Source organism: Lynx canadensis, chromosome A2 (genome assembly GCF_007474595.2).
Source record: "Lynx canadensis isolate LIC74 chromosome A2, mLynCan4.pri.v2, whole genome shotgun sequence".
Lineage (NCBI taxonomy): Eukaryota > Metazoa > Chordata > Mammalia > Carnivora > Felidae > Lynx > Lynx canadensis.
Window position 1 is genome coordinate 5348891 of NC_044304.2, and position 120522 is coordinate 5469412.

A 120522-nucleotide genomic window follows, 5' to 3' on the forward strand; every position below is an offset into this window, starting at 1 on the left:
CAAGAAGTAGGTGCTGTTACTACCATGACCATATTTTTCTTCCTTTCCCGAGTCCTCCCGGAAGGGGAAGCGGAAAGCTCAGCACAGGGGGCCATGCGGACTGGGGGTCAACCCTCACTCTACTTCCTAGAGCCGTGGGGGCCTTGGACACAGGCTTCCCCGCTCTGAGCCCCGGTCTGATCCGTAAGATGCGTGGTCCACTCTATGTGCAAAGTAAGTGGGAACTGTTCTTACAACTATTTATTTTAAGTCATTTATTATATAACCCTGCTCCCTGCTCTTCACTTGAACACTCAGGCTTTGCTGCTTCCGGTGTGGCGCAACAGATCCCTTCAAACCAGCTGAGGGTTCAGTTAGGTTTTTTTGAACCTCTGTATGGTCCCTAACTCCCTTCAGGTCCCAGGGGCCTCCCTTCGAGGCCTGGGTTCAGAAACGTAACTGACAAGTCCGTTTTGTCCAGCAAGGGCTCCTTTTATTCGTTCAGGGTGGGTTTTTGAAACGCAGTGCAACTTTATAAAGTCGAGGGTGCCAGGAAAGCGAGCCTGCTGGGTGCAGAGAAGCGCAAGAAGCTTGCGGAACCTCCCAGCCCCATGGGCGCCCTGGTTCACCTATGGCCACGGCTGCTGGCCCACAAGGGGCCGGGTGGACCTCAGGACGAGATCAGGGTGCCTGCTCCGTCCATAGCTCAGGACCACGTCCATCTGTCCTCAGGTACGACGGTGTGCAAAACAATTGGAAAACATCTTCGTGTGGGATCACAGAACCAGCTCCGCTCGGTGGCTCTTGGCCTCAAAAGCATTCTGGCCGTGCAGGAAGGGTCAGGCAATTTCGTCCTTCCAAATACCAGGGCGTCGCCAGCTGTCTCTGGCCCTGCTGGCCCGGCCTTCACACGGGTGTCTCCTCTGCCACCTTCTTCAGGAGTCCAGCTGCCAGCGAGGAGTGCGGGGTGCCCTCAGAGCCGTCTGCATCCCGGATCTTCAGGCGAACTTTCTGGTTGGTCCTTCTCCACTCGGAATACAGCTGGCAATGGTAGCGGAAGGAGACCTACAGGGCAGTGTGGGGGGGTGGTTGGGAATGCCAGCCGGCTGGTCTCCACCCCCAAGGGAGGAACACTGAGCCCCTGGGGCACCTGCTTTGGCCCAAACCAGGGCTGGGCTCATGCTTCCAGAAGCAGGGACAGTGTCCATATGTTTCTCATACAGACTGTGTACATACACCCATTCACTCTCCTTGGAAAGCTCCCCACTGACCTTCTGGACCCCTGCAAAAATGCAGGGCCCTGCAGCAGGGAGCAAGGAGCTCCCTTTCTGTTTCTCTCAGGATGGGACCCAAGTAGTACAGTCTCTCGGAAGGGATTAAATGTCAGTGGGTCATACAGTCACCAAAACTCGGAAGCCATCAAGACGTCCTTCAGTAAGTGAATGGACAAACTGGGGGGCATCCGGACAAGGGAATATTACTCGGCGCTAAAAAGAAATGAGCTCTCCAGCCATGAAAAGACACGGAGAAACCTTAAATGCATACTACGAAGTGAAAGGAACCAGTCTGAAGGGCTACGCGCTGTAGGATTCCAACTCTATGACGTTCTGGAAAGAAGAATCTACGGAGACAGTAAAAGGATCAGTGGTGCCAGGAGTTGAGGGAAGGGAGGAATGAACAGGCGGAGCACAGAGGATTTTTAAGAGCAGCGAAACTATACACACACTGTAACGTATATAACTACTGTTTATAACTACTCTGTACGTACGTTATAACTATGTAACTACTGTATATAACTACCGTATATAACATACGCTATAATGATAGATGCATTTACTACACATCTGTCCAAACCCCATAGAATGAATGTACAGCTCGAAGTATGAAGTCTAATGTAATCCATGGGCTTTGGATGAGAATGATGTGTCAATATAAGTTCATCTCTTGCGACAAACGGCCTGTCGTCTCTGGTGCCATGTTGATAGCAGGGGAGGCCGTGTATGGGGATGAGGATATCCGAGAACTCTCTGGATATTCTGCTCAATTTTGCTGTGAACCTAAAGCTGCCCTAATACATAAATAGAGTCTATAAAAATTTTTTTTTAAATCAATGTCAACGGTTCACAGTCTTTGATCAAGCAAGTTCTGAGAAGCATTTGCACACAAGGTGCCCAAAGCAACACTGCTGGTAACAGCAAAAAGAAAAAGAAAAAAAAAAAAAAAAAGGAGGAGGAAGGACAGAAGGAAGGAAGGAAGGGGGGAGAAAAACAGATTGGAAAGCATCCAGTGTCCATTAAAAGGGATTAGTTCAATAAATACGGTACATCCAGACCATGAATCCCTGTTGGGCAGCTGCCTTTCTTTTTTAAAGGACGTTAGCAAAGTGAAAACAAGCAGACTGCAAAGCAATACCTATGGTTTCATACTATTTGTATGTTTAAAAAAATGCAAGTGGATGCCATGGAAAACAGTGTTTGCGGGGGGGGGGGGGAACGCCCCCACACCTAGACACAAGTGGTCATACCTAAGAGGGAAGACCAGGGATCCTCTCTGAGCGAGGGTCCTCATGGCTGCTGGAAGCCTGTTCCTGTCTATCTCTCTCATTTTCCTGCTCTTTCTCTCCCAGTCTTCTGGTCTCGCTCTCCCTCTCACCCTCCCAGCCTCCCTTTCCCCTAACCCCAGCCAGTCTTGTTGGGCTCGTGTACGGCAGGGCTTACACACAACGGAGCCGATCAGGTGCCCTCACCTCCTTGCAGTGGAGGCTCACACTTGACTTGTGGCTTTCCTGGACCTTGGTTGGGCTCAGAATCCGGAGCACCACGAGATGCTGGGAATTGCTCCCACCCAGGCAGAGGCAGAGGCAGAGGCAGAGGCAGAGGCAGAGGCGGGCAGGAAGGCCCCCAAGCCATTGACCAAACCCCTGGCCTGACTGCTCTGAGCCACAGCCCCCCAGATGCCTGCTCTCCGGCTGGCAGCACTCACCAGCGTCCAGAGGACGTAGATGGTGAACAGGGCGATGGTGAGCGCGATGAGCCCCACGGCCTCGAGCCGGCTGTGGAGCCGGAGGTGGTCCTGGGCCCCGCGCAGGCACAGCCAGCCCGAGATGGCAGCCAGGGGCGTGATGAACAGGAAGCACAGCATGTCACAGCACAGCGTCCGCTTCTCCGTCCGAGGCCCCGGGTCCTTCAGCCACTGCGGGGGTGGGGGAACGAGCTGCTGAGGCGGGCTACACGCGGCAGCCCCACCAGTCCCGGCCTGGGGATGGGGTCCAGGCCCATCTTGACTGGTGGGGCCTGCGGGACCAGCCCCCTGCCTGGCGCCTCCCTCTGCCCTTCCCTTCCTCCAAATACTTACTGAGCCTGCGTACAACGAGACACTGTACAGGCAGGGGGAAACTGGGGGCACAGGGGGACTGACTCATCTGTGCAAACTCACGCAGCTAGTCACCCACAAAGCCAGAACCGGACCCCAGGAAGTCTTGCCCCAGGGCCTGCGTGCCCTTGGCCGCTACGCTACACTGCCCGCCACAGATGAAGGGGCAAGAGAAATGGGCTTCGCTCGTGGTGGTTCTGGTGCATGGAACAGGAAGGTCCCCACCTTCCCAGAGCTTCTGGGCTGGTGCGGGAGGGATGAAACGGGGTGGATGGCCAGGGAGGGGATGACCTTGCTGAGGAGGCGAGAGTGAGCTGACCCGATGAGCGGAAGCAGCCATGTGAAGAATGGGGGAGGGCCCCTGGGTGGCTCAGTCGGTTAAGCGTCCGACTTCGGCTCAGGTCACGATCTCACGGTCCGTGAGTTCAAGCCCCGCGTCGGGCTCTGGGCTGATGGCCCAGAGCCCGGAGCCTGCTTCCGATTCTGTGTCTCCCTCTCTCTCTGCCCCTCCCCCGTTCATGCTCTGACTCTCTCTGTCTCAAAAATAAATAAATGTTTAAGAATGGGGGAGACGGGGCCCCAGGCCGCAGAACAGCAAATGCAGAGGCCCTGATGTCGGAGCCTGCGGCCTGGACAAGGTACAGCAGGGAGGAGGCCCACATGGCTGGAGCACAAGAGCGAGGGGGCAGGGGGCGGGGCAGGCAAGGGCTGCCTCCCCCACCTAGTGTTCTCCTAAGAGCCCAGCTCCCAGGTGGGGCCAGGGGCCTTTGCAGGAGCCCAGAGACCTCACTCTGCAGCGCTCTGCTGCCCCCTTCCAAGCCAAGCCCAGAGGAGCCCGAGGGCATCCAAGCGGCCAGCGGTACTCTGGGGAGCAGTGTGGCAGCCACCGCGTCCGACAGTGCTCATCTCAGTCCCGACCCGTGACGCTCACGCTGAAGTCTAAGCTCCTGGGCACAGCCCGCTAAGCCCGGAGTGGCTGCCGCCACCTCCTTCCAGGTCGCTATCCTCCTCCTGTGCCTCGCTTCACTCCGGCCGCCTAGGCTTCCCCACGAACAGCAAACTCGTCCTGGCCCCAGGGCCTTGGCACTTGCTGTGCCCTCTGCCAGGACTGCCCTTCCCCAGGCCGGGTGCCTGGGCATCGCCGGCTCCTCATTCTTCAGGTCTCAGCTTCAGGGGTGACCAAATGAGGGAGGGGGCACAGGGTTCCCCACCCCCAGCAGCTGAATCCACCGTGGGGGCAGGGGGCAGAAGGGAGGTCCGTCCCATAGAGGAGGATCTTCCCATGCAGTTCCCTCCTCCGGCCCCATGCCTGCCCGCCTTCCCTCTGCCCACTCCAACCTCAGGCTCGCAAGCATACCTCTGTGAGGGGCCGGGGCCGCTTCTCCACTGCAAACTCCGTGTGGCACAGCTCGCAGTAGCTGGTGTTGGACGAGGAGAGCCACTTCTCCAGGCAGCTCTTGTGCACGGCGCCCAGCGTGCCAGTACAACCACAGGGAGACAGCAAGCTCTCCCCGTTGGCTCCCTCATGGCAGATCCGGCAGAAGGGACCATCGCTAGGCACAGAGATAAGGCACATGAGCAAGCTGCCTGCCTATGCCTGCCTCACTCCCCACTGGATCACGAGCTGGGTTGCCCGTCTCCTGCCACTCGGCAAACTCCTACTCATCCTTCAACGCCCAGCTCCGAACTCCTTTCCTTCGTAAAGCCTTCCCGGATTCCCAGAGGTGCGGCGATGTGCTCCCTCCCCGGGGTTCCTGTGGCACGTTTTTAGCCCCAAGGTGAGCCCTCTTGCTCCTACGCATCCAGCCTCCTTTTCCTGCCAATACTCTCCTAATTGTCCGAAGCAACCAACCCACTCTCGACTCTTGGTCCTCCGGGACTGGAGCAGAGCTGACAACAGCCCCGATGACCTCAGGCCTCACCAGTTAGAACACCACACACCCCTGGTCGTTGGGACTGATTCAGGGAACGGCATGTGTGATGCAATCAGAGTCACTGGGGATTAATTCCTGAAATTCTTTTTTTTTTTTTTTTTTTTTTTTTTTTTTTTTTTGTCGCCCCTAAACTCCCAGCTATAGACAGCCAGGCTGATGTAAGTCTGGAGCGGCTGGCAGCAGTCTGGTCTCCACGTGGAGTCTGTGAATGATGCCAAACAGAGGAAAGCTGAGCCGGGCAACAGGAAAGACCCTGCTCTCTCAAAGACACCATCGGAGGCTCTGGATCGAGCCACGCCTGAAGACCATGCTACCTGAGAAACCTGTGTATCCAGGGAGAGTGGTTCCCCTGCTCCCGTGTCCTGGGCTCAGAAGACGCCACTTCAGGGAAGTCTCAGCGCCAGCCTGGTCTCTGGGGATACTGGGGCCTTCCTGGGGCAGCTCAGGACCGGGGGTGTGGCCTTGGTGGGCGCAGAGGTTGTCCAGCACATGAGTCATTGTTTTCCAGACATTTCTGCCGAGAGACAGGACTGCAGGAACACACGAAGGAGGCGGAGCAGGGAGGCTGTTTTCCAGAGAACACCAGTTTCCCCTCAGAAACTGTTTTTTATCCTTTGCTCGGTGTCTCCTGCTGGGGGGGCAGAGCCTGGCTGCCTTGAAGCCGAAACCCCGAGCGGACCCTCATGGCTACTTTCTCATCAATCCTGTGCCCGGCAGCTGCCTTCCCCGACGATGTCAAAAGGCCGTGCCCGGCTCCACCCCGACCCCACACTCCCCTTGCCCAGAGTTAACAGGAAAAGGAATCCCTGCTCCGGAAAAACCAACTCCAGGAAGTGGAAGGGACGAGAACCTTGAGGAAGAGAGCCACGTCAGTTGGGGGGGGGGGGGGGTCTGTCCCGGGGAACCCTATTTTGGAAGAGCCAGTTTGGAGGAGACAACACAAAATGAAACCTGCTTTATCACAGAGGGCTTATTACGGACTGTGAGGTATTCCAAGCACAGCACGTGGGCCAATCTGCTAGTCTCGTGGGGAGCCTGTGAGGACGGTGCTGGTTTTGCCCTCCTTTCACAGATGGGGAAACTGAGGCACCGCGGGGTGACCCCGCTTGTGGGAACTCACACAGCTAGCAGCCCGTGAAGCGGGGGTTTTTCAGGAATTAATTCCCAGGACGTCCCGGACCTGTTTGAGCTCCAGGGCCCGTGCACCCTGAGCAGCTACACTGCCTGTTCCAGATGGCAGGGCAAGAGAAATGGGCCTTGCTCATGAAGTCCTGGCAGGAAAAGAACACATATGACACAGATGACAAGGGAACGGACTGGGGGAGTGGCGGGGGGGGGGGGGCTCAGTGGCGCTGCCCAGAGCACATGCCAAGAGCCAGAGAAGGGAGAGAATGAGCAGGGAAGCAGGCAGAAGCCATGCGGAAGAGACGGCAGGGGATGGCTAGGAGGAAGGGCTGGGGAAATGCTCTGGGAAGCTTCGAGAAGGGCCTGGGCTTGCTCACAGACTGGTGGGCAGAGGGCCAAAGGCTCAGGATGATAAAAGCCCTTTAGACAAACAGCAGCCTCCTCTCTGGGAAGGTGGCTGTGCCCTGGTCTTCGGCCCGGACGGGCTTGGGCTGAGCTGTACCAAACATCAAAGGGGAGGGGTGCCTGGCTGGCTCAGTTGGTGGAGCATGTGTGCAACTCTTGATCTCAGGGTCGTCAGTTCGAGCCCCGTGCTGGGTGTGGAGATGACTTTAAAAAAAAAAAAGCAAAAAACAAAAACAAAAACAAAATCAGAGGGGAGAAGCTATGAGCAGAGAGGCCAAGGGGCAGATCAAGAGGGACAAGTGGTCTCCTGACCATTAGCGGGGTCACAGAGGGACTCTTTGCTGCCTGTCGCTTGCCCCACCTATGAGGACCGCAGGAATGTCTGGCGGGGCCGAACCAGCTTCTCCCCCTGCTCCCCCAACCCAAGCAGGAGTCCTGGGTTCAGGCCTCGGCAACGCTCAGTGACACTGGCAGGTGACCGCCTCCCTCTGGGTCTCAGTCTTCCCAGGTGTCAGGAGGGAGGGTGGGGTGAGGGAGGCACTCTGTGCCTCTCAGAAACCCCACGGAGGGAGACCCCAGCTTTGGTCAGCCTTTTCCTAGGCCCCCAACCCCACCAAATGTCCCCGGCCCCCAGCCTGGCTTGACCAGCACAGACTCTGTCCTGCCTTCAAGGGGGCTTGTGGAGATGCACACATAAAAACCCACGCCCTGGAGGACGCCCAGGGCACTCTCCACATCATCTGGGCTCAGGTCAGGCTTCCTCAGGAAGTGACATCAGGCGGAGACTTGGAGGGTGAATGGCAGCGAGCCTCCTCCAAAGCACTGTGAGGCTCCCATCTGCTTCTTTTGAGGTTTGAATGAATGACTTATGAATTAATTCTGACACACCCTACGACACAGATGAGTATGGAAAACACTGAGTTCAGTGAAACGAGCCAGTCACCGGAAAAACTACTGTACGAATGCATTTAGATGAGCTCCCTGGAGGAGTCAAGTTCACAGAGAAAGTAGATGGCAGGTGCCAGGCAGGGTGTCATGGGGACAGAGGTTCAGTTTGGGAAGATGAGAAAGTTCTGGAGATGGATGGTGGGGATGGCGGTACACCCGTGAGTGTGCCTAACGCCACTGAACTCGACTGTTTCTGGGGCGCCCGGGGGGCTCAGTCAGTTAAGCGTCCAGCTTCGGCTCAGGTCATGGTCTCGCGGTTCATGAGTTCGAGCCCCTCGTCAGGCTCTGTGCTGACAGCTCGGAGCCTGGAGCCTGCTTCGGATTCTAGGTCTCCCTCTCTCTCTACCCCTTCCCTGCTCACACTCTCTCTCTCAAAAATACATAAACATTAAAAAAAAAATTTTTTTTTGGTAAAGTGTTTCAAGGCTGGGCACCTGGGTGGCTCAGTCAGTTGAGCATCCGACTCTCGATTTCGGCTCAGGTCATGATCCCAGGGTCGTGGGATCAAGCCCTCCACACAGAGCGTGGAGCCTGCTTGAGATTCTCTCTCTCTCTTCCCCTGCCCCTCTCCACCTCGCCCCCTCTCGAGTGCTCTTTCTCACTAAAATTAAAACAACAACAAAAAAGTTAAAAAAAAATAATAAAATAAAATAAAAAGTATTACAATGGCATATTTTATATTATATATATACACACATATATATATATTTTTTACCACAATAAAAAAAATTGGAGGGGCACCTGAGTGGCTCAGTCAGTTGAGCATCCGACTCTTGATTTTGGCTCAGGTCATGATCTCACAGATCCTGAGATCAAGCCCCGAATCAGCTCCACACTGACAATACGGAGCCTTCTTGGGGTTCCCTCTATCCACAGTCTCCCCCGCCTCTACTCTCGCTCTCTCTCAAAATAAATAAATAAACTTTAAAAGGACTAGAAAAACACATATGAGTTAAACCTTGCTAAGAAAAAGATGTCATTTAGACTTTTGTTTCCTTAGCCAACTGCTCAGCTATTTTTAATCTGAATGAGTTAAAATGGGGTGGCTGGCTCAGTCGGTGAAGTGTCTGATTTTGGCTCAGGTCATGATCTTGAGGTTCATGAGTTTGAGCCCCATGTCGGGCTCTATGCTGACAGCTCAGATCCTGGAGATTGGTTGGGATTCTGTGTCTCCCTCTCTCTCTGTCCCTTCCCTGCTCATGCTCTGTCTCTCTCTCTCTCTCTCTCTCTCTCTCTCTCAAACATAAATAAACATTAAAAAGAATTTTCTTGAGTTAAAATGGATCCGAGGCAGACACTCTCTCCTTTGCTGTCCTACCCACCGCTCCCGTGTGGCGTATTCAATAAACTTCTATCTCCTTTTAAAATAAATAAACGGATGAATAAACCAATTAATTAAATTAAACTAAATGGATTTGAATTTGTGTGGGGTTTACTTCAGACGCTTTTCCTTGGGAACGATGACAAGTTGGCAAACCAGGCAGGGTCAGCTCACATATGGGTCTGGAAAGCCGGCACCGAGGCTTAAATCCTTTTATCGAACACATACACATTGGCAGACCCGCGCGCAGACGCTTTATGTGAACCATGGCAACGACCTCTCAGAACAATGCAATGGGGAAGGTGTCCCCATCTCGGAGACGAGGGTGGAGTGACCTGTCCCGGGTCCCCGAGGGAGACAGGCTGGCAGCAGGAGCTGAGCCCGGCCTGCCCTGCTAGCCACTTCTATGTAACGCCTCTCCAAAATCTGAGCTACTCACCCACAGACGTCTAATCTTCAGACGTCAGCTGACAATCTGGAATTTCCACTTTTCCTGAAGAACCAGAAACCAGACCTGGCCAGCCTGGGCCTCTGCTTCCACACGGCGGTTATGATCGGGGGGCCCCCCGCGCTCTGCCCACCTGTTCCCTCTAGATGATTCTGACCCCAGGCTGGGAGGAAATCGCTTGGCCCAGGCAAAGACACCTGCTCGGTCACCACTCACCTTGACGTGTCTAAGGCTCGGATCACGGTTGAGAGGAGCCGGCCGTCCCTTGAAGTCACCTGCGCCACATACTGAGGTGGCCCGAGGCCAGTGGCCTCCACGACCTTGGAGAAGGCAGGGCTGCCAGAGCAGTCACACAGGGAGCCAGGGAGGTGGCAGCAGTCACCAGTCGTCATGGCCACAGGGAGCCCTGCGTCCTCAGGGCCCGAGGCCCATGGTCCCAAGAGCCTGGGGAGAGGCCCGGCAGGGAAGTTAAGGGAAAGGTTTTCGAGCCGAGCATTGAGCGGGGCTTCAGTCCAGCCCTCTGAGCCTTAGTTGCCCAATCTGTAAAATGGGGCTCTGCCGGGGGGCTGTGAGGATTCAAGGAGATGCCACTTGCCCTGGCGCACGACAGGGGCTCGGTTATATTATCTCTGACTCCCCTGAGAAAAGTCAGCCAGGTCCAGCCCTCAAGGCCAATCACCTCTCTAGACACGGTAACAGCACCTCACAGTTAGAGTGCCTGGTGTGTGGCTGGCCCGTGCTTGGTGCTTCCTCGGGCTGGAACCATGCCCGCCAAGCACATAGACGCTTGTCCTCCATGGACTGGATTTCTGGGGCTTGGCTCAGAGCAGGTGAGCCTGCCTTTGAGTTGGGCAGAACTGGGCTGGACACCTGGCCCCACAGACCAGGATTGTGCATCATCTGATACCTCCTTGGTACCTCAAGCCATCGGGAAAATGGCCCAGGCTGGGGAGAGCTACGGCAGGCCTCTGTCCCCACCAGGGCGGCTGCCCTGAGCCACGCCTGTGTCCTCCAGGAGAAGCAGTGGCCGATGGAGCCCTCCTAGCCCATCATGCCCTTCTGGGGCCTCCACACTTGGGCCACTGCCGGCCAGATAAGCAAGTATCAGCCCAGAAGCAGGAGGAGTGGGAGGAAGGCTGTGTGACCTAGATAACATCCTCAGGGCAGCGGAGGGAGGGCCGTCGTGTTGTCCTGTGGTGTAGGCTCCTGTCCCTCCCGGGTGCCTACAACCAGAACCTCCGTGCGGCTCAGAGGTCAACAGGGAAGCCTCCGGGCTATCCGAGAGAATGCACACAGAGGGGAATCCGTTCTTCCAGCCCCGCCCCAGGCATGGGCCTTAACATTCCTACAAGTGATTGGGCATTACAAGAACCAGCACGGCTCCTGGATGTTAAGTTCTGCATTTCAGTTACTATTGGGGGTTAAAGGTCATCAGGAAATCCGCTAAAGCAAGGCCTGAAAATCACCCAAATTCCGACAGCAGCTCCGTGGAGGGCCTACCACACGGGGCGTACTGAGAAGCTCACTGAACTCCAAATAGCTGCTGTTAAGTGTCCCCTTCAAAGGTCGCCTCCCTGGAGAGGCCTTCCCTGAACTCCCTGGCCGAAGGGCCACAGGCATCCATATTACTGAGCTCGTCGAATGTGGCCCTCTCTCAAGCGTTCTTGTTTATTTCTTCATCTACCTGTGGACCCACATCTGCCTTCCGTCCTTCAGTGAGTTCTGGGAAGGGGAGACCCAGTCTGACATGCACTCCACTGTCCCCAGCGCCTGCCCTGGGTCTGGCACAAAGTTGCTGCATTAATTTCTCAGCCCCCCAATCGGTGGGGAGAATCAGCCCTCGTGACCCCCATACCTTGGTCCGCCAACGCCCATGGTGGGAATCAGAGATGGTTAGAGGCTAGAGGTTTGTGCAAACCATAGAGGCCCGGGCTTGGAAGGGGCCAAAACTCAAGGCTCGACTCAGCTCGGGGGCTGCTGAGCTGGGAGCGTGAGCCAACGTCCCAAGCAAACTTGGCCCAGTGCCTGGGGGATAGATTTCACCGAGTCTTTCCAACAAACACACGACAGAAGTCTAATAATTACCCCCATTTGACAAGTGAGGAGACTGAGGCTCAGAGAGGGGCAGCTACTGGCCCAAGGTCGCACAGCTAACAAGGGACAGTACCAAGATTCGAATTTAATCCAGTGAGTGCGTCTGGGACTCAAAAGACCTGGATTCTTTTAAGTCTTGACTCCGTCACTGATGCTGTGTGTCCTGGGACAGGCCACTCTGCCTCTCTGGGCCTCATCCTTCTCTTCTGTCAAATAAGTCGAAGAAGCTGGTAGACTGTTTGCTGAGAAAACTTCTTGAGAAGGAGACCCCAGGCTCAATTCCTCCAGAGAAGCGTCTGGGCCCATCTGGGGTGGTGCTGGGGCATTGCAACCTGCCCAGCCTTCTTTTCCCGAGAGCAAGAAACTAAAGGAAGAGGAATCAGAGGGCCCCTAACTCCCTACGGTGTCAACTCGGGCAAACTGCTTCACTCTCTGGGCCTCAGTTTTCTCATCTGTAAAATGGGGGTCATAATGATACCCAGCTCCTACACGCATAATTATTAAGAAGGGTTTACTCCCTGCTCTGCCCTCATTTGCTGTATGGCCCCAAGGGAAAGGACTTGCCTTCTCTGAGCCTCAATTTCTTCATCTGTATAACAGGGAACGTTTCTAGTACTTCGACCTCTTATGGTCCCTGGAGGATTAAATGAGCTAATCATATCAATTCTGACCACCTTGTTTTGAGCATCCCCTAACAGCCAGGCACTCTGCTGAGCAAGTCCTTTGTATCCAGTGCCTGGGTTATTACAATATTTACTATTTTCCAGGCAGAGCCCCCCTGAGAAGGAGGTTGGGGAAGGCACTTAGTGACCGCCTACTGTGTGCAGAGCTCTTTCCTCATCCACCACCTTCTGAATTCTCCTAACAAGCCCCCATTAGGTTGGCGCTGGGATGACCCGGTTTCACAGACGGGGAAATCGAGGCGCGGAGAGGCACCTACTGTGTGCCGGGCCTCAGGGACCTCACGCCGACCCCGAGACCGGAACTGCGATCCCCTAGTTCCAGGGAAGGCTGAGGCCGAAGAGTCTGAGCTTGATCGTCCCGCTCGGGAGCCAGGCTCGGGCCTCGAACCCGGGGCCACCCCGCGGACCCGCGCCCCCCGGCCCCACCCGCCCGCCCGTGCCTACCTGATCCGCGGCCGGGCCGGGCGGCCGCGCAGGCCCCTTCGCTAGCCCCGGCCCTGGTCCCGGCCCGGCCGGTCCCCTCAGCGCCGCTAGCTTCGCTCGGGCCGGCACCTGCGTCCGGACACCGCCCGCCGAGCCGACGGTGCGGCGGACCAATGGCGACCGCCTCTCGCCCGCATGAGCCAATCGCCGTGCACGTCCCGCCCTACGAGGCGGGGCCGGGGGCGACGGGGACGTCCTGGGCCGCACAGGCCCCGCGGCGCCGCGGCTGCTGGCTCCGCCCCTGCCGCGTCCTAGCTCCGCCCCCAATCCCGGCTCCACCCCCAGCCCTCTCCCCACCCCATCTTGGCAGGGGGCACGAGCGGGGTTGGTGGCGCCACCTGCCGTCGACCGGTGCCAGCTAATAAATAAAACCGTTACAGAAATGAACGTGACTCATAGCAAAGGGATTTGTAAGTGTTCATCACCTCCCTTATGTTTCTCATTAATTCTGGGAGAGAAAGTGAGAGGAACCGAATGATCACACTTTACAGAGGGAAAGCAGCCCAGAGAGGATAGGGGGCCATGGAAGAGCCTAAGGCCAAGGTCATGTACTCATCATTCACTTATTCATTCCCTCATGCAGTAGGTTCATTCACTGGATGCAATAAACATCAATAAGAGGGCCTGTTATGTGCCAGGCACTGTCCTCGGCGCTGAGGACACAAGGTTGAGTAAGACAAATACTGTTGCCTTCACGGACCTTAATCCAGGGAATTAAACAACCAATTGTATAGTTAATTATTAATTCTAAAAGCAATAAATTCTGGCAAGTGAGAGGGGGCATATCATGAAATAATTTGGAAAGTCCAAAAATATTTCCTTGAAAAAGAAGCAATTGAACTGAAAACTAGGAGTAGAGGTGAACTAGGAGAAGAGAGGGAGGAAGAATCCGAGGCAGAGAGTTCAAGCACATGCAAAGAGCTGAGGTAGGATGGAGAATTGCCTCAGTATTTCCTTCCTCTCCTGCCCTATCTTTATGGAATACACAGGCCAGTTCAATGACCTCAGTTACATTCTGTTGTGTTGTACTGGCTTTATTTTTCAAAAGTGAAAAGATAAATCGTAACATTGTTTAAAAGGTTAGAGGGAAGAGGTAGGAGGAAGGGGACAAAGATGCAAGTTAGACTCTTAAAAAATATACCTTGTCTTATATATTTGGTTTTACAACCATGTAAAAATTTTACATAATTATAAAACAGAATTTAAAGCATAAAGATAGCCCTCAAAACAAAAATAAAACAAAGGAAACCCTGTATCCAGTTGGTACAAAATGACACAGAGATGAACTCCTACTGACTTGAGACCAGGACTGTTTGTCTGCATACCACTACTATATTGTTGATGGTGATGTTGCAATTGTTATTCTGAACTTGTGGCATATTTAGTTTGGGATAAAGCGAAAGCAAAGGAGTACTTACACTGATGTCAAGGACTGGGATTTTTCAGAGGGAGTGAAGGAAGTAGGGAATATAAAGTTGATTACATTAATAAAAACCCTGCAGTCTTGAATTTGAATTGAGAGTGTTGTGATACATTTTACCTATATAAAAAGCAAACATTTCTTTGGTCGGTTGATTGCCCGACTCTTGATTTCAGCTCAGACCATGATCTCACAGTTGGCGAGATCAAGCCCCACGTGGGGCTCTGCACTGATAGCTCGGAGCCTGCTTGGGATTCTTTCTCTCTGCCCCTCCTCTGCTCACGTTGTCTCTGTCTCTGTCTCTCTCTCAAAATAAATAAATAACATTAAAAAAATACATTTCCTAGCTCTGTCCACTGATGAGTTCTGAAACAAAGACTGACTTTGTTGCAATGAGCACTCCTTAAGCCCAGATCATGGTCTCTAAATACCATTTCCAACTGAATGAGCCAGGGAACCTAGGCAAATATCTGATTCTAGGTCTGAAGCAGGGAATGTACAAGATGAACCCGGTGCATTCTGGTATACCAGAAAGCACAGGCATTATCAAAGACATTACCTAGTGAGGCAATGTCAGTGGGAGCCCAACTAAGAAGCTCTCACTGGCCACAAATGGGATTATTTGCCCTGCAATAAGGGGAATGGTTGCAGTTGATCAAAACAGGTCAAATGTTTAAATCCATTCACTGGGGTTTTAAAAATTCTTATCTCAAAATAGCGTTGGGGCACCCTGCTGGCTCAGTCTGTAGAGCATGTGGCTCTTGATCTGGGGGGTCATGACTTCAAGCCCCACATTGGGCAGAGTTTACTTCAAAATAAAAAAGTCAAATGTACATAAAAATTGCAGAAGTGAAAGTTACAGAGCTCCTACAAATATTTGCTCGGATTCTTCACTTGTTAACATTTCTGAATCTTTTATTTTTTTTAATATTTTTTTTCTTGTCTGTTTTTTTGTTTTTGTTTTTTGTTTTTTGTTTTTTTTAGTAATCTCTACACCAATGTGGGGCTTAAACGCATGACCCCAAGATTGAGAGTCTCATGCTCTGTGGACTGAGCCAGCCAGGCACCGTTTCAGTGTATATTTCTCAAGTATAAGCACACTCTTCCACATAAACACAGTACCACCTTCAAAAGCAGGAAGTTAATACTGATCCAAGAGTACCATGTAATTCCCAAATCCCATTCAAAGTTTCCAATAAAGTCCCAAAAGTTTGTTTGTGTGTGTGTGTCTACGAGACAAAGGGGAAAGAAAATCTTAAGCAGGCTCCATGCTCAATACACAGCCTGACACAGGGCTCGATCCCACAACCCTGGGATCATGACCTGAGCCAAAACCAAGAGTAGGATGCCTAACCGACTGAGCCACTCAGGCACCCTTCCCACAAGGTCCTTTAAAGCTGCAGCATCTATTCCAGATCATACACTGTATTTTTCTAATTTTAGTGTCCTTCATTCGGTAACAATTCTCCAATCTTTGCCTTTCATGACCTTGATGCTTTTGGAGAGTATGAGCTAGCTATTTTGCAGAAAGTTCCTCAATTTGTGTTTGTCTACTGTTTTGTCATGATTTAGGCACTTGGAACAAGAACTACAGAAGTGATAAAGCGTTCTCAGTGCATATATCCGGAGGCATAGAATGTTGATTTCTTCCATTACCGATTATGCTAGCCTGTTTAAAATCGTGTCTGCCGGGTGTCCAGCCTGAGCTAGTATGTTGCACTTGTCAACGGTGCTTTATAGGAAAAGACTTTGAAATTAATGAAATATCTGGTTCCTCAACAAACTTTCACCCACTAGATTTATTATCCATTGATGACACACCAATTTTTTTTTAATTTTGTTGTTAACGTTACTTTAGACAAAGAAGGTTTTATTTTTTATTTTTTTTTTAATTTTTTTTAACGTTTATTTGTTTTTGAGACAGAGAGAGACAGAGCATGAACGGGGGAGGGGCAGAGAGAGAGGGAGACACAGAATCCGAAGCAGGCTCCAGGCTCCGAGCTGTCAGCACAGAGCCCGACGCGGGGCTCGAACTCACGGACCGCGAGATCATGACCTGAGCCGCAGTCGGACACTTAACCGACTGAGCCACCCAGGCGCCCCAAGAAGGTTTTATTTTTAAAAAATAAATAAAGAATTCTGGAGGAGGATGGCTGCCGGCATTGGCCTGGTCAAATGATGATAATAGGGTCAGCGACTCTGAGAGTTTTTTGGTCTTTTCCTCACGGTAGTGAAGATGTCTGCTGGGGTTCCAGGCATCATATCCTCAATCAAGGCAGGAAGAAGGGAGTGGCATGGAGGTGTTAGCCTTTTTTAAAACCAGATTACGGTTGCCAAATAACTTTTCTACCTCCGTCTTCGAGCACTTCCTTATATACTGGCTCAACAAAATGTTCCAAGGTGGCATTTTCTTGTTATTTTTACCTGCCCCAGCTCTGGAAGCAACCATTTCTCCCAAGGAGCCCTGGTTTTCATGGGGAACGACATTTAAAAACCAAGAGCTGGTTGCTAGGTGTGGTCACTGTTACTACAGTGGTTATCAATTCTTACTTTTCTCATTGTCATACGTGTGTGTATGTACCTATTTATAGACATTTACCTGCCTATCATCTGTCTGTCTATCCATCCATCCATCCATCTTTAAAACCACGAGTGCACACCCATACCTCTAATTCTAATCTAACACCAAACTTTATCCCAGACACTTTGCATATTTCTAACTTCCTCCTCTGACTGAGAAACCTATGTCTCATGATCCCCAGTACATCTACTCTTCTACACTCCCCCACCCCATGTATAGCCTAACTCCTAGATGCACTGGTCAAGACTCAGTCCCAGATATATACCTCCTACTCAATTCCACCCCCATTGGGCACACTGGTTGAAAGCGTGGCTCCAACCAAGGAGTTAAATTCATGCACGTTAACTAAAAAAACAAAAACAAAAACAACGCAACAGTGACTGAAGGCTTCTTGGGAAGCCTTTGAGTTGGGACCCAAAATCTCGAAAATTACGAAATTCCAAAGCGGACAAAGAATGAAGTATTTACGCTGGCCCGTACAATCCACACCTCAGGGTAACTACGTAGGTGAAGGGAAACTTCTCTTTACAGATGTATTCTAGAAATAAGTGAGGAAGGCTAGATTTCGAATATCGCCATTCTGTAACCCTAATGGATTGTGAACCTAAGCGATACTTTGCAGCAGCTACAAAGGAGACACGCGCCACAAATGAGACATGCTGACATCATCTGCCTCCTAGCGCGTGCCCACATCACCTCCGAAGTGCCCAGTCCCAAATCTGATCACACTCCACATCTATTAATTTACAGGAAATGCAGGGGACAAAGGGACATATTAAATGACACCCTAGAGGTCCCTAGAGACAAAAAGTAGATTGGTGGTTGCCAGAGACTGGGGAAGGAAGGGGAAATGGGGAGAAACTGCTTAATGGGTACGGGGTTTCTTTGTGGAGTGGTGAAAACAATTCCGTTGTAGAGTGTGATGATGTTTGCACAACCTTGTGCATGTACGCGAAACCACTGGATGTGCATTTTTAAATGCTTCGAACGGAGAGGTTTAGGTTAGGTGAACTTTATCTCAAGTTTTTAAAAAACAAAAAGGGAGAGATCACAGGGATGCTACCAGCAAAATTCAGATGGAGTGACCACGATACAAGTTTTAATTTAATTTAATTTAATTTAATTTAATTATTTTATGAGAGAGAGTGCATGTGCATGCATGCGAGCAGGAAAGGGTCAGAGAGAGAGAGAGAGAAGGAGAGAGAGAGATCCCAAGAGGCTCCACACCACCAGTGCAGAGCCCCACCCGGGACTTCACACAGGGCTGGATCCCATGACCGTGAGATCACTCACTGAGCCAAAATCAAGAGTCAGACACTTAACTAATTTAGCCACCCAGGCACAAGTCTTTGTATTTTATTTTATTTTTTTTTTTTAATTTTTTTTTAACGTTTATTTATTTTTGAGACAGAGAGAGACAGAGCATGAGCAGGGGAGGGTCAGAGAGAGAGGGAGACACAGAATCTGAAACGGGCTCCAGGCTCCGAGCTGTCAGCACAGAGCCCGACGCGGGGCTCGAACCCACGGATTGTGAGATCATGACCTGAGCTGAAGTCGGCCGCTTAACCGACTGAGCCACCCAGGCGCCCCAAGTCTTTGTATTTTAGAGAGAGGTACTGAAATATTTAGGGCTGGAATGTGTCTGGAATTGGCACACAGGAAGAGAATAGGGTGAAACCAGATTGGCTAAAGTTGGGTGATGGGCTGATAGGGGTTCTTTAGACTATTCTCTCCACTTTTATGTGTTTAAAATCTTTTGTGGGGCACCTGGGTGGCTCAGTGGGTTAAGCATCCAAGTCTTGATTTCGGCTCAGGCCATGATCTCACGGTTTGAGCTGATAGCACAGAGCCTGCTTGGGATTCTCTCTCTCTCTCTCTCTCTCTCTCTCTCTCTCTCTGTCCCTCCCCTGCTTGCTCTTTTTTATTAAAAAAAATTTTTTTTAACGTTTACTTATTTTTGAGAGACAGAGCATGAGTGGGGGAGGGGCAGAGAGAGAGGGAGACACAGAATCCAAAGCAGGCTCCAGGCTCCGAGCTGTCAGCACAGAGCCCGACGCGGGGCTCGAACTCATGGACCGCGAGATCATGACCTGAACGCAAGCCGGACGCTTAACCGACTGAGCCACCCAGGCGCCCCGCTCTCTCTCTTTCTCAAACAAACAAACAAAAATACTTTGTAATAAAATCTTAATTAATGTAAAAAAAAAAATCCTTCCCCGTCTTTTCTCTCTGGCATTTTCTCCATTTGTTAGGGATTTCTGGCCCCTGGTAGGCACTCAATAAACACTGGGTGAGGTCTCATAGCTTAGTGGTTACCAACAGCTCTGAGGTTAAAAGTTGTTTGCTTCCTACTAGTTGTGGGACCCAGGGCAAGTCCCTTGCTTCCGTTTCTCATCTCTAAATCAGGGCTAGTAAGCTATGCCCACCTCCTAGGGTCATTATGAATACCATGACATGTCAAAGACTCACATTGTGTGGAATGTTCTCGTCTTTTTTTTTTTTTTAAGTTTTTTTTAATGTTTTTATTTTTGAGACAGAGAGAGACAGAGCATAAGCAGGGGAGGGGCGGAGAGAGGGGGGAGCCACAGAAGCGGAAGCGGGCTCCAGGCTCTGAGCTGTCAGCACAGAGCCCGGTGTGGGGCTCGAACTCACGGAGTGTGATACCATGACCTGAGCTGAAGTAGGGCGCTCAACCGACTGAGCCACCCAGGCGCCCCTGGAGTGTTCTTGTCTTTTATGTCACAATTTATTTAGGTTGATACAGTTCCTCACAAAATTAAGCACAGAATTACCATAGACCCAAGCAGTTGCATTTCTGGGCATGTACCTGAAAGGATTGAGAGCAGGGACCCGAACACATATCTGTACATCCATGTTCACGGCCGCGTTATCCACAATGGCCAACAAGTGGAAGCCATCCTGGTGTCCGTCGATGGATGAATGGACAAACAGGAAGAGGAATGAATATCCATACGATGCACTATTATCACTCAGCCTTTTGTCAAAAAGGGAATTCTAACACCTGCTACGATGGGGACGGACCTCGAAGGCCTTATGCTCAGTGAAATAAGTCAGACAGAAAAGAAACACATACCGTAAGATCCCACTCACAGGAGGTCCCCAGGTCCTGAGAGGAGTTCCATCCACAGAGACAGAAGGTAGATAGATGGTGGGAGCCGGGAGGGTGGTGCAGGGGCAGGGGAGTCCGTGTTTCATGGGGACAGTTTGGGGAGATGGGAGGTTCTGGAGACAGATGGTGGGGGTGGCTGCTCAACACTGAATGTACTTAGTGCCACTGAACTGTATGTTGAAAAATGGTCAAGATGGCCAATTTAATGTGTTTATTTTACCATACAAAAAAAAAGAGAGACTTAAGAACAGCGCCTAGCACTGAGTGAACGTGCCGCACTTATTAAATCACGGAAATCTGAGTCATGGAAACAGCATCACTGGACTGCGTGACCCCCCAAGGGACCAGTGTCGGGTTAGTCTTGTTCCCCGGTACGTGCCTCCGGCCTGGCCAATCACAGGGGCTCAGGAAAGATCTGATCTCTGGACTACTTGGAACCCGCCAGGGTGCCTCATTACTTCACCTGGCCCACCTGAAGCCCCCACCCACTCTCTGCCCCCCTCCCCCATGCCCACACTGCCCAAATGGATTCAGCACCCCGGAGGTCTGTGTGAATGGCCCCTGGAGTGTGTGGCCCCACCAGATGCCCCCAGTGTCCCACTGGTGGCCTTGGCCCACGCTGCTCCCTGGCGTGGAACACACACCGTGGTTCAGTCCAACTCTATAGGAACGGCTCCCTGTGGCTCAGGGCTCTTCTGGAAGGCCTCTCTGGGTTTGCTCAGCCCTCCAGGCAAGGTGGCCAAAGCCTGAAATTGGGAGAGACTAGACCCCCTTCTCTGGTGGCTCTTCTAGGGGTCAAGGGTATAAGGCGCCTCATGCCAGAGGGTGGAGCTTCTATAACAGCCCCCTGCCCTCACCTAAGGGGCCACGGTGAGTCCCGTGGCTAGTGCAGGGATGGGCTGGGGGGTCCACATAGGCCTGGGCTGGGGGGGGGGGGGATAGCCACACTTCCTATATAGTGGGAAATGGTCCTCAGGCCAGCTCTGCCCACAGGGACCAGGGGAGAAGCTGGATCCTGGGGAGAGGCAGAGAACTCCGGGCTACCTGCCTCCCTCCCACTGGGCCCTCCTTAAAGGCCAGTCTGGGATGGGGAGAGCCGGGGTGGCTCTGGTACCACCAACGTTCCCCAGAGCAGCCCCTCTGCCTGTCCTTGCGGGGACCCCAGGTGATGAGGCAGCCGTGGACAGCAGGGATGAACAACCCCAAGGCTGTGAATGGGGGGCAGTGGACACGGCTCATGACCCCCCCCCCTCCCGCCAGGAGGCACCCTTGGATCCTGGGCCGGGAAATTTAATACACCCCCCCCCCCCAGCCACAGGGGCAGCTTAGAGAGGATCCGATCCTCTCCCCCCCACCCCCGCAGGCCAAGGCCCCTGGGGTCAGCTCGTGGGCCTCCGCATTGTCCCAAGCGGGGCCTCAACCTGGTCTTCTAGCTCCCTGGGGGGCCGGGCCAGGGTGAGGCAGCCCGCAGCAGGCCCTGGGCAGCGAGGAGGACCCAGGTGTGGCCGCCTGGCGGAGAGAAAGAAGACAAAGGCGCAGCGGCAGGTTTCTGTACAGGAAGTCGGAGTATACATTTTAGTAACGGGCTGAAGAAATGAGGCATCCGGGGCAACAGTGCAGGGGCCACAGGGAGAATAAGAGATCGAGAGCTGGGGTTTGGCGTAAATCTTACAAAGTGTATAAAGAATCTGTGTTTCTCTACAATAACAAAAAACCAAAGGCTACAAGAGCGGTTGTATATACAAAACACGGAGATATTGCTTCACTTGCAAACAGGTTCCGGACCAGACGGGAGACAAGACAGAGGGGGGCACAGGGAAGGGCCGGAGAGCGCGCCGCGTGCAAAAGGAGGGGGAGGGGAGGGGGGGTCTTCTCCCAGCATAAATCTACAGGCGGGAGCTGGAGTCGCGCACGCACGGGAGAGGTCGAAGGCGTGTGCCGGTGCGTGTGCCGGTGCTGGCTGTGCGTGGGGGGGACAGGGGTGCCGAGAGCCGAGAGTGTCCGCCTGCCCCGGCCCCCTGGCGCCTTGCTCTTCGAGCATCAGCCCGGAAGCGGGTTCCGGATGGGGACCGCGGACCAGCTGGGCCAACTGGCCACAGAGGGCGGGAGGCAATCGCTCCCTGGAGTCTGCCGTGGAAAACCGGAGAAGCCCGCTCGGTGCGCCCATCCTTCTGGCCCATGCGCCCCGCCCCGCCGAGATGCACACGGAGGCCCCAGAAGAAACCGGGGCTTCCGGCTTTCCTCGAGCGAGCGGGCCGGCAGGTGCCGCCCACTCCTGTTCTTCCGGGGCCCGGCCGGCCAGCCATGCGGAGCTCGATGGGAGGGCAGGAGCCAGTCACGGAGGGGGCGGAGAGGGGAGGGCAGGGAGGACGGCGGGGGGAGGGGCGGGCGGAGGACGAGGACGTGCACGCACGCGCGGGGCGGCGCGGGGCGGTCACAGGTTCTGGCAGCACTGCAGCTTGGTGGGTTTCTGTCCGTCGGTGGTGGGCGGCACGCTGATGTCCACCACGTTGTTGCCGGGGGACTCGTCGTGGGCAGCGCGGTCTGCAATCTGCTTCTGCGACACGATGCGGTAGATCTCTGCGGTGGGGGGGGGGGGGTGGGAGTGGGGGGAGCAGGGGGTGAGCGCGCTGTGCGCCCCGCCCCCCTGCAGGGCTCATCTAGACCTCGCGCCTTGCCCCCGCCCCCCCCCCCAGGCTGAGCCCACAGCCCCCACTGTGCCCCCCGTCAGGTCAAGGGGAACCGTGGCAGGGGGTGGTGGGCTCCTGGAGGTTTCCACCCTCACCCAGTGCTGGCTGTGTGCTCAGCAAGGCAAGACCGTATCTGGTCACATATAGCCCTCCCCCCCGCCCGGCCTCTTATCCTGTAGGATCAGAGCTCCCCCCCCATCCCCCCCAGAATAAACTCTCAGAAGCCCGAGGGCCCTGCGCCCCTGATGCCGCCTGCTCCGCAGCTGCCCAAGCTGGCTGTTCTCTGGTGAAGCCAGGGAGGGCCCCCCTGGAGAAGCTGGGTGGAAGGAGGGTCTCTATGTCCTGAGTGACAGCAGGGCCGCGATCTGGCCTGAGCCCATGGAGCACGCCATGTCTGTTCTCAGTCCAGACCCACTCACAGGTTTAAAGAATAAAGCTCCAGAGGTTATGTGCCGGAGCCTGCAACCCCAGTGGCCGGTGCTCCCGTCACGCCCGCCCTCCCCAGGCACGCGGGGGGCCACCATGGCTTCAGCCAGGCCCTGTGACCACCTGTGAGGATGTTCTTGAAAGCTTCCTCTACGTTGGTGGAATCCAAGGCTGAGGTCTCAATGAAGGACAAGTTGTTCTTTTCTGGAACAGAAAGAATAATGCCCAGGTGAGCGGGGAGGTGGTGGAGGGTGCTGTCCTGAGCCCTCTCGGGGACCCTGCTTGCCTGGCCCAGGAAAAAGAAGGGTTGGGGTCAAAGAGAGAGGACCGAGATGCCCACGCATCAGGAAGGGGAAGCTGGCACTGAGGCCGTGGGCACAGACAGGGAAGATGGCAGGGGCCGGGGTGGGGGTGCTGCCTGACTTCCAGATGCTTCTCCGATGCCTCAGTCGCATGCCTTTCGGGAATGTGGCCAGTGGGGGAAGCCCCGGCAGCCCCCAGCCTCACCCGCTCCGGCCCAGCGTGACTCACCTGCAAAGGCACGAGCCTCGTCAGTGGGCACGGCCCGCAGGTGGCGCAGGTCACTCTTGTTGCCCACCAGCATGATGACGATGTTGCTGTCGGCGTGGTCCCGCAGCTCCTTCAGCCAGCGCTCCACGTTCTCGTAGGTCAGGTGCTTGGCGATGTCATACACCAGCAGGGCACCCACCGCGCCGCGGTAGTAGCTGTGGGGCAGGACGCGGGGCCCAAGCCTGAGCCGGCTGCCAGTTCCCTGCACCAGGCTCCGGGGGCGGCATTCCTCAGCCCACACACAGAGCAGGAGGCACAGGGCCCGCCCGAGGGGCAGCCGTGGTGGCCTCACGGGAGACGCTTGTATCCCGAGGTTCAGGCTCTACTCGCCAGGTTCAGCTGGGGAATACGGGACCAGAGGAAGTAGTCTGGGACCCAAAGTCAGAAGACACCCTTGGCGTCGGCCACAAAAGGGGAGAAGGAAAGGGCCACTGCTGGGCAAGAGCTCCGGCGCCCACCAAAGGCTCGGCCAGCCTGACCACCAAGGAGGCTGACGGACACACACCCATCCCGAGGGATGAAGGACATGAGAAGGTGACCAGCGGGGGGAGTCCGGAGGACGCAGCCGACTGACAGGGAAGGTCTGGGAAGAGGCAGCCCCAGTGGGTACTGGTGGCCGGGGAGCACCGAGAGCCGCGTGGGAGGACAGGACAGGTGTGGGACCAGGTGGGAGCTGAAGCGCAGAGGGAAGCTGAGGGAAGGCAGGCAGGGCGGGCAAGCGGCCACAGGGGCCCAAGCCGGTCCGGGGGAACAACTCTCATCGCGCAGCCAGCTCCCAGCAAAACCGCAGGGCTTCACGGGACTCCGGGAGCCAGAGACACTGCAGGACATGCCTGCCCCGGGGTCACAGAGCGGCCGAGACTGGGCACACGGGTCTTCCCGAGGATCCCCTAGCTCCTGGGGGTCTTATCCCTCCACCGCGGGCCCCCCGCCCTCAGAGATCCGCTCTCTCCTCCCCCGATACGAGTCCTACCCATCCTTCTCCCCAGGGCCCCCCCCCCCCCCCACCCACGGCTGCCTGCATCACCCCGGCCCTGTCGCTCACGCAGAGGTGATGGCACGGTAGCGCTCCTGGCCGGCGGTGTCCCAGATCTGCGCCTTGATGGTCTTGCCGTCCACCTGGATGCTGCGGGTGGCAAACTCCACGCCGATGGTGCTCTTGCTCTCCAGGTTGAACTCGTTGCGGGTGAAGCGTGATAGCAGGTTGCTCTTCCCCACGCCTGAGTCCCCAATGAGCACCACTTTGGGGGCAGGAGGGACACGGGTAAGACTCTGCGGGCCGGCGTCCCCGAGCCAAGGCCCACACACCACCCACGGCCACCTACAGAACGGTGGCGTCCCAGGTGCGGAGCCAGCTTGGAAACCGACATCGGGGCGGTCGGAGCCCGAGGCACCGCGTTTCCCGGGGCAGAAGCAAGCAGAGGCTCTGGGCTTTCCAGAAGCACAGCCACTGCGGACAGCACGACACCCCTGCCGTCTCTGGTCTCTTCAGAGCAGAGCTGCCTCAGCTGCGGTGTAGGGACCCAGACATTCTGGCAGGCAGGCAGGGTGGGGATCCCACTCGGAACCCCTGAACCTCCACGGCAGCCCGGTGGCCAAGAGAGCTCCAGGGCTGGGCAACCTTGGGCAAGTCACTTAACCTCTCTGGGCTGCCTTTTCTGCAAGAGGGGGACTCGAGGAGAAATGGCAGGATTAGGACTCCGCTAGCATCTAGCGTGCTAAGACAGGCAGGGGAGCGGTTATGACTACAGTCCCCCTAGGTTCTTACCTGCAGGGGTCTGTCTCTGGAGCTGTAAGTAACAGGAAATGGGAAGCCTCACCCCCCGCGCCCACCCTCTGCTTCCTTCTGGAGAGCTGCTGCAAGCCAATCCACATTCGGGCCCCAGCACAGTCACAGCTGGCTCATGCGGAACAGGAATGTGCCCTCTGGATGCAGCTGGGAGGGGACAGAGCCCGCCACCCCCACGGCCCCAGAGTCAGCCCTTTCTGCAGACGTCCAGAGCAAGAGTCGTCGTGAAGAGGGCAGAGCAGGCCCCTCCAGTCTCTGCCTTTATCCCTCTCTTTCCCAAGTTTCCTGCCCCAGCCAGAGAAGCATTGCCTCTAGGGACCAAGGCGCCCCAGGCTCTGTGACAGGGCCACATGACATGGTCCAGGAGTCTGAGCCCAAGAGGCTGTCCTTAAACCCAGGTAGTCTCACCTCTGTGTGTGCACAGTGTATGTGCCGCACACGCACGCGCGGCTATACGTACAACGTAGAAGAAACAGTACGCGGCTGTCTGGCCAGAGACCCCAGGCAGAAACTACAAGTGGGGGCCTTGGGCTCTGGCACCCAAGGGTGGGTCTGTCCAGTGGAAAGTCACGGGGGCTGTAGGCTTGGTCACCCACAGCCGTAGTTACAAGTTTTTCCTCGGTGGAAAGTTGTATATGTGCATGCCCAAATTCCCACGGCTTCTGACCGGCGTCACTGCCCCCACTCTGGTCCGCAACACACGCGTCCCTCCGCAGCCCTGGTGGTTACGCTCGTACCAACAGGCTGTTTTCCTGGAGGCCACCAGAGGGCGCCTGTGAGCTGCCAAGCCAGGCCCCGCCCTCCTCTGCCCACAGCCTTCCAGGGCGCCCACCTCCCTGGGGTAAAAGTCCAAGTCCAGGCCCACCCCACAGAGCCTTGCATGACCTGCCCCGTGCCCTCCCTGCCCTCCCCTCCTCCCTCTCTCCCTCTCGCCCACTCTGCTCCTGCCACACGGGCCTCCTCACCAGGACTAGGAGATATACAGGGGCACGTTGCACTTCGCCTGGACCATTCTTCCCCAGGTACCTGCCTGGTGTCTGCCCTCGTCTCCTCGGTGTGGTCCCTCTGATGGCACTCGACCAAAGAGGCCTTCGCTGCCATCCGCTTAAAAGCCCACTCCCTGCCCCACCTGACTTCCTCCACAGCTCTCCCCACTCTCTCACACTGCAGCTTTCACTTATTTATTTATTTAGTCTTTCCCACTGGGCTACGAGGGCAGGAACCTCAGACGGTCTCCTTCCCTGCTGGGTCCCGGCCTGGTGCAGCGCCCAGCACGCAGGGAGCACCTGATCCACGCCTGCAGAATGAACCGATGCCAAGGCGGCCGGTGGAGCGTCCCAGCCTCCCTGCCCCCTGGAAGATGCCCAGGTTACCATCCTCAGGCCGCAGGTGAGGAGGCAGGAAAGGCACCCAGGACCCAGCACCCTCTCTCGGCCGGCTACTTTAGAGCCAAGAACACTAAGAGCAAGAAGAATGTTTAATGAGCCTGTACTGGGATGACTCGGTCGGTTAAGCGTCCAACTTCAGCTCAGGTCATGACCTCGCAGTCTGTGGGTTCGAGCCCCGCATGGGGCTCTGTGTTGACAGCTCAGAACCTGGAGCCTACTTCGGATGCTGTGTCTCCCTCTCTCTCTCTGCCCCTCCCCTGTTTATGCTCTCTTTCACTCTCAAAAATGAATAAATGTTAAAAAAAAATTTTTTTTTAATGAGTCTGTACTAAGAAAGCCCTTGATTGGACCCCCCTCACACACGTCTCATGTAACTAACCTTTACGGGTTAGGAAGTGGGAGAATGCCAAGCCTAACGCAGGCTCGCTCCTACCTCCCAACCATGCTCACCAGACAGTGACTTGCCCAGGTCCTCCTGGCTGGAAAGCTGTCCATCAGGATTTGAACCCATGTCTTCTGCATCCAGGGCTGAGCTCAGGGGCGGGGGGAGGCTTCCTGACCCTTAGAATACATGGCAAACTCCTGCTCATCCTTCAAAACCCCTCAAGTCAGGCCTCCCCTCTCCCCTCAAACCACCATGTGGCCTGGCCCACGACACCTGTGATAACAGGGCCAGTGTTCTCTTGTGACACTGGGGGTGCCCAACAGAAGATGGTGAGCTGACTTCAGAGAAAGGTGGAAAGAGTGGGGATGGACATGGGCCCGTGGCTCTCAGCCATGCTGTGGGGCCCACCACCTACAACCCCAAGCCCTCCCCTCCTTCCCACGCGGCCAGGGGGACCTGGCCAAGGCTGGAGGGGTGTGCTCACAATTTTTATACCCTTACGAATAGAACAGGAAATGACCAAGAGGGTGCCTTTTGGGCCCTGCCCTGTATCCCCACCCCTACCTGCTCCCTCCCTTCCCAGCCTTGGCACAACTATACAACTTCAGAGTCCCCCTGGCCCCACCCACTCTGCTGTGGCCTAGCCAACAAGCCCCTTAGCACCTCGGGCCAGGCTCAGCCCTAAAGGCTTTGTGACTGTGTTCTCAGGGCCACCCCTGGGACAAATGTTCATATTATCATTCCCCTTCTACAGCTGGGGACACTCAACCCAGAGTGACAAAGTTCCTGGTCCAGGGTCCCCCAGTGAGAAAGTGGAGGCCAGAGCAGGATGAGAGCCACCAGCCACGGCCCAGATGAACGACGGGAAGGCCAGGCTGCTTGGACAGTCCCTGGCACACGGTGCCCAACGCAGAGAGGTGGCCGGTGGGGCAGTGGCCAGGCTGGCCCCTTGTGCAGGCTGGGAATGAGAACGGCATTGTCCAAGGCACAAGTGATCTACTGTCTTGGGGGAAATAAAGGGCCCTTGAGGACACAGCCCGTAGAATTTCCACAGAAGTTGGTGGCACCAATGGCCAGGGAAACTGCCTCCCTGGACATGCCATTTGGCTGGCAGAGCAGGCAAGCCCAGTTGGCAAAAACAAGGAGCTGGCACCTCTTAAGGCCCAGGGTCCTCTGACCTGCCCCATGATAGCACGGCACCCCTGGAGCCCGCACTCAGGACACTCATGGACTGAGTGGCCATTTGCGGGGATAGGGGAGCTGGGTCCCCTACTCCGGCAAGAACAGAACCCTGCCTCTCCTGCAGGAAGCCAGCCCTGACCATCCCAGGCCCCAGGGACTGGCGCTTGGGGGCAATCTTGCCACAGCTATGTCCTGGGGCATCAGAGTAGACGACAGACAGGTGCCCAAAGCCAGGACACAGGGAAGGCTGCTCACTGGAGGAAGATGGTGCGCTTGGGTCCTTACCGGCGGGTCTGGTGGGGGCCCTGCCCGGGCTGGAGAGCCAGGAGGCTGCCTCGGAAGCACTCAGCAGAGGCGGGTGAGCACTGGGGCCTGACCTGTTCCCTGGGTGCCGGCTGCAACTCTCTGTTCGACCCCTTTCCCAAAAGGACTTGAAGACGGTCCAGGGGTAGACAAAGCCTGGAGGACAAGGTCCTGGGCTACCTCAGCGTCCCACTTCAACCCACATCCTCACAGGCTAGGTGAGTGGCCAGGGGCTCTAGGAAGTCCTCGGCGGCCCTTGGGGACATAGCTGCTCCCACTGTGGACCCCGCAGCCTGGCCTACCAGAAGAGAGGTCAGAGGTGGCCCCCAGGGATTGATCTGCAGGCTGGGAAAATAGCCCCATGGCTGACAGGATAAAATGTTAACAGGATAAACGTGCAGATCTATAATTAGGTACAAATAAACAACCTTACTCCTGCGGGAGGAGGGGAATGTGCAGTGAAGAAAACACCCAGGGGGATTCTATTGGCCTTGGTCTTGGAGGTCAAGGGAGCTAACGTGTGATGTGGCTGCCAACATAACCAAGGCGGTGGCAGGAGGGCTAAACAAGGGGCAGGCTGTGTCCCGGGTGAAAAGTGTGGCCTCTCCGTGCCAAGGGAAGGGCCAGAAGGTGACTAAAGCCTGGGGGAGGCTGAGCACAGGGTTGGGGGCAGGAGGATCATTGCCCCCCCCCCCCGCTCCTGAACGGCCCCCTCCGACCAGGAAGCAGGGCTGGCAAGCCTCGAGGTCAGAAAGTTGTCCCCTGTGGGGTGCCTGGGTGACTCAGTTGGTTAAGCATCTGACTCTTGGTTTTGGTTCAGGTCATGATCTCACGGTTCGTGAGTTCAAGCCCCTCGTTGGGCTCTGTGCAGATGGCATGGAGCCCGCTTGGGATTCTCTCTCTGCCCCTCCTTTGCTCATGCACACTCTCTCTCTCTCTCTCTCTCTCTCTCTCTCTCTCAAAAAGAAGCAAAACATTTGATAAAAAACAAACAAACAAAAAAGAAAGTTGGCCCCTGTCACCCCTTCTGGTACACTCTTACCTTGTGCACTTGTCTAATGCCCAGACCTGCCCCTCTGCAGGCCACAGGGGTCTTAGGAGGGTCCGGGGCGACAGTATATTCATGTTTCTGTCTCAGCTGTCTTGTCACTGGCAAGTGATGGGACAGTGGTGGCTTGCCTACCTGCTGGCTTCTTTTCCTTTCTTCTGTATGTGCCAGACCCACCCAGTTTCCTTTTCCCGTTTAAGTGAGTGAAAAACTGAGTGGATTTAAAGAGATACATGAAAAGACAATGAGGAGACCTCCAATAAGGCATCCGTGTGGATAGGTGGTCTCAGATGACCACAGTCTGGGAAGTACTGACCTTGTGGGTTAGACTTTCACTCCTAACTCTGCTTGGAAAGGTCAGCAGGGCGCCTGCCAACTCAGGAAACGAGGCCAGTGGGGGAGGAAAGCAGGACAGGCAACCTCCCCACCCCCACCCCTGCCAATTGCCGCAGAAGTCAGATCTGTGTTTCCAGGAAGCAGACTCTGGAGATTGAGTCCCGGGAAGCGCACAGCCGCCCCACTGCCCCTGACCCAGTAACGGTGCTTCTGGGAACGTACTTCAAAGAAATAACCCAAAGGGCAAAAGATGACTGGGAAAAACACTGAGCTGAGTTATTTATAACAGCAAGTGCTTGAAAATAACAAGTGGGAAAGGACCATCAAAACCTGGCGGTGACTCCTGGGGAAACGCCCCCTGCCCTGGGGGTCCCCATCCAGGCGGGTGACCAGTCAGGACCTGGGGAGCAGTGGCCTCCGGGCACCAGCTGCAGCAGGATGGAGTCCGGTCCACCTGTCGCCAGTCCCCAAAGCCCTGATTGAGCTTCCCCGGCCCCTAACGTGAGACCCCAAGGCTCAGTCAGGCATTGGACTCATGCTTGCTGACCACACAGCTTCACCTGCCAGTGACGTATCAGCCTGCACACAGCTCCTTGGGCCCACGGTGCTGTGTGCCAACTCTGGGCCTTTGCATGGGCCCTCCCCCAGCCCAGAAGCCTCTCACCACATGGATATCCCAGGTAGGGAGCGCTCCACCTGGCTCTCCACAGCTCCAAGATCCCCAGGCTCCCAGCCCCAACGTGTTAGAGGAGACCACAGACACAATGGTCAGCGACGGACACAGACTGCACTCCCAGGGATCTCCAGGCTTGCCCAACGAGGGGGAGATACCAACAGCTGGTTTGGGAGGCAGACCCTCAAGCGGCAGGCGGCAGGACAATGGTGTCTCACGGGGCCCCAGGGTAGCTATCAAGGGCAACCACTGTCGTCCAGGGAGCCCAGAACGGAGAGCACAGGACCTGGCCAAAGCCCAGGTTGGCACCGCGAAGCCAGTGACTCTGAAATCAGTGCACAACGCCAGCGATGTGGATGGCGGGAGTCTTCCCAGCTGGGGCTGCAGGCTGAGGGAGCTAGGCCAGCCATGGCTGCCTGATCTGCCGAGGCCTCACTCGAGGCTCTAGAGCCCTCTGTCCCTTGGGCAGGGACGATCCTCCAGCAGGCTGGCGGAAAGCAGGCCTACCAGTGCGCATGTGTGGGGAGAGGTGGTCTGATAAGCTTATTAGTCCCATATATACTCCTTAGGTGGTAAAGCCCACAGCTGACCTGGATTCAAATCCTGCTCCAACACGTGCCCTCTCTCTCTGGGTCTCAGTTTCCAAGTCCACAGAGAGAGGCTGGAGAATATCGACGACTTCACAGGGCTGGGGTGAATTCATGTAACGAATTCATGAGCGGGAATGCTTGGGAAAGGGCGGGTACTTCGATAATTAAGAGTTCTGAGAGTTCAAAGATAATTGTTGCGGTTAACCAGCAAGCCTGGCACACACACAGTCCCCCCGCCAGGCGCCCCTCCAAGCAATTCTGGGTCAGCACCCCACTCCAGGTTCCCCTACCACACACCTCAACCCCTACCATGCCGTCCCTTCCCGCCCCCAGACATGCTGCTACCAATCAGGGCTGGCTCCTCCCACTCCGCGAGAGCACCACCCCCACCTGCCCCGTCCCAGCCCACTTCTTGGGCACGCCCACCACGCCCTAGCCCCGCCTCTGGCGGCCCCGCCCCCGTCTCGAATGGAGCTTTCCACCCAGCCCGGCCCGCCAAACGCTGGGGAGGCCCGGCTCCCGGAGGCCCCGCCCCTAACGGCCTCTCCCACCGCTTCGGGCCCCACCCCCTCTCGGCCCCAGCCCCGCCTCGGCGCATCCAAGGCCCCCAGGCCTCTCTGGGCCGCCGGTCCGGTCCGCAAAGCTGACTGAGCCCAGACTTCCCTGGCCTTCCCGGCTGCCTGACCCGCCGGGCCCCAAGTCCCGGGCTCCGGCCTGGGCCCAGCGGTCTGGAGCGCAGCCTCGGTCCGCCACCTCCCCGTCGTCCCCTCGCCCGTTTGTGTCCCACCGACCGCACCTTTGAATAGGTAGTCGTACTCGTCGTCCCGGGTCCCCATTGTCCTGGCGCTTCCGGCGGGATCGGCGACTCCGCAGCCCCACCACAAACACCCGACGGGGGCGGAGCCGGCGCCGCGCAGAGCGGCGGATGGATGACCAATAAGAGGCGGGTGGCGTAGCGACCGGCACCCAGGGCAACCAATTACAGGCGGAAGCAGAGCCTCAGGGGTGGGCGCTGCCTGGGATCCACCCCTCTCGCCCTCGGTCTCCTGGAGAAAGGCGGAAGGAATGCGGACCTTTTTGAAGTGACGGCCGCGTCAGCCTATCAGAGGTGGGCTCTGGAAGGCGGGGCGGAAGACTGTAAGAATGAAACAGATTGATGGAGCGAGTAACCAATGAGAGGCCTGATCCAGGAGGTCCCGGAGTACCAGAGGACCTGTCCGGGAAGGGAAATGGGTCTACGTCCAGGTGATGTTACGCTATTTAACGTCCCGATGACGTCATAGGTCAATACGCTCTGCTCTGCCTCCTCCGCCCTGGCAAATGACCGTTTCCGGGGGCCTCTGAGCTGGTGGGGGAGGGGGGATTTCCACCTGGTGTTTCCCTGTCCTCGCTTGGTTGGGTTTCCATCACTACGTTTCTGAGTCATTAAGATACCCCTCTACCTCAGTTTTCTCCGCTACATAACGGAAGGAACTCACCTCCTGGAATCTTTTGAGGATAACCAGATCAATTCCCTAAACACTCAGTAAATCAACCATCCACTTTCTGTCATTAAGTCTTTAACAAATATTTATGAAATCCTTCCTGGACGTCAGACTCTCTCCAACATGATCTCCCCCTCTCTAAATCCTCGCTTTGTTTTATTTCGCATCCCCACCTCCCCACCCCGAGGGTTTATCACTACCTGACATTAGATTATGTATTTCTGGGGGTGTCTGGCGGGCCCAGTCGGTGGAGCCTATGACTCTTGATCTCAGGGTGGGGAGTTTGGGCCCCACGTTGGGCGTAGAGCTTATTTAAAAAATATATATATAGGGGCGCCTGGGTGGCGCAGTCGGTTAAGCGTCCGACTTCAGCCAGGTCACGATCTCGCGGCCCGCGAGTTCGAGCCCCGCGTCAGGCTCTGGGCTGATGGCTCAGAGCCTGGAGCCTGTTTCCGATTCTGTGTCTCCCTCTCTCTCTGCCCCTCGCCTGTTCATGCTCTGTCTCTCTCTGTCCCAAAAATAAATAAGCGTTGAAAAAAAATTAAAATATATATATAAATATATAAATATATATATTTCTTGATCCAGTAATCTCTTTAGTCCCCTGCCAGCAGAACATCAGCCCCCTGAAGGCAAGGACTGTCTGTCACTGTGGGTGCTGTGTCCCCAGTGCTCAATGCTCAATGTATAGTTGATCAGTGATGGATAATATAACCAGAGAGCTCTGTGCTAGTTATTTTGTTATGACCATAATTGCAATTATTATAATTGCCTCCTAGCCCTCATCCCTGGATTGTCCAACAGGCATCTCAAACACTAATTTGGTCTCTTCTTCCAGGTCTACTCCTCCCCCTGTGACTGTGTTCTCCCCACACCACCCCCTACCTCGTGCTGCTCCAATGCCCATCTCACAGCCAAAGGTCATGGACTCCTCTCTCTCCTCCTCTCTTAGTCCCCTGCTTCTTCCTCCCCTCTTTTCCCTCAGTTGCATTATTCTGTTCCTCTTCCCTCCTAAATTTCTGACCACTTCTCACCCCCTCAATCCTAGACCTGTCGTTAGTCCCTCGACCAGTACAGTTGTCCAGTACAGAATCTTTTTCCTGTACTCAAACTTGCCACCCCAAGATCAAGAGTCATATATTCTACCGACTGAGCCAGCCAGGCGCCCCAGTCAGAGCAGTCTTTTATTTTATCTTATCTTTTAAAGTTTATTTATTTCAGGGGCGCCTGGGTGGCGCAGTCGGTTAAGCGTCCGACTTCAGCCAGGTCACGATCTCGCGGTCCGGGAGTTCGAGCCCCGCGTCAGGCTCTGGGCTGATGGCTCAGAGCCTGGAGCCTGTTTCCGATTCTGTGTCTCCCTCTCTCTCTGCCCCTCCCCCGTTCATGCTCTGTCTCTCTCTGTCTTAAAAATAAATAAACGTTGGAAAAAAAAATTTTATAAAGTTTATTTATTTGAGAGAGAGAGAGTGCATGCGCAATCAGGAGAGGGAGAGAGAGAGGGAGAGAAGGAATCCCAAGCAGGCTCTACAGGAGGCTCAAACTCAGGAACCCATGAGATCATGACCTGAGCCCAAATCAAGAGTCAGATGCTTAACCGTCTGAGCCACCCAGGAGCCCCTAGGGCCGTTTTTTAAAACATAAATCAGATTGTCTCACTCTGCTGTTTAAAAATCTTTCGGTTCTTCCTTTAGTAAACATCTACTAAGCACATGCTAAGTGCCAGGTAGGACTCTAGGTGCTAAGGATACAGTATCGAATGAGACAAAGTCCCAGCCCTCACAGAGCTGACAGTCTGACGGGGTCAGGTAGATGAAAAACCAGTAAACAACATGCACAAGGTGGTTTCAGAATGGGAGGCGTGCAGTGAGGGGAATGACTCACATTATGTGATCGTGGCGCTCCTTAGCTAGGGACCCAGGGAAGGCATCCTGGAGCAGATGGCGTTTGCCCTAAGTTTGGGGAAAGGGGAGGAAATGGTGGGAACAGCATTTCAGGGGGGACACAACGGCAAGTGAGAGAGACTCTGATGGATCTGAACAGCCAGATGGCCGTGGTGGCTGGAGAATTGGATCCAGGGACCAAGAGCTCAGAAGAGGTGAAAAAGCCGAGACCGGAAGCCAGACCAGAGTGGCCCCTCCCAGGCTTTGTCGGCACACTCCTGGGTGGCTGGCTTGAAGGGCACGCTCCTGCTCCAACCCCCTCCCGCCCCCAGTTCACCATCCCCACTTCCTGCCCAAATGCTGCAGACAGGGGGCGCTATGCACTGATTCCCCCAGCGAGCTTCAGTTTCTGATGACGTCACTCGGCTTTTGATGTCACTGTGTCCTCTTCCTGGAATGTCCTCTCCCTCCCCCACCTTCTTGGTGGAATTTTCATCCTTCTTTGAAAATTGCCTGAAAAGTCATCTTCACCCTGAAGCTTTTTCTCCGGTCTGAGTCAGGGTCCCTTCTCCTCCCCCCGCCCCCCCCCCCCCCCAGCATAGCTCAGAGTGATAATAGTATTTGTAATGACGACTGATGTTTATATTGTGTGCTCACTACTAGCCAGACGCTGTCTGGACTGCTTTCATTTACTGCTGCATGAAATCCTCACAGCACCAGGAGAAGAGAAAGGGGTGGGAATGGGAGGGTGGGGTACCAGTGCCCCCCCCCCCCCCCCCCATTTTCCAGATGCAGGAGCTGAGGCCACCAAGCTTTAGTACACAGTCTCTAGTCAACCAGGAGAATGATGTCGCTGAAGAGCTGAATGGGTCTGGATTCACATCCTGGCTCTTGTTTGGTTCCCAGTCATGGTGGTTGTTCTTTGTGTTGTTCCTGGGGACGGAAGAGAGGAGGAGAAGGGACAGTTTCCGGGGGGGGGGGGGGGGATGAGCTTTCTTGGCAGAGCTTGAGAATTAAAATGGCGTAGGTGGGGGAACCCCCTCCCTGCCAACCTCCACAGACGGGACTTCCCACCAGTTCCAACCATAACGGGCTCAAGGGAGACTCTGCAAGCCTGCCTAGTATAGGACACCCCCAGACAAGGAGCCTGGAGGGAGTCTGGCCTCCAGCTGAGGAGTTCATCACCCGTACTCAGCCAGGGCCCCACGGAAGTTACTGTGTCCCAGCATCATCCAGGAAGAGTCACCGGAGAAGAAAGTCACAGACTTTTCTTCTACCAAAAGAGGCCCCCTACTACCTTAGGAGCACTTAGGAGGCATATTAGAAAAATATATTCCCCTGTTAAAACAGCAGCTAAGGGACACCTGGGTGGCTCAGTCGATTAAGTGTCTGAAGTTTCCGACCCTTGATCTCAGTGTTGTGAGTTCAAGCCCCATGCTGGGTGTGAAGCCTACTTAAAAACAAAAACAAAAACAACAAACGAACAAAACACACACACACACACACACACACACACACACAGCAGCTGGGCCCTCAGGACACAGACAGATGTTGCCTTTCCCTAACATGTGTCCTGGAGATAAGGCATCACATATTCCAAGCCATAAGATAGGAGTGACAATTGTAGGCAGTACATTAAATAGCATTGACCCACAAGCTGAGAACGTCTTAACTTTTTCCCAGTTTTGAAGTATTTTATCATCTATCAAGGAGAAAGGCTTCTTTCTTGCTCATCCATCCATCTTGAACAGTTTTCTAGCCCCATCTCCCCTTTTTATACAGAGCCCCAAGGCAGGCTGAGAGCCTTCAGAAGGCAACAGGATCTGGCTAGAATTTTCTTGCCCACATTTTATTGTGAAGTTTTAAAAATACGCAGAAAAATGGGAAGAACTGTACAGAGAATACCTAGATTCCACTATTAACATTTTGCTTTATTATACACCCATCTCTCTATCCAACCAGCCATCATCTTATTTTTTGATGTGTTTCAAAGAAAGTTGAAAATTTGGAGGACTCTAATGTATAGCATGGTGATTTTAGTTAGTACTTGAAAGTTGCTAAGAGAGGAGACATTAAATGTTCTCACCACAGGGGTGCCTGGGGGGCTCGGTCAGTCGAGCATCCAACTCTTGATTTTGGCTCAGGTCATGATTTCATGCTTCTGTGAGTTTGAGCCCCACATCCGGCCCCGTGCTGGCAGTATGGAGCCTTCTTGCGATTCTCCCCCCCCCCCCCCCCCCCACCTGCTCCTCCCATGCTCTTTCTCTCTCTCTCCCAACAAATAAACAAAATAAATAAATGTTATTACAACAACAACAAAAAGAAAGAAAGAAAGAGAACTATGTGATGTGATGGAAGTGTTAGCTACCACTAGGGTGGTAATCATTTCACAATATATAGGTGTATGAAATCAACACATTGTACACCTTAAACTTACACAATATCATATGTCAGTTGTATCTAAAAAAGCTGGGGAAAAAATGAAAGAAAGTTGAAAACATTAGTCTACTTCCCCTTGTAAACACTTCAGCATGCATGTCATCAACTCGAGTTCAATATTCGTTTATGGCTCTTTTTGTGTTTTCTTCTTCTAAGGTGAAAATTACATATAATGCAATATAGATCTTCAGTGTCCATTCACAGAGACAAAGGCATATGGCGGAGTAACCCGTCTCTAGGAAGGCTCAGAACGTCACCATCACCGGGGAAGGCTGCCTCATGCCCACTTCTCAGTCAAATCCCGCCCATTTTTCCAGTGTCAACCACTATTTGTATTTTTCCCCCCACTCAAAAGTGCCTCACTTTGGACCATCAATTACAGGCCAAACTGTCGGTGATAGGAAGGGCTTTGAAGGTAAGCTTGGTGAGAGAAGGAATCTTTCTGTTCACTAGGATTTAGTTTCCAAGCACTTACTACAAGGGTTTGGCATGTAGTAAGAACTCTATAAATATGAGTTGAATTTCTATACATATTTTTATGTACGTAAGGCCAACTTTTAAAAAAAGCCAACTTAGGGGCACCTGTGTGGTTCAGTCAGTTAGGCCTCTCTCTTTTTTTTTTAAAGCTTATTTATTTACTTTGAGAGAGAGAGAGAGAGCAGGGGAGGGGCAGAGAGAGAGAATTCGAGAGAATTCCAAGCAGGCTCCACACCGTCAGCACAGAGCCCGATGTGGGGCTCGAACTCATGAACCGTGAGACCGTGACCTGAGTCAAAACCAAGAGTTGGATGCTTTTTTAAATTTTTTTATTTACATTTATTTATTTTTGAGAGACAGAGAGAGAGACAGAGCACAAGTGGGGGAGGGGCAGAGAGAGAGAGGGAGACACAGAATCCCAAGCAGGCTCCAGGCTCTGAGCTGTCAGCACAGAGCCTGACGCGGGGCTCGAACTCACAAACCGTGAGATCATGACCTGAGCCAAAGTCGGACGCTTAACTGACAGAGCTACCCAGGCGCCCCCCAAGAGTTGGATGCTTAACCAACTGAGCCACCAGGCCTCTGTGCGGGCTGTACAGAGCCTGCTTGGGATTCTCTCTCTCTCTCTGCCCCTCCCCCTCTCAAAATAAATGAACATTTTTGAAAAATAAAAAATAAATAAAAGAGCCAACTTAAAGGAAAACTGTGGCTGATGTGGCAAAAAATGTAAAGAATCTACCCAAAGCACTGCTTTCATGTAAACACTAGAACTATACTGGCCAATATGGTGGCCATTAGCCTCTTGGCTACTGAGCCCTTGCAATACGGCCAGTCCAAATTAAGATGTGTCATAAGCGTAAACTAAACACTGGATTCCAAAGCCTTAGTACAGAAAACAAGCAGTGTCAAATATCTCATTCATGACTTGTATAGCACTCACATGTTGAAATGATAATATTTTGGTTACATTGGGCTTGATAAAAATACATTTCTAAAATTAATTTCATCTGTTTCTTTTTTTTCTTTGTTTTTTTTTTTTCTCCCTTTTTTTAAATGTGACTATTAGAAAAAAATTAAAATGCATGACTCACATTATATTTCTATCAGATGGCTGGGTGCTAAACAGTTCATTGTGATTCACATGTGTTAAGTATGATGAAGAAGGCGTTCTCAGGGCGCCCGCATGGCTCAGTCAGTTAAACATCCAGCTATTGATTTTGGCTCAGGTCACAGTCTCAGGGTTTCGTGGGTTGGTGCCCTGCGTCAGACTCTGTGCACTGACGGGAACGCAGCCTGCTTGGGATTTCCCTCTCTCCCTCTCTCTCTGCCTCCCCCCGCTGCTCATGCTCTAGCTCTCTCAAAATAAATAAATAAATAGATAAACTTAAAAAAAGGGGGGGGGGGCGCGGGGGTTCTCATTTTCTCTATTACCTGCTTCCAGAAGGACTGAATGAGGGTCTTGGTTTTTGAAAAACAAAAATTGAGATCCACATCGTGAAATAATAAATGGAGGAGATTGAAATCAGTTGTAGGACCAATCGGCATTGTCCTCGAAGGACCTGGGAGTGTTCACCCTCTACCCTGGGAACGTGTTTATGTGGACTCTGAAACTGCCCACTTTTAAAATTTTTTTTTTTTTTTTTTCAACGTTTATTTATTTTTGGGATAGAGAGAGACAGAGCATGAACGGGGGAGGGGCAGAGAGAGAGGGAGACACAGAATCGGAAACAGGCTCCAGGCTCTGAGCCATCAGCCCAGAGCCCGACGCGGGGCTCGAACTCACGGACCGCGAGATCGTGACCTGGCTGAAGTCGGACGCTTAACCGACTGCGCCACCCAGGCGCCCCTGAAACTGCCCACTTTTAAAACAAACCGAAGGACACAGGAGAACGAAATGTGCTGAGGTTGCTTTTATTGCAAGAATTTGGTGAGCTCCACCCGGATGTCATTGGCACCGGCTCATCCCACAGCACCCACACACGAGAGCACCGTGAGGGCACTGGGGGCCCACGGGAGCCCTGGTCCCCCAGCCAGTCAACGTGACTGAATCCGCCGTCGAGGGCTGGCTCGGCTGCCCCCGAGTGGTCCCTCTGTGTCCTCGACTCCTTAGGCGGGCAAGGAGCGGGCCTCAACGCCCCTCCGTCTCACGCTTCCTGGCTCTGTGCCCTGCAACCCCGTAGCTCTGCCCTCAGAGGGTATCACCTGCACCCCGCCACTCAGAAAGGGGGCATCTCCAGTCGTGAGCACCTTCTCTGTCCGTGAGGCTCCGGATGGCCCCCGTCTCGAGCCCCTGCCCGAGCAGGGAGTGGCCACACGCTGGGCCAGAGTCAAAGTCACTGTTGTCTACGAGCCTGGGAGCCAGGCCCCAGTGGGGACGCTAGGAGGCTGCTTCAGCCGCTGTCGGCTGGATCAGCATCGTGGTGGCCTGCAGCGGGTAGTAGCGGCCCCTCCAGGTCTTCCAGAAGATGCCCTTCTCGCGCTGCCGCCGCTGGCGTGGGATAGAACGGAAGTACTGCCCGTTAAGGTTGGAATGGCCACAGGTGCCAAACCACCAGCCACCTGCCGGGGTCAGAGGAAAAGGAACTGGTCAGGCTGGGGTCCCTGTGCCTCCACGGAGGCTGGGACCGAGAGGCGGCTGGGTGTTGGACTGCACACGCTTTTTATTTTTTTATTTTTTTTTAATCTGTATTTTTGAGAGAGAGAGACAGAGCGTGAGCGGGGGAGGGGCAGAGAGAGAGGGAGACACAGAATCGGAAACAGGCTCCGGGCTCCGAGCCGTCAGCCCAGAGCCCGACGCGGGGCTCGAACCCGCGGACCGCGAGATCGTGACCCGAGCCGAAGTCGGACGCTCAACTGACTGAACCACCCAGGAGCCCCGGACTTTATAAACTTCAGAGGGGAAAACTTTTCTAGTGATGGTCACACGACGTCCTGAGGGACCCCAGGTTGTGACAAAGGAGTTTCAGGGGCTCTGGACCCCTTCCCAGGAACTACAGCTTTTGTGTCTGTGACTGTGACTGTGACGAGTTACTGTTCTGTACCTGACACGTGGGAAACGTTTATTAAAGACTTTCTGGGGTGCCTGGGTGGCTCAGTCGGTTAGTGTCTGACTCTTGATTTCAGCTCAGGTCGTGATCTCAGGGTTCGTGAGTCTGGGCCCCACATCTACACTGACAGTGTGAAGACTGCTTGGGATTCTCAGTCTCCCTTTCTCTCTCTGCTCCTCCCCTGCACATTCTCTCTCTCTCTCTCTCTCTCTCTCTCTCTCTCTCTCTCTCTCAAAATTAAACAAATATTAAAAAAAAAAGACTTTCTATGATCATCGTCCATTTCTTCAACTTATATTTGATCAAACCATATAAAATTATTAGTATTCCATCATTTTTTGACCCACCAAAAAGCAATGTCATATGTTTCACTTTACAGAGCCTGGGTTCTGCCTCCAATTTCATTACAACAGGGTCGGGGGGCCTGGGTGGTCAATCAGTTAAGCACCTGACTCTTGACTTCAGCTCAGGTCGTGATCTCATGGTTCATGAGTTCCGGCCCTGGGTCAGGCTCTGAGCTGACAGCAAGGAGCCTGCTTGGTATTCTCTCTCCCTCTCTCTCTGCCCCTCCCCCACTTGCTCTCTCTCTCTCGCTCTCAAAATAAATAAACTAAAAAACAAAAACAAAAGCCAACACAGGGTTTATCTTGGTGGCTGGGCCACGTGCCGGCCACTATCCCACAAATGTCATCTCAAGGTAATCCTATGGAGTGGGCATTGTGGTCATACCCAGTTTAAAGACGGGGAGACCGAAGGTGAGACAGGGTAATAAGTCAGTTGCCCAAAGACACACAGGAAGTTAGGAGAAAGGGGGGCAGAGAACGGACGGCACTTGGCACTGAAGGCAGGACAGGGAAACACAGAGGCAGAGAGAGGAGGTCTCGACCTCGGGGTGCAAGGCAGGACAGGGAGGCGCAGAGCTTGCTCACCGGAGAGGCTCTTGGCACAGTTCTTGTCCCCACGGAGGTCGTGGTCTTGATCCCAAGTGGAGAAGGGCAGGGAGAGGCCATTGGGTGCCACAGTGGTAGCACCCAGTTCACTGGCCACGGGAGCTGTGAGCTGCAGGCTGTAGGCTGTGTCCTCACCACCCAGATAGACGGGGAACTGCAGAGACTCAGCATTGCCCTCCCAGTCCTGCAACTGCACAGCTAGGCGGCTGCCGCGGTCCCCCGTGATGCGGTGAACCTTCTCCAGGCCCAGCCAGAACTCACCTACAGGGGAGAGAGAGGCCCATCGGTGAGTCAGACCCACCTCCTCGCCCCCTCCTCCCCTCTCTGCCTCCGCCCCCACCCCCCACCCCGGCTGGACACACCCACCTTGGGGGTCTCCGAAGCCAGCCTTATAAGCTTCCCAGGGCTGGTTAAAGTCCACGGAGCCGTCCTGGCGCCTCTGAATTACAGTCCAGCCTCCATCTGCCCAGAGAGGTGCAATGCCATCAGGAGGCCGCTTTTTGCAGGGGACCCCGACTTCCCATCCGGCTCGCAAACCCTAAACTGCCTCCAAACCCAGAGAGGGCCAAGGTCTTCTCATTCACCCCAGCAGGACTAGAGGAAGGTAGTTAAAGGTGGGCTGGCCAATGTGCAAGGGGCTCAGCCTTGACATTGTCCCAAGGCCCCAGGAGGGAGGAGGGGAGGGAGGGAGCGTTAGAAATCTAGGAAGTTTCTCTAGGTCCACTGAACCTGGCCCAACCCTGGGTGGTGGCGGGGAGCTGCATTTGATTGGAACGGCAATAGGGCCCATGACAGGATGCAGGGCACCCCAGCGGGCCAGCGCATCCTACCTGAGGTCATCTTGCAGTTAACCAGGAAGGGTGGGGACCCCTGGGGCTGGATCTGGAACAGTCCACTTTGCCGCTCTCCCTCTTCATACAGCTCTTGGCAGTCCCTGGGCAGCCCTGAAGGGCAGGCAAAGAGAGGGGTGGGGAGACTGAATGAAGCAGGAGGGGCCTCAGGAAACAGGCATGTCAGGGGCTGGGCAGTGGGTGACAGGGGACATGAGGGGGTAATCCTGGGTTCACAGCATCCCCTGTCCTGGATGGCCCCTGAGCCACCCACCATCCTTCCTCCTCCCACACTGCATTCTCACCTCAGGCCACACAGCCAGCCTTGTATCACACACCCTCCTGCCACAGGGACTTTACACACGCCCGTCTCTATGCCTGCACATGCCAGTCACATGCCAGAGAGATCTTCCCTCAGGACTTTCTTGCCTCATTCTAAAGATCCCAGCTTCTAGAAGGGATGCCTTCCCTGACCCCCAGACCAGGCCAGGCTCCCAAAAGAAGCATCGGGGACTTCCTGCCCACAACACTGGAGTCATCCAGTGGTCTCCCCGCCACTGAATGAGGATTCCATGGGGCCAGGGACAGAGTGGCTCTTTGCCCACAGTCTGGCACCAGTGCCCAGGTTAATCCTGGCCCACAGTAGGTGTTGAATAAAGACTGGAGGCATGAGTGATTGAGAAGCCGGGCCAGGGTGGAGAAGATAGGAGTGGGGCTGAGCAGAAGCGCTCTGTTGGGGGGGGGGGGGCGCTCTGCATGAGGCTTGCAAGGCCAGGGGCCCCACCTGGGATCCCAGGTAAAGGGGAAGGCAGGACTAAGGAACCTAGGAGGAAGACAAGGGAGGGAAAGAGGAGGGAGGGATGGCTGGGCTGTGCCCAAAGGCTGTGAAGTCCCCGCCCCCAGTTGAGCCTGGAAAGTAGGGAAAAGGTCGCCCGGGGGGAGGGGAAGTCCGCGCTGAAGGGTGGGGGTAAGGGGGATGGGGGCGGGCCCAGAGTGACTGGAGACATTTTCCGGCCCCTGGAGCAGCTCCCCTTTCCCCTACTTTCCTCCCTTCCAATCGGGGGACGGCACCCGGCCAAACCACGAATGTGGCTTCCATTAGAAGGAGCTGTTTGTCTCTCCAGCTCTGAACCTTCCCCTACTTGGCAGGGCTGAGCCCCAGGTCTGGGAGTCCCCAAACCCACGCATCCCCCACCGTCACATCCCCCAGCCCAGACCCCCGCCTGCTGGCAAGCTCCAAAGCCCCTCAAGGCGCAGGGGCAGGGAGGGGGGTTGGGACGGTGTATGGACCCTTACAGGCCCGGTGAGGGAAGGAGGAAGAGTGGGGGAGGGCGAGGGGGGGGGGAGGAGGAAGAGTGGGGGAGGGCAGAGGGAGGGGCAGCCTTCGAGACTAGGGAGCCGGGAGCCAGCAGCCAGACCCAGGGTGTGAAGGGGGAATCCGGACTTTTACCCAGTTGGCTGCACACAGCCCCGGATGCCAGGCAGGGTGATGGGGTAGGAGGACTACAGGGAAGCCAGCCGGGTCTGGAGCCCCGAACTAAGGGTGGGGACAGAGACACCAGGAGCTGTGAGCCTGTGTCAGACACACGGAGACATGCTGGGGGGGGGGGGGGACGGGGGGGGGGGCTGGGGCGATCTGGGATGCACAATGAAGGACCCAGAGCTTGTGCTGATGGCAAAGGCTCATTCTCTGCAGGAATCAGGGCGATCAGGGACTTCGGGGACCAAGAGGGGAGTGAGGCACCAGGTGTGGGGGGCAGGAGCCCTGGATTTGTTAGAGATGCAAAAGCGAGTGGTGTGTCTGGCCAGGGAGATGGGGGTTACCTGCCTCCTAGAGCTATGCTCCAAGATACCATTGGGGGGGGAGCCCCAGCTCAGAATCCCCCTCCCAGGAAGCCATCGCTCTTCACCGTCAGAACTCCAGGCACCCTCCTGTCCACCAGTGTGCCCTCAGAGAAGGTTCCAACCTTCAGGAAGGCGTCTCTGACCTGCACCGCCCCCTTCCCCACACCCCTGCAGCTCAAGTCCCTCCTGGACCCTCTTAAAGACCCCAAGCCCTGCTCCAGTCAGTGGCCAGCAGGGCTCCGGGGAAAGCCACTGGCTTGCCAGGAAGAAGGGTGGGGTGGCCTACCTGGTCAGGGTCAGGGATGATGAGATGGGATGTGCCCTCATCAGCCCTTTACCAGAGACTAGTGAGCCCACAGGAACCCAGGGCCAGGTGGACAGGACAAGGAGGGGGACAGGAGTGGTGTGTGTGTGTGTGTGTGTGTGTGTGTGTGTGTGTGTGTGGTGGTGGTGGCTGGGGGGAAGGAATTGCCCAGAGGACAGCAGAGGGCTGGACACTCACTGTGCAGGCGGCTGATATTGTGAGCAGGGCCAGCGAGCTGTGCCATTTTGGGTAGCCTCTTCTTCCTGCCAGGCTTGGCCATCCTGTGGCCCAGGTGCATGGGGGCCAGGAGGCTCACCTGGACAGGACAGGACAGGAGGAGGATGTCAGGTCTGGCTGGCTCCGGCCCCTCAACTTGCCTGGCTCTAGGTCCACCCCCCCCACCCCCCCCAGGACGAGCTTCGGCCTCCCTCCCAACCCCGGGGCAAGCATCAGGCACCTGGCTCTGCAGATTCTGGATTTTCAGGTGCTGCTTCTCCAGGTGCCGCTGCTGCTGGGCCACCTTGTGGAAGAGTTGCTCAATCCTGCCGTTCTGGGTCTTGAGCTGAGTCTGGGAGAGCGTGCGCACAGCACCGCGGTGAGGCCCCGGCCTTCTGCGGCCAGCCTCTCCATTCATCGTCACTCGTCTGGCCTTCCAGCTCTCCCTCCCGGGAGACCCGGGCAGGGGAGCCCAGGGAGTCCCGGATGCGTCCCCCTCCCGCCCACACTGTCCGAGACCCGCAGGAGGGCAGCGGGAGGCCACGTACCTGCAGGCTGCCGAGGGTCTCGGGGGCAGCCTCGCCACTGGGGCCCAGACCCTCGGGCGCGCGCGGGGGGCGCGGCGGACGCCCCGGACTCCTTGCAGGCCGCCCCGCACGCGCGCAGACGCCGCTCCAGCGCGCCCAGCCGCCCCTGGGTGCGCTCCACGTGCTCGCGCAGCCCGTGGCCCAGCTGCAGGAGCCCGTGCGCCAGCACGTTCACCTCGTCCCAGGACGCGAAGCGCGGCGGCTCGGGAGGCTCGGCGGGCGCCGCGCGGCCCTGCGCGCTCAGCAGCCCGGCGGTGGCGGCGCACAGCACCAAGGCTGCCGAGGCCGTCGGCGCACGGCGCATCCTTCCGGGTGGCCTGGACGCGGGAGCGCAAGGCTGAGGCGCGGGCTGGAGAGTCGAGGGCTGGCGACGCGGGCGTCCTGGCGGAGACTCACTGGCGTTCAGAAGCCGCAAGGAAGGCTCCGATCACCGCCGCCAGCCTTTGGGGCTTGGCTAGTCCCCGCGACGCCCCCTTTTTATAAGCCCGCGGAGAGAGGGAAAGGGGAGCCTCGGAGGCGGGGCGCAGGGAGTGCCGGGGGCGGGGCGTGCGGCCGGGGGTAGGGTTCTGGGAGCCAGCGGCCGGGGAGTTGGGGAGGGGGGGGCGCCCTCGGGGTGCAAAACTCTGGCTCCCCCAGCAGGCCCTGGAGCGTCTCCTCTGCGGACCGTGGAAGACGTGACCCTCACGGGGGCCCCCTTCCAAACACCGGAATCCCAAACCCTTCACGCTGCACCCGCCGCGCTCAGCGGTACCCGTGACCCCCACCCCCCTCCCCAAGTCAAAAGCTGGAGAGAGAGACGAATAAGAAAGGGCCCCGGTGCGCTGAGTCCAGCCAGGCCGGGCATGCCCGGGACACCTGAAACATCCCCGCCCCCGGAGACTTCTCGGAGAGCAGCTCGGGACCAGGCTGCACGACTAGGGAGACGACTCTGGGCTCCCACGCTCCTTCCCGCTCAAGGATTCGTCACTGCAGATGTGTTTGTCGGATCCCCTGACGTCCCTCATCCCGCTTCCCACAACTGACTGCCCCTTCGGGGTGGCTCCCGGTCTATCTTGTTCAGACTCCAGCTCTCGGCTCACTCCCCCGCTTGCCCCCCACCCCCACCCAGGGTCTGCAGTGTCGTCAGCCTTTTCCTGTATCAAAGCAGAAACCTCAGAACAGGAAGAGGTGATACACGGAAAGAAGGGCTCCTAACTCCTCATTCATTTATTCACTCATTCACTCATTCACTCATTCAACAAACAGTCCCTCTGTTCTGTAAGAGAGAGCCCGACACTCTGAGCCTGGGGTAGGGGCAAACTTGGAACAAACGAAGAACTAAGGCTGTGGGGCCGACCATGTTCATTCCAAAAGGCTAAGCATTCGCTTAACAAACGTTGACTAAATTCCTCCCCTCCCTCCCGTCCTGCTCCACTATACTCTGTCCGGAAATCGAGGCTGGCAAAGAAAAACTTGCCTGCCAGGAAGAACCCCCAGGCAGGTTGGCTTGGCACACGGGCGAGAAGAACAGAGTTGACTCAGCAGGGCTCAGAGCCAGCTCAGTCTCTGGAATCTGAAACTGCATGCCCCGGGGCTGACGTGCGGGTCACCACTCATACACTTGGCCCCGGCCGGGCTGGATGCCAGGACGGCCGATCCCGGCAGCAGTGACAGGCAGATGGGAAGGGCGGCAAGGAAAACCTCTGCATGGAGTAGGTCCAGACAGCCACCATCTGCCCTGGCAGCCCGCCTGTCCACCCCCGACACCCTGGCCTCTCTCTGAGGCGGTGACATAACTCTCAGGGTGTGCTCTTTTCTTCCGTGGCTTCTCGCCCTGAAGGAAATGATCAGTTACCTTCTCGACCTGACGGCCTTTTCTCTCCACTCACTTTTCAGGGGCTTCTTCCTTCGTGCCATGTTTCACAGGGCACAGAACCCGCCAGAAGCTTTTAGAGGCACCTGATGTGAACATGGCCCAGAAGAAATTTTCCAGGGACCCGGAGCTGGCTCTGGATTGCATTCTAAAAACTGTTCTGGGCTGCCTGGGTGGCTCAGTCGGTTGAGTGACCGACTTCTGCTCAGGTCGTGATCTCACGATTTGTGGGTTCGAGCCCCGCGTCGGACTCTGTGCTGACAGCTCAGAGCCTGGAGCCTGCTTCGGATTCGGTGTCTCTGTCTTTCTCTTCCCCTCTCCCCCCGTCTCTCAAAAATAAATAAATATATTTAAAAATTTTTTTAAATAATAAATAAAAACTGTTCTGTGGAACATACTCTCTGACCCAGCAGTGACACTGTTGCTCTGATCAGTTGTTTCTTTTTTTAAGCTTACTTATTTTGAGAGAGAGAGCATTCTAAGCAGGTTCTGAGGTATCTGCAAAGAGCCTGACATGAGGGTCCATCCCACAAACCGTGAGATCATGACCTGAGCTGAGATCACCCAGACACCCTGATCAATTGTTTCTTGAGTACCTACTGTGACTGGGACCATAATGGTGAGTAAGACAGTCCTGTCCACCAGGTTGGCTACTTTGGTCAAAGCAAATAGCATTAGAAAGGTGACCTATGAAACAAAAGAAAAAAAGAAAGGTGACATAGGGCCTGGAATCTCTCACCAAACCTGGGAAGCAGTGAAATGGATTTTTTTTTTTTTTTTTTTTTTTGCCTGTCTGTGGGCAGTTGAATCTCCCGACCTTTGGGAGATTTCAATCTGGCACCGTACGTGCTCACATGAAGAGTGTCTTTAAGGGGCATTTGGGTGGCTCAGTTGGTTAAGCCTCCAACTCTTTAAAAAAATTTTTTTTTACATTTATTTATTTTTGAGAGACAGAGAGAGACAGAGCACAAGCAGGGAAGGAGCAGAGAGAGAAGGAGGCACAGAATGTGAAGCAGGCTCCAGGCTCCGAGCCACCAGCACAAAGCCCGACCCGGGGCTCGAACCCACAAACCGGGAGATCATGACCTGAGCTGAGTGAGGTTGGACACTTAACGCACTGAGCCATCGAGGTGCCCCCTGGCTCAGGTCTTGATCTCAGGGTTGTGAGCTGGGGCCCACACTGGGCGTGGAGGCTGCTTGAAAGAACAAAAAAAAAGGAAGAAAAAGAAGTGTCTTTCCATCTATGTCTCTAGAACCTGAGTTAGTAGGGGCCCCTCAGTCCCTCTTCACTAATCCCCGAGCATTGGGTGTCCTGGCGGGTGAGTCAGGAAGGGTTGATCTGTTAGCAGACAGGCTGCTTAGGATAGAAATAGCAAACACCTACTGTGTCCTTCATTTATGCCGAGTATTATGTTTTGTCGTAAAGTGATTATATGTTCGCTTAATCCTAATAGCAACGCCAAATGAGTTGGGAACTCTTATTCCACTTTATAGATGAGGACTAGATAAAAGAGAGATTAAGTGCTTGCTCAAATTCTCACAATTATCCAGACAGAGCTAGGATTTGAAGCCGGGCTAGCCGACTCCCAACTGTGCTCTTGGCAGCAACGACACTCTGCCTTTGTCCCTAGTAGCCCAGTGATCCTTGCCTCCTGATATCCATGCTCTTCTACACTTCCCCCCTCTGGTGTAGGCGATAGGATATTATTGAGACGATGGTGTGTGCGACTTCCTAGGTTAGATCATAAAGAACACGTGGCTTCTGTCTTGTTCTTTATTTTTAAAAAATTTTTTTAACATTTATTCATTTTCTTGAGAGACACAGATCACGAGTAGGAGGAGGGTCAGAGAGAGAGGGAGACACAGAATCCGAAGCAGGCTCCGGGCTCTGAGCTGTCAGCGCAGAGCCCCGCGACGTGAACTCATGAACCGTGAGATCGTGACCTGAGCTGAAGTCGGCCGCTTAATCGACCGAGCCACCCAGGTGCCCCTCTTTTTTTTTTTTGTAAATTTTTAAATTTTGAAATCATTTCAACTTACAGAAATGTTGCAAGAAGACGTCATGGGCGTCCTGTATACTCTTCATAGAGATTCACCAATTGTCAACTTGTTCTACTAAGTTTATTGTTCTATCTATAAATTCCATGTACATATAGATATAGATATGTAACATACACACTATGTGTGTCTATATATATGCATATACATACACATATATATATATGTATACATATATATACACACACACAAATATTTTGAGAGATGCATATAACAAACCTTTATGGAGGCATATTATAATATACACGTTTATCTGTAGAGAGCTACATATGTATATATAACATAAACAGAGACATATATAATGCACATATACATACACACACATATATGTAGGGATGTATTCCTAGACACAGATATATGTATAACACAAACTCCACATGTATATGGAGAGAGTCACCTGCACCACAACACTGTTTGCAACGTCAGGAAACGTGACCTTGACACATTGCCGTTATCTAATCTATAGTCCATATTCCACCATATCCTTTACAGCCGTGTTTTCCACCGGGACCCCATCCAGGATCATGCACAGCATTTTATTTCTGTCCCTTTAGCTCCCCTTAATCTGGAACGGCTCCAGGGTCCTTCTCTGTCCTTCACCACATCGACATTTTTGAAGTGTACACACCAGTTATTTATAGACTATCCCTCACGTGCATTTGTCTGATGTTTCCTCCCGATTAGACTTTTTTTTTTTTGACAGCAATATTTTGTCCTTCTCTGTGCCTAGCAGGAGGCCCGTGATGTCTGTCTGCCCCTTATTGGCACTGTTAATTGTGATTTTTAAAAATTTGTTTATTTTTGGAGTGCCTGGGTGGCTCGGTTGGCTAAGCGTCCAACTTCGGCTCAAGTCATGATCTCGCGGTCCGCGAGTTCGAGCCCCGCGTCAGGCTCTGTGCTGACAGCTCGGGGCCTGGAGCCTGCTTCGGATTCTGTGTCTCCCTCTCTCTCTGCCCCTCCTCCGCTCATGCTCTATCTCTCTCAAAAATAAAGAAACATTACAAAAATTTTTTAAAGAGAGAAGGGGAGAGAGAATCCCAAGCAGGGCCCAAACTCAGGAATCCTGAGATCATGACCTGAACCCAAATCAAGAGTCGGCCACTCAACCGACTGAGCCTCCCAGGGGCCCCTAAATGTTAATTTGTTTTTGAGAGAAAGAGAGGCAGAGCGTGAGCGGGGAAGGGGCAGAGACAGAGAGGGGGACAGAGGAACTGAAGCAGGCTCTGCGCCGACAGCACAGAGTCCGATGTGAGGCTCGAACTCACGAACCATGAGATCATGACCTGAGCCGAAGTTGGGCACTCGACCTGTTGAGCCACCCGGCGGCCTCCCAGGTTTGTTTTTTTATTGAGGTATAATTGATGGATAACCTTATCTTAGTTTCAGGTGTGCAACATCATGATTCCATATTTGTATCTATTGTGAAATGGTCACCACTGTAAACTGATTACCATCCGTCACTCTACATAGTTCTAAAACTTTTTTGTTCTGGCGATGAGAACTTTTAAGATCTACTCTCTTAGCAGCTTTCAAATATGCACTACAGTATTATTAACTATAGTCACCTTGCAGTACCTTATATCCCCAGGATTTATTTATTTTATAACTAATTTATTCTAAAACGGAAAGTTTCCTCTAATTGTGATTATTTTAACCACTTAATTTTTCCAACTTTACTTATTTATTTTGAGAGAGAGAGAGAGAGAGTACACGCGTGGGCAGAGAGAGAGAGGGAGAGAGAGAATCCAAGCAGGCTCTGCACCATCAGCACAGAGCCCGACGTGGGATTCAAACTCATAAACTGTGAGATCATGACCTGAGCCAAAATCGAGAGTCAGATGCTTAACCCACTGAGCCACCCAGGAACCACTTAACCATTTAATTTTAATACTGGATGGTCAGCCATGGGGGAAGCATGAGAACCTAGGAGAGCCCAGAAAAGGGAGCAGTCCCATCGGGCAAGGCTTCCTGGGGCAGAGGCCCGGAAGCTGACCATAGTAAGATCAACCCGATGGGAGACGGTAAGGAATGAATGACCCAGATTGGAGGAAGAGTGTGAAAAATGCACTATAGCCTGGGACACGTGCCCAATCCGTCCCAGATGAGCCCAGAGGGACACGGGAGCTATGTATGCGGACCCCCCCAAGGGAGGTTGCTGGCCTGTGTCCGGGAAATGACCCCCACCACCTCTAGCCCCTGTTCATGCCCTTTCCTGCCAGCCTCTAGTCATATCCAGGTCACCAGGAAAGGTCAGCCAGAGGGCAGCAGGCTCAGAGGCTCAGGGAAAAAAGGATGAGTCAGATTGTGGGCTGGGTCCCCAGAAAGGGCTGGGGCAGATTGCACCCTGCCTCACAGTCCTAGCCTGGGAGCTTGTGTGCACATGAACCTGGGCAGCCTTTACATCGAGGGCCAACAACTTTGACCTCCCTAAAGAAGAAATAATAACCATAGCAGTGCATGTTTATTTCAAGATTTCATTTTCTGGGCCCCTGGGTGGCTCAGTCGGTTAGCATCCGGTCCGACTTCAGCTCAGGTCCTGCTCTCACGGTTCAGGGGTTCAAGCCCTGTGTTGGGCTCAGGGCTGACAGCTCGGAGCCTGGAGCCTGCTTCGGATTCTGTCTCTGTCTCTCTCTCTGTCCCTCCCTCTGTTCACACTCTCTGTCTCTCTGAAAATCAATCAATCAATCAATCAATCAATCAAAAAAAATTGTTATGAGGGGAACACCTGGGTGGCTCAGTTGGTTGAGCACCTGACTTGATTTTGGCTCAGGTCATGATCTCACCATTGTAAGATTGAGCTCTGCATTGGGCTCCAAGCTAAGCACAGAGCCTGCTTGGGATTCTCTCTCTCCCTCTCTCTCTCCTCCTCCCCTGCTCATGCTCTCTATCTTTCTCAAAATAAGTTAATAAATATTTAAAATAGTTGTTATGGGGACGCCTGGCTGGCTCACCCAGTAGAGCCTGCAACTCTTGATCTCAGGGTGGTAAGTTGAAGACCCATGTTGGGTGTGGAGCCTACTTTTAAAAAAAGGGGGAGGGCGCCTGGGTGGCTCGGTTGATTAAGCATCTGACTTGGGCTCAGGTCATGATCTCCCAGTCCATGAGTTTGAGCCCCATGTTGCGTTGTGCACTGACAGCCCGGAGCCTGCTTCAGATTCTGTGTCTCCCTCTCTCTCTGCCCCTCCCTGACTCATGCTCTCTCTATCTCTCTCAAAAATAAATAAACATTAAAGAGAGAGAGAGAGAGAGAGAGAGAGGTCCTGGGCGGCTCAGTTGGTTAAGCACCCAACTTCAGCTCAGGTCATGAACTCATGGTTTGTGGGTTCAAGCCCCACATCAGGCTCTCTGCTGTCAGCACAGAGCCCCCTTCAGATCCTCTGTCTCCCCTACTCTTTGCCCCTCCCCTGCTGCGTGGAGAGCTCTCTCTCTTCCTCTCAAAAAAAAGTAAACATTTAAAGAGAGAGAGAGAGAGAGAGAGATAAAAAATAAGAAATTGTTACAGACAGAGGCCCCTGGGTGGCTCAGTTGGTTAAGCGTCCAACGCTTGATTTTGGCTCAGGTTGTGATCTCACACTTCAGGAGTTCAAGCCCCATATTGGGCTCTGCACTGACATCGCGGACCCTGCTTGGTATTCTCTGTCTCCCTCTCTCTCTGCCTCTCTCTCTGTCTCTTTTTCTCAAAAATAAATAAATAAACTGAAAACAGTTGTTATGGATAAAATGTTGTGTTCCCTTACAATTCATTTGTTGAAGCCCTAACCCCCGCAGTGTGATCGGTGTGTTGGTACTTGGGGTTGGGGGCTTTCCCGGGTGATTAGGTTGTGAAGCATTGGTGCTCTTATAAAAAGAGATACACAGAGACACACGTGAGGAGGAAGGGAGGAAGTGGTTGCCTACAAGCCAGGAAGAGAGCTCTCCCCAGGAACCGAATTCACCAGCATCTTGATCTTGGACTTCCAGCCTCCAGAACTGTGAGAAATAAAGATCTGTTGTTTAAGCCACTCATCCTGTGCCATTTTGTTATGGCAGCCAGAGATGATGACTACAGCATGCCGAAGTGTAATCAACGTGCCACAATCTGGTATGTTTCAAGGGCACAAGGTAATTGACATTGATACATATACATATACACACGCCTGTGAGACTATCACCATAATCTGGGTAATGGACGTATCTGTCACACCCAAAACCTTCCTTGTGCTTCTTGGGAACCCTTCTCACTGGCTCTTCCCACTTTTCCCACGTACTCAGGACCTGTTTTCTATCGCTACAGGTTACATTGCTTTTTCTAGAATTTTGTATCACTGGAATCACATAGGATAATTTTTTTTTGGGGGGGGGGGGACTGGCTTCTTTCACTCAGCATGATTACTTTGAGATTCATCCTTGTTGGAGTGTGTATCAGTAATTTATTTTTTTATTTAATTTGTAGGCTCCAAACCCAGGATGGAGCCCAACGCAGAGCCTGAACTCAGGACCCTGAGATCAAGACCTGAGCTGAGATCAAGAGCTGGACGCTTAACCAACTGAGCCACCCAGATGCCCCTGTAGTGTATTTATTTTCAATGCTAATGCGAATAAAGCACAATATCATTATCCATTCATCTGTTGAAGGACATGTGGGTTATTTCCCACTAAATAAAGTTGCTATGGACATTCATGTACAAGTTCTTGATTGGATAACGCTTTCATTTCTTTTGGGGGACTTTTTTTAAGATTTTATTTTTATTTTTTTATTTTATTTTATTTTTTTTAATTTTTTTTTCAACGTTTTTTATTTATTTTTGGGACAGAGAGAGACAGAGCATGAACGGGGGAGGGGCAGAGAGAGAGGGAGACACAGAATCGGAAACAGGCTCCAGGCTCCGAGCCATCAGCCCAGAGCCTGACGCGGGGCTCGAACTCACGGACCGCGAGATCGTGACCTGGCTGAAGTCGGATGCTTAACCGACTGCGCCACCCAGGCGCCCCAAGATTTTATTTTTTTTATTTTTTTTTTTCAACGTTTTATTATTTATTTTTGGGACAGAGAGAGACAGAGCATGAACGGGGGAGGGGCAGAGAGAGAGGGAGACACAGAATCGGAAACAGGCTCCAGGCTCTGAGCCATCAGCCCAAAGCCTGACGCGGGGCTCGAACTCATGGACCGCGAGATCGTGACCTGGCTGAAGTCGGACGCTCAACCGACGGCGCCACCCAGGCGCCCCAAGATTTTATTTTTAAATAATGTGGGGCTCTACTGACTGAGCCAGCCAGGTGCCCCAGGGAATTTATTTTAATTTCAAAATTTGAATTTGAATTTCCGTAGAACTCCTGTTCCTTATCTGCTCAGTTCCCCTCCCTACCACATACAATCACTGTCAGCATCAACATTTCGTACTCTATCTTTCTTGTGTTTATTTAGACAGATATAAGCAACACCTCCAAGCCCTTTTTACACAGAAGATAGTACATTGCATGCACTGTTTTGTATCTTATTTGTTTTCCTTTATTTATTTATTTTTATTTTTATTTATTTAAATGTTTATTGATTTTTGAGAGAAAGATACAGAGCATGAGCGGGGGAGGAGCAGAGAGAGAGGGAGACACAGAATCCCAGGCTCTGAGTCGTCAGCACAGAGCCCAATGGGGGGCTTGAACTCACAAACTGTGAGATCGTGACCTGAGCCAAAGTCGGACGCCCAACCGACTGAACCACCCATGTGCCCCCAAAATAAAACCTTTTAAAAGAGAGAGAGAGAAAGAGAATTAAAACATATTTCAGAAGGCCTTGGGGGAGGAGTTAAGATGGGCTAGAAGTAGGGGGACCCTGGGCTTTTCGTGTCCCCCAAACACAACTGTATCGGGGTCAGATCACTTGGAACACCCAGGAAATTGATCTGAGGACCAGCAGAAGGTTCTCCACGGTTAGAGGGTGACGGCATGGCAGGTATGGGGCTTATTCTAACAAGGAATCAAAGCACACCCGGGTAAAGGTCCAAACACTCCCCGCTCCAAGCAAGGAGGAGACGTGCAGAGGACCGACCAGTGGGAAGGAACAGCCAAAACACAACAGCACAGCGCACACAGCACAGAGCAGAAACACTTCCTGGAGTGTTTGGCCCCCTTCCTGGACAGTGTATGGCCCAATGACCCCCTTTTTAAAAACTTTAAATTCAAGTTTAAGCTTTTTTTCAGAAAGAGACAGAGCAGGTGAACAGAGGAGAGGGACAGAGGGAGAGAGAGAGAGAGAGAGGGAGAGAGAATCCCAAGCAGGCTCCACACCCAGAGAGGAGCCCGACGCGGGGCTCAATCCCATGACCCTGAGCTGGTGACCTGAGCCAAATTCAAGAGACAGACGGTTAACCAGTTGAGCCACCCGGGTGCCCCGACCCCTTTTTGATATAGCGCTACTCTCAGGTACGGGAAACATAACAAGCTTTCAAAACATGCAAAAGACAGAAACTTAGCCAAAATGACAAGACCGAAGCATTCTCCCCAAAAGAGAAGTCAAGAGGAAATTACTGCCAGGGACTTGCTCAAAACAGCCGTAAGCAATAAACCTGAACAGGAATTTAGAACAGTCGTAAGACTACTAGGTGAGCTTGAAAAAAAGCGTACAAGACACCAGAGAAACCCTTGCGGCAAAGATCAAAGGCCCAAAAACTAGTCGGGATGAAATAAAAAAGAAGTGTTGTAACTGAGGTGTAAAAATGACTGGACACAGTCAGAACGAGGATTGAAGAAGCAGGGGAGAGAATATGTGATATAGAAGATGAAATTATGGAAAATAATGAAGCCGAAAAGAAGAGGGAAAGAAAGCTGTTCAATTGTGAAGGTAGACCTAGGGAACTTAGTGATTCCATAAAATGGAACAATATCAATATCATAGGAGTCCCAGAAAAATAGCAGGAAAAGGGGGCAGAAAAGTTATTTGGACAAATTATAGCTGAGAACTTCCCCAATCTGGGGAAGGAAACAGGCATTCAAGTACAAGAGGGACAGAGAACTCCCCTCATAATCAACAAAAACAGGCTAATACCACAACATATCACAGTGAAACTTGAAAAATACAAAGATAAAGACAAAAATGGAAAGCAGCTAGGGACAAAAGGTCCTTAACCTACAAGGGTAGACACATAAGGTTATCAGCAGACCCGTCCACTGAAACTTGGCAGGCCAGAAGGGAGAGGCAGGAAATATTCAACGTGCTGAATGGGAAAAACACGCAGCCAAGAAATCTTTATCCAGCAAGGCTGTCATTCAGAATAGAAGGAGAGATAAAGAGTTTCCCAGAAAAACAAAAACGAAAGGAGTTCATGACCAGTAAACTAGCCCTGCAAGAAATTGTAAGGGGAGCTCTGAGTGGAGGGGGAGAAAAAAACAACACCACCACCAAAGCAGTAAGACTAGAAAGGACCAGAGAACATCATCAGAAACACCAACTGTACAGGTAACACAAATTAATATCTTTTAATAATCACTCCACATGTAAATGGACTAAATGCTCCAGTCAAAAGACAGAAAGTATAAGAATGGATAAAAAACAAGATCCATCTATATACTGCCTACCAGAGACTTATTTTAGACCTAAAGACACCTGCAGGGGCGCCTGGGTGGCTCAGTTGGTTGAGCGTCCGACTTTGGCCCAGGTCACGATCTCATGGTTCATGACAGCTCAGAGCCTGGATCCTGCTTCGCATTCTTCTCCCTCCCTCTCTGCCCCTCCCCTGCTCACACTCGGTCTCTCTCTCTCAAAAACGAATAAATGTTAAAAAAAAAAATTAGGGGTGCCCGGGTGGCTGAGTCAGTTGAGCGTCCGACTTCGGCTCAGGTCATGATCTCGCGGTTCGTGAGTTGAAGCCCCGCGTCAGGCTCTGTGCTGACAGCTCAGAGCCTGGAGCCTGCTTCAGAATCTGCCCCCCCCCCCCGTCTCTCCGCCGCACCCCCGCTTGTGCTCTGTCTCTCTCTGTCTTTCAAAAATGAATAAATATTAAAAAAATTTTTTTAAATAATAAAAAAAATTGAAAAGACACCTGCCGACTGAAAGTGAGGTGATGGAGAACCATCTATCACATTAGTGGACATCAAAATGAAGCTGGAATAGCCATACTTATATCAAACAAACTGGATTTTAAAACAAAGACTGTAACAAGAGATGAAAAAGGGCATTATATCATAATTAAGGGGTCTATCCATCAAAAAGATCTAACAACAGTAAATATTTATGCCTCCAATTTGAAAGCACCCAAATATAAACCATATGATCCTGTCAATAGATGCAGAAAAAGCATTTGACAAAATACAGTATCCATCCTTTAAAAAATTTTTTTAAAACGTTTATTTATTTTTAAGAGAGAGGGAGAGACAGAGCGTGAGCAGGGGAGGGGCAGAGAGAGAGGGAGACACAGAATCTGAAGCAGGTTCCAGACTCTGAGCTGTCAGCACAGAGCCCAACGCAGGGCTCGAACTCACAAACTGCGAGATCATGACCTGAGCCGAAGTTGGACGCTCAGCCGACTGAGCCACCCAGGCGCCCCCAATATCCATTCTTGATACAAACCCTCAACAAAGTAGGGAGGGAACATATCTCAACATCATAAAGGCCATATATAAGACATACAGCTAATATCATCCTCAATAGGGAAAAACTGAGGGCCTTTCCCCTATGGCCAGTGATGACATAGGTGACATAAGTCAGAAAAGACAGTGATGTCCACTCCCACCATGACTATTTAACATAGTACTGGAAGTCTTGGCCTCAGCATTCAGACAACAAAAAGAAATGAAGGGTATACAGATTGTCAAGGAAGAAGTCAAGCTTTCACTATTTGCAGATGACATGATACTCTATGTAGAAAACCCCAAAGACTCCACCAAGAAATTCCTAGAATTAATACCTGAATTCAGAAAAGTCACAGGATATAAAATCAATTTCCAGAAATCTATTGCATTTCTATACACCAATAACGAAGCAGCAGAAAGAGAAATCAAGGAAATGATTCCATTTACAATTGCACTAAAACCAATAAGATACTTTAGTAATAAACCTAACTAAAGGGGTAAAGGATCTGTACTCTGAAAACTATAGAACACTTGTGAAAGAAACTGAAGAGGACACAAAGAAGTGGAAAAGCATTCCATGTTCATGGATTGGAAGACCAAACATTGTGAAAATGTCTATACTACCCAAAGCAATCTACACATTTAATGCAATCCTTATCAAAATACCATGAGCATTTTTCACAGAGCTAAAACAACCCTAAAATTTGTATGGAACCACAAAAGACCTCGAATAGAAAATGCAATCCTGAAAAAGAAAAACAAAACTGGAGGCATCACGATTCTGGGTTTCAAGCTATATTACAGAGCTGTAGCCATGAAGACGGTATGGCTCTGGCACAAAAACAGATACAGAGATCAGTGAAACAGAATAGAAATCCCAGAAATTTACCCACAACTATATGGTCAACTAATCTTTGACAAAGCGGGAAAGAATATCCAATGGAAAAAAAGTCTCTTCAACAAACAGTGTTGGAAAAACTGGAGAGTGACATGTAGAAGAATGAAACTGGACCACGCTCTTACACCATACACAAAAATAAATTCAAAATGGATGGAAGACCTAAAGGTGAGACAGGAAACCATCAAAGTCATAGAGAAGAACACAGGCAGCAGCAACCCCTTTGACCTTGGCTGCAGCCACTTCTTACTAGACACATCACCCAAGGCAAGGGAAACAAAAGCAAACATGAAGTATTGGGACCTCATCAAGATAAAATGATTCTGCACTGCAAAGGAAACAATCAACAAAACTAAAAGGCAACTGATGGAATGGGAAAAGATATTTGCAAATGACATATCAGATAAAGGGTTAGTATCCAACATCCATAAAGAACTCATCAAACTCAATACCCAAAAAGCAAACAACCCAGTTAAGAAATGGGCAGAAGACATGAATAGGCACTTTTCCAAAGAAGACATCCAGATGGCCAACAGACACATGAAAAGATGCTCAACATCACACATTATCGGGGAAATACAAACCAAAACCATGTTGAGTTACCACCTCACACCTGTCAGAATGGCTAAAATTGGCAACACAAGAAAAAACAGGTGTTGGAGAGGATGCAGAGAAAGAGGAACCCTCCTGCACTGCTGGTGGGAATGCAAACTGGTGTAGCCATTCTGGAAAACAACATGGAGGTTCCTCAAAAAACTAAAAATAGAACTAGCCTATGACCCAGCAATTGCACTATTAGGTATTTACCCAAAGGATATAAAAATACTCATTGGAAGGGGCACATGCACCCTGATGTTTATAGCATCATTATCAACAATAGCCAAACTATGGAGAGAGCCCAAATGTTTAACGTCCATCAACTAATGAATGGATAAAGATGTGGTGTATATGTATGTATAATGGAATATTACTAGGTGATCAAAAAGAATGACCATTTTCGATCACGTGGATGGAGCTAGAATCTATTATGCTAAGTGAAATAAGTCAGCCAGAGAAAGACAAATACCATATGATTTCACTTGTACGTGGAATTTAAGAAGCAAAACAGGAACATATGGGAAGTGGGGAAGAGAAGAGAGGGAAAGGAACCATGAGAGACTCTTAACAATGGAGAACAAACTGAGGGTTGACAGAGAGAGATGGATGGGGGATGGGCTAGGTGGGGAATGGGTGCTAAGGAGAGAGACAGAGTGTGAGCAGGGCAGAGAGAGAGGCAGACACAGAATCCGAAGCAGGCTCCAGGCTCTGTCAGCACAGAGCCCCACGCGGGGCTCGAACTCACAAACCGTGAGATCATGACCTGAGCTGAAGTTGGATGCTTAACCGACTGAGCCACCCAGGCGCCCCTGAATTCTACTACTGAAACCAATATTGCACTGTATGTTAACTAACATTTAAATTAAAAAAAAAACCAGGGGCGCCAGGGTGGCTCAGTCAGTTGAGCGGCCGACTTTGGCTCAGGTCATGATCTCGCAGTCCGTGAGTTCGAGCCCCGCGTCGGGCTCTGTGCTCACAGCTCAGAGCCTGGAGCCTGTTTCAGATTCTGTGTCTCTCTCTCTCTGACCCTCCCCCGTTCATGCTCTGTCTCTCTGTCTCAAAAATAAATAAACGTTAAAAAAATTAAAAAAAAATAAATTAAAAAAAACCCAACAACCACATTTCAACGCAATGCAACATATAGATGTTTGGGGATCCTGATTCACAGCGTCTCTAAAATAATAAAACAAAACATAACAAAACAAATGATGACATTTATGAGACAATTAAAAATTTGAACATTTACTGGACATTTGATAATATTAAGGTTTTAAGTTATAATAATGCTATTATGGATATTTAAAAAAGAAATAGTCTGCATCTCCTAGAATGCATATTCAAATATTTACAGATGATGGGAAGCCTGGGATTTGATACAAAATAATCCAATAGGGGAGGACATGGGAAAACGAAAGGAGATGAAAAAAGATTGAGGGGCGCCTGGGTGACTCAGTCAGTTAAGCGTCTGACTCTTGATCTCGGCTCAGGTCATGATCTCACAGTTTGTGAGTTGGAGCCCCACGTCGGGCTCTGTGCTGATGTTACGGACCGAGCCTGCTTGGGATTCTGTCTCTCCTTCTCTCTGCTCCTCCCCCGCTTGTGTGTGTGGTCTCTCTCTCTCTCTCTCTCTAAGTAAATAAACTTAAAATTTATAAAAAATAAACATTTATCAAAAAAAGAAGAAAGATTGAGTTCATAATTGGCTGTTTATGTGATACTTTTTTTTCATTGTTGGAGAAGATATGTATCAGAAAATTTACCACTTTATGTGGGCAGTTGGTGGAATTAAGTATACTTCTCTATTTCTTTTTGTTTGTTTTAAATTCTCCAAAACAAAAGTTAAAAGAAAAATTTTGAGTAAGCAACTGGTGATCAAAGTAAAATGTGCTGGTAGATCTGGTTTCGAGTTCCCAGGAGGGCCAGTGGAGCAATTTTAATTTCTTTCTTTAGTTTCTCAAATATCTACAACGAATATGTTAATTTTTAGAGATTACTCTCTCTCTCTTTTTTTTTTTTTTTAAATGTTTTTATTTATTTTTGAGACAGAGACAGAGCATGAACGGGGAGGGGCAGAGAGAGAGGGAGACACAGCATCTGAAGCAGGCTCCAGGTTCCGAGCTGTCAGCACAGAGCCCGACGCGGGGCTCGAACTCACAGACTGTGAGATCATGACCTGAGCTGAAGTCGGACGCTCAACCGACTGAGCCACCCAGGCGCCCCGATTACTCTCTTTTTTTAATGTCTATTTAGTTTTGAGAGAGAGAGAGAGAGAGAGAAGCAGGATAAGTGGGGGAGGGGCGGGGGGGAGGTACACAGACTCCGAAGCAGGCTCCAATGCCGGGCTCGAACTCACAAACCGCGAAATCATGACCTGAGCCGAAGTTGGGCGTTTAAGCGACTCCACCCAGGCGCCCCAAAAGATTACTTTTTAATTAGCAGTAAGAAAAAGCCAAGTTGGCATTTTTTGCTCCGAAGGAACATTCCTTCCCAGGTACTCCGCGGACGAGCGCCAAGGCCCTGATTTGGCCGGAGGGCAGCGCCCCCTGGTGGCGGATCCCAGAGCAGCCCTTAGACTTCCCTTTCCCGCTACTCCGGACTCCAGGGAGGGAGGGGAGGCGCTCCTGGCGCCCCCTGTGCGAGACTCCGGAGGGCAGCGCGGGCACCCGAGGTGGCCTCTAGGGTGAAAGATTCAGAGAAGCAGCCAAAGGGGTGATGTGGAGACGAAGAGTAGCAACTTTCCCCCTCCCCCTTCCCCTCCTCCTTCTCGCCTCCTTCCCTCATTCTTTTGGGCTGTTCATCAAACATTGGGAAGCGACTGTGTGCCACGCAATGGGTGCAAAGGCCCTAACACAAGGACCTGACCCAATAATTGTCTGTGAGAATTATAACATGATAAACAAGGTAACTAAGGGAAACATATAGCACATTACGTGGTGATGCCTACTAAGGAGAAAAGTAAATCCAAGAAGGGAGATATGGAATAGGGGGATGCTTACAATTTTAGATAGAGGGGTAAGTCAAACGGAAATCTGGGGGAAGAGCATTCCAGGCAGAAGGAATAGCCAATGCAGAGGCCCTGAGGCGGGAATGTGGCTCATGTGTTTGACGAGCATAAACAGGGGCCATGGAGACAGAGACACACACACACACACACATATAGATACACATTTTCCCCCCTGAAGCTTTTGAGAAATAGTCACAGACATGACACTATCTTATTCCTAAATGTGTCAATTTATATTTCCTGATAAGGAAGATACTCTCTTGGGCTGCCCCGGGGGGCTCAGTTGGTTAAGCGTGTTTGACTTCGGCTCAGGTCATGGTCTCGCGGTTCGTGGGTTCAAGCCTGGAGTTGGGCTCCATGCTGACAGCTCAGAGCCTGGAGCCTGCTTTGGATTCTGTGTCTCCCTCCCTCTCTACACCTCCTCTGTTTGTACTCTGTGTCTCTCTCTCTCTCAAAAATAAATAAACATTAAAAAATTTAAAAAAAAGAGAAAGACACTCTCTTACAAAGGGTTTCTCTCCTTGTCACTGTTGACTTTGGGGCTGGAGAATTCTTTGCTGTGGGGACTGTCCAGTGCATGGTAGGATTTTTAGCATACCTGGCTTCCACCCACTAGATGTCAGTAGCGCACATCTGCCGTGCTAACTAACCCTGCTAGTTATCACTAGTCGTGATAACTAACACTGTCCCCTGGGTAACAGAACTGCCTCCAGTTAAGAACCATTGCTTATATAGCCATGGAACAATGGTCACAATCAGAAAATTCAGTATTGATATACATTGCTAGCTATACTACAGACCTTGTTCAAATTTGATCAATCATTCAATACTATCTTTTATTTATTTAAAAAAAATTTTTTTACATTTATTTATTTTTGAGAGACAGAGAGACAAAGAGCACAAGCGGGGAAGAGGCAGAGAGAGAAGGAGACGCAGAATCAGAAGCAGGTTCCAGGCTCTGAGCTGTCAGCACAGAGCCTGACGTGGGGCTCGAACTCGCAAGCCGTGATACCATGACCTGAGCTGAAGTCGGACGCTCAACCGACTGAGCCACCCAGGCGCCCCTCAATACTCTCTTTTAGACCAATTTTCATTTTCTGCTCTCTGGCCCAATCCAGGATCATGTATTGCATTTGGATGCATGCCTTTTTAATTTCCTTCACCTGGAACATTCTTTCCCCTTTATTTGTCTTTTATGACAGTGACATTTTTGAAGATCATAATCCAATCCTTGTATAGAATGGCCTTGTTGGGTTTGTCTTACTTTTCCTCATGATTAGATGCAGGTTATGCATGTTCGGGAAGAATGCCACCAAAGGATAACGATGTGTCTGTCCTCTGTGCATTATATCAGGAGGCAATCGATATTCATTTGCCCCTACATTAAGGGCCATTTTAACTAAGATGCCTTGGTGGGGACCTTGTCTGTCTGTTTCTCATCTGTAGCCTTGTAACTTTCTCCTTTGTAATCAGTATGTTATGTTATGGACGGATACACTGGAGTTATGCAAAGATCCTGTTTTTCCTAAAACTTTCCATCATTAGTTTCTCGCCTGCATCATTGTCCAGATCGGTTGCTTTTCATTGTTTTAAATAAATACTGAATAAGGACACAAGGCTGCTTTTAACACGTGTGAAGGTAAGGAGTAACAATGAAACACACATTCGTGTAACGTTCAACCAGGCTGAGGAAGAGACCCAGCCCCGTAAGAGAAACTGCAGCACCCCTCTTGCCTGGTGAAAGATACAAGTTGTTCAAACCTGGGGCTGGGGCAGGAGGGCAGCAGGGAAGACTGGGGTGATGGGGTCTTGGATAAGCCAGACATGGATTCCAGAACTATTCCGGCAGTGAAACAAATAGGATGTGGACCAGCTGGATTTGGAGCCTGGAGAGGTGCTTGGAGGTTGAGGCTGGGGAGTGCGTGGAAGGAGATCCTGGTGTTTGAGATTCCCAGTTGGGGCCAGTCTGCCCTCAGGGTTGGGAGTGACTGTTTGGGGGTGGGGGGTGGGTAGGCACAGCCTCTCTGGAGCAGCTGAACATTCCAGACTGGGGCGATGGCGGCTCTGGAGTTTCAGGAGCCCTTGATCTGGCAGAGGGACTGAAAGTGGCTTCCAATGAGTTCCCGGGAGTTCTGGCATGGCCAGGAGCCCCTCTCTCTTCTCTGGCTCAAGCCTCATCTGGACAGGATGGGACAGAGAAGGGTCACATTTTCCACCGTGAATGATGTTAGAAACCTGGGAAAAAAAACATAACCTTTCAAAGATTATGTTTAACTTTTTGAGGAACTACCAAATCGTTTTCCCACAGTTACGTTCCCACCAGCAATGGATGAGGCTTCCAATTTCTCCATCCTCGCCAACATTTATCTCGGTAATAGCCGTCCTAGTGAGTGGGAGGTGCTATCTCATTGCTGTTTCGATTTGCATTTCCCTCAAGACGAGTGATGGTGAGCATTTTTTCACGTGCTCATACAGCATTGTATTGTACACAGAATTCTCCCCTTATCCACCGGGCAGACATTCCAAGAACCCCTCCATGGACACCAGAAACTGCGGATAGTGTGGAACCCTATATATACTATGTTTTTTCCTGGGCATCTATACCTATGACAAAGTTCGATTTATAAATTAGACACAATAAGAGATTAACAGCAATAATTAATAATAAAATAGAACAATTACAATGATATACGGTCATAAAAGTCGTGTGAATGTGCTCTCTCTCTCTCTCTGAAAATACCTCATTGTGCTGTACTCACCCTCCTTCTTGTGATGATGGGAGCTGATAAATTACCTAAGTCACGAGATGAAGTGAGGTGAATGATGGGTAGGCATTGTGATGTAGGGTTAGGCTCCTCTAGGCCTTCTAACTGTCTGCTTCCTAACGACCATTGACCACAGGTAATTAAAACTAGGTAAAGTGGGGCACCTGGGTGGCTCAGAAAGTTGGGCGTCCGACTTTGGCTCAGGTCATGATCCCACACTCGGTGGGTTCAAGCCCCGCATCAGGCTCTGTGCTGACAGCTTGGACCCTGGAGCCTGCTTTGGATTGTGTCTCCCTCTCTCTGCCCCTCCCCTGCCTCCTCTCTCTGTCTCTCTCAGAAATAAATAAACATTAAAAAAAAATTAAAACTAGGTACAGCATTGGGGCATCTGGCTGGCTCAGTCGGTGGAGTGTGCGACTCTCGATCTCGGGGTCGTGCGTTTGAGCCCCACGTTGGGGGTAGAGATTACTTTTTAAAAATTAAATAAATAGGTGAAACTCCTCCTCCTGCTCCTGCTACAAAAAAGCCCCTCCCCAAAGCCACGGAAAGTGAAACTGTGGATGTGGGCAGGGTGACTGCTGTGTCTCCTTTGGAGAGATATTCAAGTCCTTTGCCTGTTTTTGAATTGTGGGTTGTTCATCTTTTTGTTGTTGAGTTGTACGAATTCTTCATATATTCTGGATCTTGATCTTTTAGCAGGGGTATGACTTGCAAATATTTTCTCCCATTTTGTGGGTTGTCTTTCCACTCTGTTGATTGTGTCTCCTGATATTGTATCATATAGTGATTATTGCGTATCTCATGTGTTATGTTATATTGTATGCATCTAATATATGTAATATAACATGTATTCCAGCCAGCTCTGTTCACTAAAAAGTCTGCACACCATGACCAACCCAGTAATGAACATTCTTAGCACCCAAACTAATATAACTTCCCACCCAAAGAAATTAGAGTTTCTTGGAGTTTCTATCTGATGCAGGTCGGGGACAGAAGTCCAAGATGAGCCTGCAGCATCGGGTCATACAAGAGAGCAAGAACACTCAAAGACCAGGAGAGACATTTCAAACAGCTCACAACCTGCAAAGGCTCCCACTGGCCAGGTGGGCCCATCAGTTGAAGCATGCTGTGTGTAAAAAAGTTTTTTAATGTTTATTTATCTTTGAGAGAGAGAGACAGAGCACAAGTGGGGTAGGGGCGGAGACAGAGGGAGACACAGAATCCAAAGCAGACTCCAGGCTCCGAGCTGTCAGCATGGAGCCCGACTTGGGGCTTGAACCCACGAACTGTGAGAGCATGACCTGAGCTGAAGTCGGACACTTAACTGACTCGACTGAGCCACCCAGGAGCTCCTAAAGATTTTATTATTTTTAAAATTTATTTTATTATTTTTTATTAAATTTTTGTTTAATGTTTATTTTTTGAGAGAGAGAGAGAGAGGAACAGAATAAATGGGGGAAGGACAGAGAGAGAGGGAGACAGAATCCAAAGCAGGCTCCAGGCTCCGAGCCGTCAGCACAGAGCTTGACGCGGGGCTTGAACTCAAGAACTGTGAGATCATGACCTGAGCTGAAGTTGGATGTTCAACTGACTGAGCCACCCAGGTGCCCCAATATTTTATTTTTTAAGTAATCTCTACACCCAACATGGGGCTTGAACTTACAACCCTGAGATCAAGAGTTGCATGCTCTACCGACTGAGCCAGGAAGGTGCCCCATACTGACTATGTATGTATGTATTTATTTATTTAATGTTTATTTAATTTTGAGTGAGGAAAAGAGAGCACAAGTAGGGGAGAGGCAGAGAGAGGGAGACACAGAATCCGAAGCAGGCTCCAGGCTCCGAGCTATCAGCACAGAGCCCCATGTGGGGCTCGAACCCATGAACTGTGAGATCATGACCTGAGCCAAAGTCGGGCTCTCCACCAACTGAACCACCCAGGCACCCCCATACTGACTTTTTTAAAAAGCCTAATTCATCACCTTCAGAAGATGATGGGGAATCAATACATTATTTTGAAGAGTGGTATCTCTCTCTCTCTCAAAAATAAAAATTTTTTAAATTTAAAGGTTTATTTTATTTTTGAGAGAGAGTGCGTGAGTGAGTGGGGGAGGAGCAGAGAGAGAGAGAGAGAGAGAGAGAGAGAGAGAGAATCCCAAGCAGGCTCCATGACAGAGCTTGAGCCCACAACCCTGGAATCATGACCTAAGCGGAAATCAAGAGTCAGAGGCTCAACCAGATGAGCCACCCAGGCGTCTCTGTCTTGCCTTTCTTATGATGAATGCGCCACTGGGAGCTAAATAGGACGTAATAAGCAGCATCTGGCAAGAGCAGCGTTCTAGCTAACAAATGAGGAAGAAACACTAGGAGGACACCTCTATCGTGCAGCTGCAGTGAACCACCAGCTCACTGGCTGCCAGCCCCATGCAGGAGACACCATCAGAGTCTAAGTGTTCCGACAGAAGGTCCCAGCAACCCCCTAGCTGTGCCGGACAAGCCTGAGTCTGACCCCAGTTCTAGAACCAACTGCCAATCCGCAGGGAATGGGAGGACAGAGGAACCCAAGTGTGGGATCCGCGACCCCCCCCCCCCCCCGACCGTGGGAAATGCTCTGGGAAAAACAGCCTGAGTTGGGCAATTGATTCGTTGTAAGGGAAGGAAAGGAATGGAGGGGGACACCGTGAATCAGAAGAGACTTAAAAGACAGATCGTTTCCTTTTTGAATGGGCAAGACTAAACTTCGATGTCTGCAGACTCCTCCTTGGGTGACAGACGATTCAGAAACACAAAGCGATTATTGCAAAAGTCACAACAGTGGTTACTTTGTGGAGCTGAGGCGTCCCTGCGCCTGGGCCCTGGTGCAGGGAGGGGCTTCTGGGGGTGCTGGCGATGTGCTACGTGGGGGTTATCATGAGGGTCACCTTCGAGCTGGGTTTCTAATCTCAGCACTTTGACATTCAGGCCGGATGATTCTTGGCTGTGTGTGTGGTGGGGGGGGGGTGCCTTTAACAACATCCTTGGCCTCCGCCCACTAGATGGCAAAAACAGCTCTCCCCCACGCCATCAAGACAATTAAAAAATGTCTCCCACATATTGTTGGGTGTCCCCGAAGAGAAAAACCAGCCCTGGTTGGGAATCTCCTCTTCAGTAACTCCGTAAACTATGTACTTGGTTTATGTGGTTTCTTGGATCTGGCTCTGTGTGTGTATTTTTTTTTTTTTTTTTTTAGCAAAAGTATTTTTACTTAAGTGTATTGATTTATTTGAGAGAGACAGAGATAGCACAAGAGGGTGAGGGGCGGGGAGAGAGAAGAGAGAGAGAAGGCCAAGCAGGCTGCACACTGCCAGCTGTAGAGCCCGACTCGGGGCTTGAACTCCCAAACCGTGAGACCATGACCTGAGCCGAAACCAAGAGTCGGCCGCTTCACCGACGGAGCCCCCCGGGTGCCCCCGTTTGTATTTTATTTTACAATAAAAGTACTTGTAAATTTCCAGTTTGGGTTTCACGAGGAAACTCCACAGTCATCTACAAAACGCACACACAAACCAACAAAAGGCTAGAAAAAAAAAGACAAAGACAATGGAAACAGCCCAGGAATTTTGTAAAAAGAGGAGTATCAGATATTGAATCTTTCTTTCTTTCTTTCTTTCTTTCTTTCTTTCTTTCTTTCTTTCTTTCTTTCTTTCTTTCTTTCTTTCTTCCTTTCTTAGAAAGAGCCCATGAGCAGGAAGAGGGGCAGAGGGAGAGAGAGAGAGAGAGAGAGAGAGAGAGAGAGAGAGAGAATCTCAAGTAGGCTCCACACTCAGCACAGAACCCAACTCCAGGCTCGATCCCATGACCCAGGGATCATGACCTGAGCTGGAATCAAGAGTTGGATGCTTAACCGACTGAGCCACCCAGGCACCCCAGATTTTGAACCATATTCTAAAGCTACAATAGTTAAAGCAGAGTGGCACTGGGACAAAAAAAAGACAAATGCATCTAGAAATAGAAGAAGCTGCCTCTGGAGGGGTATCGTTGTATCAGATAAAGTCTGAGCTGCTCCGGGCGCTGCTCAGATGTACCTTTCTGCCTGTGCCTTCAGCTCTCCTCCCACCAATAAGCTGACCTAAACAAAGTTCCCCGTGTCTGGAGCTTTCTACTCCTTTGCATGTACAGTTTCTCCCATCGGAGCACAATTCGCTAAGTGTCATGGCTGCCGGCTGCCTCCCTGGACCCTGAAGTTCAGGGGTTTGTCCCTCCCTTTTCCTTCTGTCCCATCCTGTCACCCCTTTACCATACACCTTGCCTTGAAAGTCTATCTCTGCCTGTCAGCTTTGTGGCCCAGGATGGCAGGAATCGTGACCCCCTCAGGGACCTGCACAGTGCCTGGTATATATTAGGTGCTCAATAAATGCTAAATTAATCGGGAAATGCGTTAAAGAATCAAATGTAATTTAAAATCATTCAACAGGGGCATCCAGTTGACTCAGTTGGTAGAGCATGCAACTCTTGATTTCAGGGTGAGTTCGAGCCCCACATTGGGCATGGAGCCTCCTTTAAAATATTCTATTTTATTTTTTTTATTTATTAGAGAGAGAGAGAGGGTACAAGTGAGCAAGGGACAGAGAGAATCCCATGAGGGGCAGAGAGGGAGAGAGAGAGAGAGAGAGAAAGAGAGAAAGCAGGGCTCCCCAAAGCAGAGCTTGAACTCACGAAGCATGAGATCATGACCTGAGCCAAAGTCTGATGTTTAACCAACTGAGCCACCCAGGTGCCCCTACTTAAAAAAAAAAAAAAAAAAAAAAAAAAAAAAAAAAAACAACTTTAGAGGCACCTCGGTAGCTCAGTCAGTGAAGTGTCGGATTTCGGCTCAGGTCATGATTCTGCGGTTTGCAGGGTCGAGCCCCTGTCAGCTGTGCTGACAGCTCAGAGCCTGGAGCCTGCTTCAGATCCTGTCTCCCTCTCTCTGCCCCTTCCCTGCTCGCGCGCTCTTTCTTAAAAATAAATAAACGTTAAAAAAATAAAAAAAAATCTTTCAATAAACATTTATTAAGCATCTACTATATGCCAGGAACACTGGATGAAGCAGTGACCAAAATCAATCAGTCCCCTGTTTTATGATGCTTCCACTTTAGTGGGGAAGACAGATGACAAATAAGTAAACAAATAAATTCTTCTTGTTTCAGATAGTGAAAGTAGCTACCAAGTTTAATAAAAGAGAGCAATGGGAAAGACAGAGACTGGAGAGGGACCCCATTAGGGCTTTAGGGCGTGGGAACACACGGGTCGAGCCTCCAACATAGGAGAAGGTGCCTATGTGAACGTGTTTAGGGAAGAACAGTGCAGGCAGATGGAACAGCTTGTGCAAAGACCCTGTGGTAGGAAAGATCCAGGGTCTTGGTACCTCTCCAAGACACTGGGACATGAGCATCAGTCCTTCTAGCTTCCGCCCAAAGGATCTTCCAAACACACAAATCCCATTGGGTTAGTCTCCCGTTGTCTTCCCATGGCTCCCTATTGCCCTGCGGATCAAATCCAAACTCCTTAGCCCTGCCCTGGGCGGGACTTGGTTGTCCCCTCCGCCCCGCCCCCTACCTACTCCTCCCCGCCTCCCGGGCCCAGGGACAGTCACTTAGGCCCCGCCCCCAGCCCCGCCCCCCACTCGGGCCGGACCAGCACCGCCCACCCCGTCTCACCATTGGACAGCTCGGAGAGCTTCGGGCGCTGGTTGGCTAGAGCGGCCATCAGTTAGGGACCGGGCCTTGATAATCCGTCCCCGGGCTCCGAGGGGGCGGGTTCGGGTGCGGGCGCGGCGGGGGCTGCTGCTTCAGGTAAAGCACCAAATTTTCGGGGCCACCGGCGGGGGTTCTGGGGGGCACTAGGGGACGTACCGGGAAGGGGTACTGAGCTTCCCGCCCCTCTGCGGGCTCAGCGCCCCGCGATGGGGCGGGCTGCGTGTCCTCGGGCTGGGACCCCACCCGACACCCGGAGCCCCAGGTGGGCAGCGAGCAGAGCTGGGGGCTCTGGCTTCGTGAGATCGCCCTCCTCCCGCCCTTCAGGAGCCCAGTGGGGGGCTTGTTCGCCACCTAGCGCCCCAACAGACTCCGGGACTTTCCCAGCGTCGCTCCTGGAGAGCTTGGGGACACGGGTTCAGCCCCTCACGGTGGACCTGGGTGTGTGTGGGGGCGGGGGGCGGGGGGTGATACGGAAACGGTGTTGGGGGGAGGAACGGACGGCCTCCGGGCCGGCAGACAATGGGTAGCGGATGGAACCGCCCGGCGGGGTTTCCTGTAGGAAACCGCTCTGTCTCTATGAGGCCGTCGTGGGGTGTGTATAAGTGTGTGTGTTGGGGGGGGGCGCGCGATGTACCCGAGTACCTCCCCCTCCCACCATCATCAGCCTCCAACCCCTCCTCGGGGCTCTGAGCGTCCCGCCCCAACATAAGGGGGTGCCACCATTCGCGGCCTCAAGCCGGGGAGACGTCCTCTCCCCAGGACCGGGATCCACACTGCCCGCCGAGTCCCCACCGCTCAGGTTTCCTGATCACAACCCGGAGTCCCGAAATAGTCCTTGGGGCGGGAGTGGGGGCGTGTGGCGTCGGCTCTGACGGCCTAATGAGGGGGTCTCAGGCAGAGGATCCGATCTAGCTGACAACTCGGGCAGGGAGCGGAGAAGAGGGCAGGGCCGCCGCGCCCCCACGCCGCCCAAGTGTGGGCCTGCTTCCCCAGCAGGGAAACGCGCAGGTATAGGCAGGGATGCAGGGTGGGAGGGATGACCCCCCTCGGGCTCTCTGCGCCTGCCCTGGAGGGCAGGGCTGTCTCTAGAAGGCCATCAAGTGGGTGGCCAATGCAGAAACACTGGCAAAATTGCCTGGGTTAAAATCCTGCCTCGTGTGTGCCCTTGGATGGGTCACTTCATATCCCTGTGTCTCAGCGTCTCCACCCGGACAATAGGGGAAAGGGTAGTGATAAGAAAACCTACCTGGGAGGGTTTAGCTAGGACTTTTTTTTTTTAAGTTAATACCCATGAATTGCATATAATAGAGCTGGCCCAGCATGAATGGCAAAAGTATTATTATTATTATTATTATTATTATTATTATTATTATTATTCACCGTTCCTGGAGCACTGCTTTCTCAGCCCAGCTTCTGGGCCTGGCGACTCCAGCTGATTTGCGTCTTAGGGATGGCCCACAGCTGTTTTTTGAGTTCTCAGGGCCTCCTAGTTGGGTGTGAGCAGGTCACTGGAGGAGGAGGCTGACCCCACTGAGTCACACTGCCAGCGGTGCGAGGCAGGCCCGGACCCCTGAGCTCTGGCCTAGGTTTTTTTCCACCACACAACTCTTCCCTGACAGTTTCCTGAAAACAAGTTGTGAGAGGCACTGGCTGTCCTCTGTGATCACCGGCTGCCCCCGCTGGCCCGCCCCTCTCAACCAGTGTGAGGGGACAGGAAGCAGCTGCTTTGGGACCAGAAGGGCCCCCCCCCACACCTGCCTTAGGGTGGGGCGAGGGAGGTTTCAGGGACCCAGGCTGGACAGAGGTAGGGAGTGGCAGGGTCCCCTCGGCAGTGGAGCGGGGGCTACTCCATGGCTGATGGGCCATGGCTCAGGAATGCAAGAGGCTGGAAGGGGTGATAGGAAAGGTTCCCAGGGGGTTGGCACATTGGGCACTGTGTCAGGGAGAGGACAGATGCCAGGCAGGCATCTGGTGGTGGAGGCTGGACCGGCAAGGGGTCCCCAGGAGATGGGCGGAGCACAGTCTAGGGGCATTTCCCATAGGCGGTTGATCTAGTTGCCCTGTGCCTCAGTTTCCCCATCTGGAAAATGTGAATGATGACACATATGTGTTAAATGTGAATGATGACAACATTTTTTATGTTTATTTATTTTTTTTAACTTTTTTTTAACGTGTATTTATTTTTGGGACAGAGAGAGACAGAGCATGAACGGGGGAGGGGCAGAGAGAGAGGGAGACACAGAATCGGAAGCAGGCTCCGGGCTCTGATCCATCAGCCCAGAGCCTGATGCGGGGCTCGAACCCACGGACCGTGAGATCGTGACCTCAGCTGAAGTCGGATGCTTAACCGACTGAGCCACCCAGGCTCCCCTATATTTATTTATTTTTGAGAGAGAGAGAGAGAGAAAGACAGTCTGAGTGCAAGCAGGTAAGGGGCAGAGAGAGAGGGGAGACACAGAATCCAAAGCAGGCTCCAGGCTCTGAGCCATCAGCACAGAGTCCTACTCGGGGCTCGAATTCACGAACACGAGAGATCATGACCTGAGCCAAAGTCGGATGCTTAACCGGCTGAGCCACCCAGGCGCCCCTCCCTCAGTTTTTTAAAGCCTCCATCATGTTATCTGAAGAGTGCCCCCAGCCCCATGTCTAGCCACAGCTCTGACAACCTGGGTGCTTGTGGTTCCATTACAAGCTCCCCCAAGCCAAGGGCAGAATCCTGTGACACTCCTAGAGACATCCTAGGGAGATAGATAGCCATTGATTTGCATCCTTGGTGCAGCTAGACCTCAGCTCTCCATCATTCCTACAAGAGTCTCACAAGCAACTTGGTAAACACTCAGATGCGCAATTATATCTTGTTTGCATTCCTCTAAGGAAAAAAGAATTCAAACAGCCCTGTTGTGTTTTTTTTTTTTTCCATACGCAGAATCTGACCAGATGAATTTTTAATGAGCCCATGAAGGGCTTCCAACTCTCGCCTTCCCCTTCTGAAGGTTCACAGCACATCCTTTTGAGCATCGTTTCCAATTTTGCCTGGGGGACTGACGAAACTCAGCAGGTCGGAATGACTGACCCTCCCCTGCCCCCATTCCCAGCTCCTCTTGTTTTCTCATCACTCTCCTCTCTTCTCCTTTTGATGCCCTGCTTGCCTCTTCCTGTCCAGCCAGCTGAGGACTGCACCTGGGGATCCCCGCATTCATTCATCCCAAAGTTTCAAGGCTTCTTGAGGGAGCAGAGAGGACAGGACATATGTGTTGGGGAGGGTGGCGGGGGCGGGGGGAAGGAGCTCTTGGGTCTATTTACTCTAACTTAGCATGGAGGCTGACTCCAGAAGTACAGCCGGAGGGATGGGGCTGGCCCCATCCTCACCCCTTCTGGGGACATTTTTCAGGGTGTGTCTGACAGCTACTCCAGAAAACATGGCCAAGTTTGCCCTGAATCAGAACCTGCCTGGTGAGTGTGCACAGTGGGATACATGTGTGTGGACAGACTGATAGTTGACGCCCCTATGTAGACACAGCCCTGTGGTTCTCTCCATATGTAGCCAGAGAGCCCTTGCTAACCGTCCACTGGATAATGTCATGGCCCTGCTTAAAACCTGCCTGTGGCGTGCCCTATCGCATGTCTCATATAATCCCAATTCCTCATGGTGGCCCAGGAAGCCCCCCACGATTGGGCCCCAACCCACCTCTCCTACTCCTTTCCTTCTCCCTTTTTTAACTCTGTGCGGGACACCCTCACCTCAGCCTTGATGTTACCCCACCCTGCTCGCTATATCCCAGGGCCTTTGCTTGGGCTGTTTTCTTTTAGGAACCTTCTGTCCCCAGCTGCTTCCTCATATTTCAGGGCTCAACTTTTAAGTCCCTTCCGCAGGAAACCTGTCCTGATAACTGGAGCCAAAGTCACGCCTCCCACAGTTATTCTCCATTTCACCTTGTTGTTGTTATTATTATTGCCCTAAGCAAGCACCGTTGGAATGATGTTTATTTACTACAAGAAAGCAGGGATGTTTGTGCGTCTTGTTCACTGATGTGTCCTCAGCGCCTAGAATAATGCTTGTCACATAGTAGGTGCTCACTAAGGGTGGGATCGCATGACTATTTGGTGCAGATAGGCATTTGATCCTCGGGCACGCGCGTGCGCAGTGGCAGGTGTGCAGGGTCTGGTGCAGGCAGAGCCGTGGACTGTCGCGGGCGGTGGGGGATGCATCTGTCCAGTCTGTCCCGGGTCGTCCCCCTCCCCCCAGCCTGACGCCCCCCACACCCCGTCGTGCCCGCAGACCTGGGCGGCCCTCGCCTGGGCCCCGGCCCCACCGCGGGCGCCCGCAGCCCGAGCTCGCCCTACTCAGTGGAGACACCGTATGGCTTCCACCTCGACCTGGACTTCCTCAAGTACGTGGAGGAGCTGGAGCGCGGCTCCGCCACCCGCCGCGCCCCGGGCCCGCTGCCTGCGCGCCGCCCCAGAGCACCCCGGGCTGGCCTCGCAGGCGCGCGCAGCCCAGGCGCCTGGACGTCCAGCGAGTCCCTGGCTAGTGACGATGGGGGAGCATCGGGCGCGCTCTCCCCGGGCGCACCCTCGGGGCTCCTGCTGCAGCCGCTGTCGCCGCGCGTGCCCGTGCGGAACCCGCGCGTCGAGCACACGCTTCTGGAGACGAGCCGGCGGCTGGAGCTCGCGCAGGCGCACGAGGGCGCGCCCAGCCCCGCCCGCGCCGTCCCGCGCAGCCCGCGTGGGTCGGGCCGCAGCAGCCCCGCCTCCAACCCCGCCCTCGCTTCTCCCGGTCCCGCGCAACTGCAGCTGGTGCGCGAGCAGATGGCCGCGGCTCTGCGGCGCCTGCGCGAGCTCGAGGAACAGGCGCGCGCGCTGCCGGAGCTGCAGGAGCAGGTGCGCGCGCTGCGCGCCGAGAAGGCTCGGCTGCTGGCTGGGCGCGGGCAGCCGGAGCCCGACGGGGAGGCCGAGGCGCGCCCCGACAAGCTAGCTCAGCTGCGGCGGCTCACCGAACGCTTGGCCACCTCCGAGCGCGGTGTTCGCGCCAAGGCCAGCCCCTGGGCCGATGGCCCCGACGGGTCGGCTTCCAGGCGCAGTGAGGGCACGCTCGAGGTCCCCGATGCGGTGGCCGGGACACCCGACGGGGCGCCGCAGACGCAGGAGGCTGGCGCCCAGGCCGTGCCGGAGACCCAGGACGCTAGGGCCCAGGCAGTGCCGGAGACCCGGGAGGCCGGCGTGGAGGCGGCCCCCGAGACCCTCGAGGCGGACGCGTGGGTGACCGAGGCGCTGCTGGGGTTGCCCGCCGCCGCCGAGCGCGAGTTGGAGCTGCTGCGCGCCAGCCTGGAGCACCAGCGCGGGGTGAGCGAGCTCCTGCGCTCCCGGCTGCGCGAGCTGGAGGAGGCCCGCGAGGCTGCCGAGGAGGAAGAGGCGGCAGCCCGGCCCCAGCCGCGCGATGCAGCCACCCAGACCCCGTGGGGTTGTGCCGCGAAGGCCACACAGACCGAGATCCCCGCGGAGGCTCCTCCCCTGACCCAGGAGAAGCCGTCAGGACCTGCGGATGGGGACAGAGTCGCGGCCCCCGCGGGTGAGTCCCAGCCCCTAGCTAAGCCCTGGCTTGGCGGCTTCTGGGCTGGGACTCAGTGCCCTCATCTGACCCCGCCAGGCACCCTCAAATCCATCATGAAGAGGAGAGATGCTACACCTGGCGCCCAACCCAGCCCCGGACCCAAGAGCCTGCAGTTTGTTGGGGTCCTCAACGGAGAGTGAGCACTTTTCCCCTCCCCATGGCGACATCTGCAGGGACGTAGGCCGGGGTTCGAATCCTGGCTCTGCCCCCTCACTCGCAGTGTGGTCTTGGAAGGCCTCCGTTTCCTCACACGTAAAATGGGGACAGCCACTCCCACCTCGCAGGACCCCAGAATGAGCCCACCGGGGAGGCTCAGCGGATGCCTCCCGCCCTGCCCCCAGGTATGAGAGCTCTTCCAGCGAGGACGACGACAGCGACAGCGAGGACGGTGCTGCCGATCCTCCAAAGAGCAGTTCCTCCGGCTCCGGGGACGACAGCGGCAGGGAAGTCCCGGACCCCGAGCCCGAGCCGGAGGCAGAACCTCAGCCGGGTGCGCAGGGGAGGTGAGCGGCGTTAGGCACGTGGAGTGGGGGCAGTGGGGACGGCTGCTTCCTTTCCTGTGCCCCGCGCCTCCCCACCCCCCGACCCAGACCCCTCCAGCGCTTCTCTCTACTTGACAGGTGCGAGCTGAGCCCGCGTTTGAGGGAGGCGTGCGCAGCGCTGCACCGGCAGCTGAGCCGGCCGCGCGGAATCGCCCGCGACGGCGTGAGTGCCCACGAGAGCCCTTCATGGATGGGCGTCGTGGGCCCCATCGGGGCCTCCCCTGACGCCCTCTTAGGGAGCGCGTGGGGTTTCCTGGAGTTGGGGGACCCCAGGTTCCACCCCTTCGCGCCGAGACCCCCCCTGCTCCCCATCCCCGGCTCCTCAAAGGCATGTCCGTCCCGGGACAGCGCTGAAGTGTTCCGTTTCCCCTAAGGGCCCGCCCCAAGCTCTGGCCCCACTCCCATACCCCCCAAAGGCAGGCGCTCACCGCCTTCCTCCACTCTAGGTTCTCCCACAGGCTCTTTTCCCAGAGGGGAGGATCCCTGCCCCCTTGAGCCTGGGACCCACACTGGCTCGTAGTCCCTCTTCCAAAGGGGTGTGGCGCCACCGACACCCTCAGACAAGCAGCGACCCTTCCTGCCCGGCCGGATTCCCGGCCCCCCTCCACAAGACCTGGACCGGCTCTGACGCCTTTCCTCCTGTCCCGGCAGGGCGCGGCGCGCCTAGTGGCCCAGGAGTGGTTTCGGGTGTCCAGCCAGCGGCGCTCTCAGGCGGAGCCCGTGGCTGGGGTGCTGGGCGCCGTGGCGCGCCTGGGACCCGAGCTGCTGGCCCACGTGGTGAACCTGGCCGATGGCAACGGGAACACAGCCCTGCACTACAGCGTGTCCCATGGGAACCTGGCCATCTCGAACTTGCTGCTGGACACCGGTCAGCGCCTTCCTCCTGGGGCACAGGAGCCCCGTGTCCTGGGCGGATTGCCAAGGGCCTTTAGACCTCTGCATCCTCTGAGCTGTGCACGGGTGGCCTTTCACTCTGTGGGGTGCCAGGATACAGGCTCTGGAATTAGACGTAAATCTAGAGGAATCACTTAGTCTCACCAGCCTCGGCCTCCCCATCTGGGAAACCGGGAGGCCACAGGGCCCTCCCCGGGTAGTTGTGATGACACGGGTACCTTAGTGCCAGGCGCACAGGCAGCCAGTCAGTGGTCCCCATGCCTTCTGTTCCTGAATCTCCAGCCCTGGCCCTCTCCTCTGTCCAGCCACCTGCCTCCCCAGACTTGAGGGGAGGCCTTCAGGTCAGGGCTCTGAGCACCCACCCAGGCCCGGCCACTATGCCCTCCTCCACCCCCACGTCTCGCATTGGCTCCGGTTCACACATTTTTATCACCTGCTCATGCTTGCTCCTTACCTGCCCCAACTTTCCCCCTCTGGAGCTGAGATGTACACTCCTGGGTTGTTGCTGAACCCACAAGACCTGTATTGAGAGCCTACTAGGCACCAGTACAGTGCTGGGGTGGGGGGCGGGCCACCCACATACAGCTGCTCTCCCCATGGGACTCAGAGCGGAGGGGACAGTGGGCAGTACACAAACTGCCCACCAAGAGCCCTCCTGGGCACCATCCTTCAGGCCCAGTGTCTGCTGGGTCCTGCCTTTGGAGGCTTCTCACTCTCAATGCAGGCTAAGGCAGGTCCCACTGTCCCCTCTCCCACCCCACCCAAACACAGATCTGTCCCATCCCTGAAGATCTTGGTGACCTGGGGAAGGGCACAGTTGCTCTGAGCTACACAGGGAGCTGGAGCTCAGGAGGGGGGATGATACATGATTCGAGAGTATCATGTATCTCTCGATACTCGAGATACTCTCGATACTCTCGATATTCCCTGGCATCTCCTGCCTAAAAGGGGGCTGGGGATGGGGGCTTCAGCAGCTGGCAAGGAAGGCACAGCTCAGTCACAAGAAGCCCAAGGCTTCATGGACCCTCTTTATTCCTTGCATCACCCCCCCCCCCCGCCCCCAGCTCCCAATGCCCCAGACCTTGCCCTATACCTTCTACCTTTCACACCAGACATTCTCTCTGCCCCTGTCTGCTTGCTCCCATGTCAACCTGGGTCTTCCCTCCCCTAGGACCGTCCTCAGTGTCCTCCCCGTGTAGGGGCTGTCTCACCTCCCTGGAATGCAGGGCCTGGACAGGGCTGTGTATCTTTGCTACTTCTCTCCACTTAGAACTTTCCCTGTTTCTCCCTCAACCCTACCTTGCAGCCTCTTATTGGTCAGTCTGCTACTCTCTCCACCCCTTCTGGCTTCTCCCTCCTAGGAGGTCACATTACTCGCATTTTCGTCCCAGGCCAGCTCTCCTTTGCAGGCTAATCCACACCAGTTTCAGCATCCTTATGGAATATTCCTCTTGCCTCCAGGCCTCTTGGTTCCTTGACCCCACTTCTCCCTTCATCTTGACCTCTGCCCTACGTCAGCCTTATACTTGTAAGGTCACCCGGAGATCTTGATGTCACTGAAGACGACGCCCCCTCCACAATCTCACTCCCAGCACCCCTCTTCTCAGCTCTCACCCGCCAACATTTTGGTTGCCCCAGTGGCTGGCCCTAACAACCTTGGCCCTCACAGGACCATTGGCCATTGCTCCCTCATTTCACTGTCCTCACCCAGTCTCCTTGTTCACCTTCTGTCATTTACTCCTTTATGTCCCCTTTCAAACTCTCGTGGTCCTCCTTCACCTCACCCTACCTCTCCATTATGGCACGCCGTAGACCCTCAGGTGTTGGTTCAATCAATGAGCAAGCTCCTGTGAATGTATGGGTGTGAGTGCGTGTGCTGTGGGGAGGGGGTGAGTGGAGATAGACTCAAGATTATCAAGTAAAAACATGACGTAATTAGATAAAAACCACAATAAGACATAACTAGGGGAGGAAGGAACTAGGATCCTTTAGCTTAGGAAGGCCTCAGGTGGGAGGGGAATAGAGAGGGTAGAGGAAGTTGGGAGGGTGCCCTGGTGCCTCCAGAGACCCCACTCTGGTTATTTCTATGAGCCCCTCCCCACCCACCCACTCCACTAGGGTCACAGAAGCTTGTGGAAGCAGTGAACACCTACACAGTACGCCCCATAACTAGGGAACCCCCTCTTACCCCTCACTGTGCACCTCTTCCCGAGCTGTCCTGGCCTCATAGAACCTTCTGAAAGGTGGGAGACAACCACATCAAACAGCCACTCTAGTAACCACGCCCCAGAGAGGTGCTGGGAAGGAGAGGCCGGGATGGGAATGGGGTGATCCCAGAGGAAATAGAGCCAGCGTTTGTGTTCAGCTCTGAAGGGTAGGCAGCAGTGTTCTTTCCCTGGGCTGCTGCAACAGAGCAGCTCAACGTGGCTGCCTTAAAAACACGGAAATTCATTTTTTTGTAGTTCAGGAGGCCAAAAGTCCAAAATCAAGATTGGCAGGCCTGGTTCCATCTTAGGAGCTCAAAGCAAATCTGTCCCAGGCCTTTTTCCCCAGCTGCTGGTGCTTGCCTGCAATCTTTAGCAGCCTGTGGCTGATGATCTCTTCTCTTCATCATCACATGGTCTTCTGCTTGTCTCTCTCTTCTAAGGACACCGGTCATACTGGATTAGGGTCTACCATAAGGACTCATCTTAACTTGATCACATTCTCAAAGACCCTATTTCTAACTAAGGTCACATTCACAGGTACAGGGTAGGTAGGAGTTCCTATCTTTTTGGGGGGGGGGGGGGGACAGAAGCCAGTCTAACACAGGCTTGGAGAAAAGGATTCCACAAGGAACAGAAGTTAGGGAATAGCCTCAGAAGCCATAGTGGATGATGGCCTGTATTCCAGAAGCAATGGGGAGATATGGGAGGCTCTTAAATGGGTGACTGTGCCAAATTTCTCTTGATCTGCTGCATGCAAACAAGTGGATTCAGACACCAGGGTGGGCCAGTCGACATAGTTCTCTAAGGGGGCAGTGATGGTGAGCTGGTGGGCGGTAGCCGTGAAAATAGGCACATCAAGTTTATTGAGCACCTACTAAGTGCCAGGTGTTCTAGGTACTGGGGGGATATAACAGAAAACCAAACCAAGTCCCAGAACCAGTTTGAAACCAGCAGAGATTTGAGCAGAACCCTGAAGGGGAGGAGGGAGCCTCAGGGGCCAAGGGGACAGTAAATTCAGGACCCAGTCACGATGGCAGGCCTGAGGGGAGGAGAGTAAACCAGGCTGGGCTGAGGGGGTCAGCTTGTTGGTTGACGGACTCCCTCCTCTCCCAGGGGTCTGCGAGGTCGACCGCCAGAATCGGGCAGGCTACTCAGCCCTCATGCTGGCCGCGCTCACCTCTGTGGGGCGAGAAGAGGACACGGCTGTGGTTCAGAGGCTCTTTCACATGGGCGATGTTAACGCCAAGGCCAGCCAGGTGTGTGGACGTGCCTTTCCTGGCTCCCGGTCTGGGGGTCACTTCCACTTGGGGTTTGTCTCTGACCTCCTTTTCTCCAGAACCCTCCCCAGCCCTGTCCCCTTCTTCCCCACCCCCCAGACAGGACAGACAGCCCTTATGCTGGCTATCAGCCATGGCCGCCAGGACATGGTGGCGGCCCTGCTGGCCTGTGGGGCAGACGTGAACGCACAGGATGCAGACGGGGCCACGGCACTGATGTGCGCCAGTGAGTACGGGCGCCTGGACACCGTCCGCTTGCTGTTGGCCCAGCCGGGCTGCGACCCGGCCCTCCTGGACAACGTGAGCCACCATGGGGCTGGCGGGGGGCTGGCAGACTACCCGTGCATTGGATCAGGGACCTGACTACCCGGGTCGTTCCTCAGGAGGGCACCAGTGCCCTGGCCATTGCCCTGGAGGCCGAGCAGGAGGAGGTAGCTGCCCTGCTGCATGCCCACCTGAGCTCTGGGCAGCTGGACTCCCCGGTAAGTGCGGCCCCTGGCCCTGAGCAACAAAGCCTCGCAGCTACACGCTGGGTCCCAAGATGGTACTGAGTGTGCCTCAGAGAGGAGGCCTCCATTCCTGCTCCCTTGGGGAAGCAGCCAGGATTGGGGAGTCTGGGTTTGGATTCATGCACGTGGCTGGGATCTGATGTTCAACCTGCCAAATACCTGAGAGCCACACCTCCACTTTACAGGTCATCGGGTGATGGCCTGAGGCCTCCAGAGGGGAAGTGACCTAGGGCCAGGCTAGAGTGGTCAGAACTAGCTCAGACCTTCCTTTGTCAGCGGACTCTTGTCGCTGTCCCCAAGGAATAAGGGATCCTTTAGCATTAGGCAGGGAGAAGAAGGGGGTGCGGGCTCCCTGCAAGCCAGAGTTTGCCAGCAGCCCAGCGGCAGGGAGGGAGGGCCGAGCTGGAAGTAGAACGCTCAGTTTGCCTCCAAGTGGAAAAGCTTATTCTTTTTCAAAGGCAAGTGGCAAGCTCTTCTTAGTCCTTAATTAAACTCATGCAATCAGCTGCCCCCCCCCCCATTGGAGCTGTGGGGAAGGAGGTACGGAGATCAAGCCCCTCTTCCTGGTTAGATAGGGCAGAGGCGAATTCAAAAACAGACAACCTGGCTCCACTGTGAAGGGTGGGGTTCCTCCTTATGCATGATCACAGTGTGGAGGGGCAAGACCTCCATCAGGTTAAGCATCCCTGTGTATGAGGAAGCGTCCTGCCCACAGGAGACTGACCGAACCCCTTCCCCCATCTCTCACCAGTCACCCCTTGGCGCCCCCGCGGCTGTGCCTGGTGAAGGAGAATGCAGTGACCACAGAGAAGACCCTCAGCCACAGTGAACGGCCTGGCACCCTGGACCTGGACTGGGTGCAGGGGGGATCTTTCCTTTCTTCACCCCAGCCCATGGGGGCACAGCAGGGGCCAGGGTTTCCTATCCAGATGCTAGCCCTGGGCCAAAAGAAAGGCTTGGATGGTCAGTGTTCCGGAGGGGCTCACCTTGGATCAGCAGGATGAGACGGGCTGAATGAGAAGTGACAAGGCCCCCGAGTCCACCCACTCACAGAATAAAACATTACTAACTCAGCTTGTGTCTTGTTTTGGGGACACAAGCACATAGCTCCCACACCCCAAGTCTTCAGAGAACAAACGCAGGGAGAGGCCCCCACTGGAGAGTTTTAGAAGTCCAGTGACAGCCCAAACGAGAACCCAAATTTACGTACAACATAAACGCTTTATTAACAATCGCAGATCCATCCCCGTGAGACAAGTGGTCGACCCGGACAGCCTGGACCCTGTAAACAGACCCAAACATTAGATACTGATGGGGTACCCAGCAGCTGATAAAATCCCTGCCCCCCCGCCCCGGCCTTGCAAATCTCAGTAGATCACTGTACACCCCCCCACCCTGAGACCCTCACCCGTGGATTTGGTGAAGCCTTCCTGCTACCAACAAGGGTCTAACGGGTTTGCTGCTTCCCATCCCAGTGCTGCACTCACCAGCCACAAGTTCAGCGCAACCTCCGAGCTTCTCGCTCTGACTCCAAGAGGGTGAGCACGTCGCCCTCACGCACAGGGCCTTTCACGTTGCGGATGATGGAGCGGCTCGTGTCGTCCATGAACTCCACGCGCACCTACGGGGCCCACCAGAGGGACGCGGAGTTAGGACAAGTCAGGGATGGGCACCGCGTGGTAGGCAGCAGACTTCAATACAGAGGGCGTGTTGGGGCCAACCCGGAGACACTTAGAGGACTAGGGAACTGCGTCTGGCAGGCAGAGCTGAGCCAGGACAGAAGCCGAAGAAAGTCAAGACGTGGAGAACAAAGTTCTCGAGAGACTAAAATAGTAGGGACAGCTGTAGCTCAGGTCCTCCTCGGGGCGGGGAGCACACTCAGAAGGGCATGGAGCCACAAAGAGCTCGCTGAGACGGCCCGAGAAAGAGGAACGTCGGAACCCGGCGAATGAGGTTGACGGAGCTCAGACGTGGTGGGCAAGGCCCTAGTGAGGGCTCGGACGCTCCGGGAGCCCTTGGGATATAAGGGACTTCTGGTCTCAGAGTCCAGCCGGCATGGCAATCATCAGGGCTCAGCCCGGGGCGCCCCCACCCGCGCTCGCTCACCTGCGTGCACTGTCCCTGCGAGCCGGTCCTGCCCAGCACCTTGGTGACCTGGCGGAAAGAAACTGGAATCAGACCTGGCTAGCCCTTCCCCCTATCCCATCTTTCTTCCCCCGGGCCCCCAAATCAGGACCCCCACCTCACCCTGGCCAGTTTGATGGGCTGCACACGACTCGTGTCCATGATGGCGGCGCGGCGGCGGTCGGGCGGGCGGAGAGGGGTCACGTGCTCCGAGAAGAGCCTTTATACTACATAGTAGCCCCGCCCACTCCAGCCCTCGCGAGACCTGGAGGGTTTTCCCAGCAGCCCCCACGGTAGAGACGTCACCGGCGCCCTTCAGCGCAGACGGAAGATGGCGTCCGCTACCCGCTTCATCCAGCGGCTGCGGAACTGGGCGTCCGGGGTGCGCGGGGCGAGAAGGGCCGAGTGGGGCGGGGCGGGGCGGGGCGGGGGGCTGTGGGTTCAGTGCTCCTCGGACCCGCTCCCGCTAGTCCCCTTCCTCCTGCACCCTTGTGCCTGACGCTCTTAGTGCTGAGATTCTCCTAGACTAGAACCAGTGTCTCAGCGCAGAACCCCCAACTCTTTCGGCCGACACACACACCTCCACCCCAGCCCTCGACCCATTCAGGCCTGAGGTCTGCCTAATCCCAGACCTTCTTAGCCCTGTATCTTGTGGCCCAGGCCTTAGCTCTCCTTATCTCCTCCAGGACTCATACCCCTGTATCAAACTGTTCATCTCCGACCTTCCCTTCTCCATCCCTGGGATGCCCCTGCTCCCTCGCCCTCTCCTCTCCTGAGGTGCCCTGCAAGCTGACCTCCTTCCTCTCCTCCCACAGCAAGACTTGCAGGCGAAGTTGCAGCTGCGCTACCAGGAGATCTCCAAGCGGTGAGCAAGCCCCGCTCGCTGCCCGTACACCGGCTCTGTCCTGTTATTCTCACGTCAAGAACAAAATCCGTATTCCTTTAGACCCCTGCAGTGCTGGGCCGGAATCCTGCCTCCGGTCCCTGGCAGTCCGTGGAGGCAGAGGTTTGATTTTAACTTACCTGTACTCCGAGCGGGCTGCTCGTGGAACAGTCGGGTTGGGCGTGAATTCAGAGTGGATCGTGTAGCTGTGCGGTCTTTAGTGTGGCCCTGCCAGTTAGTGTTATCACCCCCAAACTACAAATGAAAAGATTTAAGGCTCAGAGAGGATAAGTCATTTGCTTAAAGTCACTTAGAAGCTTGAAAATGACAGCTGAGATTTGAACCCAGAAGTGTCTTGATTCCAAACTCCTTTATGTCCAAAAATTACTTGATATATACAAGCCCCTGATGCGCTCTCAGAGATAACAGCACCAACAAGAAAAGTTATTATTCTCATTCCTTTTGTGGAGCTCAAGTTCTAGGAAGAGAAAAGGGTGGTAGGGAAACAAATGCAACAGGTAAAAAGCATTCTGGAATGCTCTGAATGAATGAATGAATGAATGGATGACAAAATGAATTAGAATAAGCTGGAGGGTGGCAATCTCATGTCAGGTGGTCAGGAAAGGTCTTTTTTCTGGGATTGACGTGTGAGCTACCTGAAGGAGAAGGAGCCAAAGGGTAATTATTGAAAGAACATTCTGACAGAGGGAACAGTATGCGCCAAGCCTGTTGACGCTGGACAAAGCCAGAAGGAGGAAGGAGGCCAGGGTGGCTGGAACACAGTGAGGAAAGGAAGAGAGAGCAGTATATAGGAAGTCAGGGGAGCTGGCAAAGGTAAGGCAGCCAGTGAGGATTAGCACAAAAGGAAAAAAAAATAGCATTAGAATAACCAAGTTTATGTGAATGCCTGCATGTTGTAACTGATTCCAAATATCAGAAGTTTTGAGTTGCTGCTCTATCTAGGGTCGTTGGTGCCAGTTGAGGAAAAGGTTTTAAAAATTTTCCAACTTCTTGAGGATAATGGCGCCTCCTAGTGATGCATGTGGGTCTTTCCATTGAGCCCTGGTTCTTACCTTTCTGCTAGGTGGTGGAAAGTGATGGCCACATCCACCAGGGGCCGTCTGGACTCCAGGGGTGAAGCAAATTCTAACTGCCACACAGGATATTGCTTTTTTTTATTTTTTTATTTTTAAGTAATCTCTACACCCAAAATGGGGCTCGAACTCACAACCCCGAGATCAAGAGTCACATGCCCTATGCTCTACCAACAGACGGCCAGCTGCCCCAGGATATAGCTTTTAATATTAAATTTGTAAACTTCCTTTTTATTCTTATTTCTCATTAAAAAAAATTTCAATTTTTACTCTTTTGAGACAGAGAGAATGTGCACATGAGCAGTGGAGGGGCAGAGAGAGGGCGAGAAACCTAGGCAGGCGCCCCTCTCATTTTTTTACACAATGGTTATCACTTGTTTTAAGAAAATCTTAAGGGGCGCCTGGGTGGTGCAGTCGGTTAAGCGTCCGACTTCAGCCAGGTCACGATCTCGCAGTCCGTGAGTTCGAGCCCAGCGTCGGGCTCTGGGCTGATGGCTTGGAGCCTGTTTCTGATTCTGTGTCTCCCTCTCTCTCTGCCCCTCCCCCGTTCATACTCTGTCTCTCTCTGTCCCAAAAATAAATAAACGTTGAAAAAAAAAATTCTTAAAAAAAAAAAAAAAAAAAAAGAAAATCTTAAGTCCTGGGGCACCTGGGTGGCTCAGTTGGTTGAGTGTCTGACTTCAGCTCGGGTCATGATCTCGTGGTTTGTGGGTTCGAGCCCTGCGTTGGGCTCTGTGCTGACAGCTCAGCCTGGATCCTGCTTCCGATTCTGTGTCTCTGCCCCTCCCCCACTTGTGCTCTTTCTCTCTGTCTCTCACAAATAAATAAATGTAAAAAGAAAAAAAAGAAAAAAGAAAGAAAATTTTAAGCCCTGGGGCACCCATGTGGCTCAGTCCATTAAGTGACTCTTGATTTTGGCTCAGGTCATGATGTCACTCTTCATGAGATCAGGCCCCGAGTCAGGCTCTGCACTGACAGCACGGAGCCTGCTTGGGATTCTCTCTCTCCTTCCCTCTGCCCCTCCCCTGCTTGTTCGCTTTCTCCTTCCCTCTCTGTCTCTGTCTCTCTCTCTCTCAAGATAAGTAAACAACAACAACAAAAAAGGTTTAAAAAAAAGAAAAACTTAAGTCCTGGCAAAACACCAAACAGGTTATTTTAAAACTCCATGATTTTATGATTTCTCCTATCTTTTCTGCCTTTCTCCTCTGCTGCGTTTTCCAGGGAAGCTTCTTTTTTGTTTTGAGGTTAGCATTTCCTTTTCAGGCATGTGGCTTCTTTGTAAATTCACCCCGGGTTTTAGCCCAGCCCAGGACAGAGCTCTATTCACTCACCCACCGTCCCCCCCCCGTCCCTCCCCACTCCAGCTTTGGCTGTAGCTGTGGCTACCAGGAGGTGGCAGGAAATTTGGAGACCTCAGAGGACAAGGTGCTCTTTGAGTAATAAGCCTTGATCCCAGCAGGGTTTTCCAGAGAGTTCCTGAGATGACTGGAAACCTAAGAGTTCTGTAGTCTGGCTTTTGGGACAAAGACCTTCAGAAGAAGCTACGTCTGGGGCTATTGCCCAAGCATTTATACACTAGGATCTCAGACCCTGACCCCTTCGTTTCCTGAGCACCGGCAGGCAGAAGAGAGGTCAGATGCAAACTTTGGGCCATGGTGGGGTGGGAAGAGGTCTGGGTGTCCAGTCTGGGCCGCCCTTTTCCCTGGGAAGCTTCAGAAAATGTCCTCTGTATCGGTCACATTTGGGGCATACTTGCCTTCTAGCACCTTCCCATCTATAGCAGAGGTTGCTACCTGCCTTAGGGCCTTGGATCCTCCTTAGCCATACATCCACGACAGTGTGCCAGGGGGATCCCCTGGCCTGTGGCCCAGTGACTGAGGCCCATGCCAGCCTCACCGGGCCATAAGAGTGACTTTCTGCTAGCTTCAGTGCTGATGTTCTTTTCCCTCAGAACTCAGCCTCCTCCCCAGCTCCCTGTGGGCCCCAGCCACAAGCTCTCCAGCAACTACTACTGCACTCGCGATGGCCGCCGGGAAGCTGTGCCACCATCAGTCGTCATGTCCTCGCAGAAGGTACTGGCGTCGGGCAAGCCTGCAGAGAGGTGAGGACCTCACCGCTTTCCTGAAACCAGTCCTTCCTCTTGCTTGTGCTGTTCAAGATGCCCATGTATGGAGCGTGAACCATGTCAGGAACTGTGCTGCGGGGGCTTTTCACGGGAGAGCTCTTCGAACCGCCCCCCAGCCCAGGGAAGGGGGTAGGGCCTCAGCCAGGGGTGTGATTCCTGCAAAACACATGAAGCTTCAGGGTCCCTTCAGGTGCTCTGGGAGAAGCCCAGATACTGTTTTTGTAACTGCGTATTTTTTTTTTTTTAATTGAGGCATAATTGGCATATAACATTATATTGTTTTTGTAATTTTGTATTTTGTTACAACTGAGGCGTAATTGAAATCTGCGCACAGGGGTACAACATGAAGATCTGATACTTGTGTACGTTTGAAATGAGCGCCACAGTAAGTCTGGTTACCATCCGTCACCTCACGTAGTTACACGTTTTTTTCTTGTGATGAGAACTTTTTTTTTTCTTTTTTCTTTTTTTCAACGTTTATTTATTTTTGGGACAGAGAGAGACAGAGCATGAACGGGGGAGGGGCAGAGAGAGAGGGAGACACAGAATCGGAAACAGGCTCCAGGCTCTGAGCCATCAGCCCAGAGCCCGACGCGGGGCTCGAACTCACAGACTGCGAGATCGTGACCTGGCTGAAGTCGGACGCTTAACCGACTGTGCCACCCAGGCGCCCCATCTTGTGATGAGAACTTTTAAGAGCCACTCTCTTAGCGGCTTTCAAATATGCAATCTAGTGTTATTAACTAAAGTCACCATGTGGTACATCACATTCCCGGGACTTACTTTATAATGGGAAGTTTGTACCTTTTGAACCCCCTTTATGCATTTCTTTTTTTATTAAAAAAAAAATTTTTTTTTTTTTGAGAGAGACAGAGACGGGATGCGAGTGGGTTAGGGGCAGAGAGAGAGGGAGACAGAATCTGAGGCAGGCTCCAGGCTCCGAGCTGTCAGCACAGAGCCCGATGCGGGGCTCAAACCCATGAACCGTGAGATCATGACCTGAGCTGAAGTCGGACGCTCAACCCACTGAGCCACCCAGGTGCCCCTGCTTTACGCATTTCATCCCCGCCCCCCCACCTGCCTGCTGCCTCTGGTGACCACCAATCTGTTCTTTTTATCTGTATCTTTTTTCATTTTTTTGTTTTGTTTTTAGATTCTGCACATAAGTGACATCCTATAGTACTTGTCTTTCTCTGACATATTTCACTTAGCAGAGTACTCTCAGAGTCCATCCATATTGTTGCAAATGGAGACATTCATTTTTATGGCTGAATGGTATTCCACTCTGTGTATATGTGTGTGTGTGTATGTATACGTATATGCACACACACCATATTTTCTTCATACCCTTCTTAAAGAATTATGTAAATTTCAGGCCCCTTAAAACTCAGTTTTGTCCCTGGCCTCAGGCGCCTTCTCTTAAATAAATGGGGCCATAATATCTACTGTAGGGAATTTATTTTAGTCCATTCGGGTGACTATGACAATATCAAAGAGTGGGGTGGCTTATAAACAACAGAAACTTATGTTTCTCATAGTTCTGGAGGCTGGGAAGTCCGAGATCAAGGTGCTTGTAGATTCCATGTCTGGTGAGGGTATCTTCCTGGCTCACAGATGGCATTTTCTTGGTATGTCCTCACATGGTCGAAGGGGTAATGGGTGTCTAGGGTCTCTTACAAGGGTGCTAACTCCATTCATGAGAGCTCCTCCCTTATGACCTAGTCACCTCTCAAGTGCTCTACCTCCAAAGGCCATCACACCGAAGGCGGGGATTTCAATATATGAATTTGGGAGAAACAAAACATTCAATTTGTAGCAGAGTTATTATGAGGATTAATTTCCATAGTTAACATTTGTAAGGTTTTAGGATGGAGTCAATGCCCTGCCTGCCTACTAATCACAAGTTAGGCGGTGACGGCCCTGTTGCAGAAGAGGAAATTGAGGCACAGAGAGGCCAGTTGACCTGCCTGAGTCACACAGCCAGTGGGTAGCAGAAGCAGGATTTCAAAGCAGTTTGCCCAGACCCTCAGTGCTGTCTGGTCTCTACAGCCAATTCACTGTGTTGTCTGAAGCCAACCCTTCATGCCTTCTTGAGCCTCATTTTCGTCATCTGTAAAATGGGGATGGTGGGCTTGCAGTATGACAAGGTCTGGAAGGTGATGAGGCCAGGACGGGCCTGCTGTATAGTTAGAACTCAGTAAATGGCCTGGGTCGTGGTCCTTATTATCTTCTGACTCCCCGGAGTCCCGCACCAGACTGTGGCAAACCACCCTATTCCCCCCATACCTCCTCACCTGCCCCTGGGATGCCTGCATCTCCTAGGGAGGCTGATTCTGCCTCTTCTACCTCCTTCAGGCTCCTGGGAGGCTGGGCGGCCCTGGAATCCCTGCTCCTGGGAGGCTCATCCACGAGAGCCTGCCTGCCTGCCTCCTCTCCCTTTTTGCTTACCGTGTGTGCAAGCCTCCCAGTCCTAGGCACCAGGGGCTTGGGTCGGGAGGCACTTGCCTTGGAGTTGTTGCCACAGTGTCTCCTTAGGGCTCACTCTGGGGCAGACGGGGTATCTTTAAAATAAAAATTTTTTTTTAATGTTTATTTATTTTTGAAGGAGAGAGAGAGAGAGAGAGAGACACAGTGTGGGGGGGGGGGGGCAGAGAGAGAGAGGGAGACACAGACTCCGAAGGAGGCTCCAGGCTCCAAGCCGTCAGCACAGATCCCGAGCGGGTCTCGAACTCACGGACCGTGAGATCATGACCTGAGCTGCAGTCGGACGCTCGACCGACTGAGCCACCCAGGCGCCCCTGGATGGGGTATTTTTTAATCGCACTTGACCCTCAGCCCCATCGGACTGCGGCCAGGACCTGGTCTTAGCGCTGTGCTGGGGCATGTGCAGTGCCTGCCGGAGGGAGGAAAGAGCAGTGGGCATGTGGCACCTGATCGCCTGACCCTTTACCAGTGTCCTGTTTGGGGGCAACCGGAATGGGGTGCTCATCCACCCTGGGGCCGCAGGTGGGAAGGGGTGCTGGGGAAGGAGCCCAGCTATTCAGGGCTGGCTTTGAGCTCAGGAGCCAGGGCAGGCCGACGGGGGGTTCACACGGGGCTTGGGCAGGAAGGGGGCTGGCCAGTTCCCAGCAAGGGTTGGCTGACGTTTTGGGGGACCCCAGTGAAGGAGTTTGGGCCTCTGGAGCACCCTGACTCTGGCCTCAGACCCACAGTCTCGGCAGGCATGTTCCTGCTGGGCGCAGGTGTGAGCTACCCCAAATCCAAGCGCGCTGCTCTGTGGAGATGCGACCCTAACCCAAATCCGTTTTCCTCTCCAGCTCACCTGCCGCTGCCACTGAGAAGAAGGCCGTGTCGCCGGCTCCTCCCATAAAGAGGTGGGAGCTGTCCAAGGACCAGCCTTACCTGTGACTGCACCCTGGGGCACCTGGCCCGGCCCTCAGGGCCACCTGAGGGCTTCCCCTCCTTGTATTCCCTCCGGGGAGACCGGGACCTAATTTATGACAAATACACCCTGCTCTCTGGTGTCACTTGTTTTTACTTTCGAAGCTACACACGGCTTCCGTGGATTTCCCGGTGAAGCTGGTGCTGAATCTCTGAACTCTGTCAGCACTCCAGGAGCAGGGGCGGGATGGTGGTTCTTGAGCTTCGGGGTAACACGCCGTCGCTGGGTACAGGTCAGATGACACGGGGTCCAAGGGCAGGGCATCTAGGGTTGTCACCATCCCTTCCCTGAAGGCCTGGCTAACATAGCAGTGGGGTGGGTCCCAGGGCCTCTGGGTGTTTGGGGGGCACCGACTGAGGGACAGCGAGACGGAGCACAAACTCGCCATTAAGTACGTCAAGAGCTCCCGCAGCAGTTGCTTCTGGGGCCACGGGCCAGTACCCTCCCACCGCACGCCCCCTTCTGACCTTGACCGCCTTGCAGCTCCTGGGGTGGCAGAGAACAGCCGGGCAACTCAGAGGAAGGCTTGACTGGGGGCAGGCAAGGAGAGGCCTCCCCGAGCCAGAAACCCTTTCTGCACAGGCCCTGGGGAGGGAGGTGGAGTCAGCCTAGGGGAAGAAGGGGGGGGTTGGTCCTAAGAGGAGTGAGCAGTTGTGTGGAAGCCAGAAAAGAAGTAGCCCAAGTCCGGCTGCCCTGTGGAAGAACCCCACAACCCTTCCGTAGGGTAAGATCGGGTTGTTGAGAATGCCGTGTTCTCTGGAAGCATAGAGCAAGGCAGGGAAGGGGAACCGTACCAGGCAGGAGGTATGTAGGGAGCCCCAGCGTGGACGACACAAATGATAAATGCTCGAGGGGAGAAAACTGTGGCTGAAGCCAGGGAAGGCTTTCTAGAGGAGGTGGGATTCTAATTGGAGCAAAGGGGGAGTCCGATTCAGGAAGAAGATCAGGAAGGGGAGGAAGGCTGGGCAGTGTGTCCCGAGGCCAGTGGGTAGGCAGCCCTGAGGGCTTCCACAGAGGCAGGCTTTTAGGACACAGACTTGAAGTTTGGCAAGGGAGTGGGGGTGGGGAAGAAGCCTGACACCTCACCTTCCTGCCTGCTAGGTGCTGTCGTAAATGCTATCTGATCTCAGCTCCTTCCTGGAGCTATCCTGTGAGGTCATCGCTGTTGCCATACTCCCTGGACAGAAAAATAGGAACGGAAGGACCAGGAACTCGCTCAGGCTCACTGAACTCTGGCTTGAACCTGACAGGAGTCTGTGCCCAGCTGCTACAAATGGATGGCTTCTTCAGCTGTTATCCCTGCACCCCGGAGCCCTCTCGCCGGGAAGCCGAGCCTCTACTCTGGGGAATCTGGGAGGTTTTGAAACAACGACAACAAAAAACCCCAACATGTGTTACACGCTCCAAAAGCAGCTAAAACCTTCAACATTTTCTCATACTGAATCATGCCAACAACCCGCAGAGCCCCTTGTAGGAAAATCTGGATGCTTTAGTGTTGCTTCATGGGAAACGGGGGGGAGGGCGGGGTAAATGCTTGCACCCCTGTCAACGCTGAGGTTCTGCTGGCAGTCCAACATGTTGCTTCTTCTGAAGGCAGAGCTGTAGATAAAATATTTATTTTCAAGACAACACAGCAGCTGATTGGATAGGAAGCCGGCAGACGGTTTGTATTTTCTGTGCCTTCTGGGTGAGCATGACCAGAGATAGCCCCAGGGCTGCTCTGCGGATCTTGTTCCGGAAGAAAAACCCCCCACCTCTGGAGGAGGTGGGCTATGAAGACCGAATGAAGCGTGGTGGCCGTGAGTGAGCACACGCGTCTGGCCTGAGTGATCTTGGTGGCCATCTCTGTGGTTCCCAGAGTCAGCTCAGCGGGAGTGACCTCCCAGTAGGCACAGGTGACCTGGCTTTCAATTGTGAGCTCAGGTTCACACACTTAACCTATCCCTTCCTGAGTTCTCGCCCTATCTGGTCCCCCGCCTCACCGCGGAGTCCGTGCCTTTACAGGGACGTCCAGGTGCGAGGACAGGACCCATGATGGAAGCCGGGCACTGGAAGCGTTTTATTCATTTATTCACGAAATATTTAAGAGCCTACTATTGTGGCAGACCCTTCTAGGCACTGAGGATACAGCGAGCAACCCAGCATTCCAGTCCTACCGCTGACTTAGTAGTCGCCAGACCCTAAACTAGAGTATAGAAAGGCAGGAGGGAGAGGCTGCCATATTAAGTATGATAATTGGACAGTCACATTTGCTGTAGGATGCATGCGAAACATTTAATGTTGAGTAGACCCGACAAGTTCCTTTGCATCCCCATTAGCTTTTAACTTCGAATGGACCCAACACCTTTCGACATACCTTGTCCCTGAGAAAAGTGTGTTAGAGCCTCAAATCGTGGGTGTCCCCATATTCGGACAATTACGGTGATCTTAGCCGCGGGCGCCGCGAGGACCTGGGGGCGTGGGCCCCGCCCCCGTCCGCTGCGCGCGTGCGCTGGGATAAAAGCGAGGCCGGCCCGCGCGCGCCCAGTGCCAGGGCAGGGGCGGTGCGGCGAGCGGCTGCATGGCGCGGGGCGGAGCCCGGCGGACAGCGGCCCTGGGCCTGGTGCTGCGGCTGCTGCTCGGCTTCGGACTGGGCCTGGAGGCCGCCCCGACCCCAGTCCCGATCCCCTTCTTGGCCCACAGCCCAGGTGAGAGCTCTGCGCAGCCCGCGCGCGTGCCCCTCGGCGGTCCGACCCCACCCCGCGCGCCGGCGGCTCCTCGCCATTGGCTGTTTCGCTGGTCTGTCCCGGACACTCCCCCGGCACGTGGCTCGGGACTCCAGTGTGCGGTGAACCTGGCCTTTGAGAGCCAGCCGTCCCCAGCTGGGGACCCTCGCCAGGGTGGCTCTGCCTGCCTTTAACTACTCTGTTTCTACCCTGCCCACACCCCACTCCTGCTCGGCTTTGTCGGACCTCTTTGTCACCTCCAAGCCGACCTTCAGCCCAGCGTGGGCAGGAAGGCTTGTTGCAGGCTCTGGTTGTCCGACCTCTAGCCGTGCGTAGCCGGCCACCTGGCGCCTCCGGGAGCGGCTGCGCCTCCTAAATCCTCGCCAGACCCTGAGGCCATGTGGCTGAGTTTCCTGGGCCACCAGGCCCCCGCTCTCCCCCATCTCTGCACCTTCCTCTTCTGGCCTTAGAGAAGGAAAGGTTTTCCTCCCTCCCTGTCATCCCCAGTCCCCTGGACACATGCGCCTGGGCCTAAGTGATCTTGGTGGCCCTCTCTGAGGTTCCCAGAGTCAGTTTGGCGGGGAGTGACCTTCCTGTAGGCACAGGTGACCCTGGCTTTCAGCCTTGAGCGCAGATTCACACACTTAACCCATTCCTACCTGAGCTCTCACCTTATCTGTCCCCCGCCTCACGGAGGAGTCCCTACCTTTATAGGCTAAATCTTCCTGGTTCATTTAAGGAGGCAGGACTCCCCTTAACCAAGTTCCAAACCCCACAACAAGTGGTTTCCTCTCCTCAGGACACTGAAGTGGGAACTCCTAGCAAACCCCTTTTACAGGGGAGGAAACTGAGTCACTGGTCGTTTCCCCTCCTGTCTGACCCCACGAGGCCTGGTCTGCTGTGCTCTGCCTCCCATTTTCCAGGAAGGCCAAACACTCCAGGGAGGGAGGTGGGGGGTTGGCAGGGCCGAGAGCGGCCGGGCCTGGAAAGGAAGCCTCGCCCAGGGGCTGCCAGACCCCTAGGGGCAGGGAAGGAAGCTGGCTCCAGGTTGGCCACAGCTCTTCCGGGCTCCACCACGCTTGGGGACTGTGTGGGCCACAGGTACCTTTGGGAATGGAGGCCTGTGGAGCACTGGGTTTGGAGGCTGAGGCCCGTGAGTAAAGGTAGGGTTGGCAAGAAGGGCAGGATCGAATGGGGTGGGACCAGGCTGGGTCCAGGCCAGGTATTTGTCACCTGCCCTACTGCACCTGGGAGGGGAGCCTTCAAGGCCATTCCCTTCCTCTGTCACTCAGACTCCCTCCTGCTGGCCCTGGCTCCAGGCCCTTCTGTGCTGCTCCAGCAGGTCAGCATGCACCCTGAGCCTCACTGCTTAGGGTCCCGGAAGGCCCAGATCTCGTCCGGACTCAGCCTGGACCCTTGTGTGACCTGTATCCACTTATTGTCAGCTGCTGCCCTGGACTTGCGGTCACAAGGTCCTGGCCCTGATCTCCACTGAGCGTCCTTACCATCTGTGTGGACACCAGTTTGAGCACAGTTGTTCTGAGAGGCAGGTAGAGCTTCAGGCATCCGAGAGTCTCATGAAACCCCTCCCAGGAAAGCAGCTGAGATCTAAAGGTTGGGGAGGAATCACCAGTTGCAAAGTGGGGGCAAGAAAGGGTGCACTGGACCAAGGAACAGCACAGGCAAAGGCCCAGAGGGGGAAACAAGCCAGGCCTCTTGGAGAACCTCGGGAAGGCCAGGACAGAGGGTGCTGGGTGAGGAAAAAGAATGAGGGTGAGGTCCAGGAAGCATTTTGTGCTGGGCCAGGCACTGGGGCCACATGGGAAAAATAGTGATTCGGTGCGAGAGGGTCAGGGGACCAGGGCACGATTTTGAGCAGAGGGGAGGCAAGGGTGGGTGATGGAATGATGGGCTTCTGTGAGGTCTCCAGTGTCCCGAGGGGGTGGGGCCTGGCTAGGAGGTGGCACATTTCAGATGGGGAAAGTGGTCGGATCCGGGCGGCATTTAGGAGGTGAGTGGACAGGCCCTGGTGATGAAGCAGGTCCTCTGCCCAGGGCCTCAGTTTCCCCTGTGCTGAGTAGGTGGGATACAACCTGCCCTGCTGACCCTGACCATGGGCGGGTCGCAGATGGCCCCTACCCGAGCCTGTTTAACCATGGACTTGGAGACACGCCTGGTAGACTCTTGGATCAGGGAGACCTGGGCTCAAACCTCGAAGCTGCCACCAGCTCGGCAGCCTGGGACCTTCTCTCTCCTGGGTGTCTTCTGCACCATGGGGGGGGGGGGCAGTAGGACCTTTCCTGTGAACTGCTCCGCTGCAAGCCTCACACGTAGTGGGTCCTCAGCAAACGGTGGCCACCAGGGGCATTCCAGCGCCCTGGGACCTGGCAGGTCTCCTGGTGGTCAGTCTAACGTTGTGTCCCTGGCGGAGGCCAAGACTCGGGCCTCCCAGACCTCACTTGTGTGCGTCTTGCAGGCTCGTGCCCGCCCACCAATTTCCAGTGCCGCACCAGTGGCTTCTGCGTACCCCTCCCTCTGCGTTGCGACGGCGACAAGGACTGTCCGGATGGCAGCGACGAGGAGGAGTGTGGTGAGTCGCAGCGCCCCCGGGGGCGGGGCTTGAGGAGGCGGAGCCGCAGGGAGGGGAGGTGCTTGTGGAAGGGGCGGGGCTTTCAGGCTGGCACGATGGGGCGGGGCCCGAGGGTGGACAGGGCTTACAGGGTCTCTGGCTTGAGAAGAGGTGGGTTTCATGGGAGGTGGGCTTCGTGGGGCCTTGGGAGGGGCTTGCAGGGAGGCCGGTCCTTGGAAGGCGAAGCGAACAGGGAGACGTCTTCAGGGTGGGTGGGTTTTACAGGGTCGTCTGTTCCTGGAAGGTAGGGGTCACCGGAGGCCGGGTGGAGGAGAGTACCCCAGCTCTCTTGGGTGGGTGTTTGGGACCTGACTGCCCCTGCCCCTCAGGCATCAAGCCTTGCGCCCGGGACGGACAGTGCCTTCCACCCACTGGCAGCCCCTGCCCCTGTGACAGCATCGATGACTGCCCAGATGGCCTCGACCACACCGTTCACAACTGCAGTCGCCAGCCCTGCCCGGCCGGGGAGCTTCGCTGCCTGTGGGGCGGTGCCTGCATCCCCCGCACGTGGCTCTGCGACGGCCATCCCGACTGCCCTGCCTCCAGCGACGAGCTTGGCTGTGGTGGGTGCCCTGCGACCCCAGTGTGCCTGCGGGGGTGGGGAGGGCTGGGCGTTAGATAAGGACACCTTCCCGCGGGTGACCAGGCTTGGGGTGTGGACACTCGGGTCTTCCCCGCGCCTGCACCCCCATGGGGGCAGCGGTGCTCACTGACCTTACTCATTCTGGGTTGGGAGATGATGCGCCCCAAGGTCCCTCCAGGCATTTGGGACACGTGTAGTCCCTCCCTGCCCCTCATGCCCTCAGCGCCGACTCCCCAGCTACTGAATGCCTGGACTTCTTGCAGGAACCGAGACGCCCCAGGAAGGGAATGCCACAGCCATGGGGACCCCTGTGGCCCCGGGCACTGTCACCGATCTTGGGAATGCCACCGCCACCTCGTTTGGGGACCAGGACTCAGTCCAGTCTGGAAACCGAAGTGCTTGTGGGGTTATTGCCGCAGCCGGTAGGAAGACCGGGCCCTCCCGCTCCTGGGGCAAGGGAAGGCTTGGGGAAGGGACGAGCTGGGCCGCAGACCCCCCTTCCCGGTGTGGGGGCTGTCACTGACTCCTGTCCATCTGCCCCCCACAGTGGTGCTGAGCGCAGGTCTGGCTGCCATCTCCCTGTTCGTGTTGTCCCGGCTCTGGGCCCGGGGGCGCCTGAACCAGCTGGGGCTGCTGATGGTCGTGAAGGAGTCCCTGCTGCTGTCGGAGAGGAAGAGCTCGCTGCTCTGAGGACGAGCTGCTGCCACCACGTCTCCCGGGCCCTGGGCACGGCCACTGCGGCCACATCGGCCCTCGGACGTGGCTTCTTCTGGCCATGCAGCACCGTGGACCTGAGCTCCTGCAGATGTGGCCCTGGAGGTCACGGGCACCTGGACCCTCGCCCCAGATGCAGGAAGCCTGGCCCGGGAGCACGTCACAACCGGAACCTAGGGGCTGGCCCCAAGCTGCTCCGGGGGATGGCCCCAACTAGACACTCCTGCTGCCTCTGTCTGAGGGTGGTGATTAAAGTTACTTCACATCCTCCGCCTGCCTCTGGGCTTCTGTCTCCCTCTGCCCGGGCAGCTCCGTTACAGCCCCTACTCCACAGTGGAGTGTCCTGAGAGGGTGGGACTCGGGGACCCAGCCCTGGGTGCCCCCTCGGCCGCTCTGCCTCTGGCTTTCTGGGATCCAGAGCAGGTGGCAATGGGGCTGGGGCAGCCGGGTGGTCTGCATCACCCGCAGGCTGCCGCACAGAGGAGCGGGGCTTAGGCAGGGCCTCCGGGAGTCCTGGGGGACCGCCATCCATCATGGCTTCTTCCTCCTGGAGGTGTAAGCTGGGCACCTCAGGGTTGGTCTGGGCTCCACTCAGTTTTAAAATGTAGGAATGTGTGTGAGTAGGGGAGGGGCAGAGAGAGAGGGGGAGAGAGAGAATCCCAAGCAGGCTCTGTACTGTCGGCACAGAGTCCGATGTGGGTGTTGAACCCACAAACTGTAAGATCATGACCTGAGCTGAAACCAAGAGTGGGGTGCTTAACCATCTGAGCCACCCAGGTGCCCCAAAAGCGTAGGTTTTACTATCGTGCAGGTATGGTGCGGCCGACGGAACAGGAGACTGCCCTTGAAAAGATGAACGGTTTCCAAAAGGAGGCGGAACACCAGGGCCACACGGGGAAGGAGGCCTCAGCGTCCCGAGGGAGCTGGAGGAGAATGTGGGCAAGAACCTTTATTGTGGCTCCCTTGGGCAGGGGTGGGTGAGGCGGGGTAAGCAGGCCTGGGATTGGCTAGTTTGAGTAATGTCAGCGGGCTCTGGGGTAGGTGCTGTCTGTCACACAGGTCCCAGGCTATTGGCAGTGATGCCATGGGCTAGGAACGCCTGGGGCAGCCGCCTGGGGGGCCTGTGCTGTGCCCCGTGAGCCCCCACAGGCATTTGCCTTCCGCAGCCAGTGCTGTCGCTGGGCCGGCCCTCATGGCTCGCCTTATGATCGCAGGGCACACTTCAGCAAAGACTCTCTGGGAACTTTGAGGAAAGGGGGGTGATGACTCAAGTCCTGGAGGGAACGCGGGCCCACACAGCGAGATCACGGGTAAAGAGAGAGTGTGGACTGGGGGCTCTGCCTTTCTTAGGGTCCCAGGTGGGGGTGCCCAGGTTTTTGTGGGGTCACCGTTACTGGTGAATTGAATGCGTAGGAACAAGAGTGAGGGCAGGAGGGGAGAAGTGGGGTCGCTGGAAGGGCCGGTTACCTAGGTCACCCAGGGCTTTCTGAAAGAGGGAGCTTCGTTGAGTGGGGGCAGCCGAATTCCTTATCTGGCTGTGCCGTTCGTCGCCGCGTCTTACAGCTGGCGATTCGTTTATTCCAGAGGGACGTCGGCACTCCAGGCTTAATACCAGGAGCTGACAGTGCGCTGTCCTTAGCTGCCTGGCCCTGGCGTGATCAGGGCGGTGGCGGGGGATACTGGCTCGGGGGATGGACTCTGGACCGATTGCTTTGCGTGTGAGATGTGTGCCCTCCACTGGTGAGCTGTCTGCTGTCTCTGGGAACTGGCTAACCCCATGAGGGACAGTTCCTCCTGGTCAGCAAGGCTCCAGATGCCAAAGAACCAGGAGTACAGAAAGTATAGACCAGACATACCCCGATCACTGGGTGTTGGCGACAAGGTTCTCCGATCCTCATTTTCCTTGTTTCCAAGTGGTGTGGCCAGAGCCCCTGTGGCCTCCTTGCGTGGAGGTGACCTTCCTGATATCCCTGGTGGTGGACTGGGTGTCTGCCACCAGCTGGGCCCATGCCACCCGCTGCTGGGAGAGCACCCAGGATCCCACACAGGATTTTGGGGCTCCCACATTTGGCAGGCAGAGAGATGGCCCCTGGCCGTGAGATGCTGGGTGTCGGGGTAGCGGGCCGGTGCACCAGGAGGGCTTCCTGGGGGTGGTGAAGCTGGGCTTTGGGACTCCACCCATCTCCCAGTGGGGGAAGGTGGTTGAGGTAGGTGTTGGGGTCTGGGCGTTGAGCAGGGGACGGGGGGCCCGAGTTCTCGGTCAGTGCCGGGGGGCAGCAGGAGTGCAGGCTTGGGAGGTGGGCTGCAGGTACAATAGTGGCCCCAGCCAGCGGTGGGGTGCAGGGTACCCCGTCTCCTGGGACCCAGGGCCTTGCCTCTGCACCTGCTGGAGCCAAGGTGAGCTGATGCAGAACCAAGCGCTTCTCCCAGGTGGCAGGAAGGAGTTCCACCAGAGGGTGGGATTTTCTTGTTTCTAGGTTTTTCTCCCTTTTGCTCAGGCAGGGTCAGCCTCAGTGGGTCAGGGGGCGTGTAAGGGGGTTATGAGGCCGCTTGTCACACGCCACTGGTGTCACTTAGTTATCAGTGGAGCAAACCATCCTGTGCTTGGGGACTCTGCCACCCCAGTGTGTTCTCGCTCATGGCTGGCAGCTCTTTTGGGCCATCAGGAATGGTGGCTGTTGTCCTCTGCGGGCTGGGCTGGTTGGACATCACCATCTAGAGTTTCTCTGTCCCGTCTGGCGCCTTGGGATGGCCTGGCCAGCTGGGCCACTCCCTCTCCGTATGGCTTTTCCATGTGGCCACCTGAACAGAACGGCCTTCTGTCTTTCGTGGCAACTCAGGGCTCGTCAAAGTGCAGAGCTGAAGCCACCAGACCTCCCGGCTCAGGCCGGGAACCAGGCCAGCATTCTCTTGCTTCCGCGGAGTCCCAGGTCAGCCCAGACGTACGTGGGGACCACACACGGGTGTGAACACGGGGGTGGGGCCCGGATGATGGTGCCATCCTTGCAGGCCAGCCCGTGCAGAGGGCACAAGCTGGGGACGGGGCGGGCGGGGGTGGGGGACTCCCTGTCCACCTGAGCCAGCTGATTCTCTGTGGGCCCGTGGCTCTGCTCTCAGGTACAGCTTTGTCATCTGCCCCCGGGGACAGTCACAGGTCCAGATGTCTGTCGCTGTGGGCACGCTGGGGTCTCAGCTGCCGTTGTTCCCTGGAGCAGGGCTCACACTGCTGTCCTGTGCGGCAAGCTCTGTGAGTCACTTCCGGGAACCTGCAGGAAGGGTCCAGGTTTTAAAGTTGCGGGGGGGGGGGCGGGGGAGGGGGTTGGGAGCCCAGGAGGAGGGGGAGGAGGCGGGGTGGGAGCTGCAGTCAAGGATGGAAGGGTGTGTGTGTGTATCTCTGTCCAATTCTTTCTATTACTCTTTTTTTTTTTTTTTTATTGAGGGAAAATTCACATAAAATTAACCACTAGCCATTTTAAAGCATACAGTTTACTCCAAGACATTTTTTTTTAAGTTGATTTATTAATTTGAGAGAGAGCGCAGGAGAGCACGAGCGGGGGAGGGACAAAGAGAGAGGGAGAGAGAGAGAGTCCCAAGCAGGCTCTGTGCCATCCGCACAGAGCCCCACGTGGGGCTTGAACTCACGAACAGTGAGATCATGACCTGAGCCGAAACCAAGAGTTGGGTGCTCAACCGACTGAGCCATCCAGACACCCCTCTTTCTTTCTTTCTTTTTTTTTTTTTAAAGTTTATTTTGAGAGAGAGAGAGAGAGAGAGAGTGTGTGTGTATGTGTGTGTGTGTGTGAGCAGGGGAGGGGCCAAATCAAGGGAGAGAGAGAATCCCAAGCAGGGTCTGCACTGTCAGCACAAAGCCTGATGTGGGGCTCGAACTCATGACGTGTGAGATCGTGACCTGAGCCGAAATCAAGAGTCAGACGCTTAACTGACTGAGCCACCCAAGTGCCCCTAGTTCCAAAACAGTTTCGTCCCCCCTCCCCGCCGAAAAGGAAACCCTGTCTCCATTAGGACTCATTCCCCATCTCCCTCCCTCAGCCTCTGGCACCTACGAATACAGTTTGTGTTTCTGTGGATTTGCCTGTTCTGGACATTTCCTGGGGATGGAATCCTACCGTAGGTGACCTTTGATGTCTGGCTTCTTTCACTGAACGTCATGTTTCTCCCCAAAGTTTCCTTGTGTCTTTTTTTATACCCCCTCCCCATGACCTAGGCAACCATTGATTGCCTTCTGACACTATAGATTCATTGCCTTTCTAGAATCACATAGCAGGTACCCTGTTTTGTCTGGCGGTTTTTACCTGACATGTTTCTTTTCAGATCTGTGCATACTGTTGTTGCGTGTGCTAAAAGTTAACTTGTTTTAGGGGGCGCCTGGGTGGCTCAGTCGGTTGAGCGTCTGACTTGGGCTCAGGTCATGATCTGGCAGTCAGTGGGTTCCAGCCCCACATCGGGCTCTGTGCTGACAGCTCAGAGCCTGGAGCCTGCTTCAGATTCTGGGTCTCCCTCTCTCTCTGCCCCTCCCCTGCTCCTGCTCTGTCTTTCTCTGTCTCTCAAAAAATAAAATGTTAAAAAAAAAATTAAAAAAAAAAAAAGGTTAACTTGTTTTATTGGTAAGCCCTATTCCGCTGTATGGCTGGCCCACACTCTACCTGTTGATGGACACTGAGGTCATTTCCAGCTTTATATTTATTATTTATTAATTAAATCTTTATTTATTTTTTTTAATTTTTTTTTCAACGTGTATTTATTTTTGGGACAGAGAGAGACAGAGCATGAACAGGGGAGGGGCAGAGAGAGAGGGAGACACAGAATCGGAAACAGGCTCCAGGCTCCGAGCCATCAGCCCAGAGCCCGACGCGGGGCTCGAACTCACGGACCGTGAGATCGTGACCTGGCTGAAGTCGGACGCTTAACCGACTGCGCCACCCAGGCGCCCCTAAATCTTTATTTTTGAGGGAGGGAGAGAGAGAGAGCGAGCATGAGTGGGGGAGGGGCAGAGACAGAGGGAGACACAGAATCCGAAGCAGGCTCCAGGCTCCGAGCTGTCAGCACAGAGCCCGACGTGGGGCTCGAACCCACAAACTGCGAGATTATGACCTGAGCCGGAGTCGGATGATTAACCGACTGAGCCACCCAGGCGTCCCAAGAGTTAATCATTTTAAAGTGAACCGTCCCATGGCATTTAGCACACTCCTAATACCTGTAACCAGTACCATGTGAATCTTTTCACGGGCTTGTAGCACTTCAGAAGATACCTACCTGGGACTTTAACTGGGATTGCATTGCCTTTGTAGGTTAGTGTGTGGAGAACAGACATTCACTGAGCACCGACTGGGTGGCAGGCATTGTAGGTGCTGGAGACCAACCTTGAACAGAACAAGGCCCCCTCCCCCATGGAGGCAAGTGAGTGGAGGTGGGGTGAGGGGCGAGGCGACCAACCACTAAACTCTACTAAACCGGTATCTCGATGTCAAGTTGGGGCTAGGTTCTGGGGACTAAGCGCTGAAGTAGGAGTGATGGGCGTGCTGGACGGGGGGAGAGAAGGGTCACTATCTTTTCATTTGATAAACAAGAGGCTGGAACGGGGAGGCATTTGAGTAGAGAGCTGAAGGAAGATGAACTGTGCAGGTATGTAGGTGAAGAACATTCTGAGAAGTGTAAACAGCGAGTGCAAAGGCCCTGAGGCAGAAGTTGTTCCAGACACAGGAAGTCTGGAGCCAGCGCGGAGGGGGTAGTGGCCGTGGTGAGTTGACGTCAGAAGATGTCTGTGAGCGGGGGGGGTGGGGGGAGGCACTGGGTGTGTGTAGCGAGGTGGGACCTTTGGGAGATTTGAACAGAGCGGGGCCATTATCTGACGGGTTTTATTTTTTTTAAAAAAATTTTTTTTTTCAACGTTTATTTATTTTTGGGACAGAGAGAGACAGAGCATGAACGGGGGGAGGCGCAGAGAGAGAGGGAGACACAGAATCGGAAGCAGGCTCCAGGCTCCGAGCCGTCAGCCCAGAGCCCGACGCGGGGCTCGAACTCACGGACCGCGAGATCGTGACCTGGCTGAAGTCGGACGCTTAACCGACTGCGCCACCCAGGCGCCCCCTCTGACGGGTTTTAAAGTGTCTTCTTGCATTGAGAAAATCCGTCTGTAAGGACATGATTTATCTAACTGAAAGCTTCTGGCTTAGGACTCTGTTTTCCCGGTTTGTTTTGTCTTTACCAGATTGGTCTGGTCACAGCAGGGGTGTAGGTACACTTTGTTCCGAAGCAACACTTGTGTTCATTTGTATCACAGAACCGGTTGGTTCTTCCTCAGGAAAAGCACGGCCTGGGATAAAAGGGATCTTGCCGATCCTTTCTTCTGTTCTCGTCACCGTGTGGAATTTCCAGTTCGATGGAGTTCTTTGGGTTACGTGATCAGAGTTCTTCGTTTGTTCAAAACACATTTGTTGTAGATGAATGTTCCCGGCCAGACAATCGCAACCAGCCTCAAGGTCCCTCAGCGGGTGAATGGGTAAACCCGATGTGGTGTGTCCGCACCATGGGGTGTTATTCAGCCGTGAAGGGGAAGTCCTGACGTGCCGCCACGCGGGTGAGCCTTGAAAATGCCACGCTAAGGGGCGCCTGGGTGGCTCAGTCGGTTGAGCGTCCGACTTCGGCTCAGGTCATGATCTCGGGGTTCGCGAGTTCGAGCCCCGTGTCGGGCTCTGTGCTGACGTCTCAGAGCCTGGAACCTGCTTTGGATTCTGGGTCTCCCTCGCTCTCTCTGCCCCTCTCCCGCTCATGCTGTCTCTCTCTGTCTCTCAAAAATAAATAAACATTTAAAAAAGTTAAAAAAAAATGTCACGCTGAGCGAAAGCACAAAGTCAGATATTGTGGGATTCCATTCGTAGACGATGTCCAGAGTAGGTAAAGCTGTAGGGCCAGGAAAATAGTGGTTGTCGGGGGCCGGAGGAGATAGCGGGACAGGGGGTGAGCAGCTGAAGGACGTGGGGTTTCTCTTTGAGGGCTGGAATGCCCTGCGGTACCCTGCAGTGGTGGCCGCATACGTCGGCAAATGCACTAAAAATGACAGATGTGTACATTTTCAGTGGGTGAATTCGGTGGTATGTGGTGTGATAGGAGCTGAGTTGTGTCCCCTCCAGAGCCCCATGATGAAGCCCTAACGCTCTAGCCTTTATTATTTACCTTTAATTTGTGTTTTATGTTTTTATTTTTTAAATTTTTTTATTTTTAAAAAATTTTTTAACGTTTATTTATTTTTGAGACAGAGAGAGACAGAGCATGAACGGGGGAGGGGCAGAGAGAGAGGGAGACACAGAATCGGAAGCAGGCTCCAGGCTCCGAGCCATCAGCCCAGAGCCCGACGCGGGGCTCGAACTCACGGACTGCGAGATCGTGACCTGAGTTGAAGTCGGACGCTTAACCGACTGAGCCACCCAGGCGCCCTTATGTTTTTATTTTTTGAGGGAAAGAGAGACAAGCGTGAGCGTGGGAAGGGCAGAGAAAGGGAGACACAGAATCCGAAGCAGGCTCCAGGCTCCGAGCTGTCAGCACAGAGCCCGACGTGGGGCTTGAACTCACAAACCTTGAGACCATGACCTGAGCTGAAGTCGGACGCTTAACCGACTGAGCCACCCAGGCGCCCCTGTCTGGTATCCTCATAAGCAAAGGAAATTTGGACACACAGGGTGGATGCGGACGCAGGTGGACGACCACGTGAGGACACAGGGAGAAGGTGGCCGTCTGCCAGCCGAGGAGAGAGGCCTCAGAGGGGACCAGCCCTGCCGGTGCCTTGACCTTGGACTTCCAGCCTCCGGAACCGTGAGGAAAAAAATGTGTTTAAGCCCCTGAGGTGTGTGTGGGGGGGTTTGTTACAGTCTCCCTAGCAGGCCAAAACGCGCGTCATATCTCCAAAGCTGTTGTAAAGAGACGTTTGTTGAACGGGGCTGTGCATTAGGCACTGTCTAGGTGCTCAGGATACAGCAGTGGACAATAGACACTTACAAAAAAAGTGAGCAGTGTGTTTCTGGCTGTAGAGGGGAGGACAGGGCACAGGGTGGGGGCTGGAGGCCCCCCAGGCTGGTCCGTGGAGGGTGCGGAGGGCTGGGCTGGGCTGGCCTGGGCAGGCAGCATGGGTGAGAAGTGGCCGCCTCCTGGATCCCTGTAGAAGGAAAAGCCGGTGGAACTGACACGCCACGGAGGTGGGGAGCGTTCGCAGCCGGGGTCTGGAGGACTGGGCGCGAGGACCGGGCAGTGAGAAGGGGCAGCCAAGAGCTGGGAGGGAAACCGGCAGCGCTCAGGAGAACAGAGCGAATCAAAGGCGGGGACGCCATCCCTGGGTCACGGGCTGTGACGTGGTCTGTAAAGCCGGATCTAGAGGGGACGCTGGCATTTAATAACGTGGAGGTCATTGGTGACGATGGCCCAAAACAGCTCCAGCGACTGAAAAGCAAACGGCAGGGAGAAGCGGGGTGTGGGTGACTCTGCTTTGGGGGCGGGGACGGAAATAGGGCAGTGGCTGCAGGGAGGGGGGCACTCTGAGATGGTTTGCCTTGTAGGTGGAAGATGCCACGAAGGTGGCTATAGTTTATTTTTTATTTTTTTTATTTAACTTATTTATTTTTTTTTTTTTAGTTTGTAGTCACGTATAGTTTATTTTTTATTTTTATTTATTTTATTTTATTTTTTAAAATTTATATCCAAATTAGGTAGCATATAGGGCCATGATCATTTCAGGAGTAGATTCCTTAGTGCCCCTGACCCGTTTAGCCCATCCCCCCTCCCACAACCCCTCCCCTAACCCTCAGTTTGTTCTCCATATTTATGAGTCTCTTCTGTTTTGTCCCCCTCCCTGTTTTTATATTATTTTTGTTTCCCTTCCCTTATGTTCATCTGTTTTGTCTCATAAAGTCCTCATAGGAGTGAAGTCATAGGATTTTTGTCTTTCTCTGACTAATTTTGCATAATCCCCTCCAGTTCCATCCACGTAGCTGCACATGGCAAGCTTTCATTCTTTTTGATTGCCGAGTAATATTCCGTTGTATGTATATAAACCACATCTTCTTTATCCATTCATCCATCGATGGACATCTGGGCTCTTTCCATACTTTGGCTGTTGTCGATGGTGCTGCTGTAAACATGGGGATGCGTGTGTCCCTTTGAAACAGCCCACCTGTATCCCGTGGATAAATACTTAGTAGTGCAATTGCTGGGTTGTAGGGTAGTTCTATTTTTAGTTTTTTGAGGAACCTCCAGACCGTCTTCTAGAGTGGCTGCACCAGTTTGCATTCCCAAAAGATGGCTATACTTTAAAAGCAAAACCAGGGGTGCCTGGGTGGCTTAGTCAGTTAAGCGTCTGACTCTTGGTTTCAGCTCAGCTTTTCTGCCCCTCCCCCACTAGCTCTCTCTCAAAATAAATGAATAAACTTAAAAAAAACAACCAAAAAACACTTTTTCCTCACCCCCAAAATAAAACCCTGTACTCATGGAGCAGCTGATGCCCAGGCCCTGCTCTCCCCCACTCCCCCTCCCCATCCCAGGAAACTGTTAGCCTGCCTTCTGTCTCTGTGGATTTACCTCGTCTGGAATATTTCACATCAATGGGATCGTACAATACATGACTCCTCGGGTCTTGCTTCTTTCGCTGACCACACTATTTTCAGGGTTCGTCCGTGTTGTAGCACGGGTTAGGACTTCAGGTCTTTTTTTTTTTTTTTTAACGTTTATTTATTTTGAGGGGGAGAGAGAGACACACACAGAGTGCACGTGGGGGAGGGGCAGAGAGAGAGGGAGACACAGAATCCGAAGCAGGCTCCGGGCTCTGAGCTGTCAGCACAGAGCCCGCCGCGGGGCTCGAACCCACAAACCGTGAGATCAGGACCCGAGCTGAAACCAAGAGTTAGTCACTTAACCAACTGAGCTACCCAGGCACCCCTAGGACTTCATTCTTTTTTATGACTGGGTAATATTCCATTATATGGATGGACGACCATTTGTCTACACCTTGGCCCATAGGATGGACACTTGGGTGGTTTCCATCTCCTAACTATTGTGAATAATGCTGCCATGAACATTCACAAAGAAGTATTTGTTCAAATACCTGTTTCATTTCTTTAGGGCATATTCCTGGCAGTGAGACTCCCAGGTCATATGGTGATTCTAGGTTTAACTTAAAAAAAAAAAAATTAATTTATTTATTTTGAGGGCAGGGGACAGAGACGGGAGAGAGAGAGAGAATCCCAAGCAGGCTTTGCGCAGTCAGCCCAGAGCCCGAAGTGGGGCTCGATCTCACGAACTATGAGATCATGACCTGAGTCAAAATCAAGAGTCACTCACTTAACCGGCTGAACCACCCAGGCGCCCCATATGAAGATTCTATGTTTCACTTTTGAGCAAGCCCCAAATCGGTTCTCACAACAGCTGCCCACCAGCCATGCACAAGTTTCCAATTTCTCTACATCCTCCCTAACATGGTGCTGTTTTCTTTGTTTTTAAGTTCATTTATTTACTTTGAAAGAAAAAGAAAGGGTGGGGGAGGGACAGAGAGAGAATCCCAAGCAGGCTCCACTGACAGCACAGAGCCCGTGGGGCTTGAACTCACGAGCCGTGAGATCATGACCTGAGCTGAAACCAAGAGTCAGATGCTTAACAACTGAGCCACCCAGGTACCCCAAGAAAAAGTGTTTTTAAAGATGATTTGTTAGATCAATTTTAGGTTCACAGCACAATTAAGAGGAAAATACAGAGATTTCCCATATACCTCCTACCCCCCCACCCCTGCACGTTCACAGCCCCCATTAGCAATATCCCCCATCAGAGGGCTACATTTGTTACACCTGCTGAAACCACACTGACACATCACCATCACTTCAAGTCCGTAAGTTACTTTTTTTTTTTAATTTTTTTTTCAACATTTATTTATTTTTGGGACAGAGAGAGACAGAGCATGAACGGGGGAGGGGCAGAGAGAGAGGGAGACACAGAATCGGAAACAGGCTCCAGGCTCTGAGCCGTCAGCCCAGAGCCTGACGCGGGGCTCGAACTCACGGACCGCGAGATCGTGACTTGGCTGAAGTCGGACGCTTAACCGACTGCGCCACCCAGGCGCCCCTAGTCCGTAAGTTACTTTAAGGTTCGCCCTTGGTGGTGTCCATTCTGTGGGTCCCAAAAAGGATGCAATGCCCTGTATCTACCATTTTAATATCGTATATGGCATTTTCACCGCCGGAAAAATCCTCGGTGCTCTGCCTACTCGTCCCTCCCCCCTACGTCTGGCAACCACTGATCATTCTACTGCCTCCATGGTTTTGCTTTTCCAGAATGTCTGAAAGGATCATGCGATCTGTAGACTTTGCAGACTGGCTTCTTTCACTTGGCGATACGCATTGAAGCTTCCTCCGTGTCGTTTTCATGGCCCGATGGCTCATTTCTTTTTAGCACTTGTCTGGATGTTCTGCAGTTTACTTTTCCATCTCACCTACTAAAGGACACTTTGTTTGCTTCCAAGTCTTTGGAAATATGGATAGGCTGCTAGAAACATCGGAGCTCAGGGTTTTGTGTGGACATAAGTTTTCAACACCTGTGGGTGAATCCCAAGAAGCACGATTGCTGGGTTGTACGGTAAGATAGTTTTGCAGGGTATGTTTAGTTTTTTCGGAAATCGCTAAACTGTCTTCCGGAGTGGCTGGACCATTTGCATCCCCACCAGCAGTAGATGAGAGTTCCTGTAGCTCCGGTCCTCGCCAGCCTTCTGTGTTGTCAGTGTGTGGATTTGGGTCATTCTAATAGCTGTGTGGTGGTATTTTCTTGTTGTTGTTGTTTTTCAGTTTATTCATTTTTGAGAGAGCAGACAGAGAGAGTGAGCCAGGGAGGGGCAGAGAGAGGAGAGAGAGAATCTCAAGCAGTAGGGGATCTCAAACTGTGCAGTGTATCTCTCAAACCCACGAACTGTGAGATCATGACCTGAGCCGAAACCAGGAGTTGGATGCTTAACCCACTGAGCCACCCAGGTGCCCCGGTATCTTGTTTTTTTAAAAAGAATTTTTTTTAAATGTTTATTTATTTTTGACAGAGAGAGAGAATGAGTGGGGGAGGGACAGAGAGAGAGGGAGACACAGAATCCAAAGCAGGCTCCAGGCTCTGAGCTGTCAGCACAGAGCCTGACGTGGGGCTCGAACTCACAAAGTGTGAGATCATGACCTGAGCCGAAGTCGGAGGCTCAACTGACTGAGCCACCCAGGTGTGCCACCCCCCCCCCCCCATCTTGTTTCAATTTGCAATTCCTGATGACGTGGAACATCTTTTCATACGCTTATTTGCCACGTGGGTATGTTTCAGAATTAGACGGTGGTTGCACAGCCTTGTGAATGTACTAAATGCCACCGAAGTTTACTTTTAAGTGTAGCAAACCAGACCAAAAAAAAAAAAAAAAAAGGTGAAAGATGAATCGGCATATTTGTGTGCTGGTGGGAATAATCTGGTACAGAGGGAGGATTGCTGTGGCTCCCTGCACGGGGGAGTGGGGGTGTGAGCTGGTGGCCGCTTGGCTTTGCCAGGGATTCGGGGCACACTGTTTACTCACGGCAGCAGAGGGAAGGCTGGCCTGGCGTGTGGGGCCCGGTGCAGGTTGGCAGGTTGGTGGGGGTGATGACTACGGGCTGGTTTCTGTTTTCTCGGTGATGGGTTCTGCTCTGCCGCAAGGGTGGGGGGAGGATGGCCACACAGGGAGGAAATGGGCGTGGCTTCCTCGCGTGTATTCCCAGCGTCCGGAAGAGCGCCGCCAGCTGCCGGTAGGTGGCGCTCTCTGCCTTTACCATCCAGCCACGGGTTTCCTTCTCACCACGTGCTCGTCTTGGTTCCTTCTGCGGGTGTTTGTGCGTGACCTTCGCGGCTACCCTTCCTCGCTCTCTGTCCCATCAAGGGACCTTCACCCTTGTGTTTTTCTCCTTGTGAAATACACATAACGTGAAGTTTGCCGTTTTAAGCATTTTTAGGTGCGCAGTTCAGTGGCAATACGCACAGTCGCTGTGTGCCGCCCTCCCCACCGTCCACCTCCAGAGCGCTCTCCCTCTTGCAAAACTGAAAGTGTCCCCATGAAACACTGACTCCCCCTGCCCACACCAGCCCCTGGCTCCCCCTATCTGTCTACTTTCTGTCTCTCTGAATTTGACTTCTCTAGGGACTTCACGGAAGTGGGATCATATAGAATGTGGTTTTTTTGTGCCTGGCTCGTTTTACTCACATCGTGTGTTCAAGATGTGTCCATGTTGTAGCAGGTGTCAGAATTTCTGTCTTTTTTTTTTTTGAAAGGTGAATTTATTTTGTTCCATGTATTAGAAATATAACAAGTCTTTTAAATTATGCTAGTGTTTATCTTAAAAATTTTAAAATAATTACCCACTTTTGTGAGACAGAGCATGAGCAGGGGAGGAGCAGAGAGAGACGGAATCTGAAGCAGGCTCCAGGCTCTGAGCCATCAGCACAGGGCCGGATGTGGGGCTCAAACCCACACACCGTGAGATCATGACCTGAGCCCAAGTCAGCCGCTTGACCGACTGAGCCACCCAGGTGCCCCTATGCTACTGTTTTTCTTAAGCTGGTTTCTGCTTTCTTTGATGCTCTAACAGATTTGCAAGGATGTTGTGTGGGCTGCCCCAGCCCTGGGTCCACACCAGCCCTATTGTTCCCAGGTCCGAATTCCGAGAACACACACATGGTGTCCTGGCAAAAACAAGTGTCTGTGTCAGCAACCAGCCCCGTCAGCTGACAGATAAGTTGTCAGTTGCCTGATTTTCTGAGTTTAACTCGTCTGTGCTTTCCTGGCCAAATTGTCCTTGGCCGTGATATAATTTCTCCCCCACACTGTGAGATTTGGCTAGCAGTATTTTATTTAGGATTTCTGCTTCTAGGGACGGTATTGAAGGTTGGTGTCAATTTTCCTATCTTGCTCCACAGTCTCACCTGTTTTTATTTTTATGGAGGTGAAATTTACATAACAAAACCAACCCCTTGAAAGCAAACAGTTCCATGACATCTGGTACACGCACGATATGGTACAGCCACCACGTCTGTCTGTTTCCAGAACATTTCCATCGCTGCAAAACGAAACCCCATACTCACTGAGCAGTTATGTCTCTCCCCTCCCCTTCCTTTTCCCTGGGTAACCATCCATCTGCCTTGTGTCTCCATGGATTTGCTCAGTGTGGAGACTTCCTACAAACAGAGTCATGCGACGTGTCGCCATCTGTGTCTGGCTTGTTTTACTGAGCGTAATGTTGCCGCGGTACATCCGTGTTGTGCTCTCTCTGGTTTGTAGGTTACACCATCCTCCAAAAGGAAAGGAAACCAGCTGTTCCCCTCCTCCTGTGCCCTTTGCCTGTTCCTGGTATCAACTTGCCTAAGATGGGGATTATCTGCTCCCTGAAATGCTGATAAAACTGCCCTGTAGAACCTTCTAGGTCCTGCCCTTCCAAGAGAGGCACCCCCCCCCCCCATCATTTCCATCTCAGTAACATTTCTGGATCTACTCAAGTTATCTGATTCTTCTTGGTATGATTTTTGCATTTTTTTTTCTTTTTTGGTTTCTCCCTAAATGTATTCATTTCATCTTGGTTTTCAAATGTATTGGCATATAGTTCTTTAGTTTTGCTTTTTTTTTTTTTTTTTTTTTTTAAACCACTCACCCCCTACCCCCACAACCACCAATCTGTTCTTCGTATCCTAATTCGGGTTGTTTTTTTTTTTTTTAGATTCCATGTGTGAATGAGGTCATGCAGTATTTGTCTTTCTCTGACCTCACTTAGCATAATGTCCTCAAGGTCCATCCACGTGGTTGCAAATGGCAGAATTTCCTTCTTTTTTGAGGCAAATAGTATTACATTGTATGTACACATTTTCTTTCTTTAAATTTTTAATGTTTGTTTATTTTTGAGAGAGGCGGACAGAGGCACAGAATGCGAGGGGGGAAGGACAGAGAGAGAGAGGGAGACCCAGAATCCGAAGCAGGCTCCAGGCTCTGAGCCGTCAGCACAGAGCCCGACGCGGGGCTCGAACTCATGAACCGTGAGATCATGACCTGAGCTGAAGTCGGACGCTTAACGGACTGAGCCACCCAGGCGCTCCTGTACACGTTTTCCTTATGTATTTTCTCATCCATTGAGGGGCACTTAGGTTCTTTCTGTGTCTATTGTGAGTAATGCCACAGTGAACGTGGGGGCGGGGTGCAGATATCTTTTCAAGACCAATTTTATTTCCTTTGGATGTATATACCCAGAAGTGGAGAATTTCTATTTTTCATTCTGTGAGGACCTGTTATCTGACACACTCCTGGCTGCGGCCATCTGTATTCCCAGCGGCAGGTGCACAGGGTTCCCTTTTCTCCACAGCCTGTGAGAGGTTATTTCTCATCGTTTTGACCCATATTTGCTCTCAGCCTCCTCACATATATATATTTTTAAACTCTCCCCACTTGCCCCCTGCTCATTCTCTCCAAATGTTTACCTCTTTAGTCTTTCTAAAGAGCCAGGGTTTGGTTTCATTCTTGCATTTTTGTTCCTTTGTTCCTTTTGTTCCTCTGTTTCGCTGATTCCGGCTTTAATCTGTGTTGTTTCCTTGTTTTCTTGGGTCCGGTTTTCTCTATTGTGCGCTTGCTGGTCCGCCGCCAGCTCACCTCACTGGCTGAGCTCAGCCTCCCGTCATGGGAGTGCCTGGCTGGGCGCCTCTTGTCCGGTTCAGAGGTCTGGCCAGGTAATGGACTCTTGGTCCTGGGTTGTGAGTCTAGGGTCTGCATGGGTGAGGCCAGGCTTTCCAGGGCTGAGTTTTGAAGGTATAGGCAAAGCGTGGTACGTCCATCGGGGGTGGGGGGGTGAAGCCAGTTGAAGAGATGGGGGCAATCCCAGAGGGCTTCCTGGAGGAGGAGCCTTGTGTGGGCTGAGAAGTGGGTGAAAGCAGGCCTTGAGTGCTGAGCCTTTAGCATCTTGGAGAGGGTTTGTGGGCCCTCCATACAGGCCCCTCTAAAGAATGGACAGAACCAGTGAACGGATCAACCAAATGTGACCTAGCCGTCCGATGGAATATTACTCACCCATAAACAGCAATGAAGGATAACGGACGGCATGACCAACCTCAAGAACACGGGGCTGCGTGAAACGAGGCCGGAGGCCCCGAGGCTGCATGTTGTGTGGTCCTGTCTGGAACAGGGAAACCCACGGACTCTGCACGCAGCTGGGTGGTTCCCAGGGGCTCGAGGACGGAGGCGTGGGGAGTGAGCGCGAACGGGGGTCGGGTTTCCTCTGGGGGGATGGAAATGTCTCGGAACTGGAGAGAGGGGGCGGCTGCACAACCTTGTAAATGCACTCAATGCCACCGAACCGTTCACTTCACAACGATTAATTCTATGTGAATGTTCCCTCCGTAAGGCATGTATATTAAGAAAAACTTTCCCATCATTTCCATAGATGTGGAATATGAAAGGAGAATCTAGCAACGCTCCAGCCTGCCCACTGCAATCTGCATACGTGCTATGCACAGTTTTTTTTCTTGTTTGTTTTTGTTTTTAAGGAATCTCTGTGCCCTACCTGGGGCTTGAACTCACAGCCCAGAGATCCAGAGTCCCATGCTCCACGGGCTGAACCAGCCAGGCCCTCGCTTCCCCGCTGCCCCTGTGAAGTTCTTGATACCTTTTTATTGTTTTATGGTGAAACGGCATCTATAAAAAGGTCCATAAAACGGACATTACGGATACTTATAAAGCGAACACCTGGTTACACCCACTTTTCAGTTAAAACGCTCATTCTCTCATTTGTTCCTCCCGTTCTTTTTTTGCCATTGGAATTTGGGCAGATATGAAAAACAGAAATATTAATAGAAAAAAGAATAATAATCATTGATCTCTCTTCTGCCCCAACTTAATTACTGTTAATGTTTTGATACGCTTTTTTCCACTACGTTCTACGTATCTTCTTTAACAATCTGCACGTAATCGGGGCGCCTGGCTGGCTCACTCGGGAGAGCATGCAACTCTTGATTTCTGGGTTATAAGTTTGAGCCCACGTTGGGTGGAGAGATTACTTAAAAATAAAATCATGGGGCGCCTGGGTGGCGCAGTCGGTTAAGCGTCCGACTTCAGCCAGGTCACGATCTCGCAGTCCGTGAGTTCGAGCCCCGCATCAGGCTCTGGGCTGATGGCTCAGAGCCTGGAGTCTGTTTCCGATTCTGTGTCTCCCTCTCTCTCTGCCCCTCCCCCGTTCATGCTCTGTCTCTCTCTGTCCCAAAAATAAATAAACGTTGAAAAAAAAAATTAAAAAAAAAAAATAAAAATAAAAATAAAATCTTAGGGACGCCTCGGGGGCTCCGTCAGTTAAGCGTCTGACTTCCGCTCAGGTCATGATCTCCCCGCTCGTGGGTTCGAGCCCCGTATCAGGCTCTGTGCGGACAGCTCAGAGCCTGGAGCCTGCTTCAGATTCTGTGTCTCCCTTTCTCTCTCTGCTCCTCCCCTACTCATGCTCTGTCTCTCTCAAAAATGAGTAAACATTAAAAAAAAAAAAATTTAAGGGGCACCTGGGTGGTTCAGTTGGTTAAGAGTCCGACTTCAGCTCAGGTCACGGTCTCCTGGTTCGTGAGTTCAAGCCCCGCGTCAGGCTTTGCGCTGATGGCTCAGAGCCTGGAGCCTGCTTCAGATTCTGTGTCTCCTTCTCTCTCTGCCTCTTCCCCGCTTGTGCTCTCTCTCTCTCTCAAGAATAAACGTTAAAAAAAATTAAATTTTAAAACATCTTAAAAATACATAAATAACATAAATGCATCCTTAAAAGGTAGGAGTTGTCATGAAACTGCCTTCTGTCTCCATCCTTCATCACCCTCTACTATGTATGTAGCCTTTTAGTTTATGTTTAAAAAAATACATACATATATATAGATCCATAATTTGTATTTTTATGTAGATGGTGTGATTCTGTATTTTTGCAAATTGCTTTCCTTTACTCAACAGTATGTTTTGGGGCGCCTTGGGTGGCTCAGTTGGTTGAATGTCCAGCTCTGGCTCAGGTCGTGATCACGCTGTTCATGAGTTCAAGCCCCGCACTGGGGCGCAGCGACTAGCAGGAAAAAGGAAAACCACCCAAAAGGCCACTGACAGGGAAATGTGCTAGCAACATGCACGTGATTCTGTACTGCACATCACTGCGAATTACAGTCGTATTATCGGCCTGAGTAGGCTCCAAAAACATACTGTTGTGTGTTGTTTTTGTTTATTTTGTTTTAATGTTATTTTTGTTTTTATTTATTAATTTTTTTAATGTTTATTTTTTTGAGAGAGAGAGAGACAGAGCATGAGTGGGGGAGGGGCAGAGGGAGAGGGAGACACAGAACCCGAAGCAGGCTCCGGGCTCCGAGCTGTCAGCACCGAGGTCGACGTGGGGCTCAAACCCGGGAACAGTGAGATCACGACCTGAGCCGAAGTCGGGCACTTAACCACCTGAGCCACTCAGGCGCCCCTGCGTGTGGGCATTCTAATAGGAGTGTTGTGGTGGCCCATTGTGGCTTTATTTTGCATTTATTCCCTGATGACAGATGATATGTGATGACAGATGTGTTTTCATGCACTTGGTTGCCATCTGAATCTCTTCGGTGAGCTGTCTGTTCAGATCTAATTTTCTAATTGGGTTGTTCATTTCTTATTGTTGAGTTTTACGAATTCTTTGTATAACAGTTCTTTATCAGATAGGTAGGTTTTTTTTTTTTTGTTTTGTTTTGTTTTTTTTTGCATTCCTTTTCTCCCAGTCCGTGCCTGTCTTCTCACTCTGTTGATACTTTCTCTCTCAGAGCAGGAATTTTTTTTCATTTTAATGGTGTCTAGCTTACCAATTCCATTTCTCATGGCTGTTGGTGGCGTATCTAAGAAGTTACCACGAAACCCAAGTTCATCTAGGTTTTCTCCTCTGTTATGTTCTAGGAGTTTTATGGTTTGGTGTTTTTACATTTAGGCCTGTGATTCATTTTGAGTTAATTTCTCAAGGGTGTCAAGGCTGTGTCTAGATTCATTTTTTTCTTTTGATTTTTTTTTTATATGAGTCTTAAAAAAATGTTTTTTTTAAAATGTTTATTTTTGAGATAGAGCATGAGTGGGGAAGGGGCAGAGAGAGAGGGAGACACAGAATCCAAAGCAGGCTCTAGGCTCTGAGCTGTCCGCACAGAGCCCCACCCACATGGGGCTCGAACCCACGAACCATGAGATCATGACCTGAGCTGAAATCGGATGCTTAACCTACTGAGCCATCTAGGCGGTCCTTTTAATGTTTATTTATGTTAGAGCAAGCGTGCGTGTGTGTGTGTGTGCGTGTGCGGACGGGGGGTGGGGGGTGGACAGAGGATGCAAAGTGAACGGCAGAGAACTTGATGTGGGGCTCAAACTCCCAAAACATGAGATCATGACCTGAGCCAAAGTCAGATGCTTAACCGACTGAGCCCCCCAGGTGCCCCTAGATTCATATTTTTCCCTGTGGATGCCCAGTCGTTCCAGCACCATCATCGTGGAAAACACTGTCTTTTCTCTGCTATGTCGTCTTTGCTCCTTTGTCACTGACCAGTTGATTCCACTCGGTGCGTGTATTTCCGGGCTCTGTTCTGTTCCGTTGATCTGTCTGTTTTTCACCCATACCACATGGTCTTTATCACCGTGGCTTTGTAGTAAGTCTTGACGTTGGGTAGTGTCAGCCCTGCCAACTTTGTTCTTCTCCATCGATATTGTGCTGTGTATTCTGGGGGATTTACCTGTCCCTAGAAACCTTAGAATCAGTTTGTCAGTATTGAGGAAACTTGCTGGCATTTTGGCTGGAATTGCATCTGTAGATCAAGTTGGGAAGGACTAACGTGTTGACAATATGGAAACCTGGGCGTCTCTCCATTTGTTTATTACTTCTTTTATTCCTTTCATCAGTGTTTTGTAGTTTTCCTCATATAGAATTGTACGTGTTTTGTTAGATTTATACCAGAGTATTTAATTTTGTGGGTGATAATAAATGGTATTGTGCTTTCATTTTCAAATTTCACTTTTTAATTGCTGGTACATGGAAACCGATTGGCTTTTGTATATTAATCTTGTATCTTGCTACATTACTATAATGGCTTATTAGTGCCAGGAGGATTTTTTTGTTGATTATTTTGGATTTTCTACATAGACGGTCATCTCTATGAATAAAGACAGGTTTTTTTAAACTTTATTTTGAGAGAGAGAGAGTGGGGAAGGGACAGAGAGAGAGGGAGAGAGAGAATCCCAAAACGTAGGACTTAAGACCATGAATCACAAGATCATGACTGAGCCTAAATCAAGAGTCAGATGCTTAACCAACTGAGCCACCCAGGCACCTCAATATAGTTTTTTAAATAATTTTGAGAGAGAGAGAGAGAGAGAGAGAGAGAGCAGGGGAGGGGCAGAGAGAGAGGGAGAGAGAGAATCTCAAGCAGGCTCCATGCTGCCAGCCTGAACCATGAACCATCAGATCATGACCTGAGCTGAAATCAAGAGTCAGATGCTCAACCGACTGAGCAACCCAAGTACCCCGGACAATATTATTTCTTCCTTCTGAACCTGTATCCCTTTTATTTCCTTTTCTTGTCTTACTGCATTAGCTAGAACTTCCAGTATGACATTGAGAGGCAATGGTATATCCTTGCTGTGTTCCTGTTCTTAGAAACCTTCAAGCTTCTCACCATAACGTATGCTAGCTGTGGGGTTTTTGTAGATATTCTTTATCAAATTGAGGAGGTTCCCTCTAGTCCTAATTTACGGAATTTTCCATTAAAAAATTTTTTTAGTGTTTATTTTTGAGAGAGAGAGAGAGACAGAGTGTGAGTGGGGGAGGGGCACAGAGAGAGAGAGAGAGAGAGAGAGAGAGAGAGAGAGAGACAGAATCGGAAGCAGGCTCCAGGCTCCGAGCTGTCAGTACAGAGCCTGACGCGGGGCTCGAACTCACGAACCATGAGATCATGACCTGAGCCGAAGTCAGACGCTTAACCGACTGAGCCACCCAGGCATCCCTCCATTTTTAAAAATTGTGGTAAAATACATGTAACATAGGGTCACCTGAGTGGCTCAGTCGGTTAAGCATCCAACTCTTGGTTTGGACTCAGGTCACGATCTCATGGTTCGTGGGTTCAAGCCCTGCATCGGGCTCTGTGCTGCTAGCACGGAGCCTGCCTGGGACTCTCTCTCTCTCTCTCTCTGCCCCTCCCCGGCTTGCACTTTCTAAATGGCCAAACAAAAAACAAACTAAAACAATACACATAATGTAGAAATCATTGTTGTGACTATTTTTAAGGGTACAGTTCAGTAGGGTTAAGTATATTCACACTGTAACCAATCTCCAGAATTCTTTTCATCTTACAAAACTCTATACCCATTAAATAGTTCTTCATTTTGACCTCCTCCTGCCCCTGGCAACTACTGTGTCTGCTTGCTGTCTTTGTAAATTTGACCACTTAAAACATTTAAAAAAAATTTTTTTTAATGTTTATTTATGTTTGAGACAGAGACAGAGCATTAACGGGGGGAGGGTCAGAGAGAGACACACAAAATCCGAAGCAGGCTCCAGTCTCTGAGCTGTCGGCCCAGAGCCCGACGTGGGGCTCAAACTTGTGAGCCACGAGATCGTGACCTGAGCCACCTGAAGTCAGATGCTTAACCGACTGAGCCACCCAAGGTGCCCCTTTTTAAAATTAGAAAAAAAAAAGGGGCGCCTGGGTGGCGCAGTCGGTTAAGCGTCCGACTTCAGCCAGGTCACGATCTCGCGGTCCGAGAGTTCGAGCCCCGCGCCGGGCTCTGGGCTGACGGCTCGGAGCCTGGAGCCTGTTTCCGATTCCGTGTCTCCCTCTCTCTCTGCCCCTCCCCTGTTCATGTTCTGTCTCTCTCTGTCCCAAAAATAAATAAACGTTGAAAAAAAAATTAAAAAACATTATTGACCACTTTAGATACCTCATAAGTGGACGCCTACAATATTTGTCTTTCTGTGTCTGGCTTATTTCATTTAGCGTAATGTCCTCAAAGTCTATCGGTGTCATAGCATGTATCAGAATTTCATTCCTGTTTGAAGATTATTTTCCCATGTTTAAAAAATTTCACTTCCGTGACTTGCTTGTTCATATTCCATTGGCCTCTTTTCTTTTGGGTGGCTCTTCTCACTGATACCTGGGAGTTCTTTAGTAAGGTTCAATGTTAAAAAAAAAAAAAAAACCTTCTACCCACTAAACAGTTATTCCCCATTTCCCCCTCTTCCTCCCCAGCCCCTGGCAACCGTAACTCTGCATTCTATTTTTATAGGCTTAGCTACTGTGGCTATTTCACTTAAAAGGAATCCTGAAATGTGTGACCTTTTCTGTCTGGCTTCC

General features: G+C 52.9%; 7 protein-coding genes and 1 long non-coding RNA gene across 9 annotated transcripts; 4 read left to right on the forward strand and 4 right to left on the reverse strand.

Annotated features, from left to right (window-relative positions):
• Window positions 1-450: 450 nt before the first annotated feature.
• MARCHF2 (membrane associated ring-CH-type finger 2) lies at window positions 451-12877 on the reverse strand. 2 transcript variants are annotated; one of them, XM_030293707.1, is made up of 5 exons: window positions 12754-12877; window positions 9749-9976; window positions 4709-4904; window positions 2962-3192; window positions 451-1044 (listed from the first exon to the last, which is right to left on the reverse strand). In XM_030293707.1, exons 2-5 carry the CDS (start codon window positions 9922-9924, stop codon window positions 886-888), a joined length of 762 nt encoding a protein of 253 aa, XP_030149567.1. In that variant the 5' UTR covers window positions 9925-9976; window positions 12754-12877; the 3' UTR covers window positions 451-885. The 2 variants fall into 2 exon arrangements, with proteins under 2 accessions (XP_030149567.1, XP_030149572.1); XM_030293712.1 differs by having other exon boundaries at window positions 2962-3171; window positions 12754-12876.
• LOC115499745 lies at window positions 10754-12852 on the forward strand. Its single transcript, XR_003964283.1, has 2 exons — window positions 10754-11247; window positions 12496-12852. It is a non-coding gene; the product is annotated as an uncharacterized LOC115499745 (long non-coding RNA).
• An 8592-nt stretch (window positions 12878-21469) lies between the features above and the next one.
• On the reverse strand, window positions 21470-32218 carry RAB11B (RAB11B, member RAS oncogene family). The gene is made up of 5 exons (XM_030293746.1): window positions 32100-32218; window positions 24655-24850; window positions 23571-23764; window positions 23163-23243; window positions 21470-22503 (listed from the first exon to the last, which is right to left on the reverse strand). The coding sequence occupies exons 1-5, from the start codon at window positions 32137-32139 to the stop codon at window positions 22358-22360; spliced, it is 657 nt and encodes a 218-aa protein (XP_030149606.1). The 5' UTR covers window positions 32140-32218; the 3' UTR covers window positions 21470-22357.
• A 7260-nt stretch (window positions 32219-39478) lies between these two features.
• On the reverse strand, window positions 39479-45666 carry ANGPTL4 (angiopoietin like 4). The gene is given in 8 exon segments (XM_030293637.1): window positions 39479-40142; window positions 41560-41841; window positions 41947-42042; window positions 42411-42524; window positions 44758-44875; window positions 45017-45127; window positions 45324-45392; window positions 45394-45666. Coding segments are annotated over 8 exon segments (1245 nt in total). The 3' UTR covers window positions 39479-39960.
• Window positions 45667-70850: 25184 nt separating this feature from the next.
• KANK3 (KN motif and ankyrin repeat domains 3) lies at window positions 70851-82910 on the forward strand. The gene is made up of 12 exons (XM_030298682.1): window positions 70851-70893; window positions 73724-73855; window positions 74189-74250; window positions 75077-76366; window positions 76445-76544; window positions 76750-76911; window positions 77029-77113; window positions 77602-77818; window positions 81165-81307; window positions 81428-81628; window positions 81712-81810; window positions 82589-82910. Exons 3-12 carry the CDS (start codon window positions 74217-74219, stop codon window positions 82664-82666), a joined length of 2409 nt encoding a protein of 802 aa, XP_030154542.1. The 5' UTR covers window positions 70851-70893; window positions 73724-73855; window positions 74189-74216; the 3' UTR covers window positions 82667-82910.
• A 128-nt stretch (window positions 82911-83038) lies between these two features.
• On the reverse strand, window positions 83039-84184 carry RPS28 (ribosomal protein S28). Its single transcript, XM_030298704.1, has 4 exons — window positions 84085-84184; window positions 83944-83991; window positions 83325-83458; window positions 83039-83119 (listed from the first exon to the last, which is right to left on the reverse strand). The coding sequence occupies exons 1-3, from the start codon at window positions 84121-84123 to the stop codon at window positions 83336-83338; spliced, it is 210 nt and encodes a 69-aa protein (XP_030154564.1). The 5' UTR covers window positions 84124-84184; the 3' UTR covers window positions 83039-83119; window positions 83325-83335.
• Window positions 84185-84238: 54 nt separating this feature from the next.
• NDUFA7 (NADH:ubiquinone oxidoreductase subunit A7) lies at window positions 84239-91587 on the forward strand. The gene is made up of 4 exons (XM_030298693.1): window positions 84239-84343; window positions 84777-84826; window positions 87890-88039; window positions 91381-91587. Exons 1-4 carry the CDS (start codon window positions 84293-84295, stop codon window positions 91469-91471), a joined length of 342 nt encoding a protein of 113 aa, XP_030154553.1. The 5' UTR covers window positions 84239-84292; the 3' UTR covers window positions 91472-91587.
• Window positions 91588-94065: 2478 nt separating this feature from the next.
• CD320 (CD320 molecule) lies at window positions 94066-98406 on the forward strand. Its single transcript, XM_030293940.1, has 5 exons — window positions 94066-94192; window positions 96687-96800; window positions 97169-97402; window positions 97686-97844; window positions 97970-98406. The coding sequence occupies exons 1-5, from the start codon at window positions 94066-94068 to the stop codon at window positions 98110-98112; spliced, it is 777 nt and encodes a 258-aa protein (XP_030149800.1). The 3' UTR covers window positions 98113-98406.
• The last annotated feature ends 22116 nt before the right edge of the window (window positions 98407-120522 follow it).

Bases quoted from the DNA above. Each gene is read 5' to 3' on its own strand.
- RAB11B (XM_030293746.1), bottom strand. From the start codon at position 32,139: ATGGGGACCCGGGACGACGAGTACGACTACCTATTCAAAG. The intron at 24,851-32,099 runs GTGCGGTCGGTG...CTGCCCCCAAAG, and splicing joins GTACGACTACCTATTCAAAG to TGGTGCTCATTGGGGACTCA. The intron at 22,504-23,162 runs GTGGTCACAGGG...CCCCCACCGCAG, and splicing joins TTTCAAGAACATCCTCACAG to AGATCTACCGCATCGTGTCG.
- CD320 (XM_030293940.1), top strand. From the start codon at position 94,066: ATGGCGCGGGGCGGAGCCCGGCGGACAGCGGCCCTGGGCCTGGTGCTG. The intron at 97,403-97,685 runs GTGGGTGCCCTG...GACTTCTTGCAG, and splicing joins CAGCGACGAGCTTGGCTGTG to GAACCGAGACGCCCCAGGAA. The intron at 97,845-97,969 runs GTAGGAAGACCG...TGCCCCCCACAG, and splicing joins TGGGGTTATTGCCGCAGCCG to TGGTGCTGAGCGCAGGTCTG.
- MARCHF2 (XM_030293707.1), bottom strand. From the start codon at position 9,924: ATGACGACTGGTGACTGCTGCCACCTCCCTGGCTCCCTGTGTGACTGC. The intron at 4,905-9,748 runs GTGAGTGGTGAC...CTCTGTGCCTAG, and splicing joins CGAGCCTTAGACACGTCAAG to CGATGGTCCCTTCTGCCGGA. The intron at 3,193-4,708 runs GTATGCTTGCGA...CCGCCTCAGCAG, and splicing joins GGCCCCGGCCCCTCACAGAG to CTCGTTCCCCCACCCCCGCA.
- NDUFA7 (XM_030298693.1), top strand. From the start codon at position 84,293: ATGGCGTCCGCTACCCGCTTCATCCAGCGGCTGCGGAACTGGGCGTCC. The intron at 84,827-87,889 runs GTGAGCAAGCCC...CTTTTCCCTCAG, and splicing joins TACCAGGAGATCTCCAAGCG to AACTCAGCCTCCTCCCCAGC. The intron at 88,040-91,380 runs GTGAGGACCTCA...TTTCCTCTCCAG, and splicing joins TCGGGCAAGCCTGCAGAGAG to CTCACCTGCCGCTGCCACTG.
- RPS28 (XM_030298704.1), bottom strand. From the start codon at position 84,123: ATGGACACGAGTCGTGTGCAGCCCATCAAACTGGCCAGG. The intron at 83,992-84,084 runs GTGAGGTGGGGG...TCTTTCCGCCAG, and splicing joins AGCCCATCAAACTGGCCAGG to GTCACCAAGGTGCTGGGCAG. The intron at 83,459-83,943 runs GTGAGCGAGCGC...TGGGCCCCGTAG, and splicing joins CGCAGGGACAGTGCACGCAG to GTGCGCGTGGAGTTCATGGA.
- KANK3 (XM_030298682.1), top strand. From the start codon at position 74,217: ATGGCCAAGTTTGCCCTGAATCAGAACCTGCCTG. The intron at 74,251-75,076 runs GTGAGTGTGCAC...TCGTGCCCGCAG, and splicing joins CCTGAATCAGAACCTGCCTG to ACCTGGGCGGCCCTCGCCTG. The intron at 76,912-77,028 runs GTGAGCGGCGTT...TCTACTTGACAG, and splicing joins CAGCCGGGTGCGCAGGGGAG to GTGCGAGCTGAGCCCGCGTT.